The sequence below is a fragment of the Tetrao urogallus genome (assembly GCF_951394365.1).
Source record: "Tetrao urogallus genome assembly, chromosome: 20".
Taxonomy (NCBI): domain Eukaryota; kingdom Metazoa; phylum Chordata; class Aves; order Galliformes; family Phasianidae; genus Tetrao; species Tetrao urogallus.
In genome coordinates, this window is record NC_136833.1 from 2,759,082 (window position 1) to 2,902,102 (window position 143,021).

Here is a 143,021-nt window from a genome sequence, read left to right on the forward strand (position 1 = left end):
AGAAGGGAACGCAGAGATGTTAATTAGTACACAGGCTGTTACTTATGAATACAAGGGGTTCTGAAGTCTGGAGATGGGGGAATTACTGATGAAGTCATGCATGCAGTTCTTCAACACAAGGTTCTTTTACCTTGGGAATCTCTCCCTATCTGTTTTAGAATTCAGGGATGGCTGTGAGTGAGGTGCTTACCTGGGAGGAATGCTTGCTCTGTAAGCTGGTGCACTGTGTGCCTGAACAAACGGAACGCTCGCACCAAAAGCTCACATGCTTTCCAATCAGTATTCTGAGTTTCTGTTCCTTTCTTCTTTGGACACTAACTCATACCTAAAGAAGTCATACCTTGCCATATCAATAGTGTTAGAACCCTGTGCCATGTTTTCCATTGCACTGTGGAATTTAATACAGACAACAGCAAGGGGTTCTGCCTGTTTTCTGTTGATACCTAACAGGATGCCTATATTCTCTTCATTTTGCACGATTTTGCAGCATTTTCTTGTCACACATGAGCTTTTTCAGAATAATTCAAAGTATAATGTGACACTGTCACATTGCCTAGATTAAGCAGTGGTGTAAGAAAAAAAAAGAAAGGCATGAAAGTGCTTAGGTTTTTGAACCAATGCATTAGCTATTCTCCACTGTCCTCGGGAGCTGTAACATCCTCCTGCTTTACACTGCCCACAGACTACACGTGGTCAGGGATATGAGCTGCAGCTCACCGTGTCTGAATCCTGCCCAGAGACAGCACTCAACAGTTCTCTCCCTTCAGAATTAAAGCTGCTCACGTGGTTTACCTGGCAAATTATACAGCTGTAAGTGCAGCCATCAAAAAGATAGTAAATATGTATCTCATGTAGCAAAACATCACTGCAAGTTACCCTGACGGCTCATGACAATCTGATGTATTACAAATGCACATTTTAGAGTGTACTTAACCCTAGCACAGAAGTATGCAGGAAAAGCTCAGCTCAGCTCAAACGGTACAAATGAGTGCATGTTGTAGAATGCAGCAGTGATGTGTTAGAACCATGATACGATTTTTAAGGTGAGCAGGCTTAAAGACTTGATGTGAGCAAAGAATTTATCAAGGGGGCCAAAGGTGGAGAGGGAACTGAACTGCGTAGTCTGAGAAACACTGGCCCCATTACTTCTGTCCTAGACAGGTTGGCACAGCTACCTGTAGCCATCAGAGATTTCAGGGAAGTCACTTGTGCTTTTCCCTTCAAGTCACTTGTTCAAATTGCTTGATCATTTGGGAGTTCTTGAGTCAGACTGTTAAATACCTGCAATGCCTCTGATAATGGATCCCTCACATGAACTGCTTTATCAGATAGAATTCCAGGCACCAAAACTGCAGGACCTGTTGCTTCCTCTTCCTCTTGTTGCTCTTGGATACTGCAGAGACATTGGGATGTCTGGTCATGCAGTTGTTTGCAGCCATTTGTTCCTGCTATGTTCTGTTTCATCTCACCAGCAGGAGTTCATGATTCACATTAATGTGAAATGCATGCTGGCTAATAGAATTCATCTAACTTGTACCAAAACCAGGGTTAATACCACGGCCATTATCACTGCAGCTCTGAGAGGAAATGCTGTTAATGTGAATAATCTTATAATGAATAGTCTTTCTAATAGCCTTTGGTTTTGTATCTCATCCAAAAGGCAGGCACATCGTTCGATAAATTAAAGGGCTACCTAGCTCCTGCGAAGCTCTTATCACAGAGCTTGTTAATTGCAATATCCAACATTAAGTGGGCTTCCTTAAAAATCCTGGGTTAGTCACCTTCACTTTGGCATCATCTGGCCCTTATCTGACTGCACAGAGTGTTCTTTCCTACTGCACCACTCATTGGTAGTGCACTGGTCATGATCTTTGCCATTGAAAGTTCTGTAGAATTAAGAGCAACAGATTTATAGCTGAAAATGAAATAACGTGTTTCCTTAGCTGGAAGCTAACATGCATTCACACTGTCTGTGAATTAGGCACAGAAGGGAAAAAGCAATGCAGGGTGAATAGCACATTACATCTCTGTCTTCCCTTAAAGCTTAAAGAAAATAGAAATCTAGGCTGAAAAAACTTTCATGTTTTAGTGCAAATTTTCTAGAGAGTACAATGTTTGTGTTTGATGAATTGGTTTATTAGTTTGCTTACAAAACTACTATACATTGCTTTATTCTGAGAAAGCCCCTCCTTTTGTAGACAGCTAGTTCACTACAGATAACACTTAGGCTCTTGTTGTCTCGTTATGGCAATTTGCATCTAAAGGACACTAAAAATGTCTTCAGTGAGTCCTGTAATTATGAAAATAATAACAGTGCATTACAAACACTTTCTGCATTTTGCTCCTGGCTGGAGAACAGAAATGAATTGGAGGCTTGAGGTTGGAACGGAGATGATCTGGTCACCTGCTGGGCTTCGTTTCTCTTCCTCATACAACAGTTGTAGGGAAGACTAAAAAAGATGATCAGTGGCAAGAATGAGTTCATGAGCAAGAGTGACAGTTCAGTAGAGCTTCATATCTGTTTGCACCTAATTCTGAACCAACATTTTGTTTCATTAGCATCCGGTTGACCTTGTCTTCCAAGGTGTGCATTGCCTCACTCTTCCACAGCCTGGCTAACTTCTACCTTCGCCCTGTTTTATAAGAACAGGATGGATATTTCTGTGCAGTTCTTTCAAGATCTGAACGAGATAACTAAAGAAAATTTCAGATCTTACTATCTGCCCCAGAAGGGTTATTGTTACTTTAGTTAGAAGTTAGACTGATTAAAATCTGTGTCAATCCTTAATGAGATGCCCTCTGTGACTGATCATTTTTAATAGTCCCTTTATGACCCTCTGGGAGAAATTTAATTTCTTAACTACATTTGTAGCAAAAGGCTTCCATGTGGGCACCAAGAATTTGTTGGATTTGAGTGCTGGATCTATTTTTTTTTTAAGGTGGAGTAATTTTACGACGATGATGATCTCACAGTTAATCTTAGTGGCTGTTTCCTGAGCTCTTCTAAAATTCTGAGGTGGGTCTTGCTCAACACGACTCATTGCAGAGCTTCTCTCCTTTTTGTTACTGCCAAACAAAACCATGCTATAAGCCACAGCGATGCACCGAATCATCACTGCCCGGATACAGAGGCAATCAGTTTTTATCTTCTGCTCTCTGTGCTTCTCAACGTCTGAACAAGCTTTGGCAAGCTAATTTGCCATGGGAATTTTCATCTGAACGTACCTGGGGAACTGGTTGAAGTGGAATTCAGGTACTGGGTGTAGACAGCACCTCAGCAAAGTGCCTGAGTCAAACAATAAATAAAAAATACCACTAGGAGACAAATTTCCCCTCACCCATCATGTTATATGCAGATCTCTGATCAAAAGGTACCAGAAGCTGCCACAGAAATCTTCACATGAGAGCAGACTGAACAGGGAACAACATCCAATATTTTTTTCCACTCAATTAAAAAGGATTATGAACCAAGTTTGGATATTTTCCAGATCCCTTGAACTCTACTTTGTCAAGAGTCTCATTTATCTGAAGGCAAGGAGATTATTCACTCTCAGTCCCTACAAAGAGCCTTCTTTCACCCAAACAGCACATTCCTATTGAAAGCTCAGGGGGTCCTTTCCAGGCTAGTTTGCATGACATGCAGGAAATGCATGAGATCTGCATAGGTATGTTTAATGAATCTTGATTTTTGCATGTCAGCAGTGAAATTTGAATAATGGATAATGCATATAATCTCTGCACATCATCAGGGGGTTTGTTAGAACACTAGGATACTGATCCCCAACTTCTTCCTGCCTACCATAGCAGTAATTTACACAGGCTGCTCTTGCATAGTTTAGAAGCACAGGAGATTTAACTTCTCTACCCATCCCTTCCACCCAGCCTTGCAATCTAGACAGCATAAAGCCCCTCCTGTCTCACGGATGCAGTGTGAGGGCACCTGCCTCTTACATTGTGGCTGTGTTTTGTATGGCTTCTCTCTGCACTTGTTGTTCTCTAAGATTTGTCCTCACTTCTAAGGCAGAACACAGACTTCAGCACTTAGAAAAGATGTAGAAACAAAGATTCAATTGATTAGCAAATGTGGAAGATTTGGGATGAACTTCCAGTGGAAAATTTGCAATATGGAGAAAGCTCGTGCTCATCTCTTTTCATGCAAGTTATCCAGAATATTTGTATCCACAGCAAATGCCTGCACACAAGACACAAGACTAAGGTAGAATCTTTTTCATTATCTCTGTTCCCTTTTATGTGAGTGCAGGGACAAAGCATCTCAAAGGCATTTATTGAATTCCTCCCTTTTCAATAAAGAAAAGAAAAAGGTTAGTAGATGTATTAGCTGAGCAAGAAGCGTCTCAGATGAGCCACTGTGGAAAGAAAAAGCTGCAGCAGCAGCAGTGATGTTCACGGGATGAAGAGTTTGAATAACACGTGTTCCTTTACTAAGAGAACTAATCTGAAGGTCGAGTATTCATGCATTTGGTAAAAGTTCTCCATGGAAGGCTGTACTTCAACTCCAGTATTGCTTTCTTTCTAATTCATGGGAGAATGAAATGGAAGGCTGTAGAGTTTTGAAGCCTCCCAATGACTCAGCTTCAGTGGGAATAGATGGCTTATTGCTGCGTGTGGGCAGATCTCCATCTAGATTCCATTTCTCCTCAACAGAAAATTCATGCTCCCAATAAAGAACTATCTGTAAGAAACTCTTCCTTGCACGCTCTTGTCTTTGTGCAGACATATCACTCCTATCGTCGTTTTAATTGATCAGTCATCTCCGAGGTTTGAAAAGGGATTCTACATTTGTTGCAAAACATGGCTGATCAGCTGTTTGGTAACTGGTTCTCAATGTGAGCTGAGCTGAGGGCATCCATCGATCTGTAGCGCTTGGACACACGGTGCTTCTGTTCCTGATTATCTTAACATAAGGAACTGAGGAATTATTTGAGCTCTTCTGTAAGGAGAAACAAAAACAAAAACAGGATTTTGAGTTTCAAGCAATTCATTTCTATCCAGGATCATGAGATAGATGTCAAATTTCATACAGGCCACACGTGTCTTGGGAGCTCACTTCCCTTCCAGAGTCAGAGATTAAGTGCAGTTGACTCTGCATGCTGTTTTGAGGTTTTAAGTGGTTGCAGATTGAATGTGGCTAATGTTGCATGTGCAGATTGCAGCATTCACATAATGAACCCTGTGTCAGCCTTTATTTCTTTCTAAGTGATGTATGAGCTCTTTTTTGACAAGCATGTTATACAAATTGGAACAAGTGAAGCACACTACCTAATGGTTGAATATTATTCAAAGTATTTTTGCAGCCTGTCCTTTTAATTGTTACATGAAAAGGTACTGAAGGGTGGCTTTGCCCTCTTTGGAGTGGGAGTTGATCAAATTTCCTGTGTGGGTATTCTGGCAGGAGAGCCAGTTCAATACAGTTCAATGTAGGCAAGTTGTAATCTCAACTAGTTCTTGATTTGTCGGCCTTATAAAAGCAGGTGGGGAACTGGAGCCTGGCTTGGTTGAGTTGATTATGCACAGCCGTGCTGCTTTCTGCTCTCTGATGCAGAAATATTAGCAGCACCTTCCCTATTATCCTATTGCTGTCTGTAAGCACCTGATAAGGAGCAGGAAGCACTAGAAGATAAGGAGATATGGAAGCTGCCACACTTTTCAGCCCTGAGCATTTGCAGAGACACTGAAAATTGAGTGCTACATTCTTGTAATACCTGTTTGGAGAGGGAGAAAGCCTTGGCAACGCAGTGCTTCCTTTGACTCATCAGTGCCGTACCTTGTGCAAAATATGAAGCTAGAATCTTGAGCTGTATTCTTTATTGTCTGTTACACTTAGACGTGTTACGACCCAGTTTATAGATTGAAAACAATATAGCCTCATATAATTTACTAAGAGATGTGGTTGTCTGAGTATTTGTATTGTTTGAAGTACGTTTTTTAGTATGAGAGAGCAGTTGGCCAGGGGGAAAACAACTGGACGGTTTCCTGAGAAAGTTCTGCTCTGTACAGCCAGGAATAACTGGTTTGGGGTACAAAGCTGTATCTCCTTCACTGTTAGCCTTTCTGAACCACTAGGAGAGTGTCAATGTGGTGCATGATTCAACAACGTGCAATGCAAGGGGACTCGTGCTCCTTTGCACTTCATCTTTCAAAAAACAGGGAATCAGTAAGAAATCTCTACTCTCACCCTATCGTGTTACAGAACAAATTAATTTTTAATTTTCCTTTGTAATTTGGTCTACTACATGGTGTCCAGTTAAACTCACTGGAGGCTGTCAGGCTCAAGTTAACGAGATCTTGAAATACCAGTGAGGCCAATGTACCTTTAAAAAAAAAATCCACTGGTGTTACTTGTAAGCTTTTCACACAAAAACTGCCAGGTCAGCAGGTGTCCACTGTACAGCCCATTCCATTGGTGGCTGCTATTGGTTTATCAATACAGATATCTATTTGCAGAGATGGAGAAGGAACCTGTATTACTTCAGGGGTCACAGTTTTCCACCTGCCTGAGACTATCAGACAAGAAAGCTTGTTACACCACATAACACAAAAGCAAGCATAGCAAATGTTCTTCTCATTTTCCTCCTTATTGTCCCCACACCATGCCTTGGAGGAGTAAGTAGAAGTGCAGGCAGTTGGCTTGGCCAAGAGCTGCCAAGGTAAGATGTGCAGACAGCAGAAAAATCTCGGTCTTCTGGAGCTGTCTGACCTCTGATGGATGTGGACAGCCACAGATGGCTGATAGTTCTGCAGCAGTCCTCGAGCTGAAGGAACTTTCATCCGTGCACAGATGACTTCTCGTGTAGACTACATTTATCTGAGGTTCTACTGCAATTTTCCCAAACAAGAACAAATGCCATGTTTTGCTCTTTAACGAAAGAAGAACAGATCAGGGAATATGGCTGTGCTGTTTGTGTCTAGAAGCTGAGATACTGGTGTCCCATCACTCTAATACAGTTGGAGATGAGAAAAGGTTGCAATTGTTTTCTCCTTTCTGTCGTTTATGACATTTGAACAAGATGCTCATGTGTTTATTGGACTATATGTTTATAACAACGGCCTGGAAAGTCATGAATTGCTTTGGGGGTGACTTCACTGCCCATCTTGAAACTTCTGAAACATCTCCATTGCACGATGGGAGAAAAAAGTCATAGATAAAATACACACGAATACTGATTAAGAGACACCATGGATAATATTTGCACAGCAATGAGAATGCTATAATCATATTGCTCTTAAGAACAGGTCTGTCATTTTGCTTCGTGGCCCTGCTCACCATCCCTGAGCTTACTTGGGGAACAAAAGGAAACTCTAATAAATCACTGGCTGTCAAATGATATAGAGAGCAATAAAGGAAAGAAGTCATCACTGTTTTGGTTCCAAAGCCAAGAGCACTCCAACAAATTCAAGGTCACCCAGGGGTGCTGGCTGGAAGATGAACGGCTCCGTGTCGGTTGCAAGAGGGTTTTCCTGCAGTGCCCAAATCCAGACCAGCAGTCAGAGTTATCTGTCTTCTGGAGGTCTCCTGAAAACCACAGTGAGGCCAAGGTCACTGGAAACTGCTTGGATAATGGATGTGTTCTCCACTGTAAAGGGCAGGGAATTGCTGAACAGGACAATTAATGGGTACTGCTTGGGGGTGAGAGGCGAGGGTCAGGAGAGCTGCTCTCACCAGAAGGTTTAGCAGCGTCCTTTCACAGCAAAGGTACTTTTAATGCTGAGTGGAATAAGGCACAAAGAGGAAAAAGAAAAAAGCAGTCAGAATAAATCAGCTACAAGCAGTTAGGTGCAAATATTCTGCTCTGTTGCCCACGTGCACCCTATGGATGTGCTACATTTTCTTTACTACTCGTACTTGGAAATGACAGGTTCCATTGAAGCTGGCACTTGCTAGATGCATCTGGTAGTCTGCAAATCGAGTTATCACCTCCAAAATGTACTAAGTACAATTGCAAGCATAGCTCCTGCATAATGGGAAACAAACAATGAGAGTAGTTTCTGTGCTTACTTGTTAATTATTGCCATGTTTAACTTGTAATTTATTCAATTTTTAAGATGCATCATCTTGAACATCTGTTACAAGGATATTTGGGGTTTCCAAATGTGAACAGAAGCCAATGAGATCAAAGGATGAAAATCTCATTAAAAAAGAATGTTCCCTCCTGCACTGTCATGCAAAGTATCACTTCTAAGAATTACTAATAAACTCATGTGAAACTGAGAATCCTAAATTTCCTTAGCATTCTGGAAAACATGATGGTCACTGTTTTGCCCAATTCTGGTTCCTCAGTCCCAGCAGATTCATGTAATGGAATCAGTGAAAGAGAGACTACAAATTAAATTCTTGCTTTTCCCTAATGTTGATTTAGTGACCATTTCACAACTGTTCCATTAAAAAGGGAAGAAACTTCTATGCCAGGGAAAATTCTTTGTGGCTTAGCTGCTGCAGAATTAACTGCTCTAGCACATCTAACCCTCCTTCAGAACTCAATCAAGAACTGAAATAATGTTAATTTTGCAGAGGTGTGTCCGAAGCTGCTTTGGGTGACTGAGCTGTGCTGGAAGGAGCTGTGTGAAGGAGTTGCTTTGTAGTTAAGGAGCTCGGTTTCCCCAAGGAATAGAAAGGCCTGAGTGCCTCCAAAGTCCAAACTGCTCTTTAAATAAATCGACGTATTTCTTTCTTGACATTCCAAGAATCTGAATTTGAAAATCCAGCCAGGTTTTATGTATGTTAGAAGTACTCTCCATCTTTAAGGAGCCTGCATTTCATTAGGAAAAAGATGTGTGAAAGACCTTCAGAGTTGCAGAAAACACTGAACTGAGCTGTAAACAGAAGAAAAAGCCAAAGCTGTTATGAAGAATACAATTGAGAAATATTTTCCCATTAGATACCAGAAAATACTCTTGAAGTTCTACCAACTCCTTTGCCATCTTTCCTTCCCAGGGCGTGCACATGAATTTCTAACACAACAGGATTCCAGTAAACCTAGATCTTAGTCAATGGCGAATGACCACCAGAATCCCATTTGCGGGGGTTTGTTAAACCTCCTCAGAGATATTTGTTGTCTTTCATTGCTGCCTTCAAGAATAACTTCTCAATCTACAGAGACTGCAGTCCATCAGGCCCTGTTTAAGCATCAGTTTGTGCGTTGAGCAGAGCCCTGAGCACACGCCACGTCCCTTTGATGTCAAGAAGACTTTCAGAGGGGGTTAACAGTCAGCATGGGCTGAAGTGCTCTGGCAGATGGGTGCCAACAACGTACTGTCACTGTGTTGGACAGCATCGCTCTGTTGTCAGCACCACTCCTGGGCCAGAACCCTTTGCCGACCAAAACCACGTTTAACCCTGTGGTCAGACCTGGTGTCTGTGCAGTTGGCTTTGCTAGTTTCAGGGAAGCTTGCCCTACACAAAGAGAAACTTGTTGTTGGAAAGGGTCTGTAATGAAAGCTGACTGCAATAATTGCAGGCTGTTACATTTGCACATTTGAAGGTTAATTCACGCACTGCAATCCAACAGCCAAATATCCAGGACATGACTGTTTTTAAAAATAGACTGCTTGGTACAAAACAAAACAAGAGAATATGGATGAAACAGCAAAAGCCCACCTGATTCCAGGACTACAAAGCCATCAATGACATACAGCAAGGAAACTCGTGCCTACATAACTACTGTTTGTTGTTTTTTTTTTCTGGCATGCAACAGAAACAAGTTTGGTGCTAGAACAGGGGGTCCACAGCATCTCCTAATGTCTGAACCCACTCTTTTTTTTATTCTAGATGTGAAACTTCTGTGTCCAAGTGTGATTAAGCAGAATACAGCCAGGATGGGTGTTCCAACAGTGCTTCCTCAAGGCTTGCAGTCAGAAAGTGGAGGGTTGTATGTACAAAACAACACATAGCACACCAGGGGGAGAGAACAATCTTCTAGCAAATGTATACACACATATCTATATGGCTGCGAAATGCTGACCTTTTCATTCCCTCTTAAAGAACTGGCAGTACTAGCTTCATTTCCTTCTCTGCTGTTTGCAGTGTGGCCTGGCTGCTGCTTTGCAGTTTGTGCTTCCAGAGCCAAATCTCAGTCCCAGTGAAACTAAGGGAGTTCCTCCCTGCAAGGGAGGGGTAACCTCTCCAAGGAAGATTACAACTTGGCCTTGGTAGGATCCAGAAGATCCAGCCAGCAACATAAATATAATGGCAGAGCTCTGTTTCCTCCTAAACGCAGCTCCCATGAGGATTAGTGGGTGGGACATGCATTTGTTTTTATGTTTGTTAGATTATATTATCATGACAGAGAGTTGTTTTTTTAAAAAACAGATACTGCATTTACAAAGATATTATGTACCTCACTTATAAAGATAATACACCCTTTGTAACGAGCTGAAATTGGATGCAGAGCCAGGGAAATGAGCTGGCTGGCTGCTCCCTGGGCAGAACGCTCCCCTGTGGGCACTGGCTGTGGTCGCTGTTGTTTTCCTGTTGATAGGATTGTGTGTGGAGCATGTGGAAAGGAAAAGGAAAGGTATTCCTGTTTGGTCTTCAGCTTTCCAATAAACTGCGTGGTTTTTGTGTATTTCTTCCCCACCACTACCCACCACCATGGTCTTCTCAGCAGTATTCATTCCCTTTGCCTTGATCTAGGTTACTGCCCTTTGGTTTGTGATGAAGTAGCCTCAGACCCAGGCAAAGGGGAGGAGGGATGAGACTGGAAGCATTGGGCTGAGTGATTAGTAAGTGCTCTTGATTGTCGTGGGCTCCAATCCTGCCTTACCTGTCTGTGGCCTGCTTGCAAAGCATTCAGCTCCTGCTGAGCTCAGAGAGAACTGCAGTTACCCTAATGCAGTCACCTGCTTTGGAAAAGAGATGCTCATGCATAACTTTTCAAACCAAAAAGGCAGCAAATTTGCAGCTCTCTGTCTCATCGAACTCCTCCAGTGTTGTTAACATCTGACAGAGCAAGGCTGAGTGTTTGCCCTGACCTTCCAGTGCTCCACTCCTGTCTTTCTACGATGGACCTTGGGGTATCTTTGGACCCATAGTAGTGAAGGGTTAAAAAAAAACAGAAAAATTCTCACCTGCTCCAGCACTGCAGTGGTTCAGAAACATTTCTTTGGATATGAATAAAAATGCAAAATTTTCTTGATAAGCTTCTACATTTGATGTGAGTAATGAGAGACTTCTTGCTGTTGGGGTCTTAATGTGTTGTGTAGGACAAAGAGGGAGGAGATCATGGAAGCAGATACATCCCTGATATGGCCTTATGAGCCTCATCTGTCCATTTCAGGCCCTCATGTATGCCTTCCTTCTGCTCCTCAGTGCAACACAACAGAACACAGGACGTGGTCACTTCTCTCTTCTCAGGCAGAGAGCTGAATATAGTCTAGTCTATAAGGTTTGCCAGCTGTGGAAGCCTGAGAGATGAATGGAGGTTACAAACAGAAGTTTTGGCAGGCGTCCTTAACAATAAGTTTTGGCTTAAAAATATACAGGTGAATGTTTTCAATGTATTCGATTCCTTGACACGTACAGACTTCTGTTCAACAAACCACCATAGACGTGACCTTCTGGAACTATATTAAAATTCATCTGGCACGGTTTTGGCATTTCATAATGCAATAGTTGTTGCCAACGTCCTTTTCCTTCTCTCATCTATTAATAACATCTGTATTCTTTTAAGGTTTTTTTTCTATACTTTGCTGCTGCGTAATGAGTACAGAAAGAGGCAGATCCACGCTGAGAGAGTTTAAGCCATGTGGGCAGACCTTTATCCACCTGCCCAGAGAAGAAACGCGTGCAGGAGTGAGCAGTAAGTCCTGAACTGGGGGCACATGGGGAGGAGATAACTGAAGGGCTGGCACTGGGAGATGGCAAGTGGGAGATCTGGCCTATTCTCTTGCCCAAAATGTGACAGTTTTCCAAGTCATTGGAGTAAATATGAAAAGCAGACAGCAGCATGTCGTGTTGCATCAGCTGTAGTGGAAAGCTTTCATCACAAAAATGTAATTGAAGCTTTCATTTCATAGCAGCTCGGCGTTGCAGTGGCGGTGCACTCCACTGATGAGTGGAATCTCAAGATTCAGAACACATTTCCTTTGAGGTTAGCAGGGGGAGTTGGGAAGGAGAAACAGCCAGGTGGCTTTGAGCACACACCTATCTGTAGCACCCTTCAGCTTATTCCTCAGTATTTCCAGCCTCAGAGACATGTCAAAGGATGTTCCTCCTCCAGACGTTATTGGCAGGAATTAATCAAGGATTTCTCATTGAAACGTCTCTGTTGTAAAATAATTCATTAAAATCAAGCCTGTTTTCAGGAGAGGGCTTGTTCTGAGGCTATCCTATCACATTCTGTCTTTTCAAATCACTCTTACAGGGCAGGTTTTGACATTGTTGAAACATCTGCTTTGAACAATTTCTTTTATAAACTATGCTCCTTGAAATATGTAAATGGCAGTGTAAATTGAAAAAGATAAGACAAAATGAAGACTTGCGCTGGGAAAAAAGAAGAGAAATGAAGGTGAATTTTTCATTCCAATATAAATGGGGAAAAAAAAATTTAATCACATACGTATTGGATGGAAGGACGTTTCTCCTTTTCTTCTCAAAATGGTCGGGTAAACATTGAGCTGGAAATAAGAGCACAGAGCAAATTAGCACTTAATTTCTGCTCTGTGTAGACAGCACTTAATTCCTGATTTCAATATGTGAGTGTGTGATGTGACCATTTACTGCCCCTGGAGCACTGTCAGGAGCACTGGGCTCGCTGCTGGCCCCTGCCCTCACCATGTTGCTGTTGGTGCATGATCTGTAATACCGAGCTTTGCATACCTCAGACAAAACCCTCTGGGTATTCCAGCTTTGTAATGACTGCGGGGTCCACACAAAGGATTGTTTGCTGTTACTCCATAGTAAATTTGTGTTTCTCACCCAATTTCAGATGCAGCTGTTGCACAGTGATAGGTCAGCAGAGCAGAACCAGCTTCCAGCTTCGTTCCAATACTATGAGGGCAAGCTGGGTTAATAACTGAGTCAGCTGGAAATGGGCAAAACATGATGCAAGAAAACACAGGGCAACTACAGAATGATGCCAGTCTTTTCATTACGTCTCTCACAATTGTTTCCATGCAATCATAGTGGCGGGTTGAGGGTAAGGCTGAAAATCAGAGCAGGTGTACATTAATGTCATCCCAGCAGCCTGGTGGAGTTGTGTTATCTCAAGCAGCTTCCCAAGAGGGGCTTGCACAAAAAGGACAACAATATGGACGTGACAATGTTATCCTGACTGCTTAAATTTGCTCCACCTGCTGCTGCAGCAGATAAAACTGAAGGTAATGTGAAGAATTTGCTAGAAGAAATTTCCTTGAAAAGTCTTTGCAAAAGCCGTTGGAGCTACAGCAACATGTTTCGCATTTAGTTTGGATATGGGGTCATATTTGATATGCTTAAATATAAGGAACAAATGAGGGATAAGAAAACAATTATTGTTTACGTGTACTGCTCTTATGCAAAACCCAGCACTGGTTTATAGCTGCTTGGAAAAGCAGCCTCAGAACAATTGCCTTTCTCTGCACAAGAAGGTACAGACTATGGCTGGGAGGCAGCTGGTGTTGTTTGCTCAGCTCTTTAGCAATGCCATTCTCTCCAAACAGTCTGGATAGACTCTCTTTAAAGGAACAAAGAAGGCAAAAAATACAAACAAATAAGCAAAAAACCTGTAATCATTTCCTCAGCAACGGCACCTAAAGGAACTTGAAGCCATTTGCCCTTGTCCTATCACAACCTGCTGAACAGTCTGTCCCCTTCTTTCTTGCAGCCCCTTTAGATACTGAAGGCCACCCTCAGGTCTCCTCAGAGCCTTCTCTTCTCCATGCTGAGCAGCCCCAGCTCTCAGCCTGTCCTGTAGGGAGGAGATCCATCCCTTGGAGCACTTCTGTAGCCCTCCTCTGAACACACTCCAACAGGTCCACGTAATGCACACATTTTATTGCCTATCAGACAATGCCACCTGTGAGCATGCTTGAAACATACCTTATAATTTGTCATGGATATTTCTGTTTCCAAGAAATTATTTTGACTGCAAGTTAGTAAGAAACAGACTCAAAAGGCTTAAATACATCAATGATTTTAAATACAGAGAGAAAACAAATATGCCAAAATCTGATTTTGAAGTGTGACTGAATCAAACTCCCCAGGATTCTATTATAGTTCTCCCTTTTACCAGGAGCCAAAAAACTCATAGTCAAACTTCAACATCATGCAAAGCTTATAAGTATTTAGACTGGATTACCTACACAAGTGTGACACTAGCACTTCCTGAAGAAAAAATCTCATGAAGCAAAATGAAGTCAATCACTAATATATTTTCTTCCATCACACATCTTCATTTTCAGAGCAAGATAAAAGTGAGGCAATAGATTTGTTATTCTTTTTCTAGGTGTAACTTTTTAGGTGCGAAGCAGCACTGAAGGAGGGTGCACACATACTGCTAAGGAAATCCCAACCTTCAAATCAGTCAGATGTGGATCTGTGGGTGCTGGACGCCTATATTGTGGTTGGGCTTAATAATCTTGTGGGTGGACTTGATGATCTTGAAGGTCTTTTCCAACCTGAGCAATTCAATGATTTTGTATCCTAACAGTGACAACGAGGGCAAGTTAGTGTTACTGCTGTGATCAGATCTCCTTGTCCCACTGTTTGGGAGATCGCCCATCCCTCTCATCCAGTGGCTCTTGAATTTTCTTGCCCTTTTCTAACATTTGACTCTTATGGCTCAAACACCCGATGGGCAAACAAAGCTTGGGACCAATGTGTCCCTGTTAGCCTTTCTTTGAATAATTTCCTGTGAAGGTTTGATGGCACAGCACCATGCTTTCACTCTCCTCAGCCCTCTCTGTACGTGGCTCATGTGTGGGTTGCTGCTTTCTCAGTTTCCTTCAGGAGTGGTTCATATGTCAGCAATCCCTGAAGTGCAAAGCACTGTCACTCGCTGCCACAACAGCAGTCATGCACATGGAATGAGGGACATAAAAATGCATGTGCATTTGGACCATTCCATACATTCCGTGTAAGCTTTGGGCCAAAGCTTATTTTGGACCAACAGAAGGATGTGAGATTAGCTCATGCAGTGGTTTTTGGAACAAGTGTGATTCAGCTAACACTGTGTGCTTGTGTCAGGGTGGCTATGGGCTCAGGGCTCCTTTACTTGGAACATCAACTAATTTAAGCTCAGCTGCGTTCCTGCACACAATGCCTTGAAGACCTTGCCGTTGTTATCCAGAAGGTAATTCTTTCACTTGTTTTTGCCCAAGTTTATAGCAATTTGAAGCTAGTTGATAGTGCTGCCTTGGAAACAGATTCAGGCATAAGCGCAGTTCTCTCTGGACTCTGAACAACTACAATGAAATGTGCATCACCTGCCTTTAGCAGGGATGCTGCAGAGCAGCACACCCAGCTCTCCAACCCTCAGCACACTCAGCAACATCCCCCAGTATGCACAAGGGCATAGACAGGCTGAGCTAACTGGGAATTTTCCAGGCAGCTGAGAGTTCTAAAAGATTTTTGGGGCTTCTGAACATCAAGAGAAAATGCAGTGGCCCTGGTTTGAGGGCCCATCTTGCACCTTCCACTGATTGAGTGCAATGGGGCTGGCAGCCAGTATAGAATGTGTGTGTAAGGGGAGTCAGCCTCAGGATGAAGGCTAGAAAGGGAGGCAGCATTTCTTTCATTTTAAGACTTAGGCTTAATCCTTCTAAATGTAGTGCTACCGCACGGAGCTGCAAGGGTTTGTTCTTGTTTAGTTTCCCTTAGTCAAAATAATTCTCAAATCCCTCATGCGAGTACAATGAAACCATTTATGTTAAAACTAGAGAGTGGCAATGGGAACGGAGTGCCGTTTCATGACAAGTTTAATGGGTTTGTCTTTTTGTTTCCTCTCTTTTTTTGAAACAGAAAACTGAAATGCCAGAGCTCATTTTCTTGAAAACAGATTCTGAGACAGGATCCAGCCCCTTACCCAGATGGCAGCAGCTTGGTGGGAAAGATCAGGTTCAAACACCTCCTTTAAATCTGGCCTTCCACACTGGAGGTTGCCCTTGCTGGTTTGTGTTTATGTCTCTCTGCTGGTCTGTCTGCCCCCACAGTAGATGGATGGTGCAGAAGAACCCCATAAGGAACGCTTTATCTGCCTGGCTCTGCCAAGCAATTGCAATTGCACTGGGAGCACAAGAACCTCTTCCCAAGTCATATTTCACAGAAGCTGATGTTTTTCCACAGAAAGCTTTGGTTTCAACAAATCAGCACTTTCCAGCGGGGAAGTGTTTTGCCAAAGAAATTCCCCAAATATTTAGTTGTGGTTGTGGTAGCTCCTCAGTAGGGGGAGTTCTGGTATGCTTAGTTATAGGTTCACATCCAAGGATTTGGAGAACGCCACAGAGTGCTTCCATGAGTGTGGCCAGTATATAAGGAAGGAATGAGAGCCCCTAGGGTTTCTGCTCTTCTTTAGCCTTCATTAACACCCATTTTGCTTTTTTTTTTTCACTAAGCAGATACCGTGTACCGGTGTGCTCCACTCTGATTCCCCCTTGGGACAAGTTGTTCCACGGCAAACACCTTTCTACCATTCATCCTGTGGGAACAAAAGCAGTGAAATAATACTCCGATGGATCTGTTGCTTTACCTTCAACTCATCTGTTTGTTCTGCAAACATGAGAACCCATTTAAAACGTTATCTCTGTCTCAGAAGTTTATCCTGCTTCTAGCTCTGCCCCAGAAGCAGGTCAAGTAAGCACTGCTAATGCCACAGCAGGAGCAATCAGAGCAGGAATGGAGTAATGTGGGAAGAGAGGGAGGGAGGGAAGACAGTAGGCAATGCCAAGAACTGAGAAGGCATGTTCCTCAGGTAAGAAGCAGATTAGGAAGCAGGCGTTGGTCTGAAGCCTTTTTTCTCTCTCTTTAACTCCAGCTGTTTCTTCTCTGCTTTCTGCTAGTGATGAACAGCAACACAAAACAAGCTGCTACAAGCAATCTGCTTTCAGTTCAGAAAATGGCTCTCCCTGCCCTCCCACCTGGCTGCCAGATCTGGCTCTTCCCACTCAGCAAGACCTGTCCTCCCTTTTACGTTTGTCAGGCCCAGTATGTAGCAGCAGACATTGGGTTTTAGTGAGCTGCATTTGTTCCAGCTCTGCTTTTCCCCACCCATCCCCCTCTGCTCTCTCCCCTCCCTCCTTGTTAGACGTGATTACATGTTGTTTGGCCTCATTCCACTTAGGTTACTTTGCTGTATCATCCTGAATTTGTGCATAGCAGAACAGCTCCAAAGATCTCTCAGTTTGACCTGAATGACAGAGTAAGCAGAGTTCGTTAAGATAAATAACAGCATGGCATGAAACGTAGACCTGAAGTAATCAAAACTGAAGTATGAAACAGTGTCTGAGTGTAAAGAAGTCTGCTGCACTGCTGTCTGAGACAGCCAGAAATGGGGTCTCAAAAACAGCCTGTTTTATATGCTCTATTTAAACCTGTCAGCTCTCCTAACAAAGACATGGACGGAACAAGGGGAGAAGAAGCAGTTGGGAGGGGGATATCTGTGACCACATTATAGCACCGAGCACATACATTCCTCCCTCCATCCCTGAAGCTGGGACGTTTTTCATGTTGTTGCTGCTGTTGTTTTTACTGGGGCCAGTGGCAGAGGAAAGCTGTGATTTTAGCCCAGGAGTGGAACTGTTTTCTATGAGGCAAACTTTCTGTGCCATTAAATGCAGCTGAGTGCCTCCTCCTACTTGCTCTCCCGTGTGTGCCTGTCCCATTTCTTTTATCTGTTTGTTTGCAGTTTTGTTAGTGTTCCATTTTAAACTTTCTGTGACTTTTCCCCCGCTGTCTTTAAACCTCTTTGTTCCTCGATTCAGCTTTTTTTCCCTCCAAATGTTGTGTTATTACTACTAAACTTTTGCTCTCGGAGCAAAGGTTCGAGGTCCAAAGAGTAGTTGAGAAGCATGTGGAGTTTTGTACCTGTTACCCTAGGCAGGGTGCAGCAGAGGAGGCCGCAAAGCTGACTTATTCTTGCATCCTGCTATCAGCATTTACCACTGTCAGAAACAGGATTCAAGGCGAGATGATCCAGTTCTGCAGCTCTTTATGTTCATCACTGAATTTATTTTGGCAACTCCTCCCCTGCAGCTTCCATGAATCTACAGATACGGTGTAGATCCCAAGAGGAAAAGTATAGCTTGGTCATCCTGAAGGAGCACGCAATGTAAACATACAAAGATTTAGTCACAGGCATGATGGTCAGACTAGCAGATGTTAGAGATTTTTCCAACCTCAGTGATTCCACGATTCTAAGAAAAACTCATTTCTAATTCTCTGCAGAGGTGCTCTTCTCGCAGCTGAGACATTTCCATGATCTTTGTGCTTGCTCACTGGAAACAGAGGCAATTACACCTGACTCACAAGCGCTGTAGGAGCAGGCACCGTGCAGGTAAATATGTGTGTGTTACTCAGTTGTGAAGAGATTTTGACGTCCTCTGACTCCGTCCTACATTTTGCTTTGGGCCTACCACCGACATTAAGCTCCACAAAGCGCATGAGTAGTAGCTGTGCCTGCTGCTGCATTCAGTTTTCAAAGGCTAATCAGGGGTTAAAAGCCTTGCATGGTCTGAGAGGCAACAGGAGGAGTGTTTTCAAGTATTTGCTGGAATGCGCTGTGTGAAATCAAAGGCTGAGATGCTTGAATCATAGAATCACAAGGTTGGAAAGGACTTACAAGATCATCTGGTCCATCTTGGAGGAAGACTCCGTGTTACAGCCTACAGGAACAACTGGTTTTATCCTCTGCACCATTCTAGGAGGGTCCTCTCCTCTCCCCAGTGACCAAGGCCCCATTTCACCTCAGCAGGACCTCCTTGCCTCACTGCCCAGTGCAATTCCTGCAGCTTGCCTCAGCTCATAGAAGCACAGGCAATTCCAGTATCTGCTTCTCTTTGCTCTTTTCTGTTGCTGGAACTCCCTGTCTGTCCTGCAGCCAGACAAAAGCTTTGACTAGCACAGCAAATGTGTAGGAATTAGTCCCTTAGGGCAGGATGCAACTTCTAAAGCCAGCTTCGACAGCAGTAAATGCATTCCCACAGTCCAGAACTCTCTAGCAAATGAAAAGAATGGCACTTGTAGGCCAGCAGACAAAATCAGAGAAGCCCCAGAACTCATCCAAAGGTTATAACAAGATTTGGTTACGCTGAGAGATTTCAGAGGTGGAAAGAGCAAGTCTTAAACAAAACCCTGTGAGCCCAACTTAGCACACCAGTTGTAGAAGAAACTATAGCATCATTAAAGCTGGAAAAGACCTTTAAGGTTGTCTAGTCCAACCATCCACCTAGCACCAATACTGCCCACTAAATCACGTATTTAAGTGCCACGTATCCACATTTCTTGCACACCTCCAGGTTCACTGACTCCACCATCTCCAAGTCTAGGGAGGTCAGAAGCATACTGCCTTCTGTACTCACAATGCTTCTCTTTAAGTACATGAGCAAGTAAAGCCTACTCACCATCTAGATGTGAAATATGATTTCTTGAGTATGTGAGAGGTGACACACAGGGAATTTTTCCATGTGGTATTTCATCCAGGATTAAACCTCAAAGATACCTTCAGTAGAGTGTAAAGGATTTTCTCTTATGGAATGAGATCTTTCCAGAGTGTAGAAAACTGTTCTGGAAGAATTTAGTAGCTCATATTTTAAGCTGGTCTGTAGGAGGTCCAAGATTGCTGGGGAGTCCTACCTAGTCTACCTCTCCCTAAGCATCTCCCATGTGTGGTGCAATCAGGAAGAGACGTGTTCTTCACTGGAGGTGTAGCAAAGGGCAATCACACTGGATATTGGGAAAAATTTCTTCTCCAAAAGAGAGGTGATGCAGTGGCACAGCTGCCCAGGGAGGTGGTGGTGTCACCGTGCTGGAGTTGTTCAAGAACTGTGAAGACGTGGCACTGAGGGACACGATCAGTGTATGGTGGGATGGGTTGGGGTTGGCTAGATGACCTTAGAGGTCTTTTCCAACTTGAATGACTCTATGATTCTATTCAACAAGATGCTGCTCTGTGCTTTTTGATGAAAACTTGTCCCCACCAACAGGAAACATATTGCAAAAAATGCATGGTCCACTGCCTCCTGTGGTGTCAAGAACTGGTCTCTTGTTGCCTTGGGTTTCTATAGTGCAAGAACAGTGTTGGATTCAATGCAAAATGGTGGGGTTAAGGGGGATTGGTGGATAAACATCATCATGTGAGTTCCAAATCCTTAATTTGCAGATCATCAGCTTCACACTGTAACTCTTGGGAGACAAGGTCATCTGCTTCATGTGCTGGGAAGGTGCTTTTGCAAATAAAGGTGTTTGTTCAACATTGCTGATCCCTGCTGATCCGTTATGAAAGCCACATTAGTTATTGTACCCACACACTATGTGCAGTCATGTGATGCTTGAGGCCTGAAATACATTTAGCGAGTCAGAGGAGATAAGGCAGGCTACAATCTGGCTTTCTTCCCTTAGGTTTGCAGAACGTGTTTGCAGATGTGTTGATCTTTAGGAGGCTGGCAGGAGGAGGGGGAGCATTTTCTCCGATTGCCTATTTCAATACCAGAAGATGAGGTCATCTTTAACACCTCCAGTAGCTGTGAAGGCGTCCCTCCCACAGCCAGAGCTGTGCTGTCTCCATTTTGCATCAGTGATGATTTCCAGCCACCGTGAAGTGGACGTGGCTGTGGTCATTTCACTTGTTTTCATGCGTGAGCTCAACAGGTTCCATCTCAGTAATGCCAACTGCAGCCGATGGGCCAAAGCAGATCACCTAATTATTAAACCAGTGTGCAACCAGCATCTCATCTAGACACGGCTTGCAGCTTCTATGCCAGATCATATTTTGGTTCAGCAGCACACGCACAGCTTTTCTTCTATTTGTAAATAATCCTTCTCTCTCCCAGACTTTAAATGTTTCCTGTAAAGCCATAGATGCAACTTATCAATGCCTCCATGTCTTACTGCAAATGAAGGATTCATAGCAGCGGCTCAAGCTGTATTCAAGGATGTGGGCAAGCTTTGTCAGCCACTGGCTAAGAGAATGGCACAGATGGCATCTAGGATGGGAGGTATTCTCCTCCCTGAGCCAGGTATGCAGGTGCAGTCTCTATTGCAGCTCTCCTATGAGACATTTGAGCTCTGAGGTGTTGGTGCATCACCAGAGGCTCATCTGCACCTCTGCTGCCCCAGGAGCATGCAGTGCCTGACCTGCTCGGCCCACTTTGCGCTGCAACAGTAAATTAAACATCTTCATTAGCTTATTTGATAGTTGAATAAAATGCTTTGAAACACTGGCACATTAACTGCAATCAAGTTTTGAAAGGTCTCTGGTTGCTGGAAGGAAATTAGCCTGATAAATCGCTCTTTTCAATTAAACAAATGGGTAATTTTTCACAAGCAAGCCCAGAAGCTATCATTTGGGAAGGGTGGTTTTGTGTTGTTTTTCCTTTTCTTTTTCTTTCTTTTTTTTTTTTTTTTTTCCATATTTTACAAACCATTTTTGGTAAAGAATGGACTTCCGCAGGGACTGATTGTCACCACTGGTGTAAGACAGCAGCACGTAAAGCCATCCTGTCCGTCTGCCCCACACAACCCCACCGGGGTCTCACTGCAGAGACTGCTGAATTGTTCTCCCAAAGTGATAACAGCTAATGGTGTGACCTTGGTTCTTTGCCTGCCTTTATGCTCCTCTGTTTACATGTTTGTGTAAAGAAGCATTACCCTCCCTGGGTCAAAAAGGCCTGTTTAACTGAAGCAAAGAGTCCCAGGATAATTATAGTTACTAAGTAACTTTCATCTCAGAATGAACTGGTTAAGGCTATTGAGATGTGTGTTGACTTCTCCTTTGGTCCAAACCATCTGACCTCAATATACCTCCAGTCCTCAGCGCTCTGAAGACAGCCTGCATTCAAAAACCATTCCCCAAGCTTAGAAGCCAGAACAGATTGTGTCCATTGTGTACTAAGTCTGGATGGGACTCCAGAAATGCACACTGTCCCCAGTTTCACACCAGAGCTTTAGATGTGCTAAGAACTTCATATGCTCTATGGCAGAAAAGTGAATGTTAGTGTAAACAACAGCGGCTCTGGATTTGTCTTGCCTTGGGCATATTTATCCAGGGCACTGCCATTACATCATTCACATTACGACTTGTATTATCGGCTGTTTCAGATCCTAGAAGCTGACACAAGCTCTAGTCCATAGGTCAAGACACTGTCAGACTTCAGATGATCCTGAAAGAATAACAGAAAGAACTCTGCCAGCAGCAGGGAAATAGTAATTGCAGCAGTACAATGTCAGACAAATTGCGTGAGGGAATCTAAATTATATTTATTTTTTGAAAACGAGGCTTTATTGCTGAGAATTTAGATACTGCGTGTTAAAATCCATCTGTAAAAGGCTACCACAGCTTCGTCTTTGAGGACTGAATATGGTAATTTGGGGCTTTTTATGGTGTCGGAAGAGACCACAAATGATATAAGAACTTCCTTCCACCAACTATATAAAAAAAAAAGCAAAGATATCCTACTGTACTTTGGAGTAACTGCATAAAACATGATGATTCATGTGATTAGAAATTCTCCTTTATTTTTCCTCTGTGCACAGCGCTGCTCTTGGTGAACTGTTCATCACAGTGCGTAATTACATTCCTTTCACCTCAACTGTTTCTGCGTTTTTTCATTTCTTTTTTTCTGAAATGCTGATTGTTCTGGAGTGTTTTGATGTCCTGGAAGCAATCTGTATGCATAGACTCAGCTGTTGGCTTATGAGAAATTCAGCCCTTGGACAAAAGATTGCCAAGATGTGGAGTCCCTTAACGGTCTGATGGTACCCAGCTCTGTGTGGTTGCTGCTGAGATAAAGGTTCAAGGCAAAAGTACAGAGCGTCTTCTTGAACTTAGGGTTATTGTACAGCCCTGCTTTCCTCCTGAGGACCTCCACTGTCAGCAAACAGTGCCCTGGGGTCAGCAGGAGATGGCTCTTGCCCTGCTCACCAGCATGAAGCTCCATGTCATCATGAGCAGAAGCGGAGGTGTCTGAGAACTGTTCGAGTACAGCTTGCACTTCTATGGGGAAACCCACCCACCTCAGCCTCAGGGCTTCTGCACTTGGATTTCATTAGTGTTATCAGTGGCCTCTAACCTGGAGCATCATCTACTGGGATGTTCTGTAAAGGCTCTGCTTTCCCTCGAGCAGCAAGTGACTCACAGTGCCTAGTCCTCCTAGAATCATAGAATCACAGAATCATTACGGCTGGGAAAGACCACTAAGATCATCTGCTCCAAGCACCATCCCATCCCCACCATAGCACTGACCGCATCCATCAGTGCCACATCTCCATGGTTCTTGAACACCTTCAGGAACAGTCACCCCACCACGACCCTAGAACTGCTGTGCCAGTGCATCGCCACTCCTTCTGAGGTGAAGTGTTCCCTAACACACAACCTGAACCTATTCTGGCTCAACTTCAGCTCCCCGAGCTCTGAATGGCCCGTGCCTTTTATCTGAAACACAAAAATGGCATCTGTCCAAACCCAGATCACAGCCTCACACTGAGGTTTGTTTTGCTGCTATCTCATCTTCCTGTTTTCTTGTCCGCTCTCCCCATCTCTTTGTTCTGTTTGCCCAGACTGTGCTGTGGTAAATGACGCTGGGAGCTGTGTGGGCAGGGAATGGGTTTTATTTTTAATAATAAAAAAAAAAGCATGGTTACATCATCTTGCACAACAGGTCCCCGCTCTGTGGCTGGGCCAAGAGAGCCCGTAAGAGCTGCAAAAATATGAAAAACTCAGAACGGCAATAATTAAATGATATCACAGCGTGTTGTATGTAATAACAATACATTCTAGTCTGCTCCTTGCGTGGAAACTCCCAGGTATACCTGGCAACAAGGGAGAGAGAGAGAGAGAGCAGAATGCTAATGACAGAGGAGGAGGGGGCACCTAATAGCGCTTTGGCTAATTGCCAGTTTGCCTGCTCTGGAACAATCTGCCCGTGCTGAGCTGGGCATATTTTTGGCGTGTAGAAAATGAGGCTGGGTGTTGATAGGGCTGTATGTTTTCCTTCCTACAGTCGGTGGTGCGAAGGTCTGAGGAGCCACGAGGTCTGCGTGCAGCCCAGAGCAGCCTTCAGGGTTTGGAAACCCATAGCAGCGAGTCAGACCCATGGAAAGAAACTGCAATTGTGGAGAGCACCAGATGTAAACTTACAGAATGGAGAAGTATTTTTGTGTTTTGTGGGTTTGGGGGGATTTTTTTTTCTTCTTTTTTTGTTGCTTGTTTGCTTGATTCTTCTTTTTTTAGTCAATCCAGATGACTGACTAAGGGCCTCTTTTCTCCTTCCCCGCAGGCAGAACAGAAGTCTCTGCTGATTGCTTGTTGCAAAAGGTCCCCGCTGACTTTACCTTTGGGTCTGTTCTACCATCTCTCATTGTTTCACATAAGCATTTCTCTGGTAATTAGACTGGTAATGACATAATCCCTGGTGGCCCTCCCGGAGCATCAGCCCTCTCTGGTTGAGAAAGCTCTGCTCGGGGGCAGCGTGTTTTGTCTCTAAGTGGGGAGTCCGAGTGTTGTGAATGTTGCCCCGGTTATGATGGAAAACCTTGTAAAAGAGGAAAGTTTTGCTGCATTTCCTAGAAGCGATTCAGAATGCATTTGTCTGGTTTCCTCTGGAAGCTCACGGCAACCTTGGAGGTGAATGTTTTGTCCCTGGCTGCTTCCTTCTGGACCCTGAGGTCTGCACTGTCCCAGAGGAGCACAGATAGCTCTGCGATTTGCAGCTGCAGGTGCAGGCACTTTTTGTGGCTGGGCACAGATACGTTCAGAGCTTTGAAGACCAAGACCTTGAACTAGCAGTGGAAGCAGATTAAAAACTCTCTTCAGCTTCCTAAACTGCAACTGAACTTCTGCATGAAGCGACAAAGGAAAACAACCCCCTGGTTTCCAAGGACGTTTTTAAACACAGCAGAGATTTGATTTTTTATCTTTGTTGCCTTTCCTCTAAATGATTTCAAACTACCCATGGATACGAATGCCTCTAATTTCAAGGTTTTCCTTTTGGGATACAACAAAGTGAAGGCAGCAACTCAGAATTTTGGCTGCAGGCAGGAGAAGAACAGACATGTCCATGAGGGACACAGCCATCCGTGGGAGCTGGAAGAAAAGAGAGGATTGGGAAGTTCTGGTTTCAGAAGTTGTCCTCAGAGCTGAATGTAAGGGAGTTCTGCCCTAAGAACACAGGCTCTACAGGCTTATTGTACAGCAGCAGCTCCTCTGCCTATGTTGGGAGGAAGAACAGCCTGGTGATGAGAGGCATGGCCATTTGCCCTGGCCACAGTCTGTGCCTCAGTTTTCCTCATGTGTAGAACAGAAGGGTTGGTATTGGTGGTCCTTACAAAACCCATTTGAGGTCTACTAATGAAAAGTGCTACAGTACTATCGGTCTGACTTTTATTCCTGCAGAATTAGTGCAGCCTGAAATCAGAGGGAGCCCTTCTGCAGGCAGGTTAGGATCACCTTTGTTCAAGGTTCTAACACCACTCGCTTGCCCTTGATTCCCATTTTAGTCCATGTGGTGTCAGCATGGCTGTGGGGAACCATAGGCTGGGTCTGGTGCCTGGGTTCCCTCTGCTCTGCCTGCCATTGCTGGTGAGTGGCAGGGATGGACAGCCCACTGCCTTCCAGGTGTTGGCTGCCATACACACAGGCTCTGAACCATTGTGATTCCACTTCTGTTACACTTCCATGGAAAGTGGGCTGTTCCTTGTTCTTTTTTCTCCACTTTCATCGAATCGTAGAATCATAGAATGGCCATCTGGTCCCATCCCTGCAGGGCACAGGGCACCCAAAGCTCCATCAGGTGCTCAGAGCCCTAATCCAGCCTGACCTTGGGTGTCTCTAAGGATGGGGAACCCACCACACCCTTGGGAAGCCTGTGCCAATGCCTTAGCATCCTTATTGAAAAAAACTTTTTTCTTGTATCCAATCTGGATTTCCCCTGTTGTAGTTTGAAACCGTTTCCCCTCACACTATCACAGCAGACCCTGCTAAGGAACCTGTCTCATTCTTTCTTATCACTCCCCTTTTTTTTTGTAGGGAAACTGATGCAGGCTGCATATCGCCAGTGTAGGAGAATGAACCGGACAAGAGGAGAATATTTATTTATTATGAGAATGTCTGAAGTTTTCCTTTCTGCTGGCTTTTGGGTTGAGAAGGAGCACCTTGCATGCCACCCAGAGTCAAAGGGTACGTGCAGTAAAAATAACAATCAAAGAAAAAAAAAACAGCAAGGAAAAAGAAAAAAAGAAGAAAAGAAAGGAAAAGGAAAGAGATAGCATTATAAGTAAAGCTTAAAAATATACATTAAGAAGAAGAAGAAGAAGAAAAAAAGGTAGTTGCAATGGGACCGACTGGACTCCGGGTCCCGCCCGCTCCCGTCCCGCGGCGGCGCGGACTCCAAGGCCCGGCATGCGGCGGGGCGGCGCGCATGCGCGTTGCGGCGGGCTTGAGTGGCAAGTTGTTTGTTCAGCGAGCCCAGCTGCTCGCCCCGCGCCGCTGCTCTGCCCGGCTCCGCTCCGCTCCCGCCCCGCAACTTCGGCACCCGCATCCCCGCCCCCGGAGCCGGGTAGGGGGAGAAGGAGCCGAGGAGAGGGGAGGAAAAAAAGGAGAGGAAAAAAAAAAAAAAAAGGAAAAGGAGGAAAAAAACCAAAAAACAACCACTACCAACAAGGCAGCGACAATAACAGCCCCCCCCTCCCCCTCCCCATTCAAAAACACAAAATAAACCCCGGGGATAGATGAACTACAAATGAGAAAGAGGAAAAGATGGAACTGCACATCCTAGAGCACAGGCTCAGAGTGGCCAGCATAGCCAAGGAGAGCATCCAGTTGTTTACCTATGGATTAATCAAACTTGCTTTCCTGTCCTCCAAGACGAGGTAGGTGTCGGGGATGGGGCACCGGGGGGGGGGGGGGGGACAGCCCCTGTTTGCCGAATGGGGCAGCGTGCCGGGGTGGGGGCAGCCTCGTCCTGCTGGGGGCGAGGGGGCGGGGGGAACCTGGTGCTGTAAGGGTGGGGGGCACTCAGCTTCCTGCAAGGGTCACCCTCACTGCCATGGGGCGGGGGGCTGTGCTGGGGGTATCTTGCATTTAAAGGGGATGGGGGGGGAGAGGGTGAGGCAGCCGTCCGTGCGAGGAGGCAGGGGGCTGAGGCCAGGGGGCACCTTCCTTCCCCAGGGCAGGGTTTGGGGGGGGGTTAGCGGCTCGCTGGGTGCCCCCCGCAGCGCTCTGTCCCCGTCCCACAGCACGGGGCTTAGCGCTGGATTTGGGGTCCCGCAGTCACGTCGGGGCGGCCCCGTGGGGTCCCATCGCTCGGCCCGGGCTGGGAACAGGTGGGGGGGCCGAACAACAAAGGACAACAGCGGCAGCAGCGGGAGGAATGGTGCTGCTTTTTATCCTTTTTTTTTTTTTTTTTTTTTTTTCTTTCCTTCCCCCCCCCTCCCCATCCCCCGACCCGGTTGTTGTTGCTTGCAGCACTTATTCCAAAAGCCGTGTTTGCCTTAGGAGGCTCTTCTTCAGCGTTGCCAAATGGGAGGATGGGGGTGGTGGGATGGGGGTGGTGGGACGGGAGAGGGGGGGGGGAATGCTCACCTTGCACTTGGTCTTCTACAAAACCCGTGCTGTTGGGATAGCTTTGTGGAGAGAGGAAAAAAAAAAAAAACCGAAAATGTAGTGGAAGGCACCGGGAGGAATTTTCCTTTTTTAGAGGAAGGAAAACCCCATCGCTCTGCCCGGTTCCTTGCATGCATTTCAGCGCCTGGGCCTTCCCCAGCAAAACAACTGGAATTGCAAATGCTTCTTCTCGTGGCTTCCCTCGGCTGGTTGACTTTGTGGCTCTATTCAGAAAGAGGAATGGCAATGTAAATAATACAACCCGAACTCTTCTTGTTTTTCCTGCCTGGTAATTAGTATTTCAGCTTTCTCCTCAGATTGCATTCTTGTGACGAAGGTGGGAAATTTTCTTTGGCAGCGGGACAATAATAAATAGCTAATAAATTTCCTTTTTATTCCTGAAATTGTTTTAGCCCGAGCTGTAATTCAATCCTCTCCCTGCAATAACGCTCACGGATGAATGGATCTATTTGTGGTGTAATTTGATTACGGTCCCTTATCTTCCAGCTAAACTTCATGCATTGAAATCTCACTCTGATTTGGGGCTCATCCCATTCGGTTCAGCGCTGTGCAGTGTGTGCATATCAGCTCCTTGTTTACTGCCATCCCCGAGTGCTCCACGGGGTACCCACAGCTCTTCAGGCTGATACTGCTCTTTTTCATGTGGTTTTTTTTTTCAGTACTTATTAAAAGTGGTTGCTGATTAGGGGATGGGTGGGGGGTGCTAATGCATAAAGTATCAGCGTTCGCATCAGCCAGGAGACCTTTAAACCCGTCTCTCCTATTGCATGGGCTGGGTATTGGTGGGGTATTGACTTAGTCGTGTATTTCAAGTTCACGGCCACTTATCCTTTTTTGGTTGGTGTTAAATTCATCTCCGGTGTTGGAGAGGGGTCAGGGCAGCAGGCAGTGTTGATCCAGGTGTGCCATCGCCTCCTGCACGCAGCACTCAGATCAGAGCTGTGCCTGGTTGCTGCTGTGGGCTCCGACCCTTTCTGTGCTCGCAGAGCACCACCAGCAGTTCCATGGAATCTCACTGGTCAGGAAAAGCAAACTGTTTGTGGAAAGGTTTTGCTTGGCTTGGGAAGCTTGTGTTTATTTCCCTTCTGCTTGGTTGTTTTTTCTTTTGGAGGTTTAGGAGAGGGGAGGGAAAGCTGGTGCTGCTCTTGGGACAGTGGGTTGTACCACATTGCAGGTGGGATGCCCACCCCATAGCCTGGTGGTGTGAGAAGGGTGGAGGTCTTCAGTGCACCAGATCCCCCCTCCTTCTTTAAGAAGTGCCCTGGGGATGGCAGCTTACAGCAAGGCAAATGCCCCCTCCTGAGCACGCTGCCTGAAAAGGACCTGGGAGTGTGGGAAGGACAAGAGGATGGGGCCACCCATGTCCCTGCTGCTGTTTTCTGGTGAGGTTCCAAAGTTACTTTTACCCACCGATGCTTTTCCCATTGAGATCTTAAACAGAGTGTTTATCTGTGCCCGTGGGAGATAATGATCTGTGGGATGGACGCGATCCAGAGAGGTGGCAGTGACATCGCTGGTATCCCTGTGTTAGGAAACGTGCTGGTTTTACAGAGGCTCTTACTTTTGAGGGGTTATCTGGGAGGAGTATTGGAATCTCTTTCACATTCTTATACACTAAGGAGATGGGCTGGAACAGATTTTAAAATCTTGAATGTTTTTCTTGATCCTCTGGGGAAGGAGCAGTAACAAACACCCCTCTCTTTAGTTGGCCTTTCGCCACTTTGTCTGCCCCTGTTCATGTCACGAGCCTTTTAATTTAGCTTCTGTTACAACAGCAGTATTTTATTCAATTTTTTTTTTAATTTTTTTTTTTGCACAAAGAACAGCAATTTTGGAACAGTTCCGATGGCCAGAAGCAAGAAAGCAGTTAACGAGGTGAAGAGGTGAGAGCAGCAGTGAATAAAGCAGCAGGCTGAGCAGAGCTGCAGGAAAAACAGTGAATCATAACTTTGCATTTTATGTAAAGCTGCCTGAAGCCAGGTAGCCCAGTGGTAGCTGATAGTGAAACTCCAGCTTAGTTGTGCTGCTAGTGCTCTGCTTGTGTAAATGAGCACAGATCTATTGATTGTAGCTCTGCCGGGCACCCTAGTGGAGGATCTGCTCCATGTCATTTGTAGTTGCATGCTGAAATTTGCATCTATCTCATCTTCTTTGCTCTTGCTCTCCTCTTGATCCTCGTAGAGCTTTACTGATCTCGATATGCCTGTGTTTGGCTTGAGAGTTCCTCAGTGCCAAGGATCTCCAGCCTGTTCTGAAGGTGTGGGTGGTGGGTGTCAGAACACTTGTAAGGACATCTTTGCCCCATCCCTGGAGGCATTCAAGGCCAGGCTGGATGTGGCTCTGGGCAGCCTGGTGTGATGGTTGGCGACCCTGCACATGGCAGGGGGTTGGAACCCTGCTACGCTGTGGTCCTTTTCAACCCAGGCCATTCTATGATGATTCTATGATTCTCTTTTTACTACATTAATTATGAATGGAGAGGGAGGACTTGGATAGCTCTGAGCCACCAGTGTGCGTGGTAAGGAGGAGTAAAGTGAGCCCGACCTTCTCTTTTGGGTTCATAAATTATACATGGAGAGTTCGAGTCCCAGAGAAAAAAGTGGGGTCGGGGTTCTTCCAAGCACTGTGTCTGTATGATATAATTAGCCCCTGGTTGCTGATATCTGGGTAATGCTGTGATGGACTGTTGAACATCAGGAGCCAATGAGTTACCAAACAGCCTGCCCTCTCTTGTGTCCACTAACATAATGCTTCGGTGGCAACCAAGGAATTACAGTACTTGAGGGAAAAAGGTATTCCTTAAGTTCTAACGATGATAAGTTGCAGCTAGGATGAAGTTGAGCGCAATGAGAAGTAGGGAATGACAAACATTGCAGAACAGACTGGATTTTCTTCCGTCTTTGAACAAGCAATGGAACCAGGTTTGTTATTCTTGCTAAGTTTGTGATGGTATTTTTGGTGATCTGTCCCTTTTGCTCGCTAGTGTGTAAGTAACTGATACTGCTGTTTAGAAACAACGTGCTGTTGCTATTAATATGAGTGTTTGTCACTCCCTGATTACTTGCTTGCTGCCCAGGTGCCCTGAAATTGGAGGTGCTATAATAAAGGTCCACTTTGGGTTTCAAAGCATGGAAGGACAAATAGATATTGAAAATCTGTGCAGAGTCTAAGGTCAATTCAGGAGCTCACCAGCCCTTCCCCTTTGGTGTAACCTCAGCTAAATAAAAGGAATTTGTGCCCCTCGTATAAAGTGCAGATCAGTCTGCAGTGTGGGGTGATCTGGCAAGGATGGGTTGCTCCTGTTATTAAAACCTCCTCCTCTTGGCTTGTGCCACTCTTCGTGTCAGAGGAAGGCACTGCATAAAGGTTTTGGAGGTGTTCTCTCACCCAAAGCAGGTTGCTTGTGTTGCGGCAAAGACTCGCAAAGGACTTGAGTTGGGTTTTGTTTGATGTGGTTGCTGAGGTTTTGAGCCTTTCTCAGCCCCACCTGTTGGCCATCTGCTATGGAAGTATCCACACGCTGTTATCCAGATGCCCTGGAAAGCCTTAAGCTACCTGCCTGCCTTCCTACGGCATTCCCATGTATGTGTGTGGGGTGCAGGGCTTGCTGGTGGGCAGTCAGCATCGTAAGAATCCAATGAATGAGAAGGACAGAATAGAGAGTTTGTGTTGGAGCCTCATGAAGGGCATAAGCTCTTGAATTGTGCGTGTCCTTAGTTAGTGTTCTGGGCTGCTGGGTGTCCTCACTGGACTGTGAGGACATTCTGCACTATTTTAATGCGCTGAGCCTTGTAAAGAGCAGGTTTCCTTCCTGGTGGTCTCTTATTGTTCATCTTCAAATGCTGTTATTATTTCCCTTTCTTTCCCTCCCCTGGTGTGGAGGCTGCCTGGTGGGGCCCTGCTTTGTTTTCTTCCTTCCCTGCCATCCATCCCAAGGAACCAAATGGGGTTCCAAAGGCAGAGCAGCAACTCTGGATCAAACCACACCTGGCTGCGGTTGTACTGGGGTGGTGGTTGTTCCTCATTTCCCACATTAAGCTGTTTCCATCCTTTAGTAGAGATATTGCACGGACACTGCATCATCTGAGGGTACAGTGTTGGATACAAGCCTTGTGCCCACCAATGTTGAGCTGAGAAATATTTATTAAAAAAAAAAGAGGGACAAAATATCTATCTTTTGCTACGTAACTCGTCAAAACTCCCTTCAGCTGAGTATTTATTAGGATGGAAATCAGTATTTAAAAGGAGAATGTAGCTTTCGTTAATTCCTGGATGGCTCCCTCTGCAATCTAGGTGCTCCAGGTCTGGTAGGGCAAGTGTGGCAGCTGTGCATTTGTCATCCGGAAGGAGCAGTCGAGTTGTTCATTAACACAATGGTTGGAATCCACAGGCAGTTCCTACCACTGAGTTATAACTTAAATTAGGCCCCGTTTGATGGCTGAAACTATTTGACAATGCCTTGCTTGTGCTCTATAAATACGTAAATCTTTCCACTTAATTCGACTATTTTTTTTTTTTAATCTGTTGAGCACACTACCTCATTTATCTCATGCACAACTCCTTAATCGTCCTGCGTGTTTTAATGCGTGTGGACAAGGGCTACAATTCCTTTTTTCAGGGGAAAACAGTGCGGATTTGTTCTTTTGTTTACTGCAAACTCCAGGGTAAACTCCAGCTCTGATCTGCTGATAGCTGAGGGCTGGTGGAGGAAGGATTATACAACAGGAGTCTGAGGAAATAACTCCATTCATTGCAGCATCAACAGAGCAAAGCCTGTAAGTTGCAGTTACCGTCAGTGCTCGGATTGGATGGTCTTAGCCATCTTTCCAACCTAAATGATTCCATGCTTTCAGAGTGAAAAAGATCGCTCCCCCTGAGCTCAGCTTGGGTTTATAGAGCTGAACAGAAGCTGCAGTTGTTGGGAGAAAAGAGCAACAGACAAAAATTATGGCACGAAAGAAATGAAGATTGATGAAGCCTTTTTTGTGACTGTATGATCCCCTGTTGCTATTGGACTTACTGTGCAGTGTTCTGCTGGGCTGCCCGTGGAAATAAAGAGTCTGATCTCATTTTTGTGGTCTGATGTATAATAAACATTTCGTATGGGTTGATAAGTTTTTGTTTGTTTGTTTGTTTTGTTTCACATCCTATTTAAATATTCCTAAACTTCCTCACCAACCAGGACCGACTTCCTTGCTTTGGTTAAATACGTTTAACTGGAGATCAAAATAAAATATTTCTGACCTGCTGCTTTGGAGGACTCACTGCAGTAGTGCTGCTGAGCACAAAGTTGGCACAAGGAAAAGATGAGTGGCAAGTCTGTTTGGTGACAGCAAACCATTTGTTAGTCTTTGAGGGACTTCTGAGGTACACTTGTATGGGCATGGCTGCATTGCTTGGAGGCCAGGTGCTTGTTTTTCAGACCTTTCTGGTCCAGTTCAGTTTCATTAACATGATGGAATTGATGTTTTTTAAGATGCATGTGCTGTTCTTGTCTGGTGGGGATGTGGAGGCTGTTAGTGTTGGTAGGAAGTCCTTGACCCAAATACTTCCAGTACAAAGCGTTGATTAAGTGGGAACCTGGCCCCTTCAGAAGTGTGGATGTTTAAGATATATTAAGAAGTGTGGTTGATGAAGATATATCTGTAAAAGAAAAGTTTTTTTCTTCATTTACAATGTGTTAGCATCTCCATCAGAGAGGACGCTGGGGATGTCGTAAGGAGTCGCAGGCTGCACAACGTAAGGATAGAGCAAAATGCAACCTTAGGATGTTGTATGAAGTATTAAAATATGTGAATTTAAAAATAAATTTGTTGGGGGAGCTTCTAGAGCTTGGAGGGGAAAATTTACAGGTTTTGATATGAATTGAACAGTTAAAATGGAGGTGTGACTTTCTTCCTATCCTTTTCTGTCCAGGCTTGGACAAGCACTGCATGTCATTGAATCTGGGTGATGGTACTCTCTGGTTTTGGTTTTGGTTTTGGTGATGCCTGAATACTTACCCTACTTCTGTGGTAAAAAGTTGTGTGATCAACACTGTTTTATGTCTCAGAACATACCCTGTCATACAGAGGGAGTTGGTTGAAGTTGACCTCAGGACCTTGATGGAAACGGCCCGTGTTGATCTTCCTTAACATTCATAGTTTTTATTCCTTTTCCTAAATAAAGATTGACTTTCTTCTCTTGATAACCTCTGAGGTGCTCACTTGCACATAAATACAGTCTCAAAAAAAAAAGAAAAAATATTGTTCTTAATAATGAGAGATACTCTGTATGCATCTAAGCAGCTGTATGCATTTACATAGATTTACTCAGTCTTTATTTTTTGAAAATGATGGATGACTTATTTATTACATGATTAATCTTTCAGTTGTGATCTTTTTCAAGCAGCTTTTGGGTGGAAATTGAAGCTTGAGTTTAATGGGGTAACAAACAAGCATTTTCATTTGCTGTTTTTTAAGTAATAAACAAAGGCAAATGTGCTGAGCGCTTAGAAAAATACCTGAACCTATTTAGTGTTTATAGCTAAGCAATTTAATGTGATCTGTACTGAACAAACTGAACTGACAGTGACTGGAGACTATGCATGTCAAAACTTGGGGCACTCGGTCTCAGCCCCCCGCAGGTCTGCAGAGTGGGACAGGGGGAAAAGCAAACAAACAAACGCCGACTTGCTTGCATTTTCAGTTCCTAATTTGTTTCTCAACCCGGAATGAACCAGTGATGGTTCTGAACTGAGCTGAGTAATTAGCAACGAGAAAACATTCTCTTTGCAGAAGATGCTCTCGCAGTCAAAATCTGGCTTATTGCGTAAATGGACTGGTTCCAGTTGCCATGTCACCCATTCCTCCTCGTTACGTGTGCTGTGCAGTTCCAGCAATCAGTACACTTCCTTTGATAACTCTTCTTACACCTCAGATGTCATCGCCCCAAAAATGACTTCAGGTGTCTTCAAATCGGATGTGTTGATGTTGAAATGAAATCGTACTTTTGTTCTCAAATCTTAACTACTTTGCTCTGAAGTGGGCAGGTTAGAATGAACCTCGCACCACTGTGGAGATAAATGGGGGACGGATTATGATAGACTGAGATGGTGTGGCTCTGGATTTTGCCTGGTTCAGTCTTGTACCTGAAGCCATGCACGTGGCTTTGCTATTTTTTGTGGTGTGTTGTTCTTCTGGACATCATAACTCTGTGCTCTGTTGGCACTACGTTTTGTATCCCGTATAATTTGTGATTTAATGCCTTGTTTAAACAGGACCAAGTGTTTTTTGAAGTGAGGTTATGTGACCTCTTGGCTTTGGAGAGATCCCTCAGTATGAAGGAATAACTGCTGTGTTGGTTTATTGGTTCTTTTTGTTTCCTTGTGAGCTTTTTACTCCAGGCTGCATATTGGCCACATGCTGCTTAAAGGGAAGAGAGAAGAAGGAGAAGGGGGGGAAAAAAAAAAGCAGAAGTTTGAGCAACCTCGAGCCTGCTCTGATTTAAACAAAGTAGAAGCCAAAAAATTCCATAGCTGGATAACAGCAGAGCTGGCCTTTGGAAAGGGCACGTGCTCATGTATCAGCAGAGACATGGAATTACAGTTTTAGGAGTGTTAGATGGATGGATGAGGCCAATGGAGCCTCTCCAACCCCAGCCCCCTTCGTGGAAGTTTAATTTATGTCCTTGATATAAATAAGGGAAAGTATTAGATTGGCCTGGAGTCCAGCCGTCCCCTGGTTTGACTCAGCATACAGCACTGTGAGGCGGATGCTGTCCCTCTTGTGCTGTCATAGGCCAGAAATCCTTCTCCTTTGCACAGGAGTGTGAAATCAGCCTGGAATGACAAATATAAGAAGACTTTGTCCATCCTGGACCCGTTTGAATGGCTTTGTTCATTCAGATGGCGGCTGAATTGTAATCTCCGGCAGTGATTTAAATATGAAATAGTCTCAAAACAATACGGTTATCTATTAGCTCCTAATGGGCTCCTGAAGCAGTGTATTTTCAGTGGGTGTCTCATTATGGAAGTGATAATGACCTACTTACTGGGAGGGGGTGGGGAGGGGAAAAAGTCAGCAATGACAAATAGCAGGTATGTGTAAAATGTTTCGTGTCAGATTGGTGTCCTTCTGTGATACACTTGTACATCAGCATATGCTTTATGTTCATTTTCTTCTGTGTTCGTAGTATATCATGTTACGTACATCTGTGGCTGTTAATCCATGTCTGAGAGCCTTCCATGCCGTGTTACTGCTGCTCATCTCCTTTGGGGCTCCCACGGGCTGGGACAGAACTGTGTGCTTCCTTATGGCTTTGCAGACGGACACTCAGAGCAGGTACAAGCTCTGTGTTTAGAATCAAAGAACAGAACCATAGAATGCTTGAGTTGGAAGGGACCCCCAAAGGTCCAGCTCCCTACAATGCACAGACACCCACAGCTCCATCAGTGCTCAGAGCCCCTCCAGCCTGACCTTGGCTGTCTGCAGAGATGGGGCACCCACCTCTGGGCAGCCTTTACCTTTCACTGTCCTGTAGTCTGGGTGTTGTTGGAGGATCACAGCCGAGCAGCTGATGAAATTCCCAGCCCTGAGACAGCAGCTCCCACCTCCAGTGTTGTGGAGTGTGTGATCCAAGTTCAGGGGATTTAAAAAAGGGAAAAAAGGCACCTTTTGAAGGCAGCTCGGTTGGGTTGTGTTTATGGCACGGGCCCACAGATGTCTGCTGTAGTGCAGCCGTGGGTTAGTTAATTTTGAAGAAATCCTTGTTGGACTTTCTAACCTTTATTACCGATCAGATGGTTAGATCATCTTGTAGGGATAAAATTAACATGTGAAGGTGTGAGTAATGTAGTAATGGCTTTTCCAAACTAATAGGATAGACACAGCTTACACGTATTACTAGTATGCTTTGAATATTACATTTGCTCCTTTTATGTTTTTAATTCCAACAGTAACACTTTTTTTCCTTGTCTTTGAAAGAGCTCAGTGACAGGAATAGAACAGTTCCTGGATTCAAAATAGAGTGGTACTTTTCCCTTGGCTTGTTTAAACATACGGCGGATTATGTATTCCTTCCAGGATCAGCACAGAGAAAAGGACAATGAAAGAATTTTGTGCTGTTCCTTAAATGAGTCTTCCATGAAGCAGAGCTTAAATTGGGTTGGAACCTTTTAGTCACTTGTCGAATGTACGCCGTGTCAAGTTTGCTTCCCACTTAATGTTCACTTCAGATCAAATCTGATGTGAGTTACCTGATGTAGTGTTTTTGGAGACCAAAGCACTTGTACCCCAAGGCTCACTGGGGGCAAAGGGGCATAAACTCTGCAATACCTGTTAGTGTGGGTGAGAAAGGATGCTTAGGGATTTTTTAATAATCACATCGTGGACAAACACACTGACAGCTTTCTGGGGGTTCTTGGTGCTTCATGCAGAAGAGAGCAAAGATGCACTGCTGAGAATTAGTTGGGTTAATCAAAATGGGAGTCCGTGCTTTTTGGTGGGAGAGGTGAAAGCCATGCCTCCAGTCTGCATCAGCCACTTGAAACCCCTGTTGTCTTGCTGCTCCTGCCTTCATTTTCGCTTGCCTTTTCAGGCCCTGGTTTTTCTGGGTGCATTAGTGAAAGCATGCTCTGTTGTCTTTGCCTATACGTTGAGTTGAGTTGAAAGATGTCCATCTGAGCTGCCAGTAATAACAGCAGTCTTCCTGAACGTCATAAAGGAAACAGGAATATACTTGTATGAGTGTGTTTGTGTATGTGTGTATTAAAAAGCCACATGTATGCAAGCGTACATACATATACATGTGTATATATGTTATTCCGCAGTCAGAGCACCCTTTTAATGGGAATTCTCTCAACTAGAAATGAGTGCTTGTGCTGACAAACAAAACCACATCCTTCGGGGGCTCTAATAGCTGTGCTTCAGGATGGAGAACGTCTCTCTTCCCGATCCCCTTCAGCTGACAGCTGCTACAGCGGAGGCTGAATGTGAAGAATACATTTCAGGCGGCTGTATCCTGGGCGCTGGGAAGGCTGTGGAGCTCAGAACAATAGCAGAATGCGGAGCTGCCAGCAGGGAGTCTGAGTGGACAAGTATAATCATGCACCGCTCAGCTTTCAAGGAAATTACAGTTAGTGCACTGACTTGCTCATAATAGCGACGCATTGTTTGGCTTAATAACTTATCAGCTCTCCAGGAACCAGCCAGCGATCACTGTCATCATACCCTGCTAATCATTCTGTTCTCCGTCTGCCCCGCCGTGAACTGAGGACCTGTCACATCACCTACAAAACTGGCAAATTGAGTACACTGTCATTTTTTATTTCTTTTTTTTTTTTTTGCCCAGAAAGAACAATATCGCCCACCTTTTTTGTTCTTTTTTCTGTCTCTGATGTGATTGCACATTTAGAGTTACATATATATATATTTTTAAGTGTCAGGTTAAAAGCCTGAGCTTGAAAGGATGTCATGAGATTGTGTTGTTGGCTTTTTTTTTCCCCCATCTGTAGAGCCTGTGTTAAATTGCTCTTCTTTGTAGTAACTACTGGGGAACCGAATCTGAAATCTGCTTTTTTTACAAACGTTGCTTTTCTGTAAAGCATTTGGGGTGGAGGGGCAATTTTCTATCTGCAGTGCCTGAACTTCTGTCCGTCACTGGTAAGCAGCTCTGTAACAGCAAAGAGTGATTATCCCTGCTACAAAACATGGAATTTAGGCACAGGAAGGTGAAGTGATTTACCCCCAGGCACGCAGGGAGAAGGAGGCTGGTGTTAGTCCTGCTCCCAGTAGTCGTATATCCTCCCTGAGTGCCTTGGCTCCTTGTCAGGGCTGTTTGTCAGAGGCCAGCAAGGAAGGAGCTATTTCTGAGCATTTGTTCTAAAGAAACAGTGGCCACTGATACTCGAATGCATTTTACTGGATAATATATCCACGTCTTCAAGAGGTAACGCTTTAAATTCTTCTGGCTCTGCCTCTTATTGCTGCCACTGCTTGTTTTCTTACAGCCTGGCTGCGCTGTGCGGCTGAAGGACAGAGAGGGGGGTCAGGGCAGTGGAGTTTGGGCTGGTGCTTTGGTGTTGCCTGGATATGTGGCTGGGGATGGAAAGCAAAACTTCCTGTCTGAAGACTAATCCACCCAGCAGTAACGTATCTATAGCTTCAGACTACAGTTTGGGTAAATCTGGTGCTGTAACCAGCTCAGCATAGCCTGGGATGGGTCGAATGTCCAAATGTCAGCCCTGCTTTTCAGTGGGTTTTTGTAGTCCGTGCCAGTCTGTGCTGCTGCATACATGAGAGCCTTTTCTTTGTTCACTGACAGCCACAGTGGCCAGAGAGCAAATGAAAACCTGTGGTGTGCTGCAAAAGAGCTCTATTTGCTAACCTTTAGGTGGATGGATCTTCCCATGGAGCAAAATGTCAGAGCTGTGGGGACACCCACCCTTGGTCAGCAGTGTCACCGTGGGGGACGTCTCAATCTGGGTCCATCCTCGGGACTGAAATGATGCATCTGAGAAAAGGGAGGGGGAAACAGATGGATGTGCCCGAATGAAACAAGCCTCCTTGCTGCTCTGAGTAGCACAGGCAGCTGTAGGGATAATATCCACTGATCTCAGGGATTGTGCAAACGGTGGGGTGGGCTATTTTTATTAGGCCAGGATGAGTACGCTGGGATTTAAATGAAATCCTGAGTGTTTCAGTGTGTTGGGTTGGTTTTCAGTTGCTTGGGGTGTTTGCTTTGGCTTCCCCTCTCTTCTGTCTGCTGTAGCTTGAGAAAGACAATTGTATCTCTCCGCTGGTGACGACCAGAATTAAAATAGGAAGGAGCCTTCTGCTGCAAGATTTATTGCCTGGCACATCTCTGTTGTCTGATGAAGTGTCATCTCTCGTTGTGTTTTGAGAAGATGCTGCCTGACTGTGATATCTCCGAACCATATGAGAAAGCAGTTGGCCACATCTATTCTTGTCAATTATTGGAGATTTAGTTCGTCTTTGTACGTAGTATTGAAGGATGTGAGTCCAGCCCCTGCTAATAGACAGAAAAGATCAGGTTGTTGTGAAATGATTGTCTCTATAGAGACTTTGTATGCTTCAAATGAATTTGTGATTTCTGGCATCAAGAGGTGGGAAAAGTGCTGAGTAAATCTCTCTCATTCCCAAGATCTGGTTTCATGGTAAGGAAATACCTGAAGCTTGCAGGTGTGTCTGTCTCTTCCATGCGAAAGTTTCCCACTCAACCAGCAGTTTGCAGTCTTCATTTGAAAACAAATGGCAGTTGTTCAGGTTGTTCCTACTGCAAACATGTCCTGTTTTGTTGCCTTCGGTTGCTGTAGGGCTAACAAATGGCAGTGACTTTGCTCCCTGCACTGAAAAACAGCTGATTTTCAGGTTATGCTTGACCAGAGTTTTCTCACGCAGGAGCTGTTTTTTCCCCCCCCCCTTCCTCATGCCTACAGATACAAGAGAATAAATGTCAATATCTGAGCCAATTACTTTGCTATGGATCTGCCCTGTTAACCTAATTCTGCACCTGGCAAAGACAGCAAGTTTCTTTGCATTGATTGCAGTGAGCTGGAGCCCAAGCTGAAAAAATGGTGTAAGAGGTTCTGTTCTTGTAGACTTCTGTTGTCACAAATTCAACATCAAAATGGTTGAGGTTTCTGGGAAAACAAACCGTTTTGCTCGATTAAGCATGCATTGCAGTTCTTGGATTAATTCATGCTATATTAAAGCCAGCTCTTGATTATCTCTGGGTGAATTATGTAAATGGAGAAGTTCCTGTACCAGAATGGCAGAAACACACCCAGGCTGGATCTGGGTGGGCAGGCTGAAAGCAGCATGCTGTCTTCCTGGCATTGCATGGTGCGTTTCCCAGCTCAGGAAGCTTAGCATGCAACAGGATTGGTGACAGTTCTTCCCCACCAGCCCATTCCAGGCTCATTTGTATCATTTCTACTGCTTAGTTTTATCTTGCCAAAGCATTCCCAACCTGTTGTTCTGCGTAACTGAAGCTTACGGTGCTCCCATCCTATTGCTTAGCAGCTCTGCTGCCACTGCACTCTCTGCTGGGCTTAAAGATGCTGATAGAAGCACCTGCACCTTCAGTATCTTCCCCATAGATGTTATGTTGCAGCTCTCATCACTGTTCAGGAGCAGCTTTGTGCTGAGAATAGTCCACAATACTTCAGATACTCAAACTGCTAAGCAGTGGCTGGATGCTGTGCTGGGAGAAGAATGCAAGGAAGACAAAGCGTTAGACTTCAGCAAGAATCCAGGACATTTTGCATGTAACTTTGGTTTTTGGTCAACATATGTTTAATTTTTTGTTATAAATAATTATGGGGAGCAGGTCTTCTGCACATCCGTCCTGCAAGCTTAGGTGAAGGGATTGTTCTGTTGGATACAGTACTCAGTATTGCCAAACTCTACCTACTTTGCTGAGGTGCTTAAATAATTCCAGTTAAAGCATGCAGTTATTTTTTCTTCACCAGATCTCCGTCACCTTTATGAATTCAGTGCTTCGTTTGGTGCTGTTTTCCAGGAGCCCTGCATGCTTGTGTTACAGCTGGCATGGTGGTACAGGCCCACTGCAATCAGGGCACTGCACCCAAGGATGGAGTCAACGGGAGTGTGGCTCAACACAGAGTGGTTTTGGTAGGCAAGGAGTGAGCTAAACCTGTGTAACAGGAGAAGTTATTTGAGTGGCTTCATTGACATTGATGTAATCGAAGGGGACAGACTTTGTCCCTTCCTGTTGATAGACTGAAGTGTTGGTTTTTTTCCAGCACTTACATTCAGTTCTTTATGGTCCTTTGCATAGTAGATGCTGCCTGTTACACACAACTCCAGATGACAAAAACAAAAATTGCAGCCGTTGCAGCTTTGCTCATTCTAACCCCAGGTTAAAATGAGGCTCATTTTACAGAAATCAGTGAATTGTGGTTCAATTCTTAGGATTGCCAGGATGCCTCATCTTGGCCTTCCTTCACAGCATGCAACATTGCTATTAAACTAGTAGCAAACTTCAGTACAGGTTTAAGGAACAGGCTCTATTAAGCTTTTGTTAGTATTCTTTTTACCCGTGGACCCGTTTAGCTAAGTGGTATCTCCTCCTGAAAGGTTTGTGTGTGCAGAGCAACTTCTGTCCTCTGCAGACAACACTGGGAGCATGCTTCTTGCTGAAGTATAGAAAAGCACTGCCATTTTCATGCCATCTCTCCTCATACCCTTCTGCAAACTAATGGCTGGGCCCAGAACTGGGGACATGGCAGTGGAAGTACCTGATCTTTCTGATTTGTGGGTCGTGGCTGGGTTTCTAAGACTGCACAATACCCTCTGATGGCTTTCTGTCAGCATTAACCTTTTTTTCTTGGTCTGGATTGCTGACACTTAAATAATGGCATCCTTCATGAAAGCAGTTTGCACCTTTCCTAAGCAGAACACTGTTCTCTGTGGACACATAGCAGGGTTAGTTCTTTTGGATTGTGCTCTTACTAAGAGTCCAGGGCGCTCGAGGATTCAGCAATTTGTGTTTATTCATTTTCCAAAAAAAAAAAAAAAACAACAAAGATTTTGGTCCCTCTGCTGACAGTTTGTCTTCAGCTTGCTGCCTTTTGAAATCGCCTGCAAATTCTGCGCTGGCAATCTGTCAATCTGTCGTCTGAGGCAGGGGATGAGTGACACTGCTTGTTTCAACATATCGTAACTGTTGTGCTTGCTCCCACTAGCCCTGTAAAGTCTTGTTATGTCAGGGCGTGTGGGAGGGGTTGTATATATTTTTGTAGTTGGAGGGATCTCCTTTTGAATCCTTAATGTTAATGCATCTGGTGCCTTGGAAGGGTTGGGTTCTGCCAAAACTCTGTTGTTTTGAAGAAGTGCCACTTGTGCTCAGCTGGCCAAAGCCTTTGCTGTTGGAGCAGTGGGGTTTGGCTGCTGCAGCTGAGCAGGTTCCTTGGGGCAGAGCCTGTCCCTGTGTGCAGGCTGGAAGCTGTTGCATGCAGATGGTGATGCAGCAAGCAGGCTGAAGGCACAGAAAAACTTTGGGTTTGATACAGCAATGACTAAATCAGGTTCTTCAGCCTGTGTTTTGCAGGAGGTCAAACTGTAATTACAGAGCCTTTCATCTTCTTTCTCTCCCTCTCTCCCGCTCTGCTCTTCGCCTGATCTTTTTTGTTGTTCTTCTTTCTCTTGAGGCTGCAGAGAGCAAATTCCTGCAGAATTCCTGGCACGGAGACACGGGCTGATAATGCCGGGTCTAATACCAAAGCAGGAGCTTGCTGCTGTTCTGTAGTTTCTAGCATGGGCCCATTGCAGTATAGCTGCTGGAAGATCCCTGAGCAAAGCGAGCTCGTGCTCCATGACAGCCCAGTTCTGTGCCCCAGTGCTCAGTGCAGGCAGAGGCAGTGGTCTCACACTGAGCGTGGCAGGACAGAGCCCTTTGGTGGTGTTTGTGCCGCAGGTACAGAATTGCAGTGTAGGATCCTGATGTTTATTCTTAGCTTGCTAACCGAATCACTGCAGAGCCTCTTGCACATCATTCAGACCTAATCCTGACCACATCGCAGCCCCAGTGAAGCCCTTTCGGTTATTCACTGGGGATATGAGATCAGCTTCTTACCTGCTGTTTTTCTCTCATTTAGTAGGACTGGGGGAATGAAAATCATCCTCGTGCAGGAAGTGTGATAATCTGTTAATGTTTGTGCAGTGATAATGTGGGCATCACCGTGTGAGGCCTGGCGTCCGTGAACGGGACTGATTGATGGCAGTTATCAGCCGGGCCTTTGGAGCATGGGATTTTTGGCCTCTTTCATCAGAATAGTTTTACGTGATTATAGAGGATAACTCTGGAAATGTCTCTGTTCTGCGCTTGCCACATGTCCAGATGGCGAGGTCAGCGCAGCGTGGACCTGGCTCAGTTGCTTTGTGTGCCAGGATAAGTGCTGCTGCTTTCCCTCTGTGTGCTTCTGGCTCAGCTAGAAACCAGGCAGTTCTATGGCTGTCAATAAATCCAGAGAGCTGGAAATCATTATCTGCAGTGAACTCTGCTTTTATTGGCCTCCAATTAATTTCCCACCCCTTCTTCTAAATGTAGTTCTGAACCCCCCAGAGCTTGGCAGTGGATATTTTTCTCCATTTTTTTAGGCAGTGTTTGTCAGTGTAGCGATGCTTCATGCTCTCGCCTGTGGAGTGATGGGTCTGTCCCATCCCTGTAAGCACCATCCCATTGCTTACATGTATTTGACTAATAGGGCTTTAACGCAGGTTGTGTGGGTAAGGTCAGAGGCAGAACTATTCCCTCCTGTGCCTCTCAGACTGGGAGGCATCCTCCTGTCCTCCTTCACTCTGGAAAATTGTTCTGACCTTTCCAGCAAGCCAGTCATGGGGCCAAGGGTGCAAAGGGGACATGGCAGCCATAGCCAGCAGCTGGAAGATGGCTTTTAGGTGACTAAGGGTACATTGGCTGGCTTCCTTGTGTTGAGGGGTTCAGGGCTAGATGTGAGCCTCCATCCGTTCCCTTGCAGAGAGGTGACAACTCCAAGTGCTTTTCACCTCAGAAGAGCACGAAAGTTCTTCCCCAACGCAGTGGGTATCAGAAGAACCAGGACAAAACCTTTGCTCTGCTCTCTGGGGGCAGGGCAAGATGCACTCGGGTGTAGCCCAGCATTGACTAAGCTGTTGTGTAGATAATACTTGTAGAATTTTGACCAGAGCTTGCCTGAAGACAGGGAGGCTCCTTTGCACTCTGATAATTTTTTTTTCCCATGATTTGTACTGTGTTTTCAGCCACTTTTTCGTTTCCTTTTGCTGACATTAGAGTATCATATGATTTAGGGCCTTGTTTTCAAGCTTGATACGAAGGCTAATTACTTCCTTCTTGCATCCTCCTGGTATGAAAACATGGGACTTAATCTTTTACAAAAGAGAATGATGAAGGGTTGTTGTGTTGTTTTGGTGCTGTTTTCTTTTCTTTTCTTTTTTTTTTTTTTTTTTTTTTTTTTTTTTTAGGTGCGTGGAATTCTTTGGTAGATTTGAATTTATTTTTCATACATTTTTCACACATGACAATAAAACATGAGGAGCTGAGCTCCTATTGCATAGCTTTGTGCGGACACAGATTTCTGTTCGTGTTTGTACTCACTAGATCTAATTATGCAGTTACATTCAGCCTGCGGTGAGTACTTTTAGTAATTAGGGATAAACTATGGATATTTGATGTTTATATAAAAGTCAGAACGTATTTGTCTTGTTTTCAACCCTGACTTGCTTTGATTATCCATCGCCTTGTAGGTAATTAAGCTGTATGCTTACTCCATGTCCAATTTTCTCATGTTTTCTCTTACCTTAATTTGAGAAGAGAAGGGGAAAAAAAACTACAGCAGGAAACTTGGGAGCATTAGGAAATTGTTTCATTGGGAATTTGTGGCAGTGTTGTACAGACATGCAGACGTTAAGGGTGGGCAGCCTGCTGTCTGGGCAGCTTGGCAAAGAAGAGGTCATTGCTTTAATGGTCCTCATCAACTGCTGGCTTAATAGAGCCATGGGAGCATCAACTCTTGGTGTCACTCATGTAATGCAAGACTGCAGGAATCATTTCGCCTCTGATCAAAGTAGCTGTTGTTCAGTTTTTATCTAAGAGTTCTGCTAATGGTCCAGCCAGTTATCTTCGTGGGCTGACTGAAGGCATGGCTTACAAAATAGCCTTTTGGTGGATCAGTTTTTAGGGAATGCGGGCATTCCACAGTATGAGATCTTTGGGGTGATGTTTCTGTGAAAGCAGTGGCAACAACAGGAGGGTGTGCTTATTTTTTTAACAATAATAATTAAAAAAAAAAAGCAACAAAAAACCACCAACAACACTACCTTGTTTTATATTGGGTTGTTTTTTTGCAAGGTCAACGTGCAAAACTCCCAGTATCCCGGGTTCATCAGGAGGCCTGCAGGCATGCCTCCCTTCAAGCACATGAGTCACTCTGTTAAAATTTATTGCCTAGGTATGTGATTAAGTAACTTGATAAATGGGGAATGCAAGTTGGGAGCGGGGAGCTGTTCCCCAGTTCCCTCCTCTGGCCGGCCATAACCCTGTGTGTGGTGGTGTAATTGCAAGGTTCGTTTGCTTCCAACCTTTACTCATTAACTTTTTCAAAGCGTGAACCCTCCTTTTGGCAGAAGAAAAAGCTGGGCGGTACTTCTGGAGACAGTCCTGTGGGATTCCAAAGTGATAAGAGCAGAGGGCTGCTTTTGAAAGCAGCTAAGTTCTGTAGGGTGTCATTGAGGATAATGTTTTGTCCACGTCTGCCTGAGCCATCTTCAGCAATTGGTACAGAGGGATTGCAATTCTTTGAATACTTGGCAGAAATAGTAACTTCCTGTAAGTGTTTGATGCTCCTCAAGACTTTTTCAGTGCGATGCATGAAAGATGTGTTGGGAAATAATGAAATCAGAGGTGAAAGCTTTGTAGCAAAGGAGTTTGCACAACCTACTCTTGCCTGTGGCCATTTTCATTGGAATCTAGAGTAAAAATACAGGATAGATGGCTTCAAGTGTTTTCACTCAGATCTATTATACATACACAGTCAAAACAGTAACTTTCATTTTAAAATCTTATTGTTTTTTATTGAGAATTGGATTATTCTTACTGATTCCAGTCTGAGCCTCTTTAGTTACACATGTATCAGGTTTACTTTTTTCTTCCCTCTAGTTCAGATGCCTAAAATACATACCATGAGCTTCGTATGATCTATTTTTATAATCTGGAGTTAAAAACAACTCATACGATGGGGTCAGTGACAGCAAAACAATCAGATTGGCATCGTTGGATTTTCTCTGAGTCAAATCCCAAACAGTCATATACCTTTGAGAATGAAAAGATAAGGCTGTGGTTGGACCTGATGATCTTTAAGGTCCTTTCCAACCTGAGCTATTGGGTGATTCTGTAAGGAAGTTGGTTGTTTTTGTTCTTTTTTTTAAGCACGGTGTGTAACAATATCTTCAGCTGAAGATAGGCACAGATCTTACCCAAACGGATGGACTCTGTTGTGAGTCTCTGTCGGGCTTCTCATATGACTCCCAGCCAAAGCTTGGGGTTGAGGTTGTGCTTCAGAAGGAAAAGTCTGTACACTCCTTACCAATGAAGGGCCTCTTTGTCCAGCACTGCCTCTCAGCACAGTTCTACCAACTGACATGGCCTTCACCACTGTATTTGTAGTATGTCAGTTGTTGGAGGCAGCATTTAAACGTAGACTTGTACGCGGCGATCTGGTTGGTAAATGGTTTAATGTTGGGCCATCTTTTGCCGTGAAGTTCAGGCTGTAAAAGCTGGTTTATTCTTTTAAGCAGAAGAAGGGTAGAATAAGTAGGAAAAAAACCAGCACAGCAGGACGTGGACAAGTGCTGATGGCATCTGTTCAAACAGGCAGAGACTTGCCAGAGGCCAAATGGAAAGAATGCGATGCAGTGGGCTTGTTGGAGTGGCTTCTCCAGGTTGCTACGGGAAATGATCTTTTTTTGATTATTGCTGCATGGAATGTGAGCACTGAAGATGTGCAGACTGCCTGCTGGGCTCTGCTGCCTGCTGCTCAGTTGCTTCTAGCTGGGGTGTGCAAGGAAGTGCTGTGCAGTGGCCACGTAGATTCAGAGAAGATGCTGCCTGGGGACCTCCCATAGCCAGCCAAATACTTTAGGAGCAGCATTACCACCAACTCTGAATAGGAATAGTTGTCAGAGGACCAGCAGCATTTCATTAAGAGTGGTTAAGCCACAGAACACCTGTGTGAGGTAGGTGTGGGTTGGGCATGTCGTTTTCAGAAACAACATCCCCACATATCCCCCAAAAAAACAGTAGGTTGGGCCCCAGCAAATAGGAAACTGCTTTAAAAGTTGAGTTTTATTTAAATATATTCAGTATGTTTTGTTTGTTTGTTTTTTCCTCTGATTAGTAGCCAGACTTTCAGTTTAGATTTATCTGCAAACAAGCCTGAAACTATTTATTTCTTCTGCTTGGTCTTGCACAATCATGTTATTCTGGGTAGAGATTTGAGGGAATGATGCTTGCTTTCTTAACCACTTTGCAATGAAGGATGGCATGGTGTCGTGCAGGAGCTGGGAGAGGTGAGTGGTGTGTTCCACAGCTGCATTTCCACCGCAGTTCCCTCTCCAGATTTGTGGAGATCGTTCACTTGAATGTGATCCACCGCTTTTGCAGATGGTAATTCTCTCTCATCTCCAGCTGTGTCCTCTTCCCTACTACCCAAAAGACCTTGGAGTAAGCTCTGGGTGTGAATATGTAAAGAGAAAACTGTTTGGGAGGCTTTGGAGGAGGGGGAGGACTGATAAATTACCTTTGAGATAGGAATAATAAATATGTGGCTCTTGTGATAGAGGTTTAAACTAAATACTTAGGACTGTATAAACGATCCTGCTCAGAAGACTTATTTGACATCTGAACTTGAAGAGCTTTTATTTCTTGTCTGAAGCCAAGTTTTGACTAAGTCTGGAATTTCCTGCATGGGAAACTGTAGGGATGTGGCTTCTTGGTACTTCATCAACATGTTTAGCCAAGGGCATCTATTGGCAGCTCTTCCTGGAAGAGTGGTTCCAGACCTTTTTGCCTTTGAAATAACCGCTATTGCAAGTTTTGAGCCTGTGCAGTTAAAGGGTAATTAGTCCAACTGTAGTACTTGTGCTCAGATAATATGTGGTTGCACACCTTTGGATCGTGAGAGCTCCTAAGTGCTCCCAGCTCTGTAACTTCCATGAAATCCCTCCTTCTGAGGGCTCCCAAGCAGATGAACTTTCTTTTTCCTGTCCTTCATCTTCACATTTCCATCTTCCAGTAGGCTTCATGCTGCAGTCACAGGAGGCTGGTCCTGCCTCAGCACATGGACAGCCTTTGCTAGGGAATGGATGATCTGTTGCCCATGTAACCGTGCCTTCCTCCTGCAGGCTGAGGGCTGCTGTGTTACAGCGTGATGAAGCCTGGGTTTGTTTGGTGTTTGCCAGGGGATGTGGAAAGAAATGATGAGCAGGGGGGGAAATGTCAGGGTGGTGCTGAGGAGGGAAGCCAGACCTCCATTTGGTGTGAGTAGAGGGCCCACTCCTTCCCAGGGAGATGCCCAACTGAAGCATGGTTCTGCTATCAGAATGGCGCCCTGCCACGATTCCACATCCTGTAGGGGAGATTTAAAATGCGTTTCAATTCTCATGTTGTTTGTGAGCATATATCCCAAATACTTCCTCTTCCCCACATCCTTCACTGGGCAGTCTGGGGCAGCTTTGTGATGCCAGGCACTGAAAGTCCCTGTTTTTTGACACCAGGTATTTTTAAAGTTGTGCACGGGTTCAGAGAGCATCTCTCTTTTACCAAAATAGATTGTTTTTTACATGCCCTCTGAGCAGTCAAACCCTGCACAAAGAAGCAGTGGCCCTGTAGCGATGAACTGGGCTGTTTACTGCATTGTTACAGCGTTGAATCAGCTTTCTATTTTGATGAGTGTTTCACTGGCTTGCGAGGTATCTGTTTTCCAGAGACTTATACTTTGTGTATTTTCATCTGTGCTGCCCTCAAGTGTGAGAAGGAGCTTTTCAGTGGGAGACACGGACCCAACTTTAGGACCATCTCACATCACTGAGGCCTCTCTGAGCACACAGTTTTGTCAAGGATGTGAATGCCATTGGGAAAGGCAGTTTTCCAGGCTGTCGCATTCAGTGTATACAGAATATTTTTATGATGTAGATGGTGAGGAATCCTTAAGCCCACTCTGAGTTTGCACTTGTTAGCTTACACAACAGAACAGAAGCAAGAAACCATCCCTGCCTTTTCACATGCTGAACTGAGCTACAAAAAGGAGTTTAGAGAGCATGTAAACCTGTAGTATTTCTCCATTGTGAATGTCTGGTAAATTAAGCCCTCAGCTCCTGACACAAGCACTTCTTTGGAGGGCAGTGCTATGGGTGCAGCAGGTGCGTGCATCCAGCAGGCCTGGGTCTGCTCCTTCAGCAGCACAGGTCTGTGATTGTGAAAGCTGTAGATAAGCAGCTTGCAGGAGTTAAACCTGACAAAACTGTGGGAAATAAACTGGTGATCGAGCTTAAACAGAGCCCAACTTCCGTTTGTTTTTGCAAAGTTTTACAAGTTTCCTAACAAAATGCTTCCTGGAGTGTATTGAATACGTAGGTGGTTCAAACAAATTCCCCAAGTTTTCTGTATTTTCTGAGCCAGGGAAGTCTGCTTCCAGCTGCTTTCTTACAGCCATTGCAGCAATGCTCTTTTGGAGAGGAAATGTTTCCTAACATCCAGCCTGACACCTCACCTGGTGCAACTTGAGGTCATCACCTCTCATCCTATCGCTGTTACCTGAGAGCTGAGGCTGACCCTTGCTTTGCCACCACCTCCTGTCAGGTAGCTGTGATAAGGTCCCCCCTGAGCCTCCTGTTCTGCAGACTGACCCGTCCCATTCCCTCAGCCATTCCCCATCAGACGTGGGCTCCAGACCCTTCATGGCTTTGTTGCCCTGCTTTGCACATCCTTCAGGGCCCTCAACATCTCTCTTGGAGTGAGGGGCCCAAAAATGAATGCAGGAAATGCTCATATATATATATATACATATATATATAAAATTCTATATATTTCTACATTTTTAGGATTATCCGTATGAAAGCCCTTCAGAAAATACCTGTGAGTCCCCAAGGCAGCTCGAGTCCTGCTGATAGGCCTGGGTTAGCCCACCCGTCCTCCCAGACCAGAGAACTGGGGGAAATCTCTCATTACCCAGTAGAACTAACCGATTAATTAGCGGGGGACAAAGTGCACCAACCAATCTGTTATGCCAGATGGATGCTTCAGCATTAATTTGTGTTCTTGGAATAACTGGACATAGATACGTTTAGCACCTGGAGCCTGCTTCCATTGTGCTCAGTGGTGAAAATGCAGTTGGGTTTGGAGATGCGAGTCCATAAATCTTCAGGAAAAATGCATTTTGCCATCAAGTGGTAGCGGTAAAAATGAAGTGAATAAAAGCTGTCCAAAGCAATGGACTTTACCACCTTAAAGCAGGCATATTAGTGTGAAAACTGGAGTTATGCTTCTATCTCCCCAGAGCATTCCTACCACCGAATGCCAAGAAATGAGTAATCTGTGTTTTTGTTGCTTTTTTGTTCTTCTTAATAACTTTTAATGTATTTTCGTAAGGAAGTCAACTAAAGCACAGTGCTGGAGAAGTTAAGGTGTGCATAACTTTCTCTTTGGGAATGAGATTGAAGGAAGAAAACAGTTCTAAAAAAAAAAAAAAAAAAAGGTTATGGTGATTGCTTATTTGGCGACACTTTATTTTGAATGAAGGAAGAAAAATTTCTCTTCCTTTGCATTCCTTTTTTTTTTTTTTCCTCCATTTTTTTTCACAGCACGTCTGACAGATCCATTTCTTAGCTCCGTGGAGAACTGCAGGATCCCTGCCCATCTGTGGTCTTGTTTCAGTGGGAGCCGTTGCTGTTTGCTGGAGGGAACACATGATGTACCACCTCTGGGGCACTAGGGGGGTCCCGGGGAGGATTTAGAAGAGCTCAGTGTGGTACTGAGTGTTCCTCCACCTTTCGTACAAGGTTGTCATGCTCCCATAGGAAGCCAGGTATCGCGTCCAGTTGTAATGAGAGCTTGAGAAAAGGCAGACCAGACAAACAGGAAGAAATCTGCAGTTGTCTTTTGTTTTTTTTTTAATTTTCTTGAAAATTCTAACTATTGATAATCATGGAATTGAGTTGGAAGGGACCTTTTATGGTCATCTGGTCCAACTCTCTGCAGTTAACAGGGATACCCACAGCTCCAGTAGGTGCTCCTAGCCCGTCCAGCTGACCTTGAATCTCTCCAAGGATGGGTCTTCTACCACCTCCACTTGTGTCCAGTAATTTTTGTTGGGTACTTCAAGCATATATTTTATGATTTAAAAGCCAATTCAAATCACTTCTCTCTTTGCTCCATTATTGTGCTTGAAAAGTAAAGCATTTGGAATGCACAGAGAGAGCTCACAGACTGCAGCTCTGTTTTCAGTGTTTAACCAAAGCGTTGAATTACTTTTACCTTTGTGATACTGCTAGGTTTATTTTTAATTAAGTGAAGTGTTTTAACATGCTCTAATTTGTTTTTCTGCAAATGTGTCTAGCACTTGATAGAGAAGGGCTGGTTCTGGGAACAAGACGTGCTCTGTCTTGCCTCATTTACCTGAGAGTTGGGTAAATACTCCTCGAGGACCTGGGAAGGAGAGGTTATTGATGAATTGCCTGCTATTACAGCCATGTGCAGACCCCGGAACACTTGTGTGTGGACTTCAGGGAGGAGGCAACGTGTCCAGGTTAAATGCTCTGATAGCGAGTTGTGTTCTAGGAGCAACTTATTCCCTCAACAAACGGTGCAGAAAGCAGAGGTTGAATCTGAGCAAGTCATTAGCTCAACTCATTCTTACTCCCTGATGTACTCTCAGCCTACTTTTAAGGTTATACTCAAGCTTGAATATATATTTCCCTGAGAAAAACATGCCATAAATAATAAAAAGTATTTCTTCAGCAATGCAACACTGCACAAGCAGTTCTTCTTAAAGCAAGACAGCCCATGGGTGCGTGGGGGCCAAATCCACTGCAGAGCAGCCCACGTGTAGCTCTTTGCCAAGCTTGTGGGGTCTGGCATGGGCTTTACAGTGACCTCGTACCCTAAGTGGGGCAGCATTCCAGCATAAGGATTTCAGAGCAGAAAAACAGGACCTGGCCTTTTCATTGCTGATTGTTCATGAAGAGTGCATGCGACTCTGTAGCGTGGGGAAGAATTGCGGCCTCTATACCTGGCCTTGCCTTGGCTGTAGAAGATGGGGCAAAACTGCCAAATGGCTTAATCTGAAAGTGTGAAAGGAAAAAGAGGTTCACAACAATGGATAGAAGTATGGCAGAATCAGAGTATCAGAATTCACAGAGCACCAAGAGCTGAGCCACAGCAACACATGCTTTGGTACTGAGACCTGCATCGTTTCTTCCTTACTCCCAAAAAGTAGATACAGACTTAGATTAATCCTACCCTCACATCCTCTGCTTACTGCAGGATTTGTAGAGTCATTAAGATTATAAAGCTCTCTAAGATCATCCAGTCCAACTGTCCACCTTCCACCAACGTTGCCCACTGACTGTGTCCCTCAGTGCCACTTCACCATGGTTTTTTAACACCTCCAGAGATGGTGACCCCACCGCCTCCCTTGGCAGCTGTGACACTGCTTTGCCACTCTTTCTGATAAGAGGTTTTTCCTGATATCCAACCTGAACTTCCCCTGGTGCGGCTTGAAGCCATTCCCTCTCTTGCTCTATGTCCTTGTTCCCATCAGCTTTTAGTGTGTCTCCTGGTTTTATGGCAGTAGGCTGAGATGCTCCCACCACCCTGCCATCCCATGCTTTCACTACAGATGAGTGAGGCTGCTAAAATGGAGGCAGTGTGTGATGGCGGTGTTTCTGAAATGGATGCCTTCAACATATAGTCTGACCAGCAACATTTCAGGAGAGGGAGAGGGAGTAAGGAGGTGTCTGCAAAACAAGAACTGGTCGTGTTGTTCTGCTCCACTTTGGTAGCAGGTAGGAAGTTTACCCTTATTTATTTAGTCTGCATTCAGGTGCCTCTCAGTATGGCTTTCTTCCTGTCTCTGTGTTGGCTGAAGGTGTTTAAGCAGAGTATACAGCTCGGTGGTAATTTTATGCTTGGTAGCTTCCAAAAGCTCAGAGGGGCTAAAGAAAGTTTGTGTTTCTTGTTTGTTTTGGAGGGCAGGAAGAAGGGCAGATGGGTGATGTTGACCTTATAAGCAATGTTTAGAGAGGTAGGCTGGAATTCATGTTTATAGCTACCTAATGCCAACTTGATCAATAAAAACCCTGTTAGGTTTCCAAGAGTATCAGGAAACCCAAGGTAGCGTTGGGAGAGGGATGGGAAGCCAGCTGCTTTTTATAGATCAGGTTGCAAGAAAACTTGGATTACCATGTTTTGTATTTATTGCCATAGTGGGGAGTGTTGTGCATAAGGAGATGGATGCGTTGCACATGGTAGCTGGAAGTCCCTGCTGGTATGTGACTGAATTAGTGAGTGGCAGCAAAATCGTATTAAGAAGTGAGTGCTTCCCTTTGCTATGTGGCAATGTTCTCTGTCTTCCATCCCAAGCAGCCTGTGTTGCAAGCACGAACTTCTTGCAGCACCCAGTGCACAGAGCTGCAAAAAAGCATGCAGCCATTCGGTGTGCTGCAATGCCAGACCTGTGGGCTGCTCCAGGGAAAGGCTGTCCTCAGGGTCACAGAGTGGTTTTTGGTGTCTCTATCAGGGTGTGCTAGAATGCAGCTTTTGAAGTACTGCAATAAACACGAGTACCGTATTTGAGCTCTAATCACAGTTCTGTAGCAACTCTGCTTAAATGTATAACAACACATCTATGGGGGGGAGTGTAGAATTACACAGTTTATTCACTGCACAGGTAGGAAAAATTGCTCTCCTCGTGTGCCTCCTCTGTGGCTCAGCTGGGATTTATTGTCATTACTAAATAATGGCTACTTGCAAGTACAACATTTTCTCCCATTGTAACTGGGATTTGGAGGGGGAGAGGCAGCTCCCAGCTCCCCACAGCCACTGCTCCCTCCCAGCACAGCAGGCAGAGGCCCCAGTGTAGTTCCTCCTCCCAAATTACACGTCTGGCAGTAAACCTTTGGGGAACTGGAGAGGTCTCCTGCAGCCTTCCTGGTGCAAGGAGGTGGTGAGCACTGCAGGAAGTGCTGTTCAGCTGTGGTACTGTCTCTGTAGCTGCTTGATGGCTTTCAAGGGTATCTTTGAGTAGCAGAATCTTCCCTGAAGCCAAGCATTGGTGTTTCTGGCTTTCGTTTCTCCATCTCCCTTCCCTGTTTGCAAAGCAGGAAAGATGTTCTTCCATCTCTAACCTTCCTTGCTGTGTCTGTCTAGGCAAGAAGATTGCTTGCTGTGCAGTGGTAGCTTTGTAGGGGGCACACGTAGGACATATCTTCCACTTCCCCATGTTGTCTTCCTCCAGCACAGCCTTGGGACACCACCAAGCACAAAACAACTTCAGGATCAGCATCTCTCAGTGCCGCTGTTGTTGCCTGGGCTGTTAGATTTGTTTGTGTGTTTTCTTCTTCTTTCTAATTATGCTGATGTTTATGACTCAACAGCTGTAGTCTGGGAAGGGAAGCGGTGAGCGGCAGCTCTGCAGCTGACAACTGCCTGGTGCCTTGGCTGCCTGTCAGCAGAGGGCTGGGAGGGCTGTTTGGCCACTGCCTTCAATGGCTGAAGGCAGTTTTGGGATAAGTGATGCTCTCATGCCTCCCAGTCCTGTATCGTCTGCTGGGTGTCAGTCTGAGTTTTGTTGTTTTCCTTTTGTGTTCCCGGCTGAAGCCTCTGAAGGTGCTCCTGGAAATTCTTCTTGTGCAGAGTCCTTCACTGTGTGTTCCCTGCAGCCCAGCTTGCTGTGATGCTGACACTACAAGGGCTCTGGCAACGGAATGGGGTTTTTTGGCCTTAAGTGCTACATTTCAGAGTTCACTAATGATTTGCCACTGGATTCTGCAGCAAGGCCTGTTTTTATCTTTTAAAGCAGATTCACGCTCTTGTGACTCTGTTTTCAGGGAGTTACTGCTCTAATTCAGGAGCTGCTTCCGCTTTCCACTTCCAGCAGTGGGAGTGCAGAGGGATGGCAGGAGCAGATAGGGGAGCGAAGGGGCTGAGAGTCAGAACTGTGCACAGAAGGGCGTCCACATTAACGTTAGATGTGGCTCTGAGCTGGGCTCTGCAACTGGGTTTTGCCTTTGTATCCATGCGCAGAGATGGAAGTGATGAAGTTAATGGCAATTTACGCCTGATTGCTTCAAGGAGATGCAAAGACGTGTTTGTAAAACACATTTGCAAAGGATGCACGTCCCAGATTGCCCATGTATCAGGTGGTAATGCAGAAGGGGCTGGTGGGAAGCCTGGTGAGTGGTGCTGAGCGGGCTCCGGGCCCTGTGTTTCCCTGGCAGCATTTCACATGAGTTATCCCCTGCTCTGGTGGCTGTGTGCCAGCACACGGCTTTGTACCCAAAGCTCTGGGCCAGCATACAGTAATTGGTTGGTTTTTAATTTCTTCCCTTTCTTCAAAAAGGACTTCAAATGCTACAGCCTTGCCACGGGGGTATAATTACATAAGCCATGGAAATGTACTTCAGTGACCAGTCAAATGACTTTGTTTTTGCCAGTCGTTTCAGCTTGCCATTTATTAAGCTGTTGACGGAATATAATTGAAATTCATTGGGGAGTTCAATTTTATCGAGCCTGCTGTAACTGCATGCTTTTGCTTTGTGTCTGCATGCATTTGGGTTGCCTATAAATGGCTTGTTTGCTTTCATAAAGGCGTTAGCACAAAAGTGCAGCTGCGTGAGGAACAATCCCCGATCCCTGCCTTGTGCTGTTAGGGTGCAAAAATATTGACATAAACACGTGCAGAAGCGGCCTCTGAGCGTTGTACTTGTTTGAGAAGTTGTATATTTTTATGAGTTGTGCTGCAGCCCTTTGCCTTGTGCTGTTTTCGAGCGTAAAAAGACACTGGAGGCCCAATGCCATGGAGGTTTAGTGGCTGCTCTGGAGATGGTCCCTTCGTTTTGCCCCTCTGCCCATGTGTAAGTGCTGGGAAATGGGAAGGGAGGAGCCGAGGGACTTGCAGTGCTCCCGCTGGGATTTCTGTAACAGGCAGATCCGGGGAGGAGTTCAGGCATCGCTGTCTGATCTCAAGACATGAATCTGCAGGAACCTTCTCCACCAGCTCCCGCTCTGCACGCAGCTCTGCCTCGATGCTGAAGCCTGGATGGAAGCCTGCGGTCTGTCGTTCTGTGGCTCTTGGGTGTTGTGGCTCTTCTGCCATCGGGGACTCGGTGTGCTGAGCATGTGAGCTGCCGTACCTTACAGCTGCTAAGCATGCAGTCACCGCCATCCCCATGGAAACACGGGAACTTCTTTTGCTGTGCATGGTAGTGCCTAGTCTGGATTGTGATGCTTTGGCAGTGTTGTTCCTTAAAGCAGTGACCTTAGCTGGGAAAGGTGAGCACGTGGGCAGTATCCGTTACAGAGAGCTGGGCAGCAGCTCTTGCTTTGGGGTCTTCTGCTTAGGGGGGTCAGGAACCCATTGCCTGGCAGGTGGGAGGGCAGTGGGGGTGGGCTCAGCTCTGCCCCACAGACAGATGGGGACTGGGGAAGGGGGGCTCAGTACCATGCCAGGCTTTGGCTGAAGTTGGGCTTGAGTCCTTTGAAACATTGTTCTCTGGTTGAGCGAATCGGCTCTTGCTGCTCTCCTTGTTTGCCTGGCATCCCTGCAGTTCTTCATGCTAAAATCCAAGCTGCTGGGGGCTGTTAGCATGGACTGAGCCAGCACTGCAGACCTGCTTTGTAGCTCAGCCTCTCTCTTTTCTTTTAATCAAACTTTACAGTGTTCTAATTGCTTTCTAGTGGTTGTGCTCCACTCTGTTGACTCCATCCCTGAAAGGGCTCAGCCTGCTCAGTTTGTGCCAGAGCTTCTGGGCTCGTTAGCCAAGTGCCACAGTGCCAGTCCTCCTCAGAGTCTCTTTGGGTTGTTCTTGAAATAGAAGTGCAAGAAAGGGCAAAATTACCGAAGAATCCTGCAAGGATGGTGTGCAGGAGGCAGCTTTGAATTCTCAAATTTTATTTGTGTGACATAAGGAAAAAAAGGCCAACAACATCAGTTCACAGTTCCATGAAGGTAAATGCTGAAAAGACAATTGAGAAAGTAAGATATTACGGTTCTGCATGTAAAGAGATTGTGTTTCAGGCTTGGGGTTGCTACAGTAATCTGAGATGTTGAAAAGGGCAGAATGAAATAGGAGGAAATGGGTGGAGAGAGGGAGTCTTTGAGCAGCCTTTTGTTTCACCTGAAGCAAAGGCATTGATTATGGGGGGATCTGCTGTACTGTTTAGGGCAGTGCTGCAACTAAGTCATGCTTGTAAGGGCCTTGGGATAATGGGAGCGTGAGCACAATTAGCTAATATGTCAATTACTCTCTTTACTTTATGTATGCTTATAACCAAGGGGATCCAGGGCCCTTTTTGGTCGGCTTTGTGATGGCTCTGTGCTCTTTTGCCTTTACTTTTTGTAGCGTTTAAGTTCAAGAAGTGCCCTGAGAACAGCAGATGTGAACACCAGTGGCATTAAACTGATAACAACAATTCAGTGCTTGGGAGTTAAGCGTGGGGCTGGCTCATAGCCGCTACTGCATTGATCTCATTTGATAGGATTGTTCCAGCCCAGTGAATCACAGGCTCTTGCCTCTGATTTCCCCCCACCCCTGATGGCCTAATCCTCCACTCATTAAACTTGGTGGTAAAATTCCTGTTCCCTGTGAAGTTGCTGAAGATGCACCTTTTCCTGCCATGGTATTGTTATTGTCCTGCCAGGACTGGTCTGATGGAGTTGGCAATAGAGAGTAGAGAGAAACCCCAGCTTTTGTCCCTGTGTCAGACGGGACCGACCTAACCCAGCATCTCTGATGAATTTAGGTGGTGAGAAACCTTACAAAAAGAATTATTTTTAACCAGAAACAGTGCAATTGTGGTCTCACAGGAGTATAATGCTTTTCCAATGATCCCTCAAGTAACAAATACACACGGAAAGGAGCAAAAGCTCCTCCCAGTAAGACTGCCTGTTTTCTGCTCTGCTGGAAGGGCTATCTGTCCAAGCACAGGGGCAGATATTAGCAGGATGGAGCTCCCTTCTTGGGTTTTTGAGAGCACTGCCTGTACCTAGCAAGTCTTTCTTTTATCTGATAGCAGGAGGGAGCTCTAAGAGAGAAAGTGTAGAGGTGAGCACTTAATATAATAGGCTTTGTACTGAAGCAGCCCTAGTGTATGCCTTGGCCTTATTCCTCTGTAAGCCAAGAGGTGATGACATCATCTCCAAGCAAGTGGAAGAGATGAAAGTGATCAGGAGTTTTCAGTGGGACCTGGACAGGCTGGAGGTTGAGTGGAAGGAAACTTATGGAGTCCAACAGGGGCAAGTGTAGGGGAATAACACATGGGGAATAACAACCAACTGCACCAGTACAGGCTGGGGGCTGACCTGATGGAAAGGAGAAGGAGCTGGGTGATGTGGGAGAACGAGACAGAGCTGCTTTGTGTGAAGACTGCAGTCTGGCACTGCACTGAAGTGCATCAGAGTAAGAGTGTTTCTATGCAAGAATGTGCAGTTGGTATATTTGAAAGCCTTAACTAGCTGTACTTGGAAACCCTGACTCTGTCTACTGCTTCCTTCTCTTCCCCTCCTCCCACACCTTGTTTATTTTTTGCCATTTGTTCTCTTTTATGTGCATAAATGCTTAATTCTCTCTACAGATTTTTTCCAGGGCAAGCAGTGATGTTGGTCTGGACATCAGATTTCTCTTAACCGGGGAAATAATTTGGCTCATACAAATCTGCTTCTTTCATCTATACAGTCCCCTCCTTCAAATGAGCTCCAGGTCATTTAAAGGGAAAGTAGCATTTTTTCAGATCTCCCCTGCCAAACCAACACTTGCTCAGTTATCCTCTGAAAGAAAACGAGTGCTCATTTGATAAATTTGATAAATGATAAAAAGCTGTGTGTTGGGCATGGCAGTGTTCCTGGGTGGTCAGGCACAGGGAATGGGGTTAGCTGCTTTCTCTCCTTACATTTTGCTACAGGTGAAGTTTGGGGCTGCTCAGCTAGGAGCTTCATTCTTGCTGGATATGAAGAAGAAGCAATTCCTGACAGAAGGAAAGTTGAGTATTCTGGAGGTACCAATGATGAGGTACCTTCAGAGTCAACATCTTACACCAGTCTGTGGGTGTGGATGCTGCCTGGACTTTAATCTAGTTATTTGCTTTCTTCATTTGTATCTGGTATCTCAGTATCTTGAGAATAGGTGAATTTATGCAAATGTCAATCCAGAATTCAAGCTGTGTCAGATCTCCAGGCAGGCATGTAATTTGGCATCCTGTTTTTGAGTTGTGGGTGAGTGCTTTAAGACCTTCCTCCACACCTGCGAGGCTAGATTAGCTGCTTCATTCTAAAGTGCTCTTTTTTAAAGAGCACGTGATTACATGAAAACTTCATCTGTTTCCATCTATATCAGCAAGGCAGTCAGAAGGTTTGGCAGTCAGAAAGCCATGCAAATTCAGCAGCGTGGCTCAAGAGCAAATTACTACAGCTTACTGAAGGTGCTGTGTGGGGCACTGCTTTCCCCAGCTGAGGACACTGCTGTCGTGATGTGTCATCAGTTTCTGAGTCATTGGTGCAAGATGGAGACTGTCTGGACACAGGGTGATAAGGTGGCAGCAACCTCTGTGATTAACTGGAGTTCTTTGTATCTGGTTCTGCTTTAACAATATACCAAAGCTTTCGTTCTCCTGCCTCTATGCATGTGGAAATAGTCTGATGTCGAAAAAAAGTAGTTTATGTGCAATCCTGCCTTTGATGTCATAACGAAAGAAGTTAACTTGGTGACATGGGGTGCAGTACTTGATTCAAACTCCAGTCTTCTGTCCTCCATCACACCTTTTATTTCATTTTTCTAGCAGTAAAAACAGCTGATGCTCTTTCATTTGGTAATAATATGAAGCATGCCTAGAAACATTGGATAGCTTGCTTCGTTCTTTTGATAAGAGAGCAAGGCAGAAAAAAACAGAGCTTGCTGTAGAGTTTATTAAATGGCAGAGCACGCTTAATCTTCCCACCCCACGCATTCAAGCTAGAATTCAGCATTTGTCATCGACAGTGTCCCCAGCAGCATTCCTTAAAACCGATTTGTCTTCACCACAGCAGGTTGTTTTTTTCTTTCTCAGATGGACACAATGGGTTGTTTGTTCTCTCTCCTTGGGCAGCTGAATGCAATGTGCACAAACCCACTTACTTCTGTGTGCTTCAGAATTCATGAAAATCAGCAAGTTGCACAGCTACCCATTTTGACAGCGTGGTAGCATGCTGTCAGTGCTAATATCCACTAATATGCATTGGCAACTGCTTCTGTTTCAAAATGGAGTATTCTGTAGTTCCCAGCAAAATGACAGATGAATGTAAAGAAGTTGCATCTTGAGGGACAGGTATAAGAACACGCACTTTATGTACACAAACACTGCATCCCTGTTGCTGAATCCTCTCCTTATCTCTGCCCCATGCTTTGCCACTTCAGCGCACTTCAGTTTAATGAATTTTAAGGATGGTTGTAAACTTCCTGAGAGATGGATTTGGGTCTTGAATAGATGGGTTGCCATAAACCCTTACCCAAGCAGCAGTAGCAGAAGACATGATGTGTTACCCTAGTTGCACACATCTTACATTTTCTGGCTTTTCTCCATAGTTTTAATGATTTTTCACATTTATTGAACTATCGTATGGAAGGGGAAAAAAAATTGGCTCCTCACCCAAAACTCTGCAGTGAGTCCACGTTGAAGCCATGAGCTACACCTCAGAGCATCAAGTCCCAGTGCTTTCACTTCCATTAGATTTCTTCCCTGCTACTTCTGGGGAAAGATTAAGAATCCAAGCTTACACTGGCAGCTCGAGTGACCACTCACATATCTCTGCTCATGTGGCTGTTTCAATTTTCACTAGCTTTCTTGGGCATGTTCTTTTTATCTAGGCAGAAACTGCAGGTAGCAATTTGCCTATTCCTGTGCTTAAGAGGAAAAAGCCTTTTCACTCATAGTTATAAAGAAAGCCAGGAAGGAATGCAGGAGTGAGTGCAGTGTTCTTACTGAGTGGGTTAGACTCAAGGAGCTGACCTTTTCCCAAGGGAACGGGGCTGCCCTTCGTATTCATCTCTTGAAAACAAGAGCCCTCGCATACACTGAGACATCTCACACAGTGTCCTTTTTGGCCTTCTTCACTGAAACGACACGACTTTGTTCCAGAGGACTCAGCACCTGTGTGTACAGCTTTTTCCCACGCTCGAGGTTCTGGTTTATATGCAAGTTTTGGACTTTGTGTGAAAATCTGTGGCTTGCATTAGGATGAAGATCAGTCGGGGCAGTGCCTCTTTTTAGTCCTCAACTCTCATTCTCATAGGGCGTTTGTGGAAGTGCTTTATGAGAACTTTTTTGTCTTGAAGGTGCACAGCTAGGAAGGTGCAGCTGCTCTGAATAAAACACAAAGCAAATCTGCTTGGTTACATCAAGTAGCAGAAGCAGATGCTGGCCCATGTTGACAAAGCAGATGAGTCCTCTAGCTCCTCTGTGATGCATGGGATGAAACACGAGCGTTACTAAGTGAATGCATTTTCTGTTGTTCCTTTAGTTTCTTTGAGTGTGCCTTTTGTTGTGGCAGCTTCCTATACAAATGGCTGTACCTCCCTCAGAAAGGCATCTGTGGCCTTTATCCATGAGGGTTGTCTTCCAAAATCCAACAGAGTAACGGGATAAATGGGGAAGGCTGATGCAGCTTTAGCGGGCAATATTGGTGGTAGGTGGATGGTTGGACTAGATGATCTTAGAGGTCTTTTACAACCTTAACGATTCTGTGGCTGATTCTTAGCAACAGTAATTCCTGTTCCATTGAGTTGGCAGTGTTTTGTAGGATGGTGTATGCTATTGGGAATGGTGTTTCCTGGCATTTACTGAGGGTTGACTGAATACAAAGGGGTTTAGAGACTAATAAAAAGAGAGGAAGATAAGTAATTTCTTTGTTGTTCTGACTGGTGTATTAATGTGTAGTGATGCAGATGTGAATTTATGTAGAAGGATGTAAATGGTGCTTAAGATAACTGCTTTCCTTATGAGGATGAGGACAGGCAGTAATGGCCTTAAGTTGTGCCAGAGGAGGGTCAGGTTAGGTATTGTGGGAAAAATTCTTCTCTAAAAGAGTAATAATGCATTGGCACAGGCTGCCCAGGGTTGTGGTGGGGTCACCATCCCTGGAGGTGTTCAAGAGCAGTGGAGATGTGGCACTGAGGGATGTGGTCCAGAGCAGTCACAGGCACGGTTGGTGGTTGGACTGGATGATCTTATCGGTCTTCCCAGCCTTAATGATTCTATGAGTGAAATTTCCCCTTCCTCTCTTACCTGCTGAGGAATGGAATTTCACGTGATGATCACGGGTGCCAAGAGAAAATTAGCAGTACTGGATTCAGTCATGTCTTTAAGCGAAAGACAAAAATAAAGCTGTCAGTCAGCTCCATAGCATATATTTAGTGTGTCTGTTCAAAGGTTGCAGCTTGAATCTATCTGAAACCTGTGCAGAAGAATGAATAAGAAGCCACAGCATGGATGAGTGCAAGATGACGTGCTGTTCCACACTCACCATGAAAGCGTTTGGCACCACGAGCTCACACTGCTCTCGCTTGTTGTGTCTTCTGCCTCCTACCAGCCTGGAGAAGTGCTGGAGCCTCTGCCAGTGCTTCACCACCCTCTCTGTAAAAAAAAACCTTCTTTCTTGTATTGAAGGAGACGTAGTCGCTCACAGCCTGCTCTGCCTGCTTTTGCAAGTCTGAGCGCTGGCTTTTGGTTAGGGCTGGGGTGTAGTGTGGAAAAGTAGTGCTGTCAGCAAGGCGGAAGCAGTCAGAGTTGGTTTTCCCCTTGTATCAATGACTAAAGCGTACATTTCCCAATTTAACTACTGGAGTTTCTCCTTCAGTCTTGCTTGCTCTGCAGCTTATAGCTAATATGCAGAAGGTTCTGCTACCTACACTTCTGTGGCGATGCCACTAAGAGACGTTTCCAGCCTTCTGGGCAATGACATCAGCGGGTAGCAAAGATAACAACAGGCTGCTGTTGTATTTGAGAGAAATATTCTATTTATGCAGTCTCCTGTGGAGGTGACCGAAAACCCTCAGACTGCTGAAATGAAAGTTTGCCATACTCATACGTACTCCAGAGTCACAGAGTTGGTTTTTGGCTTCTTAGCAGAGGAAGGGCTCCTTTGGAATGAAGTTGCTGCTCCAGCAGGGCCCTCCTTCATCCCAGAGCAAGCACAGCCACAGCCCCCGCCTCTCCTGTTGGCATCCAGGTGCTGGCGAGGCTGCTGGGCTCGGTGAGGCCTGGTTCTCATTTTGGGAGGAAGCTTTAATGCTCCCCATCAGCTCCAGCAGGTCCCGTGCTCTAACCTTGGCTGAAGACACTGTTAGGTTTCTACCTTCTTCAGACAGCTGACGTTGAGCAGCGCCCCAACTCAAATAGGACTCTACCCTACGAAGTATGCCCGTCGCTGATAGAAATGAGCAGCAAAACTAGCAGGGCTGGTTTCCTCTTGCTATCTCATGCAACAGTTTTGCCTGGAGTCTGGCACAAAGGCAGCACCAAGGGCTCTGGGGTTGGGATGTGCCTCTCTGGGTTCTCTGATGTCCAAAAAGGTTCGCACTTGTGGAGTAGCCTTTCCTCAGTGCTGCTGCTCTTCTGTCCAGCACCCCTTTGAGCATGCCTTACTGCAGCTCAGTGCCTTTGCAATCTCCTACGTTTATTGAAAATTAGCCAGTAGGTCAAAAAATTATGTGGAGGGAACAGATTGCGTAGTTGTGTTTGCACAAACCACTTTTCCCTTTAAAACTAGGCCCAAAATAGGGGATCTATCAGTGCTTCCTTCCCAAATCCCCCATGTCCTGCCTGTGGGACATGGGGGATTTGCCTGGAGAGTAAAGAAAACAAGCAGAGCTTCTCATCTTAGCAAGACCTTGGTTCCTTCTGTGGGGCACAGGTCCTCTGCTGCTCTGGGTAGGAGCAAAAGACAGAATGGCAAAGAACTTACTAGCAAATAAATGAATGGCAACTTCCTTCTGTTGGATTTATTCAGGACTTTGAGATATAAACATGTTCTTGATGACCAGAGGGATTGGCCATTCTGCATTAGGAAGCTTGATTGATGTTTTCAGCCGGCCTTTGTGAAGGGCAGGGGAAGTGGAACTTGAAATAACCTACAGGGAAAAATACAGGGAGGCGAAGTTCATTTAATACATGAGTACTCAATTATGTTTGTGTTGGTTTTGTTTTGTGTTTCTACTTAAGAAAATTTTGATCATACAGATTTATAACCAATAAGTTACTTCATCCCTTAAGCACTCTTCGTGTGACATTAATAACCCCCAAACTAATGCAACTTCAGCCATGTCTGAATTTTAATCAGTGTACTGTTTTATTTCTAGTTGCTATCTCACTGCGACAGAATCAGATGGGCTTAATTATGGAGCAGGATCCTGCTGTGTCTTGCAGGGAGTGCTTGCCTCAGTGATGCTGCTCTTGAAGCACAGGATTTCTTGGCTCCCATGGTCTGTGCAACCTGCTGTCCCTATGGGGAGGGCGCAGCAGAGCTCCAGCAGTAGGACAAAGGACATCAGCGTGGGGCAAACAGACCAGCATTGTGTGTTGAGATATCCCACGTTGAGAAAACAGTGAACACTGTAGATTGGGACTGACGTACTGGAGTCTGAGGTCTTGTCTGTGGTGATGGAGTAGATTAATGCAATATCTTGAACTGGAATAACAAAGAAGATTCTTGGACTGGAAACTGGGTGCACATCTCTGGAGAAGGCTGTTTTGTTCCTAACCTTCCAGTGGGATTTGAATCTTGGCACCAAGCGAAGAAAAGCTTGTGCAATAACCAGTGGGTTTCCTAGCACCTTCTGTGTTGCTCCCCTCCTTGATTTATAGCAGCTCCTAAGATCAGAGGTTCATTTATGATTGTTTTCTATTCTTTGAGCAGCATCCACCCCCTCACTCTTTGATCTAAAATCCCATGTTGTTTACTTACTGACATAGGTCAACGACAGCAGGAAAAAAATGGTGACTAAGCCAATTAATTGCTGCCTGAACAAAGCTTGCAGACTCTCTCAAAGTGTGAGCTCAACAGTAAAGCCCAGGGCTCAGCAGAACTGTAGAAGTCCATACCGAGCTGGAGATCTGCCTCTCCCAGACCATTGTGTGCCTTTTTGAAGCTTTTACACCATTAGTTGGGCTGATCTGACAGTGAGGACATCAGGATGCTGCTGGTACTGTGGTCTGATCCTGCTGTAGGAGTGTGCTGTCCTCTGATCTCCTCGTTGCTTCTCACCCTGTAGAGGATGCAGACAGCAATACCTGATGGTTCTGTTTCTTTCTGCTGTGAATAAAGCAGAGTGCTGGCTTGAAAGCAAAGTCTTGTATATTGCCGAAGGCTGTGCTCACTTTATCCTCAGCACAGGTTTAAAATGTTCTTTAACTGTTAGGAAGCAGTTACCAACAAACTTGCTGGATGAGCACTGAATGTTCAGACCTGCCTGGGCTCTCTGAGGCTGGGGAGAATTACTGCTTTGTGCTTTGTCCTGCAAAGATGCAATAAAAGCTGATATCGATGCTGATTTTCTTTAGTAAGTGCTTTGAGGTCTGTCTGTGAAAAGCAGCAAATAGGAGCCAAGTGGAATGGTGCCTTTCTAAGAGTCTTTTCTTTTGTTCCTCAACTACAGTGATTTAGTGATTCCCTATCAGGTCCACTCGTCGCCTAGCAATAACCTGTGTTCTCCAGTTTTTATTCCAGCTGTGATTATTGTAGTTCAGCATTGTACTTTGTTGGTTTGGTTTTGTTGTTTCTCTTGTTTGTTTGTTTGTTTTAATCCTCTCTGTGACCTAAATACATCTTAAATACATTCAACTTGAGTCCTCCCTTGGCCTCAAGTTGCACTGGAGGAGCTGCAAGTTGGATATTAGGAAAAACTCCTCTGAAAGAGTGGTAGGACATTGGAACAGTGTGCCCAGGGCATGGTGGAGTCAGCAGTCCTGGAGGTGTTCAGGAATCATGGAGATGTGGCACTAAGGAACGTGATTTAGTGGGCAGTTGTTGGTGGTAGATGGATGGTTGGACAAGATGATCTTAGAGGTCTTTTCCAATGGTAATGATTCTATGATTCTAAAGAGAGGGCCTCGTGATGGCACTAAGCACAAGTGTGTGTTGGCCACGGAGAGCAAGAACTGTGTAGTGTGGTGAGGCTGTAATCTCTTGTTGATACCTTTGTGCTTTGTGTTATACTCAAAGCCCTGGGCTGCATCTCACCTGAAGTCTGCTGTTCATCCCGATTTATCCTGAAAAGTAATAGAACTTTCACTGGACTGTTCAGGAAGCATTAAGCTGTATTTAGAACCTAGACAAACCAATTTATTCTCTACGTTATGATCATGCTCAGAATTTTTTGTTTTGGAATATGTCTGGCAGAATGGGCTCTGGCAGTTGCTGAAGCCAGAAGTATTCCCAGGGATGGAAGTGATGCTGACACTGCACAGCCTTTCCTTATTCTGCTCTGGTGAGCATCAGCACCAAACCAGGAAGATCCAAGGCTATTCTTCATTACAGTCTCACACTTCGGAGATGTCTTTTGAAACTCCAGCCTTGTATTCTTCTGAGAGTACTTATTCCTCCCCAATCCCTTACAAGAGGAAGGTTGTATAGGTTGGTTGGTTGTTTTTCACTCCAGTTAGGGCTTTCACAGTTTTCATTTTTTGCACATCTTTGTCAACTGCTATTCTGCTGCTGTAATTTCTTAACATCTGTTGTAATGCTTATACCATGCAGCACTTGCTGAGGACAGGATACAGAAGATTCCAGCCTGCTGGGTTTCATCAGGCCTGGCCGTTTTGCAGTCTTTGGTTGTCTGTTTGCAGAGAACATATTCACGGTCTGTAATCGTTACTAAAGTAGCTCCTCCTTCCTCTCCTCTTCCTCTCCCTCTCCATGGGGAAGCAAGGAATGGACAGTGCAGTAAAGCACAAACTGAAATGGTGATTCAAAGTGGTATTTAAAGTGATTTTGCACTTGGTTCATCTATGTTTTAAAGCAGAGGTAGGGCATGGGTAGATCTGTGCCTAAGGCACAGCATTTCCTTTCGCTTCCAGAGTTCCTATCCAGTGCAAAACAATTGGAAATGGAGAGATGTTGTCTATGCCCTCAGGCTCTTACTTAGAACTACTCAAACTTCTTCCTACGTCTGCTTGTGGAAGGGTTTTCCCAGCACGCTAAATGTGTTGTATTCGTTCCCATAGACTTTAAAGGCCCCTTTCAAACACACAGGCTGCTGCCATTTAGAGGCTTTTAAATTTGACTAAGATGACAGCTCATACCCATCTCTGGTAGCTGAGAGCTCAGAACTAAAATGCCAGCTTTCCTCCTCTTACATTCTATCCTATCTCTCTTCCCCTGCACAGTTCATCTCACTTAACTTTGCATGAGTTTAGTCACCTGTGAGAGCCATGCCAGAAGAGGATCTGTCTGGATAATGGGCTTCACCTGGTGTTCGGCTGCTCTTTTGCCCATCCTGAAGTATATGAGGTCAGAAGTCAGAATTTGGGAATCAGGAGTTGAATCTTGTGGCTGTCTCTAGGCTGAAGGCTGTGATTTATCTGCAGCAGAAACTTAACAGCAGAGGAGTTTAACTGCACCGTTCTGGCAGTTCTCTCCTTTCCATCCCAATAGAGGAATGACAGACTGCTCCCAAGGTGGCAGCTCCGCATGAGGAGCCCTTGTAGGATGCATGCCCAAAGGCAGGGAGGGCACAGGTCCCACTTCGCATATCGTGAGACAATGAATAATTCTTCTTTAATCACCTTGGCCATTAAACATCTCCTGTAATCCCACACCGCACCACTGCTTCTTGCAGCTGGATCGCCCCCATCTGTCCAGTTTTCCATACCTTGGATCACCCTTGGGTCCCCTCTGTGTCTTTCTTCCAATTCGATTCCAGCCCATTTGGCAGCCTTGGAATGGCTGGGTCGTGGAGTACTTGACAGCAGGGTTTGTGCACTGGGGTAATGAGATGTTCTTTGCTCCCTGCCTGGTTGTGCTCTTAGCCTCTGAAAGTCACTGAACCTTTTGGAGAACAGCCCATAGCGTCTCCAAGATCTCTTTCCTGAGTGGTAATAGCTCATTTAGAGCCTGTCATTCTTCACGCAGAATTAAAATTATTTTCCCCCAGTATGCATTAATTTCCATGTATTGACTTTGCATTTCACCTGCTATAGTCGGCAGGCATTATAAGATCTTTAGGTGCAAACCGAGTTTTAGAACCCAGAAGTGTTTTCTCATCACCTATTTATAGCTGAACAACCTTAATAAAAAACTGTACTCCTAATGCATGCTTTCCTATCACTTGGATTAATGCTCCCTGGGAGTGTCCCCAGACAGTGGAAATCTGGCCGTGTTTCTGACCCAAACACTGCATTGTCAGTGGACTTCACCTCTCCCAGGGCTCTGGCTCTTGATTTGGGGATGGTCTGACTGCTGGGTTTAAGGGGCAGCCTTTGGATAGAGCAGGATTCAGCTCAAGCCCACATCACGCTCACTTGCTGAATAATGACTCAGTAGTTACTCATATTTTTCTTGGGTCTGGTAGGACTGGGGAGAGTTGTGGTGCTGGCTCACCGTTCCACAGGTTCTTCCTTGGCAGCCTGAAGAGGCTAATACAGAAAAAACCATTGTGGAAGAGCATTTTTAAAAATAACACTGGCTGACATTTCCAAAGCCGAAACCTTGTGGGTTGTCAATACTGATTTATTTAGGAAAGAATTGAAAAAAAAAAAAAAAAAAAAAAAAAAAAAAAAAAAAGGAATAAAAATTCTTGGAATACATTTTACCCCTTTGCTTGTGGGTGGTTTTTTTTCTTCAAGCTCAACGATGGCTCTTAAATCATTGATGTGCATTGAATTTGGGTTTGATGTGCAGACACAGACAGCGTTCCCCTGTGGACGGGGTTATAGTGTGGGGTTTGGGACCCGCTCACAAATGGAAGCTCTTTGAAAATGATGAGGACTGTAATGTGTTCCTCCTGCAGCTCTGTTTGGATGGAGCCCGGCTTGCTCTCCTCCCCCCCAATCCCCCTGCCACACATGTTCTCAATTACTGCCTGCATCGAAGCTGCAAACATTTCTTGTGCATCTCGCTTTCTATATTGAGCGCTGGAAATATATTTTAGTAATCTGTGGGAGAACTATTATGTCCCATGCTGGGAAAACTGTATTTATGGTTCCTGCAGGGAAACAAGTTCATCAATTCCAGTCCACGGCGGCTTTGCTGTTCCTCCTTCCCTCCTTTGTGTCTTGGAGCACTGTAAGAACCTCTTGCCCCTGTTGAGCCGGCCCGGGTTTCTCCTATCTTTGAAATAAAAAGCACATGCTCTGCAGTCTGTTTTTCAGTGTAGCCCACACAATAATGGCTGGGTTTTGGCTGAACACAGCGATTGCTGCTCCATACCCTAGATATTTGGGTTTGGATGTGTAGTACCGCTCCACTTACAAAAAGTTGGTTCTGTTTTATTGCTGGTAGGATTTCAAAGTCAATATTCTGCAGCAGAGAGCATTGGAGGAGTAACATAGAGGAGACCCAGTCTGAGTAGTACTGATGTGCAGTGCCTGGTTTAGAAAGGGAGCTGGGCTCAGTTTTTGTTGGTTCTCAGCGTTTGCATTGTCCTCACAGGATAATCCTTCTGGATCCAATCAGTGAAATGTATTCACAAGCTTTTGTTGTACATTAAATCATGCCTTGTTTTCAGCTGCAAACCTTAGGTCCCACACCCACATCTGTAACGCGTTTCTCAACTCAGTTGCTGATGTGTAAAAGATATTTTTGTGGTTGTTCAGGACTCTTTGTTGCGCTCCACCTCTCTTGGTTGGGCTGAAAGCAAGTTCAGCTACGATAATGAAAGGCTGACCTGGGGATACTGTTGCTGCTATAAAGGAAAAGCTTTTAAAGCGTAGTTCCCTTCTGCTTAAATAAATGAGGGACTGTTTCCAGTGGAAAGAAGAGCTTGTGCATCTCCTGTGTAGATAAGTTGGGCTGTTAACAGTGCTGGCAGCTGGAACAGCAGAGAGAGAAGAGGAAAAGGTGTGTCTGGATCAATTGGTTAATTGTTAGATAATAAATGAAGCCTTTTCCAATGCACACAAATGGAGCTTCCTTTCCATGTAATGCTCCAGTTTCCCTTCCAAGATCTCACTGCAGCATTCTGTCCCAAAACAAAAAGACCTTGCCATCTCAACGTCAGCATTTGTTGGTTCTCTGTGGAGATTTGAAAAATGACTTCCCTGCCATTAACAGTGGTAAAACTGTAAACAATATTGGTAAAGATGCTTTGGGGGAGAATCAAGGAACAAATTAAAGCATTCAGATAAGAAGTGATGTGCACTATTGCCATCATCCTAGGAAGTTAGTGCAGGAAGCACTGTGCTGCACTTCAGGTAATAGCTTTTAACTCTGCAAATAATGTTATGATTTTTGAAAGTTTGAGGATTCAAACATTTTACTGCTGCTCTGTTGCTTTATTTCAGATGCTTGTTCAAAAAATAAAGCTGGAGAAAGAACAATAAAATATCAGTGAAGCGATGCCTGAGGTGCTCATTTAATTCCCATTAGCACAGTAAATGAGGGGATGACGAGCTTTGCTTTGGCTTTATGTTGCCAGATTTCTCAACAGGGATGCTCACAGACCTGCTTTGCAAATGGAAACTGAGTCCTGGCCCATCCCATAGAAGCAAGGTGTTAGGTTAGAGCCTCTGGAGCCAACATCACTGATAGGTTTTTTGAGTTCTGTTTTTATTGCTCATGATGCTTTTTGGTGGTGGTGATGGTGCCGTTTAAAAAAAAAACAACAAAAAAGCAGCATTTCTGGTGTAATTTATAGGCTTGCCTGTAGGCTCAGGGCAGCATGCCTGCAGCTTTGGGACAACCCTGGTGAGCCAGGAGGTTGGTACCAAGCAGGAGCTGCCGTAGTGATTGCAGCCTGCTTTGTGCCTGGACTCACATAGCTGCCAGGAGCAGCACTGAAGGGCTGCTTTATCTTCTGAATATTTCTGTTATCAGCTGCTCTCATGTCTCTTGGGTGTGAGGGCTGTGACACTGCTGTTTGTGCTGTGAGGATCGTAATCCCTTCTCCCAGTTGCTCCAAGTAAACTTTTAGGGGACAGAGCTACAGGAAAGTGCCCAGAGCCCAGGCTGAAGCATAAATACAGGCGTAGCGAGGTGGTCCTAATGGGGTTTTTTGTGATGCACAGACACTGCGCTGCTGTTCCTTCAGATAAAGGCCTTAAAGGCAGATTTCTATAAAGCAAAATGCCCTCTGCTTTTCCCCTTTGCCTGTTTTGTATTGAATGAAGCCAGTTTGATGAAACTCCGAAGGGTTGAGAAGAGAGTCAGTGCAAACCACGAACTGGGTTACGTTCAGTGAATTGCACAGACAAAAAACACATTTCTGTGGCTTCCTCTTAGATCGGAAAACCATGCTAATAAGTCCTGGGCTTTTTTGGTTCTATTTCTGTGAACATTGAGAGCTTGTTGTTGCAGTTGTTGATTTGATGTTGATGTTTTCCTTCCAAAATTAGGAATTTGCGACTGTCCCTGGAAGTTCACTTTTCAGGCTGAGGTTCTGCAGCACGATACACGTCCATCAACAGCAATGGCTGGAGGACAGCAGCTTTCCCAGCCTTGTTTTTGGTGCTCAGAACGGAAAATCTGCTGTCTTTGCATGCTTTGTTGCTTGGGAAATGTGAGATAAAGACTCCTCACTCCATACCGGGACCTTGGGAGTGGTGTCCTGTGCCCAAGGCTCAGCACCAAATGCACACCCTAAGCCACAGACCTGGCAGCCTGCTGAAGCCGTGATGGCCGTGGCTGCAGCCAGGTACCCAGCTGTGTGAGACTCAGGAGGCACAGAGTTGTCAAATGTCTCTATTGTGAGAAAACGGGAGATCATTCGGGGCGAGGAGGAGCACCTCTTACCGACCTGATGGCTCTGGTGGCCTCCAAGGAGTTGTGCTGATGCTTTCTGTACAGATAAGGCACAGAGGTGCACGCTGAACATGGTTCGTGCCCGCTGGTAGGCTGATGGATTTGGGCTCAGAATTGCTGTGTGATGACAGGAAGGAAAACTGGTGCCGAGTGGCCAGCATTAAACAAAAGCTCTTGAAGTGTGTGAGAATAACAGAAAATGAGCAACCTGGTCATTCTGTCTTGATTTCTGTCCCTTGCGGTTAGAGCATGGAGAAATGCCTCTTTTCTGTTCTAATACCTTCCTTTTTTAATCTCTAAGATTAGTAGAGGATCTTGTTTGTTCTTGTCTGCAGCTCTGAGCCAGGACTGCTGGTTTCCTCTGCCCCTGTCATCCACTGTGCAGAGGTGAATGAGCATTTCCCAAGCAGAAAGCATTAAGCAGTGAAAATTCTTCATGGATTCCTTCAGATTTAGTGAACTGGTGGTTGCCAGCCCTGCCCACAGCAGGGGGGATGGAGCTCAATGAAGATCCCTTCCAACCTAAGCCATTCTGTGATTTGAGAGGCTCAGTTATGTCAGGATGAAGTGATGTCTTCCATGAGATGTTCTGTTGCTGGCATGATTTTTTTAAATTACATTTTAATACCAAAGAAAGTGTTTCAACTTGAAACTATAGGAAGGTGACTTCCTAGTTTTGACTCATCCAGAACTTATTCCCTCAATTGCTGTTGCACATTTTTGGGAAGTGAGATGGGAGAGAAGAAAAGAAAATCATGAATGAGAAGTGAGAGGTGAGGTAATCCCATTATTTATTATTATATGTTTTACTTCAGGAAGATTGAAATGATGTTGCTCTAGTTGATTGTTAAACTCTAATAGTTTTCAGGCTAAGAGCTGCTTCCTCTGTGAGCACCAGACAGGCTTTCAGACACATCGTATCCACCAAATCCTATGAGCGCCGCTATGCAGTGCCTATAAACACCCTGTAAGAACACTAAAACCTGTGGAGTTAAGCTTGTAGTTGCACAAAGTGAGGTGGAGCGTGGGTGCAGTCCTGCTGTGGGCTCCTGCCCCTATGTTTTGCAGCCCCGTGGAGGTGCCAAAGGCCGGATTGGATGGGACCCTGTGCAGCCTGATCTGGTGGGGAGCAGCCAAGCCCATGGCAGGGGGTTGGAGCTCGATGATCTTTAAGGCTCTTTCCAACCTAAGCCGTTCTGTGGTTCAGTGATTCACAGAGGGAGCTTTCATGTGCTTTGCAAGCTGGAGTCCCAAACAGCAAATGAACCACTTGGAGGTGACTGGGTGACTTTCTTAGCATGTGGAAGGAGGGAATCCTGCCAAGCACCTGGCACTTGCATCATCTGAGCACCAGCCAGAGCAGCAAGGTTCAGATCCAGGCTTTTTGTGCTGCCCTGTGTGCTAATATAGGTGGTGAGCAGTGACGTTTGAAGTAAAAACTGCACAGCAGAGCTCGTTTGAATTAATTTATGACCCAGGAAGAAAAATGTGTGCTAAGAATAACTTTTAATTACATGAGGTCAGTAAATTACTCTGCGGATCCATGCCTGGGACGAGCCTCGGATGTTGGATAAGTCTTAGCTTTAGTGTGTCTGCACCTGAAGTCAGTGGCTTCTGTATTGTTCTTAAGTTCAAGAAGAAAATGCTGTATTGAATGCCCGAGTTGGACAAGTAACAGATGAGCACAGTAACACTTGTGTAGTCTTAAACTGCATTTCTATTCCTTGCAGTGCGTCTCGGATAAGCACTACAGGCTTCTTTCTATTGACGTCTGCATTGGGCTGGGAACCCAACCCTGCCCTCATTCTTTGGACAGAGTGGTTTAAGGAGAGAGCTACACTTGGGTGGGCTTGCGCCTTCTCATCTCCTTCATAGAGTTCCCTTCACAAAGCAGAGCTTCCCAGTCTGTCCCAGCATGTGACACATCTTTGTTTCTTCACTTTCTCTTACTACTAACTTCAGCATAGCTTTGGCTTTTCTCGCTGCATTTGGCAAGAATTTATTTCTACACTTAAGTCGAGTTAAAACAGATTTACTCACAGAATGTTATCTAAATACGATGGTGGAAGTCTGTTGAAAAACAAGCCAGCCAAGCTGCATGTGTTTAAAAAAAAAAATGCCGTCATGACAAATGAGGGAAAAATTTATTTCCCAAGAAACAGCTTTAGAAAGCAACACTGCAAACTTTGTGCTTTGACTGGTGAGAGCACCGTGACTTAGACCTCGCTACTCCTACAGAATAAATGCCAGTGTGTGTTTGTAGAACCAAAAAAATGTCTGCTGTGGTTATGTTGTGAGATAACCCAAATATTGTAGCTTCATTTAATCCACAGCTTGGGAAGTCTGCAGTGACCAAGTCTGGCTCCAGAAAAGTGGAAATGCTGCCATAATTACCAGTCAATATTGTTCCAAGGTGGTGCTGGTCTTTCATTTGCAGCAGTAATTTGATTTGCTTGGGCTCTTGTGGTCCAAAACACATGGAACTGTTCTGATGAAGATCAGAACCGTGGTTTGGTACTGGTTTAAGGAAGGCAGGTACCCGAACACCCAGCTGGCACTTTTTGCATGTCTGTACTTCGGATCGATGTCTTTTTGAGCATCTTTCTGGGAAAAAGATTTTGTTTCCTTTCCTGCTTTCTGCATTTCAGGGCATCCTTTCTGTGTCTGCCCTCGATCCATTCTTTCAGTGATACGGATCATTTTTTTGTTATTGTGTTCCCAGTTGTCTTAATGCCTAAACAAAGGATTTGGATAAGTTCTCCAGCTACACAAAAGTCGCAAGGAGATGGGTTAACCAAAGGTCCCCCTTCTTAATTGCAAGCAGTGTAATCTGTAGCTTAACCTGTCATTAATATTATTAGGGATTAGACAAGACGGTCATGGTTATTGTGCTGAAAGTTCTGACACAGCACAGGCTGTAGGGTTTCCTAGAATTTATGTCTTCTCATGAACACTTGCTTTCCTTGGCCACAGATCTGTGAGTTTTGCTCTGTGTTGCTTTTGAAAATGATTAACTTTTGTAGCGACCCAAACTCTGCTATCGTGGGGACTCTGCAGGCGGCCCCTGGTTGTGTTTGCTAACGTCTGCATTGCAGGTCTGAGCACAACTAATGGCTGCAAGGAATGTGACCGCTGTCCTTTGACCGTTTCTAGCTGTGCTTCGACATCTTTTGTGTTTCCTCTGTTTGTTCAGCAGCTCATACAAACTGCTTGGAGTTTCCAGCGCTATCTGACTGCGTAGTCTAGTAATTAGATGGTGTAAAGTACTTAAAATATTACACAAATATGTCAAAACGTATTAACAGCACAAGTGCAACTTACTGCTGCTGTAAGTGGGTTTCACAATATGCTGTGCTAGAATCCAGCTCTTGTGATTTATCGAACTGCACTAAAGTGAAGATCACCAGGAATGAGGTGATTAGCATCAGACTGCCTTTCTGCACTAAGCATGTGTATTACCATGATAATGTACAGAGTGAAGCATATAAATCCCTTCTCACCTAAAATCAGAAGACAGCCTGGAATAAAACCCAACAAATTAAGTTTCTTCGTATTTGTTCAGACCTCATCACTCTCTACAACCGCCAGAAAGATGAGTGGAGATTGGTCTCTGCTCCCAGGTAGCAGCGATAGGATGAGAGGTGATGGCCTCCAGTTGCACTGGGGGATATTCAGGTTGGGTATTAGGAGAAATTTCTTCTCCAAAGAGTGATGATGTGTTGGTTGGCACAGCTGCCCATGGAGATGGTGGGGTCACCGTCCCTGGAGGTGTTCAGGAACTGTAGAGATGTGGCACTGAGAGTCAGTGGTATGGTGGGGGTGAGCTGATGGTTGGACTTGGTCATCTTAGTGGTCTTTCCCAACCATAATGACTCTCTGTCTTGTGGTTCACCATCTAAGGTGGACTTTCTCCATGGTGGTGTTCCCACAGACATACTTGTTTGTGGGACCCCCCATAGTGGGAGCATCATCCGGGCTCCTGGTGCTCAGGGGAGGCCTGAGGAACAAACACCTCCAGGATTTGCTCCTGGTGCCCACTTCACTGGAACACTTCCCTGCTTGCTCGCTTCTCCTACAGAGACTTAAGTGCTGTTTGCAAACGGGAACGATGCTGTTGCTGCGTCCTACACATGCTTTCCTCCTCTGTGCAAGCTCTGGTATTGCTTAAATACACAGTGTAAGCACTGCAGTTTCAAAGATCTAATCTAATAATAGATTGGTCTACATTTGCTGCGTTGCCAGAAAAAGACATATGTTGTCAGGCAGTCGAAGTCAGCAACAGCACTGAAATGCAAATGTGCTGAAACATGAAGAAGGCAGAAATCCAGAAGGATCTATCAGAGGTTTGGCTATTAGGGAACTAAAAATATTTTCTTCTTTGCATATATGCTTTCCACACGTACTTAGAGAATTACTGTTTGCCTGATGTCTCAACGTGGTTAAAGGGCATTTCCTTTCCTTCCTTGCCTTTGGTGTGAGAGTAAGGGTTGGTGTTGATGTTCAGCTTTTCTAAGAGGAAGGGGATGGTTGGAAGAGTTTGAATGGGAGAGGAGCATGTAGTATGGCACAAGAGAAGAAATACAGTATTGGGTTCCTTCTGGCACCGGTGCTTTGAGGCAGTGGGCACAGGTCTTTACACGGCCTGTGCTGGGACGCAGGGTTATAGGGTGAGGACGTGGGCTTTGGTGGCATGCAGTAATAACTTTCTGTGCCATATTTTGTCACACAGTGTTTGCAATTTCATTTTTAGCTTTTCCCTGGGGAAGAAAAAAAAAAAAGCCAAATTGGTTTGAACAATGTGAATGTACAGCCCAAGAAAGGATGGTCTTTTGTGGGCTGCTGGAAAGGCTGTGCTTTTAAATTCACAGCTCTCTGTGCTGCTGACCTTTTTGCAGGATTGCTGTGAGGTGGGGATTGGGCTTGGCGCTGATGTATGAAGATGTGAGGTTTTGACACACTTTCTGAGCCAGCAATTACGGGATTTCATCTGTACATATCCCTTAAATATCATCATTTTTAGATGTGCACTACGAAAATGGCATCTGTCAATGCTAATACTTTTTCTGCCAGGTCAGTGTGCACACAGACATGTATTACTTTTCTGGAACAGAATTGCTCTATAAATATCATTGCAGATCAGAGAAAGGTAGTTTGGGGATTTGAGGGGTTCGTTTTGTTTTTCAATATTAATGTTTCTTCCTAGCTCTCCCCTGGTCAGCATGCATGTGAGGAGACGGGCTGGTATGGCGAATAATTTCATTTCAGCAATGTGTCCAGGGAATTCACCCCATAAATGATCAGTGCTGATCTCTCTGGGGAGCCACCTGGAGCAGAATCCCAGGAATCCTTGCCACCCAGATCGCCTGTCACAGGTTGCATCCTTGTGCAGTTAAGCAGTGAGAATTTTAAAAAATGGGCTACCACTGCTTTCTGCTTCTCTTGGCACAATTCCTGGAGCGAGTTGAGTTAGTAAATGTGGCTGTCACAGTAGCTATTACCAATGACACAAAATAATTAAGTTGTGGTTTCTGTTGTGGTGGGGCCGCTGCTGTATTTTATAGTGATACATCTGTGCTAGGAGGGAGGATGTCATGCTTGATTGTCGTGACGGATGCTTGTAAGGAAGCAGGATGAGTCTGTAAAGGCAGGTTGTGCAATGCGTCCATTTACGTGGCACCCTGCGGGCTGCATGCAGGTCACTGATGGAGCTGTGTGTTGTTTCTCCTCGTTTCCCCAGTGAGATGATAGAGAGGGTGGCAGCCCTCTCATTGCTCTTGTTTTGGGAGGGGGCATCTTTTTTCAAGCAGACGTTGCTGTGCCGTACTTCAGTGCATGTCAGGAAAAAAATTCCTTCAGCTGTCTGTGATGTGAAACCTTAAGGCTGAGGCTTTTTTTGTTGGTGTCTGCAATGGAAGAATCTCATGTCACATTTGTTTTGTATCTGGTGGTAGGGGTGACATTGTGTGCAGCACTGAAGGAGGTGGAGAGGCCGTGATGCGTGTGGTCTGGGTATTAGAAGATGAGCACACAGCAGGGACAGCAGGATATTAAGGCATTAACCTCTTGGGTTGGATATTAGGAAGAACTCCAAAAGAGTGGTGATGCACTGGCACAGCTGCCCAGGGAGGTGGTGAGGTCACCATCCCTGGGGGTGTTGAAGTAGCATGGAGATGTGGCACTGAGGGATGTGGTTAATGGGCAGTATTAGTGGTAGGTGGATGGCTGGGCAAGGCTATCTCAGAGGTCTTTTCCAACTTTAATGATTCTGCGCTCTTGTGCTTGGTGGCTTGCTGCCATTTTTCTCTTCACCTTGAGCTCCCCTAGGAAAAGATGGCTGCCATCTGAATGAAGGGACAGGGACCGAACTGGGAATCAAGGTGATCTGGCTGAGAGATCTGCCTTCAAACCTTGTTGTGTCAGGAGGCTTTGGAGACAAACAGGGAAGGTGCATGTGTGACTCATGGAGAGGCTTTTGAAGGTGTTGGAGCAAGCAGGCAGTGAGCAAAAAGCCTTTTGGTGTAAAACAGCAGCTCCTGGGCTGTGACAGAACGCCTTAAGGGATGTGGTGATTAAGAAAAGTAACTAATAACTAAATCATAAAAATAATAAGTGTTTTACCAGCTCCGTTGTGCATAGGCAGGCAGCAGGGAATGTGGGTCACACAGCGTGAACAGCTGAGCCAGGAATAAAATCTGTGTCTGTGAATGCCTTGGGCTGCTCTGTGCAGCCAGCCAATGGCTCTTTCCCCAGCACTACCTATTTTAAATGGAAGACCAAGCTCTGCTCACCTTGGTACCTAATCACATTCCACTGTTTGCCTTTGCCAGGTGCAAGTTCTTCAGCCTCACGGAAACCCCCGAGGACTACACCATCATTGTGGATGAAGAGGGCTTCCTAGGTGAGTGCCAACGTGTGCCTCTTCAGCATCCAGCCTGGGGCTGGAGGAGGAAAATGTCATTTCTTGCTGAGATCGTAAGGTAAAGTGTTTGTAAAACAGGGCTGTTTGTCAGTGCTGGTGGTACAGCTATGAAAGGTGCTTTGATCACTTAAGCACGCTGTCTGTGCTGCTGTGCTGTACAAGGTGTCTCGCACACAGAATATGAATGTATTTTAATGCCGAGAGAAGAACACACGCAAATCTCAATGAGCAGCCTAAAGATATTTGAAAAAGCAAAGCCATCTGGTATTATCTTGTTAAAATTGTCTTTTGTGCCCAAACCTCTATGAGCACACCACATCTCACGTCTCCAACTCGTTCCTCCACTCTACCTTTATAAGGAGCTCTTGAGGATGAGCACTTTGCATCATCCCCATGCCCTCCCAGCACCCACAGAGTTGTGCATCAGCTACTTTGGTTCATCACTGAAAGCTGTGACTTCTCCCTGTTCTCACCCACCTCTCCCCAACTCAACGTACCATCGTTGCCATGGGGTGAAGGGCATGATCAGTGGACCGTGGTGAAGGACATGGCTGATGTCACTGGTGGAGTTGGTCGGTTGGGTGTCAAGGAAGGTGGCTGGTGTGTGCTTGGTGCTGCAGGCAAGTGCTGATGGAGAGAATAGTTTGGCTTTGCAAACGGAAATAGTTTGTAATACCATTTATTGTGTGGGGAGGTTTTGTTTGTAGGAGCCTTGTTGAGATGGTGGAATGAGGAAGTGTGCAATTATTATTATTTGTGTTCAATGGCTGCTTTCTGTGGTTGGGATTCAAAGTCTACACACATTACCGGTTTGGAGAAAATTCATTAAAATATGAAAGAGGAGGATTTCATTCCTGGATGGGAATTAACTGTCAGTAGCTGCTTGCGACACTGTAACATTCAATGGTTTTGTCATATCCAGATCCTGAGGAGAAAATTAGAAACTATTTAGTACAGAGTCGAAGTTTTATAATCAGTGTCATTGCTGAATTATTCCCCTTTCTGTTTCAGGAGTACTCATAAACACAGGATAAATTGCTGCATTTTGGAATACAATAATGGTGGATTGAACATAAAATAATCACTATGTTGACAATAGGTGAATGGATCTTTACAGCTACTGCTGTGAATTGGGAGTAGCAGGGTTTGCTTGGAAGTCATACTGCTGTGAGTTGGGAGTTGGGAGGTTTGCTTGGAAGTCACATGTCCTGACTTTGTTCCCAAAAGAGGGGGTGACAAATGATCCTCCTGCCTGCATCCCTCTTGTTGTGCTTGTTCAGGTGGCGTATGCATGAACCTTTTATTGCTGCTATTGATAGTATCGGCCTTTCTATTACGGGTGGCAGCTGGGGGAAATCAATTCAAATTTGGTTTCCCCATTATAACAGGATGCAAAGCGTTCCTCTAAGAGCTTGATAATAACAGAGGATTCACCAAAGTAAGAGGAAAGTTGTTTGTTTTTTCTTTTTCCTAAGTACTGCACTATGTGGCAGAGCTTTTCCCAGTTAATACAAATGGATTCCTCAATTCAGTCACTGGTGGCAAGCCTGGATGGCCAGCAGCCCTGCACAGCCTTTGCCATTGCCCGTCCGTGCTGTTATTTATCTCCCTGGAAATGACTCTGTCTTGAAACAAAGGTAAGCTCCAGCAGCAATTCGCTCATCAGCAGTGAGGTTGTGTTGCTCTGTGTGTCATTGGTTGTGCTTAGAGCAAATCCTGGGGCCAGGATGCCATGTCCTTGTGGGGCTGTGTGTCCTGCTGCTGCCCTGGGTTATCTTTGGGAAGCAGACAGTGCTGTCGTACTTCAGAGCAGCCGTCCTCTCTGCTTGGACCCGTCTGACTTTGTTGCCTTGGCTGTCATATGCACATGAATTTACTGCTGATGCTTAGAGTAGCCTTGGAGCTTCCGTTGGGCTGTGGTTTTGGCAGCGTGTCACATCCCTTTGGTCAGATGTGCAGTGTGCAGATGGGGTGTTAAAGCAGAGCTTTGCAGGAGCAAAGATCATCTTCCAGGCAGTGCAGGGGAAGGAGGGTGTGCACTAAGGCCAGTGAGCCAGGTGCACGAACCAGCACAGCCAACAGTGTCACAGGACAGCAGCTTCATCACCTTCTCTTTGCTGGGAAGTGTGGATGTGATGGCAAGTCTTGCATTGTGTGCACCCTTCTAACTCTCCTAACAACCCCATTCCTGTAGGGAGTCCAAAATCTTTCAGAACTGTCACCACCATGTTCAAAGCTTCTTTCTCAGGGTCAGCCCTGCTGGGATCCCCACTGTTGCTCCATCACAGAATGGCCAGGGTTGGAAGGGACCTCAAGGATCATGAATCTCCAACCCCCTGCCACACGCAGGGCCATGAACCTCCCCATTTAATGCTGGACCAGGCTGCCCAGGGCCCCATCAATCTGGCCTTGAACACCTCCAGGGACGGGGCATCCATTTCCACGTGCTGCAGTGTTTCGCCATCCGGAGGAAATCAGAACCTTTCTCTCTCAGGCACCTCTACGAATTTTTGCAGTGGCAGCAGCAAGAGGATTGCCCTGCTAGCCAGTGCCTGCCAGGTTGGCCAGGCCCCTCGTCCTACATAGCACAAACGATACTGGAGAGAGAAGAAAGCTGGGGAAATGTTGGCACTTCCAGCAATCCTTGAGGTTAGCACTTCAAACACACTGACGTGCAGTAATCATTCTTAACTGTTTTGTCAAAAAATAATCCTCAGGCTTGTTTCCCTGCAAGAAACAAGTGAGTTGGGTTGGCAACCGAGTCATTATTTCTCCTTCCCAGAACACATCCGCAGTGCAAAGCTGTAACCTGCTTAAGCATTCCTTGCTCTGGAAGGGAATGGCCACAGCCTAATTCTTTGCTTTAATTCCTTGGCGCTGAGGTGGGGGATTAGATCTGCACAGAACCTCATTTGTTCCAGTGGCCATTTCTTGGACTTTGGCCTGCTGATGGGGAAGAATTCTACGCAGCAAAATTACACTGGGACAGCGCATAGAAGTGTCCTTTCGTGGCAGGTGCTGGGATGGATTGGCAGAAGGGTTTTGTGTGGGTCCTCCTGTGTGAGGGCAGTGTTCTCAGTGACCAGGTGCTCGCACAGATGTGGTTTTGGGGGGCAGGTGGGGTAGCAGCATTGTTCAGTGATATTCCCAGCAGCTATCTTGTTGCATCTTCTGTACCTATACCCACAGGACCTTTAATTGCAGGGAATGGGGCAGTTTGGGTACTTTGTTTTTCTCATCTTTTTTTTTGATGCTGGTTTCTTCAAATTGTTTGTTTGCAGTTCTGCTTGTCCTTTGCTTTTTTTCCTCTTGGAAATGCAGTGCTAGGTTTAGTGATAGTTCTGATTTGGCAATGCCATTCATCTAGCCTCTCCTTTTATATAATGTCTCTGACTGTAGAGCACAGTGTGAAAGGAAGAACTAACACTCTTCCAGAGCTGCCTTCAGGACTACAACACAAATGAAGGAACAACACACCAAGGATAGCCTACATAGTTAGTTGCGTGAAGGTGAGAGGTGTCTGTGGGTTACTCCCAGGTATTTCTTTGTTGCATTTCTTGCATTTGCTTGAAACAAAGCTGGACAGTTGGAAAGGACCTTCACAGAGTCACCACCGCTGGGACATAAGGGAGAAGGAGTTCCTCTGTTGTGCCTCCTATGGGGCATGATAGTCGCTTTACATCTAGAAGGCAGCAAGATCTGCTTTCTCAGTTTCTGCTCCATTTATGATGGTCCCTTTTTAAGACCCCTGGAAAGGCAGTGGCTGGAGTTTGAAGGCTTCCTGGGAGCACACAGAGCCTGTTGCTGCACTGACCTTGGACTCTCCATATCCCTGTGGTGGAGTTCATCTGCAAAGAGGAGGTAGCAGTCCTTCCTTTAACCTTCCTGGGCTGCCTCAAATGGACAGCAATTTCCTTAAGGCCAGAAGTCCGTGTATTTGCACAGCATCTTGAATGAAGAGGTTCCTAATCTCAGTGCAGACCTCACAGTAAATTGCCCAGTACATTAAGAATAATGGAACTGTTTGGAAAGAAAAACTCAACTAGCTGAAGTGGCCGAGAGATTTTGTCAGAATTCATAAAATGTTTACCTCGTTCCAATAGAAAGAAAGGATAAAAAGAAGAAAAGCCCTCCTGCTGGCAGCGCTGTGTTTTGATAACCATCATCCTCAGACAACCTGTTCCCTGTCTGACCTTGGATTCAGGACCATCACATACTTTAATACTGCATTGAGTTCCCTTTTTCAATAACATCAAAATGGTAAATTGCTTTCAGCATTTTCTCTTTCATCCTGTATATAAAATGGGCAAGAAATCAGCTTATAAATAAGTGCAAGCACAGAACCCATCTAGCTGGGAGCAATCTGTAACTTTATTTAAAGATAGTGGGGGAAGCAAGCTATTAGATGCATCTGTTTGGTTTGTTTAATATTTCTCCTATAACTGTTTTTCCTTTAATTTTTTTACTGCCCAGTGACTGGGCCTTTGTATCTGAGGCATGATGGCTTAATTTGCCTGCTGACATTTATAGCACTGAATTCCTTCCCCTGGCCCGCCAGGAGAGCTGGCTGGTTGCTAGGCAGAAGATGTTTTTCTCTATTAAACACGTGCACAGTCGCTCTCTTTCGGATCTCTGTATTGGCCAGACTGTACTCTGTGGTGTTCAGGTTGTTTGGTGTTTTTTAAGTAATGTGGTATTAATGACCTAAATACAAATTAAAAGCATGGGGACCTGACTGGCTAATGAGAAATACGTGCTTGGTTGGGAAGGATTTTACTGCAGTGCTGATGCAGATCAATATGCATGTTAGGGGGCTGTGATGATGTGGGATTTCTGCCCTCTCCTGAGAGGCAGGGAGGTTTGGTATTACAGTTTTTGGGGGAAGGGAAGGAAGGATAAGAAGTGTGTCATATTCCAAGGCCTGGTTTGTGTCACTGGGTAGAGGAACATCACTGCGCACACACGAGTGAGTTTGCACATACTATTCCTTGTGGTAACCTGCCACATAGAGGCTTTTGGTCCAGTTTCTCTGCTTGCTCCTATTTAAAGAAATATTACAAGCATATTAAAGATTTTTCACCACTTCTTCCTGCAGATGGGTGTGTATCAGTGTCTGTTTTTGTTTCACAGCCTGTGGTGAGAAAGCCCAGACATCTCTTCTTGTACCATGATTTCTTCCTTCAAATTTATTCCATCTTGGCTGCTTCCTAACACTTTCCAAAGCCTGAGACAGCTGAGCACGTAGATACCTGTGGCTTGCCCTCATCAAACCACTCTGGTGAATGCAGGGCCTTAAGAATGCTTTTCTGTCTGAAATGATTTAGGTTGGTATCTAAAAGCAAGACAGAGCTCAAAAAAGAACTAGCAGCCCTGCTTATTTGTTTCCACTAGAGAGCATTTGGGCATTTGCTTGCTGTTTGCACTGGTGGATCTTTTAATTATTATTTAGTTATTTTTTAGGCAGGGCTTAAGGGTTGCTTGCCTGTATCTGAGCAACCTTCCCAAGAGGGATTGGTGATAGAGCAGCTTTCTGTCAGCCCTGGTATCAGATCTCCAGAGCTACTGATGGCTCAGATGTTGCTCTGGTAATCTAGGTGCAATGTGTCTCCTTGTTTTGGTCTTTCTGGTACTGGAATCAATTGAATTCTTTGTTTCTTACCTGGGAATGCAGAGGCTGCTGCACGGGTTTGACTCCAAGCTAACAGGTCTTTTCTGAGGGGGATGGGAGGAGGTTGGATGCCTTGAGCTAGTTGTTGTGGAATTAAACAGGAGGAGCAGACAGGAAGGAGATGTTGGCTCCTTGGCCAGCCATGATTTTCAGGATGTTGGCCTGGTGATCATCAGGTATCTGCAGGATTCATGGAGGGGCTGTGTGGGGAAACAAGCCTCTCATTTGCTGTTGCAGACACAGGAAGAGCTGGAGCTCCCAGGGCTGCTGCAGGCTTTTCCCCTTGACTTTGGATAAATCTCTCATTGTGTCTCAGTTTCCTCGTCTGAAAAACAGGGATAATCCTATTAAATCACCTCAGAACAGGCATTATAAAGATTAATTAGTAAACGTGTAGAAATGCTTTGATAATGTAACAGGCAAGGGCTGTGATAAATAACAACTGAGGTAGCTTCTGTCCCAAAGGATTCACAGAACCTTTTACAACGGGTACGCTTGCAGACCTGCTGATAAATCATCCCTCCAGTGGAACAGATTGGAGATTGCAATGAAAAAATCACCCTTTTGTGGAAAGGAAAAAAAAGAAGAAAAAAGAAAAGAAAAATTGCATAATCTTTTTAAAATCTCGTATCTTAGTATTTAATCTTGCTTGGGATTAAGTCACATAGCCTCAAGGTTACAGTCATACAACTGTTAGGAATGTAGTGGCTCCATCTTCAAGCCTCGTTTGGAATGTAATTATTTGCATTACTCTGTCAGCCCTGTGAAATATCGCCTGAAATGCAATTTTAAAAATGCAGAAAAAAAGAATTCCTTATGCTGTTTTCTTTGAAAATAGCGCAAGAATTGAAAACATGAGCCCAACTGCATTGGTTGCCCTTTTTTCATCTTTTCTTCGTGTTTTTGGTTTCCCAGCAGCACCTGCCGCGTGCTTCCCTTGACAGCAGTGCCCTGAGCCGCTGGCCCTGGCTCCTATGAGCAGAGCTTGGCCAAAGGTATTTTGAAACACGGGGAAAATTCTGTCAGGAAGTGGAAAATGTGCTGATTCTGTGATTCCTGCAGTTCCCGTAGCCTGATTGTCAGAGCTCGTGGTGCTTCCAGCCTGTGGGCCCTGGATGTCACTGGGGAGAACAGGGCTTTGTGGAGCACTGTGTAGCTGTGAGCGGTGCTGGGAGCAAACAGAGCTCGAGAAGAGCCGAGCTCTTGGTCATGGCACACATCTGCACGCTGACCACATCCGGAGCCAGACTTTGTGCTCCTTTGCTTTGTCAGAGGTGTGGGTTGCTGGTTGGACTAGATGATCTTAAGCTCTTTCCGACCTTTATGATTCTATGGCTCACTGGAGGAAAAGACCAAACTCTGCTTCTTTCTCCCTTCTCACAAGCAGGCTCCAGCTCCTCGAGCTGTGATCGGGTTTTTCCAGGTTTGCTCATGAGTAGCAGTGCGTTGTCCCGTGAATAGGAAGGAAGAGAGCAGCCTGGTTTCCTGCATGCAGACCAGAGCCCAACCTGGGTCTGCCTTCCCAACTCAGCTCTCCACTGAGAGGGAACGCAGTGATTATTTTTGGAATCCACCTTGCCATGTTTCTAGCCAAGCATAATAATGATGCTTTGTTTTTGGATTGCATTCATGCTTCCTGTCCTATGATACCCCTGTTCAATAAGAAGTCGCTTTTTTTCTTCCACATACGAAGAACCCAGTAAACAAAGGAGGTTGAGTACACATTTTTGTGGGACGGTTCAGTTTTTGCCTCAACTACAAGCCCGTGTTTCCAGCAACTTTCAAAACTGGACGACATTGTTTACCGCTGCATTCCAAATATTTGAGTCCCTCTTCTGAGACACGAGTGTGAAAACAGGATTTTCTGAATGCACCTCCCAGCAGTCTGTAGGTCCGCTGCTGTCAGTCGGAGCTGCTGATGCAGGGAGCTGAGAAGGGAGGGCACCATAAACATGTTTTCCAAATGGACACTTCTGTAGGTTTCACATGCTGATGCCAGTCCTGTTGGAAATGCACCTCTCCTTTGTGTTTAATTTTTAAAAAGTCGCTGTAAAAGTGTAACCAGCTTAGATTTTAGATTTCTGTCAAAGTTTGAGGTTGCGAGGATTGCAAGAGGAGAAATGAATGGAAAAAGAGAGGAAAGCAGGGGGGTTTTGTCTGAGCGTTTCCTTTTATCAGCCCTTGATTGCTCTCTTAGTGAGCACTTGTACTGAAGGTCTTTCCTCAGGAGGTGCTGATTATTTAAGTGGAGGGAAGGCAGTGCCTGTGCATACATATGGATTCGCAAGTTCCCCATTTCTGAATGCCTACACGTCAGCCACTGAGAAGGACTGAGATCACATTATCCTGTGGCTTGATAGAAAAGGATAGCTGTGTGCTCCAGTTAGATGTTTAGTCCCTTGGAAAGCAGAGGAGCTATTTGTCAGAGTCAGGATTTCAGAGCTGGGCTATGTGTTTGTACAGCTTCATTTAATTCCAACTTACCCTTGGGTTATTTAATTTCCTGACAGCTGCAAAAACAGTGTTCTCAGATAACAATGGCCTCTAATTAGGCAATGCGCCTAAAATGGTAGAATGTTTTATTTGACCATGGCACTCATATTTTGCATGCAGCTTACAGATGAGAAAGTTGAGCAAGTTGCATTTCCAGCTTCCCTTGGCAGAAGCATTTCTATCTTGTGATACTCAGTGCATAATGCTAAAGGCATGCCCGCTCTTCTTCTGCCCCTGCGGTTAAAAACACTTCTCATCTTTTTGGACTGCGTCATCAGTAAATCTGTCTTTCAGCTGTAACCACCTTCCAGAAATATGTTTTACCATCAGAACTTGCACAGCTGAGGATGCAGAGCATTTTAGAAACAAGCAGGCAGCAAGAAAGTATATGACATTTACCTGCAGTTGAAGGGTGTTGCTTCTTGGGGGTTGTATTACTGCACAGAGGTGCCCACATGTTGCTCTTATGGCTGATGCACTTGGTACACCACTGGGAAGTGATGGAAATAAACGTGCAAGTCAGCTGTTCTTCCAGATCTCTTATTCCATTTGGAAAAGGTGTTAGTGTCAGGTTATGTTAATTAGATCTTGACTCCTGATGTGTGCTTACAGACTCTTCACGTGCTGAGCTGTAGGAATTGATGATTTCTGAGTTCCCTCCTGTGACAGCGATTGTTCAGGAATCTTTCCCCTCTTCTAGCTCTTAAGCTTCTCTTGAAGTCTTGAATCCAAAAGAAAATGGATGTATTTATAAATACATATATATATACTTTTTTTTTTTTTTTTTTTTTTTGCTACTTTACTCTCTATTCTAATCCACTGCCAGAACTCACAGTTCTGACAGATTCCCATACCAAGTCCTCACCGCTGCACTTATTTAAGCTCTTAGCTTTAAGTGCCATTTAAATAACCTTGACACAAAATTGCATTTCCTGATGTATTGGGTGCCTATTTAAAAGTCGTGCAGCCCTAATCAGCTGATTGCTCATCTACAGTCACGGCGTTCAGTTGAGCAGTCTTACATGCACGCCCTCTGCCACGGACCTGAGGGCTCTGTTGAAGGTTTCTGGTGTGGATTCTGTACATCCATCTCCTTGTAGGTGACCGATGTCCTGCTCAGGCACAGTAATGCGATGAAGGAGACGTTGCTGCATCAACCACAGTGGATAATAACAGTGAAAATTTCTTGTCTGTGTTAATCTGGATTTATCCAGTTCTGTTGAGGCATTGGTGTATCTGAGAAAACTGGGGCCTGGCAATATTTTTTATTAGCAGAAAAAAAATCCTAAAGTATGAATCACAGTATGGCGGCATTCATTGTAGGATGTACAGGTATACAGGTCAGTCAGAATTGCAGTGTTTTTTAGATCCAAACCTGACTCCACCAACCTCATTTAGCTTTAAGAGGTGATTGACAGCAGCCAACTTCCTCCAGAGAGTCATAAAAACCAGGTTGTTTTCCCTTTTCTACCATAATCCCTCTCCTATCTTTTTACATACCTGGGCAAAAAGTAGACATCCCCAGTTTTCTTTGCATTAATTTTGTTCATTTGCCCATGCTGGGATCTCCATCACTGTATTCTACCGAAATGTTTTCCTCTTCATTTTACAAGTCCTACTGCTCCCTTTTTCAGTTCTACTTCCACATCTATTGCCTTTCTGAAGCTGGAACAAACCCTATCTCCACAGTCACGTTCTGCATTTACTTTCAGTTGGTTTTGGAGCACGTGAAATTGGAGAATTCCATGACACAGAGGTGATGTTCTGACTGCGTGGCTCCTACTCCCTTGAAGGGTCCCCAGCAATCTGATTTCTTCCTTGCATGTTGCTGAGCAGATTGTAAGCACTAAATAAATGGCATTCTCCAGAGTCATGCTGGAGTAGCTGTGTATGCAAGGTATTCATTTCACACTTGTTTTTCTCTTCTGCTTCTGTGGGCTTGGGAGGGGTATTTATTTACTGAATCCCTTTGTGCTGAACTTGTGTAATGAAGAGTTGCCAATTTCTGTTATGGCTGTATGTATGTATGTATGCGAGCATAGCTATATTTGTGTATTTACACGTGTATATTTCTTCAGGGATGAAGAAGGGGATTAAGTGAAAGCATGTTAAGCTGTTCCTCTCCAGCAATCTTTCCTTCTCCAGCAATCTCTCCTTAAACCACAGCGAAGTATATTGGAATTTCAAACTTTGATCGATGTACTGAGAGCATCTGCCAGGATTTAGCAATCCAAGATCAAGCCTAAGTTTTTCCTGTGTTGGTGAATTGGATGGCTCACGTGAGACACCAACGTTTGTAGCTGAGAACAGCCCAATGGAGCAGGGCATCCAGGAGCTTGGTGGTGGTTTTGTCCTGGCCTTGGATAGCAGGTATAAGCTGGGCGAATTGCAGGTGTTGTTTGTTTACTTGTTTTTAACGTTAGTCCTGAGCCTTGGGAGATGTGGGATGAGCATTTCTGTGGGTTATGGTGTGGATCATCCCCCGGTGGATTTCTATTTAGGCATTTCAACCAGCAAAAAAGCAGCCTCTCAAACAAGCTCTCTGCTGTTTGCAGCAGGCAGCAGTGCCTGCTCTGGAGGATGTTTACCATGTTTCTTTATGCTCCAAACAGAGATCATTTTCCCCCCAGACAAATTCATTTTTAGAATTTGTGTAAACAAATTCTTGACCTAGATGGATATTCCAGCGTGCCACAATGTGCCTGGTTTAGCAGCTTGCATGTACCTTTACAAGGAAATGTATGTGTGTCCAAGGACCGAGGACAATCCATGCCAGCTTCTCAGATTGCCTCCCAGTTGGATGAAAGGAAACCACTAACTGAAACCTGTCTGCTGTCAGAAGTACAACCTGTGTCTCATAAACATGAAGTTCAAAGCAGCTGCAGAGCATGCTTCTCCAGCCCAACAGAAATCACTGTAGAGGAACAGAGATTTGATAGCGGTGCTCTTTGTGCAGCAGTGGCTGCATCTTTAATTCTTGTGCACCTGCTTAATTTTAGGCTTATTCTGCCACTGGGGCTCAGGGGCTCATTCCTGTGCTGAAGCTGACTTTGACTTAAGTATCCAAATCATCAGGACCCCTCACAGAACCATTAAGGCTGGAAAAGACTGCTGAGATCATTTAGTCCAGCCCTCAACCTGTAGCCATAATGCCCACTAAGCCATGTACAGTGCCATAGAAATGTACAGCTTTGGAGGGAGGGAGGGGAGCTGGAGCAGACTGGCTCTTCACAGGGAGAATGAGGAGGCATCAGCAAGGGTTGTACTCATGTGAAAGCCTCATTCCCTCTGTCCAGGTTGGGTTATGTGACCAGGGGAGCTGACGGTCTGTTGGCACAACTGGATTTTGAGCAGGGTGCATTTGTACTGCAGCACTGTGCTGGAGTGCTTGCAGGGCTCTGACAGCTCAGGTTGTGCTTGTTGGCAGCCCCCAGTCCTTCCCCAGCTGCTTTAAAAATTCAAATGTTTCTGGAGGGAAATCTAGTATGGAAAGAAAAAAAAAAAGATCCTATTCTATCGAGATTCCTGTGGTTGAGTTTGGCATGTTTTTGATGAGTTATTCTAGGTGGGGATGCTGCTGTTGTCAGTTTTGATTAGTTGGTTGTTTGATTAGTTGCTGACATGAGGTGCAGCTTCCTCATTTGAAAATGGAACGATGATGCTTAAAAAGCACTCGGTGCAAAATTGGGAAAAGAAGAATGAGACACTGCTTTGCATCCACTGCTCTTCCTGTTTTTGAATTTTTCTGATTTCTTTTTTCCCCAGTGGACTAAGTCTCCTTAGCCTCTCCTCCAGCACAAATAGTAATAGTAATGTGATCCAGGAAGTCTTTTCCAAGCAGCCATTGCAGCTAGAACATTCCAGGTGCCAAGGAAGCACGAGGTACCTGATTTCCAAGATGAGCGCTCAGCGAAGAGGATTGATGTGAAGAATTTGTCGTGCAGAAGAGTTCTGGTTAAATGGGCAAAACGTTCCCGATGGAGCTATGGGTGACCCTGCTGGTTGCAGGGGACTTGGCCTAGACAGCCTTTAAGGGTCCCTTCTAACTCAAACGATTCTGTGTTAATGAGCGAACCATCTCTGCTGCTGGATGGCATCAGTACGTTTAATTTCTACAGGAGATGGCAATTCCATAACCTATTGTGTTTTTTTCTCCCAGCTTCCTTCTTCAATTCTTTAACAGCCAGGCTCCCAAGAGGAACTCATGGATCAGAGAGTAAGATGGATTTGGCCTTTTTGCATTGAGGTGAAGCAGTGCAGGAGTTGCAGGAGTGGGGAGCACTTGATAAAGAGAAGGCCCTTGTACTCAGAAATGCCAGAGAGAAATTGCGTGGAAAATTCTTTCAACTAATGGTCTGAAAAATATTCTGCAAAGGCTATTTTCTACCCTTACTTCTAATTACATCTTAAACATTAATAGCCTGAGCGACTGGAGGATCACACACACTAATGTCACAGTTCACTTGGAGCAATTTGTTTTGTGAGATAATGAACTGTGTCAGCAAAAGTTGAAAACTTGTTCTAGGTGGAGCTGGTAGTACTGCTTCATGTTAACTGTGCTCAGTGCTTCCCATGGAAATCCCTCAGCCTTTGGCCTGATTTCTCTGCTAGATTTGGTAACCTGTCCATGCAAGGGGACCTGATTGTCTGTGCATGGGACTGTTGGGGAGAGCAAAGGAGGCAAAAGGAACCAAAGCTGGGTCTATGAGCAAGGAGAATGGGAGGAGGCAGAGCAGTCCTGGAGGGGAAAAGGAGTGGGAAGAGGGGAGAGAAGAGGAGCAGGCTGGTGGCATTGGGTTTGTGGATGAGCCGAGCCTGCCAGATCCTAGGCTGTCGTGTCATTCTGGAGTAAACTGTCCATACAGACAGGTGATGACCAGCAAGAAAAGGGATCATCCTTTTCATTGAGGACACATTCACAAGGAACTTTGTAAATGTGAATAAATAAGTAGATAAGTGATGATGAAGGCAGTGTGTTCAGTCTAGACATTGCTTTTACCTGCACAAAGGGCCTTCCCTGCTGTGGCCGCTCAGCATTTAGGGTTTTCTTTCATCTTTGTGATCAGTTGGGATTCTTGGGACTGGAGAACCATCTGTGACCAGGTCTGCTTCAGGAGTCCAGAGTTGTTTACCCTGAGGAAGAGGTCATGTGAGTGCAGCGCAGACACAACAGCTTTGTTCCGCAGGGCGCTTTGCTTCTATGCCCCCTTTCATACCAAGCCATCCCATGGTGTCCCACAGCAACAGCGGGATGCAAAGAGCTGGAAAAGTCAGCTCGTCTTTTGATTTGTGTTGTGTTTTTAGGAGCTGAGATTGGTGACACTTCACACAGAGCAGGGTAGCACTTTGGTAGCTGTGTGCCCATCTCCAGCCACTGACCTGCCCAGCTCAGCCATGGAACCAAGTGTTCAGACTGCAGTGCTTGTAAAGCCCGTATCTGGGAGTCAGGCAGTTCTCTGTTTATACAAGGATGCCTGTTGTATTTCTTTGTGCTGAGCTTCTGCTAAGTCCTATCATGGGACTTTCTTTAGCTTTTGATTCCTTGCAGTGCACAGAAAAGTTCCGCTTTGCACCTCTCCGAGTACATCTGTAGAAATGAATTGAAGCTGTTCTGGTCTCTCCTCACCTCCTTCCTCTCCTAACATTGCTGCTCACTCCGTGCCCAGCACCCATCTGCAGGTCTCTTGCACCTTTTAAGTGCTTATTGCTCTCATGGAGTTCAGATGATCACTGTTTACCCACTTCCTTTCATGCAGACCAATCTGAAAACCCCTTAACTGGCATTATTTTCCAGAGCCTCCTATTTTTCTCCCTCTTATTAAACATTTGCTTTTCTGTTGCTGATGATCTGCAGTAATGCAAATAATCTCTAGCAGCATCTCAGGAGAGAGTAAACACTTTGTGGGGGGAGTTGGGTTTTTTGTAAGTAATCTTTTTTTTTCCTTTCTAATTTGAATAGAAAGCAAAATTTCACTAATCTTTTAAAACTTGAAAGCTTAATTTTAGTTTATTGCTATGTTGTTCTTGTTGCTGTAGCATTCCAGACTCTCCTGGCCCAGCCCAGGCACAGCTGGAGTTCAGGAGATATCAGTGTGTCTGAGAGATGCTCCCAGTGGTTTGTATCAGTGCAGTGGCAATGCAGTTAATCCATGCACTGTTAAAGACCCTACAGAATATCACTGGTTGGTTTCAAAGAATGCATTACATTGAGATGATTTCACTGGGAGTGGTGTGGAAGTAAAAGGCATCGCCACGGACTGGCTGCATTATGCCTGAAGATCCACAGAATCATTGAGGTTGGGAAGACCAGTGAGATCATGCAGTCCAACCATCAGCCCAGGACTGGGACTGCTGTAGGCCGTGTCACTCAGTGCCACATCCACCACCTCTCTGGGCACCCTTGCTCTTCTGTTGTGCTTATTGCAGACGTATGCACTCTGATCACCAAGCAGGGACAGAGTAGCATTTCACGTGACATAAATGTGGGAAGAGGTGGCTCATGCTCTGCACTTTTGGACTTATAAACAAGCACTGGGAGATGGCATAATATCCTGATCTTAGAGGGGGAGAGCTGAGATACAGAGAGATGCTCTGCAAGGGAGTCTTAGGGTCAGGTCCTAGCACAGGACTGGTGTTCTGGGCCCTTAATGACCCTGTCTGTGGGAGAGCTGGTTTAAAAATACATGTCAGTGGGGCAGAGCTCAAAGGCCACTGTGGCTGAGTGCCCACAGCTGATCACTGGGCATTTCACAGGGATGTCTTTCAGAGCATCTGCTTGATAAATGGTTCCTGTTTTGCAGATCTGAAGCTTTTTATTGTATTCTTAAAGGTATTCTTTTATTCTGTTCTTAAAGGTACAACATCTCACTGATGAGAGATAAATAGATTTTAATTCTGACTTAAATACAGTGAGACAATTCCTCCACCTGGCAGCAGCACTCGCGCAGGGATTTGTGCTTGGGTGTGCGGCTGAGTAGTTGGCATTCCTTGCCCTCCTGTTGTATGGAATTTCCCTAAAAGTGAGAAACCAAGGAGCCCTGAAACACAGTTGGTCTGAACCTCTGTGTCTCAAGGTTCCGAGGGGTAACAGCTGCCCTAGAATCATAGAATCCCCAAGGTTGGAAGTGACCTCCGAGGTCACCCAGTCCAACCATCCTTCTAGCACCAGTATTTCCATGTATTTCCACTATGCCATGTCCCTCAGTGCAGCGTCTGAGTGTTTCTTGAACACCTCCAGGGTCAGTGACTCCACCACCTCCCTGGGCAGCCCATTGCAGTGCCTGACCACTCTTTCAGAGGAGAAATTTTCCCTAATATCCAACCTGAGACCTTCCAGGGGTGGTGACATCCAGGGCTCTGTGCTGCTCCGTGGCACTGAGGGACACGATTCAGTGGGCATGGGGGGGTGGGCTGACAGTTGGACTTGGTGGTCTAAGTGGACATTTACATCCTTAATGATTCTATGAGTCTCCCTCATTTGCATACGTGATGAACAAGCTGCTGATCCATACGTTATGTACAGCCATGTGGCAGCACTCAGTAACTCAGTAACCATCTTTTGATCTTGAGAAGGACACTCAATAGCAGAAACAGCACTGCACCCGGAGCTGCATCAAATGCCCTCATCCCAAGCACCTGTGGTGGAGGATCAGCAGGGCTGGGTGGCTTTGAAATGAGTTAGGAGCATTTCTCCTGAGAGCCATGAATGCTTGTTTCTTTTGAGCTTGTTTTTGCTGTTTCCCAGTTGTGCGAGCAATCGGTTATTGTGCAGCCCTTAATGGCTTTTACAGAGGTGAAGAAAACCATGACAAATGCAAGCAAACCTGCAGTTTTTGCTTGTTTTGATGCTTGTTTCTCTAATATTTTCAGTCCTGAATGACAAATGGCTGTGTTCTTTGTATGGACTACTTGTAAAGCGCCGCAGAGCACAAATCCCATGCGTTCGTATCTGCAGAGCCCCAGCATCTTCCAGAGGCAGCTCTTCCAGCAAATTACCTTTTTCTCAACTTGATTATTCAGGATCTTCATACCTACGTGTCATAAGCCTGCCAACCAGAGCAAGGCAGCATTCCTCATGTAATAATGTATCTTGACGCGTTGGGTAAGTTTTTGTCAGCTCTTCCATCTTCTCCAAACTGTAATATTTTAGCCCAAACCGAGTGCTGGCATGCCAGCTAATACATTTTCCTCCCTTCTGCTCCCTCTTTGTCCTGTTCTCCTGTTGGTTTTTTGCTCCTGTTTACACGAGCAGCCCTGCCAGGCTTTCCTTTTGCGTGGGGCTGTGATTGCTGCCTTCAGATCTGCACTCAGCACTGGGCTCTGCTCTGCGCCATGGCAGCTTTTAAAGCCGAAAGAACTTCTCTCCAGAGAGATTTAGCATTCTGCAAGCAGCTGCATTTGTGTTTTTTCCCTTCTCGTCTCTCTCAGGGTTTTTGTTCCTGTGTGACACCCAGCGATGTGCTCAGCACAGTGCCTTCCCAGCGAGGCAGCGCTGCTTTGGGTTATTTATAAAGCTCCTATCGGTGGTGTTGCTGGGCCTGAGGAGCTGGAATCGTGAGACAGCAGAGGGGAGCAGTTTGCTAGCAAGGCACTGTGTCAGATGATGTCTTTGCTCTTTCTGCAATCGCCTCATTTGTTTCAAAGAAGACCAGCCTGCAAAGGGCAGCGTTACTGAGTGCTGTGTTTGTTAGAGAGGCTCTGTGCTGGGATGACAAAAACAAAGCAAGCCCTCTGCTAAGCCCTGAGGGCAGCGTGATGTGGGAGCTCGTGTTGTACCACTGCTCTGATTTTTATTTTTGCACTCAGAAGCTGAACGCCCGCCTCGGCTCCATTTAGGTCCAGAGATAGGGAATAAAGGCAGAGAAATATTCCTTGCTTTTGGAAAGTTTCTCCTTTTTTTTTTTCTTTTTTTTTTCACGTAGCACCTAGTTGGGAGGCAGAAGTCTCTGCTGCTTCGCCAGTATGGCTGTTCAGAAGAAAAGATGTAAAAAAAACCACAGCATCTCTATGCCAGGATTTTAAAGGAGCACCAAGCAGTGCTGATCTCATTGGAAGATAAAGAAAATCTCCTTCAGCTTCTCAGCATCTTTCGTGTGGTGCTCTCCCCCTTTATTTTTGTCTTCTGAGCTATCATTGGTAAGAGATAAAGTAAAAAAAAATAAAAATCCTTCAGTATTGAGAAATTCAGTGTCTGCACAGAATCACAGCCTGTCCCTTTAAACTACAGATAAGCCTTAGTGGAATTTCTATTCTGGGAATAGTTAATTCTGTTTGAGGTTGGGCAAGAGCGAAGCGCACAGGGCTCGGTAACAATATTGTTACTCCATTTGATTTTTCTCTGAAGGATTTGCCTCCCTCATTTGATGGAAAGTGCAATTATTGATCAGTTTCCCACTAAGGGCAAGATGGAAAAAAAAACAACAATCAAAAGAAAAGGGAGAGAGAAAAACAAACAAACAAAAAGCCCAAACGAGAGTATTTGTAGCTGTAGTGCCGTTATATAATAGCCATTATGTAATGCCTGTTGGTGCCAACTAAAAATACACTGCAAGATAACTTCCAATTCATTGAAGCATTTAACAAGCATCATCCCAGGGTTTCTTGTGTCGGATTCAGACCTCCTGCAGATGTTAAGTAGAGCTCAAAGTTCCCCTCGACCTCACAGCAACCTGTGCTGCCTCTTATCCTTCTTTCTTCAGTCTTGTTTTTCCCTTCCATCCTGTGTTCTAGCAATGCTTAATGCCTTATCCATCACCTTTTTGCTTTGCCCATCCCACTGACCGTGCAGCCCCTTTCTAATGCTTTGTTCAGCTGAGCTTTAGATGGTGACCTGATGTGGTGGTTGGCAGCCCATGGCGTGCTGGTTGGAATGAGGTGGTCTTTGAGGTCCCTTCCAGCCCCAGCACGCTGTGATGTCCGTGGGGACACTGCATTTTCAGAAGGAGGTGAGAGGACAGTGGAGCAGAGAATAGATTTTGCAATTCCTCATCCAGCAGCCATCAGACATGCAGCAGCTTCATGGGTTGTGTTATAGGGAGCTCTTCTGCATTTGAGCAGCAGCTAAAGATGCACTGTTTTTTTCCATCCATCGAGCTACCAGTGCCTAGATGCCCAGCCTAGGCTACAAGTACAGAAATTGAGCAAAATCTCCAAGGAGTTCCTACCCAGCAGAACAATGCTGTGCCACTGGAATACAGATCCCAGTGCTGCAGGGTGGCAGTGCCTTAGCACTGGTATCACCCTGGGTAAGGGATGTGCTGGGCCACAGGAACAGCCAACATTCGCTGTAGTGCTGGTGGGGACCTTGCAGGGTTTGTTGTACTGACAGGACAAGTTCAAGTAATCCTGTTGAAAAAGGTGTGAGCGAAAGCAGTCCACGTGTTCAGGATTTCAGTCTGCACAGAGGTTTATAGCACTGTAACACTGCAGATCTCAGAATGTTTTGAGGGCTTTAGTTAAAGCTGTAGCACTGGGAGAGGGCAGGGAGGTGGTGAGTGGGCATGGTGGGAGTGGGTTGGAGGCTGGACTTGGTGATGCTGCTGGTGTTTGCAAACCTTAAAACCCAAGCCAGTAGCACCAGAACATCACCTCTGATAATAAGGAATAAATCTGTATTCCGGTCTTTTGCTGTAATAGTTCATCCTGTTAAGGCACCTCTGTAGTCAGTGGGACCAGTGGTTCCATTGTAGGAGCTGGAGGTGCTCTGCTAAGCACCTGCAGGCCCCATCTAACTGTCCAAGCACCCCGAGGTTGGTGGCTCAGTCTCCATGAAGGTCAGTGAAGGTTTTTGTTTTTCAAAATGCAAAATTGTGTCTGTCTATCTTCAAGACTTACAGAGCCTCTGATGTGCAAGACATGGATGTGGTAGGTGAATGGTTGGACTAGATGATCTTAGAAGTCTTTTATAACCTTAATGGTTCTGATTGTAAGAATTAACCAAGACTGGATTGAAACAAGGTTTACATACATTGTGTGGCACGTTTTGCTCTTGAAGGTGCAGCAGAAGCTGTTAGAACCTATAATAATTAATGTTGCTGTTGCTTTAATACAGCAATATAATGAAGTATGTGTGGAGATAACTCCTGGTTAAACTTAATTTCCTCTGTAGGAACAGAAACATTGACAAACTAATGAAGGGAACCAACAGTGCTTTGTACTTGACTTGGCTCTGTGTCAGTCCCAGTGAGTGCAATTATGTTTGTCCAGTTTTAAGGAGGGGAAAATCCTAGTCAGTGGAACTAGAATTTCACCAACCATAGATCATCCAAGGGCTGGAGCACCTCTCCTGGCTGAAAGAGCTGGGGCTTTTCTGCCTGAAAAAGAGAAGGCGGCAGGGAGACCTGACAGCAGCCTGTCAGTATCTACAGGGCAGCTACAGGAAAAAAGGAGACAGACTCTTTAGTGGGGGCTGTTGTGAAAGGACAAGGAGAAATGGTTTCAATAAAAGTGGGGAGTTCAGATAGGATATAAGGAAGAATTTTCTTACGGTGTTTTCTTACGGGGTTTTCAAGGTCAGGCTGGATGGGCTCTGAGCTGCGATGGAGCTGTAGGTGTCCCTGTTCATTGCAGAGGAATTGGACTAGATGACCTTCAAGGGTTTCTTCCAACTCTAACGGTTCTATGGCTCTATGAACTACTTTTATCTGCTTGTTTCTACCTGAAGCTGCCTGCCTTCAGCCATGTGGGTGTTCTTGTGTCCCAGGTGGAAGAAGTCTTTCTGCAGGTAGATCCCCATGTGGGAAAGGTAGGAGGGTTGAGGCAATGGATGAGATGTGAAAATCCCATTGCCATGCCATGGAACAGCGTAACCCGGCCTGTTTCTGGCAGCTGGTAACAGGAGTGATGTGAATGCTTACTCAAAACCACAATCAATTAGATGAGTGATAATTATTTAGCACTACAGGATAAAGATTTAGGACTGCGCTTCAGGCCAGCGTGATTTGCTTTCTGTGGGATAAGATACTGTCTGCAGTGTGTAGCTTAGTGCCTTATTGGTATAAACAGGGAGACAGAGCGATGCAAAGCAGGTTGTGCTGTGTGTTAGCAGAGGCCACTCCGTTTCCCCGTGCCTGCGTGAGTGAAATGCCAGGAGTGGAAAGGTGAAACATGAAAGGTGTGGAAGAAAGAGCCGGTGGGGCCGAGCGTGGTTCCAGCAATTACTGACTTTGTCTCCTGTCCCTCACTGGCAAATGGAAATCGACCCCTGTGGTGACCTGTGAATCTTTAAGCATTTGAATGAGTTCTACAAATTAGGCTTTTAGGATTAGTCATCGTAGATTTGCAGCATCATTGGTGCGTTGCCAAGGATCCCAGTTTTGTCACCATGACTACTGCTGTGAGTTGCAAGAAAGAAAGTTTGTTAAACAAAAAATTCCTATGCCAGAACGCCAATATGAGGTCCCTGCACGGCTGGGGGCACCCGGTTGATGGTTCCTGCAGTGCAGCTCTGAGCTTGGGGTCTGGAGAGGGGAAGATGCCATTTTCTGCCCAAGGAAAAACCATTCTATGGATTCCTCGTGCCTGTTAAATGAAGACTGTGGTTTTAGAAGCCGTGGGAATGTGTGCTGAGCCCACAAAGTGCTCTCATCCTGTGGGGACTGTCCCCTCCTAGGAAAGGCTGCACCAACCCGTGGGATGCAGAGCTGCGGGGAGTATGGAGCATCTGTGTTAATGATGTCCCCTGGTGCTGTGCTGTGAGACCAGTGGGCACAAACAGTCACGTTTGGGGGATTTTTTTCTAAAGCTGAGCATTGAAAAACAGGATGCTGTGGTCTGTCTCCAGTGGAGAAAGTATTACCCAACTATTCCCTGCTTTCACCTCTGGATTCATGCCTTGTGCAGGGGAACATGTCTGGCCTGTGTCCACCTTCTTTTCTAGACATCAGACGTGGGAATAGGGCACTTAGAAATGGGGCTGCCAGACGCTCTGAAGTGCTCTTGTATCATTTGAAAAGCCAGCCCTGTAGATTTACTTCTTTCTTTTTCCCCTTGGATGTCTTCTTGTAGGACTTTGAACATGTGCACACAACTTTGCTTAGAAATTCATGAGGAGAACAACTGCATTTGGTAGCTTCAGCCTGGCCTGGTTTTCTCCCTGCTGTTAATGTTCATTGCCTCTCTCTTGACACTTCTCCTCTTCTTCACTGAGCAACACAAGGAGCTCAGGACCAAAGTTTCTCCTGGCCCAACTTGCTGTCTTCATTGGCAGACGTCCTGGTCTCTGTTATTCATAGAATCATCAAATCATTAAGGTTGGAAAAGACCTCTAGGATCATGTAGTTCCACTCCAACCCACCCCTACCATACCTCTAACCACATCCCTCAGTGCCACATCCCCGTGGCTCTTGAACACCTCCAAGGACGCTGATCCCACCTCCCTGGGCAGCTGTGCCACTGCAGCACTGTTCTTTCTGAGAAGAAATTGTTCCTGTTATCCAACCTGAACTGGATATTGAATCCTTGAACACAACAATGCTAGAAACTATCTTGATGTTCACCAGCACTTGGTGGTAGTGTCTGTGTTACAGAACATCTTTTGTAGACCCTGGATGGAGAAGGAAACCCAGAGGATGGTTTTTAGCTCTAGTGAGCTCTGCAGAGACTTTGTCCTGCCTCTGGAAGCACTGGTAGGCATATTTATGTGCATGCATACAAACTCTTTATGTGTTTACGTGCTAGCAGGCCACCACAGCCCCACTGCTTCCTCAGCTCGGAGGTTTCCCACTTAAACCATTCTGGTTTCCCTCGGATGTTTTGGGTTTTACCTCTAATTTCCCACAAATGGGCAGTCAGGGAGTTCTCCTGCTGCTCTCCTGAAGGTTTCCTTCCCCTGAACTAAACTGCTTTTGCAGAGGATTTTCACTTATGTAGTAAAGTGCTTGTTAGAGGTCTGTGTGGGTGACTAAATGCTATTTGCTTTCCAGTGTCAGTCCTGTTCCATATTTGTAGTTGTCTTGAATGTTCTTGAGAAACAGAGGAAAATGATGTTTTAGCTTCAGACCCAACTCAGCATAAGTGAATTCTGCACCTGTTTCTTCCAAAGCTGGCTGCACTGATCTCATGGTTAAGGGAGTGGAAATAAAGAAGTAAAATTCTGAGCTATCCTAATCCTATTTGGGTGAACTGCCTGCCTCCAAAGCACGCAGTCCTGGAAAGCATCTCTCTGTTAATTATTCCTCGTGCTGCTGTTTTGGTGGCACTTAGTGCTGGATTACCCCAAAGCCTGGCTGTCTCAGGAACACTGTAAGAAAGTGAGATTTGCACATGTGTAACGACGAGCCTCTGTGCTTTGCTGCTTTCAGCCAAAGTGGCCACAGTCAAGTGCTGCACGTGAATGGAAAACAGCAAAACATCTCAGGAAAACCATGCATGCTGCTGTTTACTTTTCCTTGCTGTGGGTTGGAGCAGGTTGGCTGTGCTTCTGCCCCGTGTTGCAGGGACAGACAAAGCAAAGCTGCATGCGGGTGCTCCGTGGTGCTGTGCCCTATCTGGAGGGCTCCTTACCAGGGCTGGCTTTGTTTATTGGCATACTTCCCTCGGTGCCTTATCAGATTAGCATGACTTCGAAGTGTTAAGAGCATCAGTGCCTGAAAGAGTTTTGCACTGCGCTTGCCTATGGTCTGGAGAGATGGAAACACCTCTGTGATAATAGAAACACATTTAGACAGAGGTGGTTTTCCATTCTTCCCTGGATTAATAATAGAAGCATGGGGACCTGTTAGCAAGGAGCAGGGCTTCTCAAGTAGCTGCTTTAATCCTTAGTACCCGTCTTTGGTACCTGTCATTTTGTGGGCTCGCATTGAGGAGTGCTGGAGGAACCCTGCATCCCACAGCAAGGGCCATGTCCCTGTGGATCCCTGCGGGCTGGGAGCTGTTCTGAGAGCACTTCATTGCTTCTGGGTGAGTTCAGAGGTAGGATTTGTTTAAAGAAGGACCACAGGCAAGATTACACTGGAGCATTCTTCCCTCTCCCTCTGACAGCAATCGCAGAGCACACTTTGTGCACCTGGGTCAGTGCGAATGAAGCAGAGAGGTTGTCCTGTTCCTAACAGCAGCAGGAGAAATTAGACTGGGATCTCTGAAACATCTCAAACAAAGAAGAGTTTTGGTGTTGGTTGAACAGGAGCAGTGTTGGCAGCCCCCCTGTTGCCTTGCAGAAGCATCAGCCGGCTGACCTTGCTCAGCTGGAGCCCAGCACTGAGTTCTGCATCAAGAAAGCTCTGCTCTCACCCCCTCCCAAAACCCCCACCCTCGGCTTACTGAATAATTTCAAGGTGCTAATTGGCCTGCACTGCAGCTGATCCATTGATCTGGAATGCAAACAGTCTCAAAGTAATTTTCTGTCTGAGCCAGTCTGGAGCTTACAGGAGTGCTGGTGTTTGTTTCCTTGTTTTTAATTTCCAGCAAAGCAAAGCTTTTGTGTTGCTCTCTACAAGATGCCTGCGCCTCTATTGGCAGTGCCACGGGGGTGTCAGGGGAAAATGGCTCTCGCAGTGTCCACTTCTTGGGTAGCTGAATTATGGGGGAGATGTGGGGGCATGGAAAGGTGAAATCTTCCTCCAGCAGCGATGTGCTCTGTGCTGTGCCTGCAGGATCTGATGGTTTGATCCAGGCAGGGTTTGGGGTGTGCGGTGATGTCACGCACGCAGCTCCCAGTGCTCTGGATGCAGGAGGCTGTGCAGAAATACATCTGCAGCTGTTTCTCTCCCCAGCTTGCAGGCAGAGGCTTGGTTTATCTGTAGGGTTTGCTGTTGTACCTTTCCAATAAAACTGGTGGTGGCTTTTCTGGGAAGGGAGCAGGGCAGGGGCTGCAGCTGTGGGCCAGGGGGCAAAGGAGAGCATGGGATCAGACAGGGGGGAGCTGCATCTTGTACCCTGCAGTGCCTTCCCAGCAGAACGAACCTTGTGTCCCATTCTGCAGGTGGTCTCATCTCCAGGTGCTGTGTGTATGTAAGGATTGTCACAGACCCATAGAACAGCTCAGGTAGGAAGGAATGTCAGTGGTTGGTGAGACACGTGGAGACTCCGGGCAGCATTCCTGGCTCTGCCTGCAGCACTGCAAAGTGAGGAGCTCAGCTCTCCATCACATCGGTGTGGAGATGTTAATTCTCTGCTGGAGCGTGGGGAAGCTGAGACTGGGAGGAATATTTGCAGGTTTGAGAGCAGATAGATCTTGCTTCACGTGGCTGAAGATCCCTCTGGCAAGGGGGGTTTGCATTGCAAAACACATTCTTTCCCCTCTGGGCAATCCTGGCCTTTCATTAGTGTGAGGTGATCCAGCTGCACTCCAGATGCAGACTGAAGGAGCATTCAGCGTGGTTGTAGGCTGGAGCCTAAGGGGGGGTGGGGGGAGAAAACTGTTTGGGTTGCTGCAGCTGTTACTGTTTTTTGTGCTTCAGAGTGAAAGGAGAGGCCTGGAGAACCCTCACCTCCTTGTGCCATGGCACTGTGATCACAGCTGGCTTTGGGAAACTGAATGGGAGGAAAATACCTGGAGACAAACGCGGGGAGCTCCTGCCTGGATGAGCAGCTGGCCAAGCTGCATCTCCTATGCAGTTGTTCCTGTTGTTCCTGCGTGGTTATGGTGTTATTTAGCTCTTCCCAGGAATGAGTTTTCCCAGTTCTTTCCTAGGAAGAAATGTTGTTTTCTGTACCCACTTCCTAGATAGGAAACTGAGGCACAGAAATGCCGAGGTTAAATGCATCAGATGTCAAGCTGTCATTTCCTCACTGCAGTGTTGGAGTTTGTGAACCTAACAATGTTCTTCTGACGGGTTTGTGAGTGGGATAATACCTAAATAGGAAAACGAGTTGGCAGGTTTCACAGCTTCCCTATTGAGGGGGCACAGGATATAAACCTCCGTTTTGCGCCTCTGTTTTGTGCGTTCAGGGTGTTCTCCAGAATAAAAGCTTCCCAAAAAGCTTTCCGAGCAGGGACCTACAATTCAAACCCCTACGGCATCTCGGATGTCAGGAAAGCAGACTGGTGGTGCTGGAAGCCCATCCTGGCTCTCTGTGACCCTGCTGGTTCTCTCATTGCACGCCCTTCTCGGCAGCGCCCCCAGCCCTCCTTGCTGACCACGCTGATGCAGAAGTCAGGGAGATGCCTGGGCTTTGGATCAGCCTTTGCCACCCGACTTAATCCCCCGCTTTGTGATAAGATGGGATTTGAAAACACGTGCAGCGATGAGCACCTTCTGCAGGGCAGTGGGGAGGAAACCTTTTAATAAAGGTAAAAATCAAATTAAAAAGATATGGCCATAAACTCTGCTGCCACACAGAGAGACGGGCGACAGCTCCCCCCATTTGTCATGAATTTTGCAGCTGGCAGCACTTTTATTTTTAATGCCTGACCGTTGGAGCTCTACAATTGCGGGAGCTTTTTCCTCTATCTTTTTAATATAAGCAAGACTCCAGCTGTCATTTTTTGCAGAGGGAGGCTATAAAAGGTGAAGTATAAGGGATCTAAAGCCAAAAGGCTGCTAAAAAGAAAATAAAAAAAGGCGGTTATTTTTAATTGCGTTATCTTTAAACATTCAGAGTTAGCCGTGGCTGCAAACGTTAGCCCTGTGATGATGAACTGATGAGCAATTGGTTCATTCAGAGCACCAGAACAAATCAATGAGCAGCACATCACCCGCAGCGCTCTGCTGGAACGCGAAAACTTCTGTGCTCAGTGAAGGTAAGTGCTTAGGAGATGATCCAGCATATCACACCAGAGAAACCAGCCAGCTTAGCATCTTCGTTTCCCTCCAAGCACAATAAATCCTTCCCATATCCGCCGTTTCAGTTGAGAGCTAATGGATGTCCTCAAGTGCGTAAATGATCGCTGTCCAGTCGGAATGAACTCTGCAGGGAATGGTGGGATGGCTTTCCAGTATGGAACCATTTCCCAGCCACTGGTTTGGCCCCTTAAGTTTAGCCCTTTTTTTTTTTTTTTTTTTTTTTGGAGATCTGAACGCATCTGTGTCATCCCAAAGGGATTCTTGAGTGCCTCGTGGGGCCTGGATGTGGTGTATGTCCTGGTTGCTGGTGGCAGCAGCTCAGCCCTGCTTGGGGCTTGGCCAGAATTTGTTGTCCTGGTGGAAATGCCGTTGGTTATTTGAGCTCAGGAGTCGCTTGTGGCTGATCTGATGCTCACCAACACACATCCTGGAGTGATGGTTCTATGATACTGCAGTTCAACCGCAGCAGCTAATTGGGATGAAGAGTTCTGGGGCAGCCCTCTTGCTTTTCACTCCGAGGGTGGTGAGGCACTGGAACAGGCTGCCCAAGGAGGCTGTGGATGCCCCATCCCTGGGGGCATTCAAGGCCAGGCTGGATGTGGCTCTGGGCAGCCTGGGCTGCTGGTTGGTGACTCTGCACACAGCAGGGGGTTGAAACCAGATGATCATTGAGGTCCTTTTTCAACCCTGGCCATTCTATGATTCTATGATATGATTCTTTTCAGTCACTCCAGTGACTAAGCCCTATTCTTGGGCTGTGCTGCCCTTTGGACAAATCTTTGCTTTACTCTATATCTGTTACCTTCCTCTGCCTTAACGAGACCACATTAACATTACATCTGGTGTTTTCAGCTCTTCTTGCTGCTTTTACAAGCTTCCTGCACACAGCACCTTCCCACGTGGCTTATTTGATGCTATTTAGATGAATTTGTAGAGCTTCTAGACTGGGTTTGTTCCATCAGAATTCGGGCTGTACTTTTCCATCTGGCTGCCTGCTGGAAACAGCGTCCAGAAGTGATGTTTTCAGTCACATTTGCAAGGTTAATTGAATTATGAGGAGCAGATTATTTGAGCAAATGGAGTGGCCTTGTCACACTTGGTAGGGCCTGTTAGACCTGCAGTAACGCAACCAGAAATGCCCAGGAGCTGCAGATGCCCCCGAGGAAGAGGTCAGCGAGGTTTGCCAGCATGGATTGCCTCCATCCACTGCAAAATGCCACATCTGCCATCACATCCCTGCCCTGAAATAGCTGATGGGATGCGCTGAACTGCAGCCAGGTCACCCGTGTAAGGCAGCAATGCCATCCGCTCCGCTCGCAGGGAGGGAGATGAGCTGTGACATCCTCTGCAGCATCACCACAGCCCAGGGTGTGCTGGGAAGGCACTGCTGTGGCTCTGGGAACAGTTCTGGGGGGAGGAGCAGTATGTTTTGACCTTTCTGTGATTTAGGTTCCTGTCTGCCTTAATGGCTTTGGGATGCAGGAGGTGGAGGTGTAAATACCAATGACGTGCTGCCAGGGAGCAAACAGGCGTCCGATGAAGAAACGCATCCTTTTTTTCCCCTTCTTATTTATCTCTCAGGCAAGGAGCAGAGGTGGCAATAAAGGGAGAAAGACGTCAGCTGCCTGGTAGATCAGCAGCTGCTCTGAGCTCCTGCATGCTGGTTGGCGGAGTGAGCTGGATTTCTGGGGTGCTTGGCTGCTGCAAAGGGCAAACCGATCACCAAATGGCATTTGGCTGCAGTGATTTCCCACGAGCAACTCGCAGCGCTCTCTCCGAGGTGGCATGCTGGTGATTAATGCACAAACTCACCCCTCTCCCTGGTGCATAGTTTTCGTTCCGTGCGAGCTCTGATTATTCAGTTAAAAAAAAAAAAAGTAACATTGGCCTATGAAGCTGAACATCAAAATGCAAAAGCAGAACCCTCAGCGTCCCCACTGTTTGCAGTGTGTTTGCTCAGGGTTATTTTCATGCCACACACAATTGAGGTTATTGAGGAGAGCAAAAGGAACAGTGTTTGTTATTCAGTTCATTTTGGGTTTTCAGTGCCGTCGTCGTCTCGTAGCAGCAGTGCCTGGGGACTGGGGGGGTGAGGGAATGAATTTATTACACGGAGTGTGGAGCTGGACAGAAACGGCTCCCAGAGGCCTCCCTGAAGGAGAAGGAAAGGATACAGGGTGGGGGGAAGCTGTGGGGTAGGGAATGTGGGTACGGAGACGTGGAGCAGCTGGTGCAAGAGCAGCAATCCTTGGGTTTGTATTTCCATACTGCCGGGCTGTGTCGAAGCTCAAAGCCAAGCGTAGGTTTCTGCTGGGAGCTCCGCTGTGTCTGTGCTGGCTGAGTTTGCAGCTGAGGTCAAGTTCCTGAAGCCAAGGAGGTTTAACAGGGATTATGTGTTTGTGAGGCTGGATCTGGCTCTGAGCTCTTTCCTTCTGTAATTTGCCAAACCAAAATCCAAAGTCCAGACAATCTTAGAGAAGGTTATGCCATCGTTCCAGAGTCCGTGCCTGGTTTTACAGGCTGTTAATGCACAAAGGTTATTTTAAAATGGTGAAAGATCTGTATGAGGTGGTTTAAGTACAGATTTTGAACTACTCACTACCATTGGACTAGAAGCAGATGTGATGGCGCTGGCGTTATTCTTAAAAAGGTTTCATTCATCTCAGTGTGTGATCACCTTTTAGTCTTGTTCGAGTCGGAAGGGACCTCAAAGTTCTTCTGGTCCAACTCCCTTGCAATGAATAGGGATTCTGCTGTGGGCTCTTCTGCTCTGGGGCTGCAGGCAGCAGGAATCTGCTGTGCATCTCCAGGTCTCAGGCTGGTGCCCAGGCTCCTCTGTCATCTTCCACGTCAGATGGGTTTAGAGAAGGAAAGCAAAACCAGATGAGAAAAGCCAAGCTGTGCAGCATTGCGGGATGCCGGGCAGGCTGCCTGGCCTCATCTCTTGCCTTGCACTGACCACATGTGGACCAGGTGATGGAGCTGGCTCTCTGTTCCTCTCTGACAAACCTCTGTGCTCCCCTTCTGTCTCTGCAGAGCTCCCTTCCTCGGAGCACCTGAGCGTGGCCGATGCCACATGGCTTGCCCTCAACGTGGTGTCCGGCGGAGGCGGCTTCTCTGGCTCCCAGCCCATCGGCGTGACCAAAATTGCCAAGTCAGTCATAGCACCACTAGCTGACCAAAACATCTCAGTGTTCATGCTCTCCACCTATCAGACAGACTTCATCTTGGTAAGAGACATCGGGGGACCGGCCAGGGTCACCTGCCAGCAGATGGCACTTAATGACGCTTCAGTGACACTTGGTAGATCCAGTTGCTTGAGGAGCAGCAGGATCACCAAGGTTTGCTTTCCCCAGAGCTCTGTGCCATTAGGAGGTTATGTGGCAGATACACATATTTATACCCTACTTATGGTAGATAACCTTACTGATGTTTGCAGTAATAGCAGTGAAAGTGCTTCTCTAGATGCACATCTTGTGCACCTGCTGCTTCACGTGGGAATAATGTGTCCACTTCCCTGTGCCCGGAACCTCCACTGCAGCATTTTCATCCTTCTGGTGCATCATCATTCTGGCCGTCACCAGCTGACCCTGTCATCCCCCCAGGTACGTGAGCGAGACCTGCCCTTCGTCATGCACACGCTGGCTGCAGAGTTCACCATCCTCAGAGTAGTGAACGGGGAGACGGTGGCCGCCGACGACCTTGGGATAACGAATGGATTTGTCAAACCAAAATTGGGTAAGGAGCAGCCTGGATTCAAGCCCTTGGGGTGCTGGTCTTCGTGCTGCGTGGGGGGAAGAGGAGTTTGTTTAACACGTGCCCAAATCTGTCCCTGTTCACCAGGGACTGCAGTAGGTGCTTCACTTTCTGAGCAACGCTGATGAGCTCTGTGGAATTTGAGCCTTTTAATGCTGGTTTAATACCTCTAGAGCAGACATGCCTTTTTGTGGGACAGAAGGTTAAAACGCAACTCATTTCAGCTGCAAAAAGAAAACATTGTTTGTGGCCCATACTTCCATATTTTAACACTGCAGAAGAAAATGGCTTCTACAGAGGCTTGGTTAAGCACCGCAGCAATTGATGCACAGAGAGTGGTGGTGTTCACCTTTCACACTTCAATACCAGTCAGGATCAAGGCCACGGTGAGCCTGCAGCCATACAAAACCTTAGGATGTTTCCAGTCTGCAGGAACAAGCATCAAGCAAAGGGCACAGTCAGGAAAAGCAACTTAAATACATCTGTTCCTCCACACCCAGGTGCAGTTGTGTGCCCACACCAAACAAGGCAGGGATCCTTTGTGAAGTGCCACTCATCCTCATCGCTCAGTAGCTGTAGGTCTCCTCCTTAAGAAAATGAGCCTTATAGAAAAAGCTGGGCTGTAGATAAAATAAGCTTTGAGAAAGGAAGGATAAGAAGGCATACTGCCAGTAGCCAGAAAAACGCCCCTAAATGGTGGGAGCCTGAACTTATTTCAGCCTGATAGCCTGCAGGGTTTCAGTAAGGAGAAACTTCCTGCTTTTACCTTGCCAGCACTGTTGCTTTTCTCTGTGGCTGCTGTGTGGCTGTCACATCTGGTGGGACGTGGCTTCACGGCTGTGTGTCTGTGTCTCCTGCAGTTCAGAGGCCTGTCATTCACCCCCTTTCCAGTCCGAGTAATATGTTCTGTGTCACCAGCCTGGACCCAGATACCCTTCCCACTGTTGCTACACTCCTCATGGATGTCATGTTTTACTCCAATGGGTAAGTCGTGGCAGGGATTCAGGCTCTGGGGGGGCATAAATTCAAACTGCCACACCAGGGGGGACCTGCTGCAGCCTCACACTGCTGTGGCGCCTTGTAATTAGGGATGGAGAGGATGGAGGATCAAGAGGGCTGTCCCAGGAGGTGGGAGCCAAGAGACCTCTGCTGGCTTTGCAAAGCTGAGCCTTTTTAGACTTAATCTGAATGCTAGCAGTGTGATCTGTGTGCTGCAAATCCATACGTGAGCCAGAGATGCACGGCCAGCATGCTGCTGTAATGGGATGTGATAGTGCTCAGTGACACTGCCCTAAATCAGTGTCTGAGCACCTCTGGTGTCAGTGGTTGCATCTTCTTTAAATGCCCTCTTCTGGACGCAGTTAATGCTGTTCTCTCCTGTTTCCTCAGAGTAAAGGACTCGGTGGTGGGCAATGAAGACTCGGGACACATTCGCTTTTTCTCCTTTTCTCTCATCGAGGGTTACATCTCCTTGGTCATGGATGTCCAGACACAGCAGAGGTGAGCTTTGGTCTTAAGGTCACCCAAACTCTGGAAAACAACCTAGGGTGTTCTCAGAGGAGCAGGAAGCAGCTTAAGCTCCCACATGTTAATTCTGGGGAGCTTCACTGGGTGCCTGTTACGGAACTATACACCTCGTTACCTTACTGACCATGTCCAGCGTGTTGGTCCAGGCCCAGAATGAAATAACAGCATCACGTAGGATCTGAGAGCTGTCTCACTGTTGGAACATGGGAGCAAAGTGATTTTGACATTTTCACTCCTTTTCTTCACAACTTTTAAGAGCAAAAACCCCCAAAAATCTGGTTGAAGTTTTACTGCCCAAAAAACAAAAGCAGAGTGGGGACTTCAGTGACATTGTCCTCCCACTTTGCCTTCACACATATCTGGGCTCAGTGCAGGCTCCTTGTGATGATAATACAGTCGTCCCTGTGCGGCCAGAGCTCAGCTCAGGGCTCGTTAGTCAGACAGGGCAAAAAGTCAGTGAGGGAGCAAACATCAGGTCTGTGTGTGCGCTTCTGCAGCTCCACGTCACAGCAGTCTCTGAGGTCCAGATACCAGGCAGCACAGACAGCATGATGCTCGAAGATACCAGGCATAGATGTGCTTTTGACACGCAGTGCAGTGTTTGGTTTGATTCTTGCCTGCCCTAAGGACTTGTTTTGCAAACTATTAATTGCTCTCTTGGAAATGTCTTAAACCTTAAATGGAGTAAAACTCTGTCTGCCTTCAAGAGAGGCCTGAGGCTTGGAGCAGCAGCCAGTGCTTGGGGGTCTGGGCAGCCACTCACTGCTGTTGGCCTCAGCAAGTCACTTGGCCACTGACCTTCCTTCTCTGCTACAAACTGGGGATCTACAGGGAACCCAGGGTCCTCCTAGGGATGATATGGGAAAAGCACTGATGGTGCTTGGGTACAGGGACAGCGGGCACCACTGCGCATCAAAGAAAGTCATAGGGGAGCATGGAATCAGTAAGGCTGGAAAGACCTTACTAAGTCCAACCATCACCACCATGCCCACTGACCTGCAGTGCTGCATTTCTTGAACCTCCATGGCTCTTGAACACCTGCCACTGTTGCTGGCTCCAAGCAAGGATACAGGAACAGCAGCATCCCCGACACACCGCTGTGTTTTAATTGCTGTGTTTGGCATTCTCTTTCTTTTGCAGATTTCCCAATAATTTGTTGTTTACAAGTGCATCTGGTGAACTCTGGAAGATGGTGCGGATTGGTGGGCAGCCCCTTGGCTTCGGTAGGTGAACATTTGGGCCCTCAGTTGGTGCATGGGGAATCGGTTGCCTCAGGGCCTTCAAAAGGGGATGGAAAAATCCATTTGTGTCTGAGACATTCTAAGTACCAGCAGCTCAACATGACTTTGCAGGCTGAGGTTTCCCAATAGGTGACTCCTACTATTCAGTCAGGCTTCTAAATATACTTTTGAAAGTGCTGCATGCTTGACAGCTCCGCCTAAATTACATCCGTCTGCAGGACTTCAAAGGCAGATGCAACTGGGTTTGTATTTAAAGAGCAAAAATGGACAAAGGTGGCACAGGATGCACTGCAGATTGCTGGAAGCAGTGGTGTGACAGCACTGCCTTCAGACACCTCTGGGGCTTTGGTATATTGAGTGTAGATCTATGGAAGTCCAAATGGGAGAACAGCTTTATGTTCAATGCTGCAAATGTTTTCTCTGCTCAAAAGAGCATCGACCTAAGAGCACAGAGCAAATACTCACTTCTGCAGAAGTATCCCTCTTACTTTTATGGCCCCTGCAATTTTGAGGAGTTTAATCTGAATTCTGCAGCCAAGAACAAAACACAGGGGCTCCTTCCATGCTTTCTAAAACAGTTAAAAGTACAGACTTCAAGAACATTTCAGAAAAGTTCTAAATATTTTTCATTTTTGGCCAGGTGAACAAAAGTTGTAAGAACACAATTTACCTTCTTTAAATGCATCTCAGAGGCAAAATATGTAGAAGTGACATGGCACGTTTCATTGATGGGGCATCAGGACACCCGCCAGTCCCCTAAATATGCAGCATTTAGATGTGTTAGCTTAGAACCCAGTTGGATTCCAGTCGGGGGAATGGGCAGGGACTCATTTTTTCCATCTCCCCAATAGATGAATGTGGAATTGTCGCTCAGATTTCTGAGCCTTTGGCCGCGGCCGACATCCCAGCCTACTACATCAGTACTTTTAAGTTTGATCACGCGTTGGTGAGTATCCAGACTTCTTCCTTGGGGTAGGGGAGGGCTTCCTGGGGGGCAAACAGTGATGAGAACACCGGTAGCCACCCACTAACAAAGCTCAGCTGGTTTGTGCTCTTCCTTTTGTTTCCTTCCAAGTGCCCTTCGCCACATTACTTCTCCTTTCATCACTGCACACTCACTGTCCAATCCTACTTGTGACCTTCAGAAGCTCCAAAGAGTCCAAGGGGTTTTTTGCACTGGGTTTTTTCACCTCGCTTCTTGGGTTTTTCACAGCTGGTGCAAACCATTTGCAGCCCACAGGTCATGTGTGTAAAGAGTAAGAGTAAATATTATTCTAGATAGCAAAGGTCAGAGTGGTGTATGTGTTTGTCTTATTTTCTTGAATATTAACTGTGCTGATAAGATAAGCTAATAAAACACCATTTTAAAATCAATACTGTTAGCTTTGCCTGGCATTCCTACCTGCTGCCTGGCCCCGGAGCATGCTGTGTGCACAGGGCACGGGGTGCAGAGTGCTGCTAATTGTCAGGCAGTATCTGGAGAGCTTAAAATAGATGCTTCACTTAAAACTCGGGCCGTGCAATTGTGATGACTCTGCAGCAGCTCCGCCTTTTACACGTGGCTGCATCCGACCCCACAGCCTGCAGCAGCTGGCAGGCTCTTGTTTGGGCCACGTGTTGATTTCTGTGGATCTTCCTTGTTAAGTCACTGTTTTGTCATTTTCTTTGCTACTTTTTGTTTTCTTTTTGTGTGCTTTTGCACACCTGGGTGGCGCCGTTCTGGCACCAAGGTGTGCTGACTGCTGGTGCATTGCAAGCCCTCCTTTGCTTTGTTGGCCCTCACCTGGGCTCTTCACTTCCCAAATACCTTTACTTCCAGCAGGTAGTCCAGCAGAAAGGTCCAGCTTTCCCAAGGTCTAAGAGCATCTTGAACCTCTTCTCTTCATCCTCTCTTTGTTTAAGGTCGTTCAGTGTTGGCAGTCAACAATTCAGAGTTCTTTGTAAAAACTCATTCCCCTTGCCCCCTGCTTTTTATTCCTGTGCATCTTACGGTGTTTTTTGCTGCTTGGTTTTTCCTGGCTGTTAACACTCAGCTCTCCCTGCTGTTAGTTGCAGGAGTGCTCTGGAAGTTGTTCCCTCTGGGAGGCATTGCCAAGATGGGAACCTTCAGCTCTCCATGGCTGGATGAGGTGGGGCTGGGCTGGAAGCAGCTTCCAGCTCCCTGCAGGTTATGTCTGGAGAGAGCCAGTGAGCTTTTCCAGGTGCTTTGCTCCTTTTGCCTCGTACTTGGAGGCTCCTTGCTCATCTTCCCCAGCATTTTGCACCTACCGAGGCTGGAGCTGTGGTTGGGAAGCAGTTTGGAGCTTTGCTTTGGCTCTCCCCGTGGATGTGTGATCTGCCCTCTGGCTGCCAAGTAAGCATGTTGCACCAGTTGCCCTCTTCAGGGATCTGGAAGGTCTTGCACGACTGAGATGTGTCCCACAGATGAAAACTGTGCACATCTGTCCTGGAGAAAACGAAGCCCAACCCTTCGTTGTGTGATCAGTAGTGGCTGGGCATTGAGGGAGCCAGGCAGCATTCAACATGCAGGGAAAAACAATGAAAGAGGCGGTGGAGCTTCATAGTCCTATTTCATGTGATGGATGTTTGCTGGAGTTTTCTTCCAAACCCAGAAGAATTGTCACTGTGGTGCTTTTAAGGTTATTTTCTTCCTTTCCCAGCAGACCTTTGTTCACACATCATCAGAGTTAGCAGCTCCTGTTCCATCTTCCTGCTGGAAAATTGAATGTTTTTTCTTGTTATTTCTCACGAGTTGCTGTTTTTCCTTTTTCCTTTTTTTTTTTCTCTCAGTTTTGTTAAAAGCTCTCAGAAAATCACAGCACAGCCATATTTCCACTGAGCTCAGAGGGTCTCCAATGAATCCGGGTATTGTGCTCCTGGCCAAGGAGTCAAATACCTTGCAGAGGAAGCAGTCCCTTCATCTTCCCTACCAGTTATGTTGGCTTCCCATAGCTGCTCACAGATCATTTATTTTCCCTCTGTCCCCTTCTCACTTTCCAAGAGCTGTTGGCTGCCCGTCCCCTGAGTGCCATCACTGAATGGAGGCAGCGGTCAGTGCCTCTTGCTGCTGATGGGCCTCTATGTGTCATTATTTTCCTTTCTGCCAATGCCACTCACTCCAGGATCTTCTATGCCTTCTATTACAAGACACCCACTGGTAATTGTCCAGGTGGACTTCTGTGGTGAAGTTCCATCACAGGGCTGGAATAGAAAGCTCAGGTGCTGTGCTTTACCACCAGTGCTGACCCTCAGCTCCCCATCTCCTGGTGTGCTCCCCACCCACAGCCATGGGTCCAAAATCTGGTGAGTGCCCCCCAGAAGGGCAGGAATCTGGCATTTGGATGCGTAACTCAAGTCTGCAAAATAAAGGAGCTACAAAGACTCTGGGAACTTTCCCTGAATGTCCCCTTTCATAGAATCATTAAACTCGCAAAGACCACTGAGATCATGAAGTCCAGCCACCCGTCACCACCCTGTCACTCAGTGCCATGCTTTCCTCCTGTATTTCTTCCTGTGTTGGGAAGTGCAAGAGCAGAGGTGCACAGGGCTTTGCCAGCAGCAGGAAGGAGATGGAGGGAGAGGTAGAAAGAAAGTCCCATCACTGCGTTTGCATTAGCTCTTCTGAAAAGGAGGGTCCCATAGCTGGAGCCCTGTCTCGCTGAGTTCTGGTGTCCAAAGCATTCCTGGCTCCTTGGGGCTGCTCATCTCCTCCTTCTGCCTTTTGTTCATCCAACCAAGGTTTGTTAGAACCTGACCTTTCTTGTCTGTTTCTTTGCAGGTACCTGAAGAAAATATAAACGGTGTGGTCAATGCACTCCAAGTCAGTCAAGCTGAAAAGCATTAGAAATCTTCTGAGCTGGTTCCAGATGCTTTTTATTATTATTATAATAATTATTATTATTCTTTTTTTTTTTTTTTTCTCACAGTATTTCTTGAAAAATCTGATTCCAGAGAGTGACATGAAAAGAGACTGTGGAAAGTTGAGCAGAAACAGCTCCAAATAGCCTTTGTTTTAATTATTATTATTATTATTATTATTGTTATTTTATTAAATTTCTTTATGAATGAGGGGCAGGAGGAGGGGAGGTCAGGTTGTTTCCTGAGGCTTGGCTCGGGGTGAGATGGAGCTGCCTGGGAACTCCTGTTGTTCCCCAGCACGGGGCATGGATGGACAGAAGGACATGGATGGATGGATGGATGTGGGCACTGCGCCCTGAGCCCGGTAGCACGAGCAGAGTGGGTGGGCTGCTGGCTGCCAGAGAGCCCTGAGAGCCCTAAAAAATGAAATGTGGAATTAAACAGAAAAGACGTGGCACGGTGCTGGCTTGTCTGCTCCCGTCAGGCTGTGTCTGAGGACTGTCCGTTCTGTGCATGTTGGGTCAGGATGGGGTTGGGGTTCTGTTTCCCCTCTTCGGTACTGGAAAAGGGGAAGCTATCCTGTTGTCTGAACTGTCCCATTGGTCTTTATCCCTGCACTCGGCCTGGCTGCCTGCAGAAAGCCTATGGGGGGCATTGCTCTGGCCCTGCAGATGACACCATCTTCTGTCTGCTTTGAGTCTGGTTTAGGTCTGTTTTCCCTCTCCCCCTGTGTCCCTGCTCCAGGGACACCTACCAGGGCCAGCAGAAGAGAGATTCCTCCCTTCCCATCCCAATTTCAGACATTTGTGAGGTGCAGAGTGTTGTACGGTGTCCTGATTGCTGCTCCTCTCCTTTCCCACATCCTGGGCCACCTCAGACCTCAGGTTGTCCCCACCAGGAGCAGGAGGTCCCTGTTGGGTCCCTCCTGTGGCTTTATCAGCTCCTTCCTCCCCAGGTTTGGGACTTAACTCATGGGGGTTTCCCATTAGCTTCAGATCTATGAAAGCTGAACTGTGCTGAAAACTCCCCCAAAAAACCATACAACACAGCCCACTGCCTGGAGCTGATGTCACCCAGGACAGGGAGAAGGAGAAGCCACCTGCACGGAGTCTGTCCTCACAGTCAGGAGCCCAGACATTTCTTGTGTTCCTATTCTTCCCATGGTGGACATGGAGAAATGGCACATGGCACAGCTTCAGTGAGCACTTCCCAGCCTTGCTGAATGAAGAACCTGGTGTGGGGGTCATGAGGCTGCATCCTGCAGCTGCGAGGCAGGGAACTGCAGCAATCTGCAGAGGTTACACAGGCAGGAGGTGATGCTGCAGGTGTGGTGTGTGCTGGTGTTGCTTCCCAAGGAGCAGCAAGAGGAGAAGTACTTGAAAAAAGCAACAATTCTACTGAGCCTTAAGAAAAAGTGAAAAAATAGGGGTTTATTTTATTTTTACTTTGATTTTGCACTCAGGATGATGTAGAGGTTGTTTCGGTTGTTCCAGATGTTCCACTTCTTTCCTGGAGGGAAGTGGCCTTAAATTCCCAAAATTGTGGCTGCAAAGCATCACACAGGGCTGTTCCACCCTGCAGACACGAGCCCCAAAAATGCCACAAGGAGCACAACCCCACAAGGGCTCTTTGCGCCCCCCATCACCCTCAGCTTCACCTCCTCGAAGCCTTCCATTTCTCCACAACTGGGGCTATTTTCCCCCTCCTTGCCTTCTTCTTTTTCTTTCTTTTTTGGTCTTTTTCTGCCTGGTTGGATTTCAGCTGCAAATTCCTTTCTCCCGTGCGTGTGCACAAACATAGAAATGCCCATGGTGATTAGTGTTGGTGTCCTGTACACAGCACATACACCTGAGCAAGAGACTCACAGATGCTGTGTGAGTACATGGGCACGTACAGATCTGGTAAATGCTGTATGCACACATCTACTCACTGTAGATTTTTAATTCCGGTGTATCAGCAATAGGAGGACGTGGTTCTGCTCCCTCTGCAGCTGGGTGCCTCGAGCACAGTGATGAGAGAAAAGCTTCTCCTTTTCCTCTCGTCCTTTTCGTTGCTGTGCTGACATCGTGGTGGCGCCACTTGGAATCAAGCATCCAAAATCCCTCCATGAAAGATCAGTGACATTGTGCACAAGGCATCGGGTCCTGTGTTGGTGCAGTGCCAAAAAAAGAGAGCCAGTGGTCCCACCTGGCTGCTGAGTGATTGCTGCTTCCTTGCTTTGGGTTCAGCCCCCAGCAGCGAGGTGTTGCAGCCACCGGTGACGGATGTCATTTGGTGATGAGGAGTCCCTTCTTTCTGTCACTGCTGCTCCTGTGCGCATCTCCAGCAGCAGCTTAAGGCATCTCACTTACTGTCCCCATCCTGACTGCAGATGTCAGGCTGGATTAAACTTTTATTACCTGCTAGAGAGCAAAACCCGGTAATCCTTTTGCCAAACAGTATTTACACTGTGTGGTGTGTGCTGGGGCATGTTTACATTGGCTGAGGTGTGCAGCTCTGCCTGAAGCTGCCTCCTCCCATGAGTCCTTCCATCCATCCTGGGCTGTGTGCATCCCATGGGCAGCGGTCGGGGCACTGTGTTGTGGGACTGAGCCCATCTCAGCCCTTTTCCCCATCCCCTGCTCCTTCATCACAGCCCCCATGAAGCACAATATGGTGTAACACCAGCTGTCAGCAGCACAGGAGAATGGCCACATCCTGCAGCACAGCAGAGCATGCTCCTAGGGCTGCTGAGCAGATCCTGTAGCAGCAGCTGCCCCTGCAGAAGCAACACACAGCCCCTCATCCTGGCAGGAGATTCTGACACGGGAATGAATGAAGTATTGCGAGCCAAGTGTATGACAGTTCTAGGTGTGAATGTGCAGAGAAACATACCTCTTGGGAACTGAATAGCCAACAAGTCCCTCTCTCCGTCTCCAGCCAGCACCAGCCCCTTCTGCTGGTTAGGAAAATGATGGGACGTGGGGCTGGGGCTGAACGCCGCCATGCGGAGCACACGGCCCCACTGCCCACGCTCATTTCTGTGCAGGAGGTGCACGTGGGTTTGGTGTGGCCTGGGGAAACAGGATGTGGTTGGGTCCCAAGGCTCATTGTGCACTGCAGGCACTGCAGCGTGCTGCCGGTACCAGAGCTGATGGTGCCACAAGCACAGCTCTGTTCTGCCTCCTTCACTTTGGGGCATGGTTGGATTTTTCCTCTGTGGGTGGAAGTGGCAGAGGCACCGTCCCCTGCATGGCATGTTTGGCAGATGCTGTTGGCAGCATGGGGTTCCCCCACTCCTCTCCCATCCCTGTGCTGAGGCACTGAATCAGCTTTCTGCAATAGCAGCAATCAGCCTTTTTCCCAAAGAACTCCCACCAGCTCTTTTGTAACTTGAAAGAACGCTGTTTTCTGGGCACCATGGCTTTGTGGGGATGCTGGGGGGCATGAGGCGTCCTGGGGTGACATGCAGCAGGACCCGTGTCCTTCAAGAGCCCATCTCCCTCTTCCCCACTAACACAGCTGGCCTGCTGGCCCTGGCTTTGTCACTAAAATGAGGGGTGTGACAGCCCTGCTGCCTGCCTGCTCACTGGGCACCACAAGGGTCAGCGTGGGGGGACTTTGTATGGAGAGCCCCACCACCCCCCTCACTTGAGGCTGTAGTGATTTCAGGGCTGTAATGCCCTGCTTGGCAGCACCTGAGAAGGGTGCAGCCCTGCCCTAATGCCACACTGGGGTCCCCTCCTGGCTGGAGCAGGGCCTGGCTGATTTCTCTACCCTTAGGAAGCCTGCATTTCCCCAAGGATGCTCACACTGTTGCACCCCATAAATTTCCAGTGAGCTGTCGAGAGAGCAGAGGCTGCCCCACTGCTGCTGCAGGGGGTACACAGCCCTCTGGCTCCTCACAAACCTTTCCCAAGAGCCTTTCCTTCGGGGATGCAAATGATGCATTGTATTTTTCCCTTTAATTCCCAGCCTAATGCAAACCATTGTGGAGCTCACCCAGACCAGCACTGGGCTGTGCAGCTGAGAGTGGCCGCTTTGCATTCCCAGCGTGCTGCTTTCCTTCACCGGTCTGCTGCTGCAAAGCTGAGGTTTATGTACTGTATGGGGGAAAAAGAAAATCAAACACAGAACACACACAGGAAGAAAAAAAAAAAAAAGAAAAAAAAAAGAAAAAAAGATCCTAATGTTCCAAAACAAATGACAGTATATTTTGTACTTTGTAAAAGTGTTAATTAAAATGAAAAAGAAGGAAAAGAAAAACGGTGAAACACTGTCTGCTTTCGTACTGATCAAACCGATGGCAATAAAGCAGAGCTTGGCACTGTCTTCATAAGATGTAGTGTGCCACGTTCCCAGCCACAGGGGTTCACCCAGGTGTTCCCTGCCCCACATTGCCCCACATCAGTGGTTTCTGTCCTTCATCCAAAGGCACAAACGCTGCAGGAGGTGCTGGGGGGGGGATGGGGCTCCAATTCTTATGAAAAGACGAGAACTGGAGGCATGAGTAATGTTATCCCAGCAGTCTCCTGAAAGCTCTGATTATTTTCCTCTGAGTCATTTGTTTTTGAAGGCTCCTGGAGAGAAAAGAGCTTGCAGGTGCCCAAAATATCGTTGTTTTGGGGGGCTCTGAGGCACCCTGTGAACAGCTGTATGGGCACAGCCCTGCTCCATGCCTTGTCCCGCAGTGCCTGTGGGCTATTTTAAGCCCCAACTGACAGCACAGTGGGGTTCTGGAGGGCAAATTACTCTTGCTAATCAATGCAAAAATCAAGGAGGTTGTGTTGGTGTTAATTGGAGCTGTGCCCACGTGAGGGCCCAAGCTGCACCCACCTCACTGCAAAGCTCTCTGAAGGACAAAGTGCTGAACACCACCTCCCAGCTCCTCGCCTTTGAGAGCGGTGAATCTGTAGCTGTAAGCCCTTTGGTGGAGCAGACCTTCCTGTGGATGTCAGAAATGTCAGGTGTTTACCTTGCACCATCTGCAGAGACTGCACATCAGGGCTGGCCTGTGGCAGTTCCCCATTGCTGTCAGGCACCAGAAAAATCATCAGTCACCTCCACAGCCATTTCAGTAAACAGCAAATACAGTGGCAACTGGTGTTGATTCCGGGACTCCCAGCTCATCTTTGATCTTCCACGCCAGTGAATAACTTGCATGATGTAAATAATGAAGTGACAGGTGCCACGTCCACTCTAACAGCACTGGAAAGCTCTAGCCTGGTTGTCTGGATGTAATCACAGCAGCAGTGCCCACCATAAGCAAAACAAAGGACAGTAGCATTTGTCAGACCTCAGGATTCACCACTAATCCCATGGCCACTAACCATCACAGCATGGCAGAAAGGATCCACGGCCACCGCAGTGAAAGTGCAAACAGTCCCACTGCTGTACAGCACTTCTGTTTCAGGTTAAAGACCTTGCTGGCATTTAATTAACATACAGACTTTGCAATTTACTGCACAGCAAGACTGAAACACAGCCAGGTATGACTTGGAATCCGTTCTCCAAAAGGCCCAACCCCAAAGGGCACCAGGAAACACTTGTGAAAGAGCAGCTAACAGCCAGCAGTGATCCCATCCACAACCAGCAATCCTGTAATCTCATTCAACAGCAACAGGCACGAAGGGGGCTGTTACAAACACCCTCCTGGCTGTAGGTTTTGCATTTATTTTCAATGCTTTAATACGCTTCCATGTGATGAAAGGGCATAGCTACTCCCATGAGGTCAACAAGATAAGATAGGCTTGGGCAGCTCAAGCCCGATGTAAAAGGTTTAAATTAAAGCCAACTTAACAAGAATTCACAGCAGTAAAGGTCCTTCACAACTGAATGTTCACTTCTGCTTTCATGCCAGCGTGGAGGTGCTTCAGCTGACAGAAGATGTTTCTTGCCACAGCCCTGTGCTCCACAAAGCAGTTTAAATGAAGAGTTGCAAGACAGAGCAGCCCTCGTGGGAAGCCAAGCTCAAGAAAATTTCCATTACTACCAATACAAAGACTTTATAATTGCTTTATTAAAAACATTTGCTTGGATTTCGAAAAAAATAGTTTACAAAGTAGAGGTATCTCCTAGAGAGACATACAACAACTCTGCCTGAGGGTTGGAGTATTTCACAGCAGTTTTCCAGTTCAGTGCCTACAAGTTCTGCATCCCATCTCCTTCAGCCTACTGGATCTCAGATGTGCTTCCTGCAAAAGCTTCTCTGCTGAGAAGGTACCAAGAAACCAAGGCTTTGCAGTAACTCTGCTTCTTGCCCAAGACTCCCTCCTCTGACATGCACTGCAGAAGTGCCAGGCTAATTCAAGAAGGCTCTTTGCAACTGAGAACAATCACAGCCCCACAGACAAGAACGACTGCTAGAACATCTAAAAGTCAAAGGCAGCAGTGTGAAGACAAAGTCCTGACAAACAGTAAATGCTGCTCATCGCCACTGCATGTAGTCAGAAGGGAGCTTTGTTTGCAGCCTACTTCCACTGTCCATCAATCTGTGCTTCCATAGCAGTGGCAATGTAGGCAGCATATGATTTATGTTTCCACAATTTCCATAAATTGTCTTATTTAGCAGTACTTTCCCCCTGCAGACAAGTTCTCACTCTCCTAGTTTAATGAATGTGTTCCTTGGATGCAGAGTCTTCAGAGTCCACAGCTGGTGGTGGATGCAGGGGACAGCTGTGCTGGACTCCAACAGCCAGAATGAGTTTTCTTCCACATAAAAACATAGTAACAGAAAAAAAGTTTTTTCTTGAGAAATAACTTGGCTCAGTCCAACACTGATGTGCCAGAGAAAGCATCCACAAATGAATGTCCTGAGCTACAGATTTCATCTCCTGCCAGTCTTCCCTGAGGGAGAGAGATGCTCTTCATCCTTGTGCCCAGAGGGACTCACCAGCTGTGGGCTGGGTGTCAGACTCTTTGGGAGCCTGCCACAAAGCTGCCAGAGCACTCCCTGCATTTCCACTCTCTTTGGGGAATGTAATTCCTTCCCGCAGCCGGGCTGGAGCGTTTCCACGATGCAGAGATGACAGCACAGCCAGGCACTGTTATGGCTGTCTCTGCTCACAGTCACCTCTTGCCTGGCTCCCTGGAGTGAGCCTTCCTTTCCAAGAAGCTCTTCGCCACGACCCTCGTCTTCCAAGCACAGTGCCAAGGCTCAGCAATATCACATGAAAGATTTAACCATGCTTACCATGTGATCAACTCCACATGCAACATCCACCACTTCGCCGGGTATAGTTACCTGGATCAGACACACAAGAGCAGATTGCTTCTCAAGATGAGATTTCCTATGCTGTATTTCCCATGTCTCATTCTCCCTTCTGCTTAACATACCCGTGGCTTTTGCAGGAACTTACACCTATGAAAGTATCATCTGGGAAACCCAGAGAAAGCAAGACTGAGCACCAGAGATGCTCGTGCATTGAGCAGTGAAACATTCCTGTTCTGCCCTCACAAAGTTTTGGAAAAGCAGAAAGGGAGGCCTCACTAGCAGACAGCACAAAAACATGCCCAAACCTGAACGTAACCCAGACAACAGGATGAGGATCTGCCCAAGCACCACAAGGATTAGTCTCTTCTCTCATCAGCAAGGACAGGAGAGATGTAAAAACTCAACTCTGCCTAAGGCAGTTTTTGCTCTGATGTTAGGCAGACCCAGCCCACCCACTAGTCCAGCTATGCCTCTTTCACTTGTAGTGCACTTAAAGCTCAAGGAAAGCAGAGGCTACAAATGGCAAGATGCTAGCTTTTCCTTGGAGCTAAAGGAATGCAGAGATAGCTAGCTGTAGAGCAGGACATTACAAAGAGAACGGTAACTTTGGCACAGTGATGTAGTAACATCCTGCAGGAGCCAGTTGTCGGAGGGAACAAAACCCTCAAAGCAGACTCAAAAATACCTCCATCCCTGGGGAAGGCTAGACAAGGACCTTTGGAAAAGAAAGCAGTCCTACAGTCACCTTAGGTTTCCATTTCTGCCAAAATTACTTAACCAAACTATGTAACAAATGAAGTTTCTTGCCCTCATGATAACAAAGATGAACTAAAAAAATACACTCTTGGTCTTCACATCATTGTCCTTACCCTCCATGGGAAATACTGGTCTTCCATTCTTCCAATTCCCAGGCACCCTCTTAGATTCTTGCCCCATACAAAGAGTTCTCCTCTGTCTATGCAAACAAAGAATAGAAAAAAAATAATCAGGTGGAGTCATTAAAAAAAAAAAAAACACCTCTATTTGTGATGTTGGCAGCTGTGGCTACGGTGCTGCTGGGAGTATAAAGAGCCCTCTATGTCACTGATAGAGATGTTGAAGAGCACTGGCCCCAAAACCACTGGGGGACACCACTTGTGTCTCATCTCCACCTGGACACAGAGCTGTTGACCACAACCCTCCAACCCATTATTTATCCACTGAGTAGTTCAGCCTTCCAATACATCTCTCTCCAATTTAGAGATAAGGATGTGGTGTGAGCCCATGTCACAGGCCTTGCACAAGTGCAGGCAGCAGCCCTTGTGGGGTAAGCAAGGCAGTGAAACCCAACGCAGTCCAACACCTGGACAGTGCTTACTGCCCAACAGGGGAGACTTCTACTGGTAACTGAGGAAAAACAAAAATCACATTCAGCTGTGTCAGGAAGTGACCATTTTTCAATCCTCCCAACATACTGAAGTATGCAGATCAGCTCCACAGAAGAGACAACCAAAACAAGTCCAGTTTAGGCAGGCTGCAGTTTGTAACACCTCCTGGATAACAGGGGAGACCAGATACAGGCACATCACTTCCCCAGCGCTGACAAGCAGTCAGGACTGAGCACTTCTCATTAGCAAAGCAGGGTTTTTGCTCAGCAAGCACACGGGTTTCCTGTGCTGCTGCCCTCTGCTGATCATTTTGAAGTGACCTTCACATCCAAAGCTGCTTTTTAAGGCTGGTGTCAACACATGCATACATATCATGGTATCACATCCTAGCATACTAACTCTTCCCACCTCAGGCTGCTGATGGAATTGGTCAGAAGATGCAAGAAAGCCTGACATTCAAACTCTCAGTGTTAGCTTGTCCATCTATCACTGGAATTCTTTTTTCTTCTGAAGTGTAATTGATTTATTCTGTATGAGAAAATAAAAAACCTGCCTGGCTTTCCTGTTTGAAAAAGATTGATTATCTTCTTTTACTAGAAGAATAACACTTTCTAGAACTTACAGTTCATTTCAGAAGTGACAAGTAAGTAACAGACATGTTCACACTGAAACAGGTTTTGTCACAGCAGCACCTATAATCAGAGATCACACTGACTCCTGCAAACATGTTGCCCCTGCTGCTGCATTCCAGCGTGGTTTAAGCTTAAAGAAAGGTGGTTTTGTCTGTTAGTTAAGCTGAGAATAGCACGGCCATACGACTTCTTCATGACAACAGGACTAGAAACTTACTTGTAAGTGCTGCAAAGTGGCTGAGCCCACAGCGAACACGAGCAACACGGACATCAGGACTGAAGTCTGACCAGCCAAAAAGGCTGGGGGGGATCATCTCTGGCACTGCTGTTTCAGTTAGGTTTGGTCCTTTCCCAAGAATTCCGTATCCCCAGACAAAAACACTTCCTTCTTCTGCATTACAGTAAGAAGACACTCTGTAATAAAGTCTGTGCTTGTGAAATTCATGCCATGACCAAGAGTTAATCAGATCCAAAGGGATATATTCTCCTTTCTCCCAGAGAGGTCAAACACCTTTTGAATATTCAGAAGTAATAAACAATGCATTCCCTTTATTTTTTTTCCCTAAGCTGTGTAGGCTCATCGAGCTTCACAGGCAAAACTTTTATGGGGGAAAAACGCCAACACAGTGCAGGCTGGATAAAATCCTTCAGCTAGAGACTGAATATTTTATTATCACTGCTTATTCCTTTGAGGCACAGCCAAACCTTTGAGGCAGGCTAGCTGCCCTGCCTGCCATTCTCTCTTAAAAGGCAGCAGCTGGACAGCATAAGACAGAATAAGATGCTATGACTGCCAGCTTTGCTTCCTTCATGCTAGAAGCTCAAACGTCTTCACAGTAACTGCACTGTAAGTGGGAATGTGTTCATCAAGAAAATCCTTCCTCAAAGCAGTGCAACCCTTTCCCTTGCTCCTTTATTCGGGATCTTTCTTCAAGCTGTGCTCCTCACACTGCTGGCAATCCCAAGAACGTTCAGCAAGAATTTTCAGAACTCTCTGCTTTCTAGTCTGCTTTATCAAGATTTATTTATAAGTCTGACTTATAAAGGCCTGCTCCTCCTCTCAAGTGTTGCCTTACTTCTTTCCTATATCCACCTTCATTATAGGCCACCCATGTGATCAGAAAACAAGGGATCAGAAGGGATCTCTAGTTCACTCTTAAATCATAGTGTTCTCATCATCCAAGCTTTTCTCATACTGACAGCAACTCCCTGCTTCTAGAGAACAAGAAGCTGGCTTCAGTATGTTATAACCTACCCACTGCATGGCCTTGCATTAAAGAGGATGGCTGTAAAAATCAACTCACCAGTTAGCACAATGTTGCCAGTACCTCCACACGCAGCCTCCTTTATCTTCCCAATCTTGAAAGGCAAATGTCTGGGAACGTTCACCTGCATGAGGTGGCAAGAGTTCTTTCAGACAAAGTACTAAACTGGGAAACACCTCCATTTTTAATGCTTTCTATAGTTTTAGTTACAGGCAGTACCTGCTGTTCTGTAATTTGCACATTACCTATGTGATAAGTAAAACTCCAGCTTTAGCAAAGGTGCCATTCAGCTACTCCAGACCCCTCCAACCTCAGCCATAAGCACCCAGTCAGGCAGCCACTACACTACTTCTAACAGTCATTGTCTTCAGGCCTCCCAAGCCTCAGTAATTAGCCCTACATTAATGACAGACAAGGAGTGGCATAGGAAACAAAGTGACATATTTCACTAGGGCCGTGCTAACGTGACTGCTTGCTCTTAGCTTTCTGCCAGGAATAGTAGAATATGAATGAATGCCCTGACTCCGTTTCTACACTAACTCTAAGAGGAGACCATCTGTCTAATTACATCACTGCTACAACACTTGTGTCAAGTCAGCACTATATTCTTTACCCACAGAAGTTTGCTCCAACAAGCTTCTATGTGCAAAAACCTGGGAGATGTTTAGGGCCAACTCTAAACTTACTAAGGGAGCTGGTGTAAAAATGCAGGCCCATGGCACAGAGTTCAACATTATGAAGTGCATAATTAAAGAACCTAATTTCCCTGCTGTATAATACATATCTATTAACAACACCTTGATTTTAAAAGTTATTAAAACCATATACTCCCCCCATCCCCCATCTTTATTTCTTTCTACAGATCCTAAGATTGCCTCATTAAAGCATCCAGCACAAACACTAAGCTGCATCTCATTGGGTGCAAAAGCAATGGGCTGAGGAAGAGAACACAGTGTGCTCTACCCCATAACAGACAAACAAACTGGGATGAGGTAACCCAAACCTCTGCCTATCAACAGCTGGGAAACATGCTGCCCTAAAGCTATACAACCATTTCAGACACATTGGTTTCGTAAACCATTGGGAAAATCAGCTTGCTAGTGGTGTTAGTTTATATTGATTTATACTGCTGTCAAAAAAAGAGCTGGGAGAAGCACTTAATTTTTAACTGCAGCCTAACAGAAACATGTGAAAACAAGGCCCCCAGGCCAACTGACCTGTGTGGTTTCTGTGACAGATGCCAACTGCAAGTATTCTGAATTTCCCCAACCAAAGAGGTCTCCCTCATCTGAAACAGCCAGACAACAGTCCCCATAGGAAGAGACCTGGATAATGTTCACTCCAGCAATGTCACCACCTAGCTTAGTTGGAACACTAGTGATATTGTAGTGTCCAAGACCTGAAAGGGGAAAAAAAAAAAAAAAAAAAAAAGAGCAAGATGATTAAGAATATTTTTCCAGCCATTCTTTAATTCCTACACCAAACACACTTCAATGGACAAGCAGCCACAAACATCAGCTCCACTAACCAAAGCTTCCTCTCTCTGAAATACAGAACAACTTTATACAGCCATACACAGGACACAGCCTAGGCCCTCATCTCTCTTGTCTGCATGGACTGAAGAGTTTGAGAGCACTGAACAAGCCAAGCAGATATCTTGATGGAGGCAAAGTCCCACACCACTATGCCTTCTGCAAAGACAGCCAGGAGTGACAGCACACTCTGCAATCATTTTGGACAACAGCAGGAGAAGTGGCAAAAGATGCTGGGAAGCCAGCAGATGATGTGACAGCTGCTTGGACAGGAGACCAGATTGCAGACAGACCACAGCATGCCTGCGTGACAGAACTGCAGAAAGAACCCGGCTTCAGGAGCAGCAGAAGGACTAAACAGCAGGAAGGGCTCAGAGAAAGTCCTCTGCCAGCAAGAGCCACCAGAAGAAGGGCCTGGCCAAAGATCCCATGCTAAGACAGCAGCTGCAGCCAAAGATCTCTGTTACTCCAAAGCAAAAGACCCCGAAATGAGAAACGTGAAGCAAAGAAAGTCTGCATGGAAGCAGGGAGCTAACTTTCACATGCCACTGCCAGATAACCTCCCCTCCAGCTTCAAGCAGCAAACACATCCTCCTCAGACTGCATGCTGGGACTGACAGCACGGTATCTGGAAAATGAACTGAACTGCTGTGTCTCTGTGGCTACATAAGAGTACTGAGAACATCTGCACACAGCTGGAAACACACCAGCCCCCTTCCATCCATACACGCAAGACAAATTAAGCTCTGAATTAAGAGCTTGCATTTTAGTGAATGGATGAATATAGCAAGCTGAGCTCCTACCTGTTTGTCCATCAGCTCCCCAACCGCACGCAAAGACAGCGCCTTTCTTGGTTCTAAACAGACTGTGGTCCTGCCCACACACAACCTGCACACAAACAGAAAGCCAGACCTGGTCAGGAAAGGTCACGTGTTCAGAACTGATTCACTGAAGCATTACTGGCAGACAAATTGAGCAATGAACCTCTACAGCGCCCATCAGCTCAGATTTTGACCTTTCTCTGCAAATGAAAGTGCTCTACAGGCTACAAACAGCATGATACAACACAAGAAACAGCACAGCTTTCTTTGTGGGAAGTCATGCTGCAGTTGTTTTGAGATCCAGAACAAGGCTTAGTTAACAGAAAGCCAGATTCAGCAGTGCAACATAATAACAGTAAAGAATAAATAAGAGACTTCCCTTCTCAGAATGCTACCACACAGCTCTCAATGCCAGTTACAAAGTGCTACTGATCCCTTGCCATGCAAATGCTCCAGGAACACAGCTGTTCTCAAATCTAGGTTTACACTGAACCAGCAATCGTGTCTGCCACAGGTTTGGCACAAATTAAAGTCAAGCTCTTCAAAAATAGAGCCTAAAACTTTGCCAAACATCAACTCACAATTTAAGACATTGAGTACCAGAAATTATAAGCAAGCAGATGCTGCAAAAGTACAAACAGGTACCAATGACTCAATTCCCCTGAGAAAAAACCTTTGAAAAGCCTAACTCGAAGCACAATTAGGACGTGCAGTGTTCTCTCTGACTGCTGACAAATACATCATCCTTGCCTTTGAGGATGCTGCACAAGCCAGAAGCAACACCTATACACAAAATACTACTGTGGCAGCACAGCCTACTACTGCTGAACTGCCCCTGTGCCTGGAAATGCTGCAGCTGTGTGAGGAACGAGCATTACAAACAGCCTTGTGCAAACCCTCAGCAGGGCCCACAGTTCACTTTTGAAATGGAAAAGACAAAATTTGAAATAAAGCAGCTCCCCTGCAAGCAGGACTCCAAGGGAATTAATGAAGGTGTTTCATAGGACTGGACCCAGCACTGAGCCCAGGACAGACCACCAGATGACGGCCTCCAGCCAGACTTCACGCCACTGATCACCATGCTCTGGGCTTAGTCACTCAGCCAGTTTCCCACTCACCTTCAGATTTAGATTCAGAAGATCCTCTTACCTGGACAACTCTGCTGTCAAAATCATTCAGTTGATGAATTAAATGGCTTTCACTGGATAGCATCAAATAGCAACCGAGAAGATAAAAGGCAAAGAGAGCATTTCAGAGGACTGCAACTGAAGAATGTGAAGGCAGACCTCCCTTTACCCAAAGGTCACTTTGCTGTTTGAAGAAGAGTGTCTTTCATGCTCTTATAGGATCAGAAAGCACAGTTCCACTGAACAAAAAAGGGAACTGATTTTGCATTCTCTTCTCCTAGAGAAGAACAGATGCTTTTAAAATATAACCTTTAATGGGAACTGGGGGTGGAAGTCCTCAGACACATTCCCTAGCCTGCAAAGAACACTGACAGTAGATAATACTGCAGCACCTGCATAAACACTATGCTTACCTACAGACTAACTGAAATTAGATCCCAGAGCACAAACAGCAGTTTATTTATTTAGCATTCATTTCACTCTTTCATAAAAACAGGAATTCTGAACAGTACCTCGATTGTACTGTAATACCTCTGAACATTTCCAGTATCAAGGTGAAGAGCAGCTAGCTAAATTACAGCTATTGCCTTCAAACTCCACAGGCCAAGTCTCGTGGATCACAGCAATCTGCAAGACCTCTTCCAAGCCCAGTGATGGAATCAGTAACTTCCAACACATTCCCATTTAGATCACTACTCTCTTGTAAATATTTTGAGAATGCATTTGGTGGCCCATAAACACACCGTCAAGGAAACGAGTCCAGCCTCAAAGGCAGTCACAGCACAGAGGTCCAACAAAAGGATGACTCTTTTGTGATGAAATGGCATTTCTAAGACCTCCCCTCTCCCACAAGAGCCACTTACACATCCCCTCTGAAAGGCTGAAGGAAAAGTTACTGATACAGATCACCTCAGGCTATTTATGAAGGCTGCTGTTCCTCCCTGTGTCCTGTGAAAACTGTCAGATATTGACTTTTTTTTCCCCCTGTTTTATGAACGTGGTAAGAAGAATGCTTGTGTCCAGCCTGGCTTTACAGTCAGGCCCTTTGCATGATGCCTGCAGCATAAAAGCCTGCTCAAGATTAAGAACAGTATCCTTATACCACCTACAAGCTTTACTGAAAGGTTCTTTTCACACAACAATGCTTTTAAGGTTAACAAAGTTCCAATCATTTGGATTCTCACCTGTAAACTTCATCTTCAACAACTTTCCGACCACACTGTCCATAAGAATTGTTTCCCATGGTGAAAACTGAAAAACAATGATAAAACACAGCAGTTTTGTTGCTGCCCAACCTCACAAAAGCTTCTTTGTAGGTACATAAGATATATTAGTAAAGCCCACAGTATGAAAGTTTAAACACAGCACTTGAAAACTGGGCAGAAGCTTCCTCCCAGCCAAATCCTCTTAAAGTCAAGTGACTGAATCCATTTCAGCCAACAGTAACCAGGAGCATTGCTGCAGCAGTACCTGGAGCCCATTGGCTGTCCTTCAGTAATTGCACAGCCCGTCCTGCCGTTGCCAAGGAGACTCAGGAATAGATCAGTGCTCCCACAGGAGTGTCACATCCACCATGCAGCTCACCGGCAATCAGCAGCGCTGAAGCCACTGCTCCAGAGAATCAGCACGGAGGCAGAACGCCAATTCACACAGCAGACCTTCTGCACAGAGCCCGGCTCATTCACTGCCTTTGTACATGCAGCACTTGGGCTCCACAGGGAAAGTAACACAGAACTATTGGCATAGCTATGCAAAAATGATTCAAAAACATATCTGCCCAAACAAGACAAAAGCCTGCACTTAAAGGAGGCCTGAGGCTAGATAAACAAACCGTATTTTGCAATACTTGCAGTCAAAAAGCATCCAGCACGTTTACAGCTTCAGCCAAACAGCATGCAGAGCACAGCATGATTATCAGCTCAGGCCTCTGCTTCCTGGGAGCAATCCCACAAAGACCTGCATCACACTGACAGTGCAGGCAGTGCTCCTGGGATCTAGTTCTAGAGGACATCAGACAATCTTTCTCAAGTCTTCAATGAAAGCACAGTCAGTCCCTTGTTACCAGCATGAGCAACACCGTACCTCCTTCGCTGTCTGTCAGGATCAGGGAATGAGCTCTGCCACAGGACACCTGCAGGACTCGAGTTTTCTGTGGCTTCTCCAGAGGTAATGGGATTGGAGATGGTTCTAAGACATATTCATAGCCTTTGGCTTAAGGAAGAGAGAGAAATAAAGAAGTCAGTTGATTCTATAAAGGAAATTCATCGTATATTTGTTGATTATACTGTACATACACAAACAGATTCCTAGTCGATACAAAAGGAAACTTATTTTTGAAAGCTAGGATGCTAATCAAAGTAAAAAGGGAGGTGATATTCATCAATGGGAGAAAAAGATTAAAAGAAATAGGGATGGCTGAAGCCATCCTGAAGAATCACTGCCTAGCCAAAAATCCACCATACATGGACATTGAAAGCTAATAAAGCACCAGGAGGCCAGAACTGGGAAACTGAGGCTTTTAGCCACACACTCAATCATTTTGTTGAATACGTCTGGATCACTAGAAAGCCTAACACTAAGCTCAAACTAAAGCACTCTGTACAAATGGGGATACTGCAAACAAGGTACAACAGCAGACACCACAAAAAGACAGCATGAAAGGCAAACAGAAAATCTTAGGGCTTCATATTTAAAGAACAATAAAGGCCCTTTCAGAAATTGGCACGCAAAAACCAATAGCAAGCACAGCTCCATAAGGGATGAGAGATCTAAGGTTCAAGAAGGAAAGTGACAGGCTGTATTAAAAAAAGATTTAGTAACTTGAAGAATGTGTAATCAGTTACAGGCAACTGGGGAAAAAAAATGAACAGCAGAACATAACAGGTGCTAGGCAAAAGGTTAAGGGGAGATAAAAAAAGCTGTGATATCAAAGACTGTAACAGGTGAAAGCAAATCCCAGAAGACTCTATACAGTATTCTGCTCACATGTAGCAGCATTTTAACTAGCTCTCACTGCTCAGTTAGAACACCTACACCTGCTCTAAGTCAGGTCTAAAGTCTATGGTCTAAGTCTATCTGTCTAAAGAGACATGGATGTCACAAAACAAAACCCCTTTTTCTCTCTGTTCCTTCCAGTTCAGCCACACCAGCTACTGGGATCTGTGGTAATGAACTCACTATCTTCACTGATGGTATCTGAAGGATGTGAGAGGAAAACAAACAAGGTGGCTAAGGCAGGATAGGGTGAAGATAAAAATGTAAGTTTAGCTTAGAAACAGCTGATTCTACAGCACGACATACAGCCATCTAGAAACCAGAAGGTTTAGGTTCCCTGTGAAACAGCTCTGTGGGGACACAGCATTAGAATTAGCAGCTATCAAAGCTAGGCTGCAAAACCAAGGAACAAGCAGCCTAGCCAACAGAAAACTTGTCTGTGGAAAGTTCAACGTGGAGCAGAAGCATCCTCACTGATCTGCACATCACTTTCAACAGCTCCCACAAAACAGTGTGCACTCCCTTACTTAGAAGGGCTTGAACTGCAGAACTATTTAACCTTTTTCTGGACTCTTTAGCAAAAATCAGCATGAAATAAAAAAAAAAAAAAAAAACCTAGAAGATGAGAGGACACTTCTGAGACTTGAACAGTTACAGAAATAAGGCAGAGTAAGAGCTGAAACCTTAAAAAGCAAAACTGAGTGGAGGCTGCTGTCATTTTCCTGCTGCTGTTTAAGTGCACAGACTTCAGCATTCTCCACAACAGCAGTTATTTTCTGTTGGTTTGCCATTAAGTTTAATTTCCTGCCCATAACAGACACGTCATACCTTGATGAATTATGCTCTTACAGTTTATGAAGAGGAAAAACTGGTTACAATGCGTTTTTTCCTAATTGTTTAAAGAATATTTCCAAACAAATACCTTTTAAGGAAAGGAAGCTCATGGTTTTTGATATCTGGTTTAGGTGGAAAGTGACAGTTTTCTCATAGAGATAATCTTCTTCATGTGTTTGAGAGTTTGGTATAAGACCAAATGTTTGAATAATGCATTTTCCTTTCAAAATTCAATTTTGTATTAAAATAAAATAAATCAACAGTGTCACAAAAAGCCAACACTGACCTTGTCAAAAAATCTCCATGTGAAAGGAAATTACTTTATAGATGCAAAGGCAACAGAAGGGAGCAAACCATCTTGCCAAAATCATTTTAATAACAGGTCCATCATATTATCTGTAGACTCAACAAAAAGGTGCTTCCATTTTAGTTACCTTTTAGGCAAGAATACAGGAACAGTGCCTAGAAAAGATGGATGGCTTCCATACCTACTTACAAACCATGAAAAAACACAGCTAAGTTCAAAAACCAAACAAACATGTAAACATGTTTGTATGGCCCTATGATCTGCATCAAAACCTCCAGCAAATTTTCTACACCTTCTCATCTGAAGTTTCCTCCACTGTGTGCACCCCACAGCGCTGCCCTGTAAGGCCTTACGACACCTCAATCCTTACTTCTGTCTCTTATGCTTCTCTGAAATCCAAGCTGGGAGTCCTTGTTCAGGCCCGTGCCCCACACTTTGGTGATGTCAGTGGTGTTAGAAGACAGCAACGTGAATCCATAACCACAGGCAGCAGAGGTTATCTTTGAAGACAAACAAAAAGTAGCATTCAGTAATAAGCGTAGAAAAACGAATCACAGAATTGTTAAGGTTGGAAAAGACCATTGAGATCACCAAGTCCAACACCAAGCCAACCCCACATCCCTCAGTGCCACAACCCCGCAGCTCCGCAACACCTCCAGGGACGGTGACTCCACCACCGCCCCGTGCAGCTGTGCCACTCTTTCGGAGAACAAACATTTCCTGACCTCCAAGCTGAACCTCCCTCGGCACCACTTAAAGCCATCACCTCTCATCCTCTCGCAGTTACCTGGGTGTCCGACCCCCATCTCACACCTCCTTTCAGGCACTTGAGAAAGCTCAGAGAACACCTCACTGCTCCCTGCTCCACCCTGACCCAGCCCAGCCATCACACCTGTGCTCCAGACCCCTCACAGCTCTGCCGCTCCCCTCCTCACCCGCTCCCACGTCCTCCTCACAACACAAACCCAACGCACTGACAAAGCGGTTCCTACAGCAAGAGGCGCACGACAGCGTCTGCGTGGTTCTAAATCCCCCCGGAGGAGCCCGAAGCCTCTCCGTCTCCGACACCCTCACAGCGAACGACGCGTTCACACGGAGCTTCCCAGTCTCCAGCTCCATAGCCCGGCTCCCCGCCCACCTTCTCCTCCGTTTCCAGTCGGTAAGGCGTCGCTTGGATCCGCCGCGGCTTCTTCCAGCCCGCGTCCGGCTTCACGAAGCTGGGCACGCCCAGAGCGCCCGAGTAGGAGAAACCCCACACGAAAACCCGATCCTTCCGCTTAGCCGCCTTCCCCACGTACTGGAAGATCGGGGCGGCCTCATCGGCTTCCCGCAGCTGCCTGGCGCTCGGCGGCCCCGCGGGTTTGGCCAGGCCGCGGCACGGAACCGGCGAAAACCCCGCTGCTCTCGGCGCCCGCCTCACCGCCAGTGCCGCCATCTTGGCGACCTCTCACCTGCGCCGCCGGGCGCTGTGCGCATGTGCCGTACAGAGCGCTCCTTCCGCTCCCCTCGTCTTAAAGCGGCAATGCCGGCCATCTCAGAGGGCGGGCCCCGCTCAAACAGAGACCCCAACCTAAACACAAAGCCAGAACTTGGCCCAAACTCTGCCGGCGTCGCCGCAGCAGGGCCGGCTGCGGTGTCACCTCACATAACCCTCGCGTTCTGCTCCCCGCTGTGTGGCAGTGCCACCCCCCACCATGCTGGGTCCCTCTGCGACGGCCAAGGGCCACCTGACGTGGCAGCACTCAGGCTGCGAAGGTGCAGGAACGGCCATGCGGAGCCCTGCAGCCCTTTGAGATACCCTGCCCCCATCTCACACCCCACCGCCATCTGGGGCAGCTTAGCCTCATGGCCTCCTCACATCATAGCCGCCTCCTCATGGCCACCTCACTTCAAGGCCTCCTCACCTCATGGCCGCTTCCCCTCAAGCAACTTCACCTCATGGCCGCTTCACCTCATGGCCGCCCGAGGCTCAGCTCACTCCTCACACCTGCACCTCCAGCCCCAGTATCCCACTAGAGGGAGCAAAGAAAGCTTTCACCAGAGAGCTTTCACTATTTAACCGAATTGGTTCAGCATCGATATCTTGTTTATTGATCAGTTGTCCACACACAGCGTGAAAGCGTTGAAATACGTGTATAAAGTGTCTCTTTATGCTACGCTGCTTTTTGTACACGTTATTTAGGGTTTTCTCACAGTGATTGAAGCCCTGGCTGCACTCTCAGCGCAATGCTGGTAACTGTTAAAAACCAGAAGAAAAAAATCATTCAGAATACAAATAAGGGATAAAAGCGAACCTGCTAGTGATGAGAAACCTGCGCTGTGGGAAGGCTCAACCCAGAGGTGCTGGTGGAAGTGCTCACACTGCTCCTTGGGGCCACTGTGCTGGGGGTTAACACAGAGCTTGTGCTCACAGCTGCTCTGGGAGGCACGCAGACCCTCAGCCTGGCTCGGTGCCCCCTCTGCACGAGAGATGAAGCATCTGCTCGCAGGGTTTGGGGGCTGAGAGCCCTCACATGATCTTCCTCCTGGTACTCTCTGTGCAGCGGTTCATGATGAGGTCTTTGCTGGGCCGGGGAGGAACCGCAGGCTGAGCCTTTGACTTGTTCTCTTCTTGCTCATTTTTCTCAGCTGTGGATGAAACACACGTAGAGATGGGTCACAGCTCTTGCACAACCCCACACCTCCATGTGCTCCTCCAGGTCTTCCTGTGAAAGGGCAGAGCCGGAGGCCACGCTGCCCTATAAGGGCAGCCCACGCCTGGGGCCACGAAGTGCAAAGGGTTTGAGAGAAAAGAAGACTCGCTTCCTCCTCCCCCCTACATCTTTCAGAGTGGCACAGAGATTCTCAAGTCTATTTGTTTATGCCACGCTGCCAGCAACCAGTGTTGGAGAGCATGAACCATGTCATAAAATCATAGAATAGCAGTCCTGCAGGACTTCAGTCCACGTCTAGGTCAAAGACCCTGCTGAGACTTACAGATGATGTCCTTGTTCTGCAAATTGCCCCTCATGTTCCTCCAGTTCTGCATGTACTTCTTGCTGTTCCTCCTGTAGGTTTCCTGGCTGATCTGCTTCCGTCCCTTGTTGTGGATACTCTTTGCATTGCGGATGGTGGATCTGCAGCAAGTCAGAAATTAAATGTTCCGTTTCCATAACCACAGCTCTCACTCACACAGTTTCCCTCCTAGAATCCCCAGCCCTGCTTCTGTACACTGTGCTTCCTGCTCTACCTTGCCTGAACACCCCTACCCACTTTTCATTTCCACTTGACAGAAGGCAGCAGGTGACTGCCAGCTCCTGGGGGTGAACTGCTGTTAGGAAGCAATGCTTTGTAGACATGTGCTGATGGTGAAACCTGAAGCCTGGAAAGTGAAGGTGGGGATGGCAAGGCAGATCAGACACAATGCCGAAAAGGGCAGGAGAGGCACGAGGTTTTCCCCAGAATTCAAGAAACTCCTGGAAGAGATGTACAACATTGCTTGCAGGTGGGTGGATGGATGGATATGGTATCTATGCTGGCTGCAGCACTGAGCTTCCCTGTATGGGATCTGGGGGCAGAGCCTGAGACAGGTGCCTGTGCAGCTGTCTGCTCAGTGCTGTGCCCGCAGCAGACACCACAGAGAGAAGTGAAAGGCTGAGCTCTGAGCTATGCAGAGCCACACTGCTGTGGGAAAGCCCCAGCATGCAGGGCAATCCCCAGGCAGGTGGACAGAACCATTGCTTTGTTGTCACGACCAGGATGAGAGTGGTGGCTTCCACCACCCACGGCACCATCCTGCTCTGCTGCAGGCACCTGCAGTCCTTTGCCTTCAGCCCCTGCCTAGTTTCAGCGTGTGCCCCATTTTGTAGCCAAGCTCTTCCTCACCGCAGTGGGAGTGCTGTGAGCCCAAATTCATGCTGTGGCCATTCCCCGGTAAGCAGCCAGTTCCCACCTGCTTCTGCTGTGCGCTGCCATCAGCAGTGCCACAGGGACAGGTCACTGTCCTCCCCAAGGGTATCAGTAAGCATCAGTGCACTCAAATAAGCGGATTTGTACCTTTTTACACTGCCTCACCATCAACCCATGCTCCAGCAGAGCCAGATTTTGAGAGATTTTATAGAAGTCTGCCTTGTTTTCTTGTGGGGGAAGAAAAGATCCAGGCAAGCTCTGCCCTTCTTAGCCATTGTCGTTGCATCAGAATTAATGAGCTATTATTGCTTTTTATCTTTTTAATCAAAATAAAATCCCTTCCATTAGCTCAAATCCTCCCATCAGATTAGGCCATTTGGCAGCCCTGATTAGTCAAATCTCTCCCCGCTTCTCAAAGATTCAGTGGATGCACTTAGGGGAAAAAAAAAAAAAAAAAATCTAATTTGAAAATTAAACGAGATTAGCCCAGAAAAGAAACTCTGCAGAAGGACAAGGAGAAATGTGCCTGCTGATCTGGGCTGGCTCTGCTGCAGTCCTGCAGGATCTGCTCCTGTTCTCTGTGCTCTGCTCACCTCTCTCCTCTCTCTGCATTGCCAGGGTGAACAGGGGACACCACACACCCAAAAGTTTCATTTCACCCTCTCGAAGAGGAGCTTTCACCCTCTTCCCTCCCTCCCTCCCTCAGCTCATTTCCTACCTCCGGGGGGGAATGTTGTGGTTCCTCAGCCCACTTTTCTCGGGAGTGTTCACCTCCCCAGATTTCTGCAGGTACATGGAGGGGTAATAGCCTGTGGTTTCATCGTTCCTGCAACACAAAGCAACGCTGCTTGTTCTCCAGAGCACAAATGCAGCTGGGATTCCCCTGGGAAAGTCCAAAACTACAGAGTGAGCTAAGGCTGGGATGAAAGCTGAGGATTCACCAAACAAACTGTGCCAGAATACTCAGAGGCAGGAAAAATAACAGATGCATTTTTTTCCATCTGCTGCCTCCTTGGTGTTTGCACTTAGCAAAGCCACAAGGCTACTAGAAGTCCTGCAAAGAGAAAGCATTGTGCAGCAGCACCAAATGATCCACAGATGTCACAGCCCTGATGTGGAGAACCTCGGGTCCATCCCATTGCCTGCTTTCGTGGTGTTTCTCACCTGACGACCCACCAGCCATCAAGCAGCTTGTGGATCACCTCGATGGTGTCACCCTCCTTGAGTGTCAGCTCGTCCTCCTCCACAGCCGTGTAGCTTTTCTGCACCATGTACAGCTCACCTGCACACACACAACTGGGACATCACCCCCAGCAATGGGGCTCAGCCTCTCCTTCACTGAGCAGAGGAAGCACCAGAGCATCAACCTGCAATTTTAGGCAAACCCAGAGTGTTCCAGGTCTCCAAGACTGGGCTGAGCTCTGCTGGTGCAATAGCTGCTCCAGGTCCACTCAGCATTTCTGCAGGAGAAAGCTGGCGAGTGCAAATAGTGAAAGGACATTTATCTAGGCTGAAAAGCATGTTTATAATTTGGGTGATTAAATGAGGAACAAGGAAGTGCTGTGCTGATAGAGTCTGCAAGAGTGTTTTGAAAACCACAAAGACGAAGCCCTGATAGCAATGAGCAGGAAGCTGCAGGACCCCTCCTGCTTGGCACAACAGGGAGGCAGGACAGCAGGGCAATAAGGGGAGTGCAGGAGCTCAGTGCAACGGAAAGCCTGTGCTGCTCCTACAGCGTTATCCCCGTGCCCAGAGGTCCTGCCTTGCAATGAACTGTCCTGCAGAGGGGTGATGCTCTTGGGAACGCTGTGGTTTTCTGAGTGTTTTACCAGCATAGTTGGGCTCCTGCTCCTCCGATTCATCAGGACCATCCATCGGCTCCAGGTAGGCAGCTGGCACCCAGCCCCGCTTGTTCTTTAACTGGCAAAACCACCAACCTGCAAGGAGAGCAGGGTGGGCAAGAGCAGGGACAGCGTGGAGGCTGCAGGAGCGGCCAGCAGCAGCCGTGTTCCCCATCCCGTGTTCAGGAGTTCCCATGACATCCCCCATGACACATCCGAAAGGGCACTGGGGCTGTTCTTTGTTTTTGTGGTGGTGTAACTGGGGAGCCCGGCCACTTCATGCTGCTTCCTCTTGGGTGGGAACCGTTCCAGGCTGAGGCACATGAGGAGGCTGCAGGGTTTTCTAGGATTGCCTCACAACCCCACACCCCGACCAGAACCGACCGTCATGGGGCTCCGTGTGAATCGGGAAGCGCTGACAAGTTTGGCGCTGGGCCTTTCCATCAGCAGCCCCTCACAACCTTTATTGTAGTAACTGACGCCATAGGGACACAGTGTTTGGGTGTAAGGCACAAAGGCTGTCCCCACCCCTGCTGAGATGGTGGCCAGGAACAGGGCTGGCCCACAGCAGCACGGACGCCTACCAGTCTCACTCTTCTCCACGACGTCCACCGCATCCCCAGCTTTTAGAGCCATCTCAGGCTTGGAGCTCTTCTCGTAGTCGGCGATGGCTCGGTACGTCTGCAGGACGATGGGGCCTGTGATGTCTGTGGGAGAGAAGAGAGACGTTCCCTCCTCGCACAGAAATATCCTATTTCAGCCACATTAAAAGCAACTCTAGTACAGCCTAACGCAAAGCCTCAGCACCTTCTAGGACTCAACAGTTACATCCCGGACTCTTTTTCCCACAGGATGAGGTTTTCACACAGCAGCAGGGCTGCTTTTGCCCTCTGCTGTGAGCCACAGCCCCTGCCATGGGGCAGCCTGCCCCTGCTCAGCCCCATCCACCCACACTGCCCCTCTCCCTGTGCATTTTGCCGTGGCAGGAGGCAGCCCCATGCAGCCCCCCCAGGCCTCTCACCGCTGGCGTTTTTCTTTGCATCCTTGGGCAGGAGGAACACCTCGGGCTTCCTGATCCTACGTGGAGCAAAGTGGTGCATTAGCTAGGTCCCAAGAGCTAATTATTGCGTGATTAATTGGCGTTGCACCACAGAGGTGAAGAACTGGCCCTGCTGCACTCACTGGCTGTCTGTGACGGGGTTCATGTCATCGGGCCGGACCTCGAAGAAGCTGACCACGTGCAGGCAGCGGGAGATCTTGTGGGGCAGGTTGACCAGTGTGTAGCAGTACTCAGCCAGCGTGCCCTGCCTGCTCTGCGTTGAGCGCTGCCCATCAAACCACTTGGGGGCTGGGGGAGAAAGGAAAGGAGTCAGAAAAAGCAGACAGAAAGCCAAGGATTTACATCTTGCTCGAGCAGGCTGCTCTGCACCTGAAAACGAGTGGCTTTGGTGCCGGTAAGCAAGTGCAGAATTTGCACAGCTGAGCTCATCCCTGCAGCCCACAGCCCTTGCACAAGCCCTAGGAAAACCCCATTGAACCCTATTTTGGTTACAGAATAACTCCCACAGCTGTGCTCAGGCCCTGCCCAGCTGTAATGAGGCTCGCTGCCTCCAGAGCACCAGGAACGGCTCAGAGGACCATGCGGACACACGGACATCTCTCCTTCCCAGCAAACCCCACTTGCAGCTCCAACCCATGGCACAGCACTGAACCCCACATCGGGCACACACGTGAATGACACCCCACAGCTGTCCCACTCCTGATGCTTTCAGTTCTCCAAACACAGCAGTGTGCTGTGCTGGGCAGCCTCGTGCTCAGAAGAGGACACCCCTGGCAGCTTGGAATAGCAGAAAGCAGAAAAACACCCATCCTGCTGTGCACTGCAGAGAGCTTCCTTGAGGAGTCAGAGCCCACAGCTACTTCTCCCTCCCTGCCTTGTTTGAGGAAGGAAATTAAATGTAAGGGGGATTTTTCCTGAGCTGCACCTTGCTTAGTTAGGTACAAAGTGCCAGCTCTTTGCATCAGTTTATACCGTTCTCCTTGAATATACATTGCATTGCTTCCCCTTATACCTTTCTCTATCATCACAAAAGCACCAAAGCCATCCTGTGGATGGTGTCACCAAAGGAGGGCTGTGTTCAGCTGCAGCTGCTCAGCACACCTTTTCCTTTACACCCACCCAGGACCGAAGCTGATGCTCTGGGATGCATCCCCAGGGCACCCAGCACCAGACGGACCCTGCTGGGGTTTTGATTTCCAGCCCTGAAAGCAGGAATAGAGATGGCAGCCAATATCTGCACAGGGGCAGAGCAGTTTGGGGCGATTTTCCAAGCGGCTGTGATTTCTGGTCCAGCCCCCAGGCTTCTGCCTCTTACCTGGTAAGTGTGGGATGATCCGGTTCTCCGCATTGATGTCTCCAGACTCGATGGGGAACATCTCCTTCAGTGCTTTCTATGGAGCAGGGCCGAGCAGGGCTGTGAGAATGGCACGGGGACCCTTCCACAACACCCACAGCTCATCCCTCCCAGCTGCAGTCTGCAACCCAACACCAGGAGAAACCTCCCTGAGGACACCGGGCTCCCCATTCCCGAAGCAAAGGAGATGTAAACACAGAGACCCAAGAGCCTCCTTTGAGCCAGGTTTATGTGGGGGCAGTTCCAGCTCAAACCTGCTGTCTGCTTTAGCCTCCCTGCCCGACCCTGGATTTGGGGTGGTGTCTCCCTGGGTCTGCTCACATGGAACATGTAAATCTCGGTGAACCGGCGGTAGATGAGCTTTTCAGAGAGGTCATTCCACTTCACCAGGAACATGTAGACCTGCGGGGCAGAGCAGAGTGCTGCAGCTCAGCACGTGGCCGGGACCCCAAACCCCAGTGGGGTTTCATCCTCTGGCTGCTTCCAGCCCATGTCATTCCCATGACCCCCAGTTCCACAAAGGGAGGCTCTTAAAGGCTTCATCACCGCTATCTCAAGAAACACATTGGCCAGGCTTTTGCCCTCCACTGCTGGCTGTGCACTTACATAGTGTTGGCTGGGGAAGAACCTCTTCTCATAGCCCAGCAGCTCGATGTGCCGGATGAAGGCATCCCCCATAGCTGCTCCCACTCGGTTCTGTGCTGCTGCCTCCCTGTGCTCTGCTCCCGTCTGCCTTCGCCTTGCACTGTTTCAGTTAAAAGCCCCAGGAAAACGGAAGCTGTGCTGCAATCACATCTGTAACTGTTCACCCTCTGTAGCTTGTATTGAACCAGCATTTCCTGCTGCAGCCCAGCCCCAGTCCACCCCTCGCTGGAGACAGCGCAGCCTCCAGCCCCAGCAGCCAGGTGACACTGCCCTGGGATGGCACAGGGGCTACAGTGCTCATTTTGCAGGCAGGACAAGCGCACTGACAAAGGCAATGGGAGCAGGAGCCTGTACTCACTCCTTCTGGAAGCACCCAGCGTGCCCCTGAGCCCAGGGACAGCGGCACCATCCCCCTGGGGAAGCAGGGGGGACAGGTTGCAAACAGGCTGGGCCCTGCCTTTGCATCACCATTTTCTTCCCATCACCTGCAGCAT

The 143,021-nt window shown here is 46.4% G+C and overlaps 3 protein-coding genes across 3 annotated transcripts; 1 reads left to right on the top strand and 2 right to left on the bottom strand.

The window, feature by feature from the left end:
• Nucleotides 1-26,900: 26,900 nt before the first annotated feature.
• On the top strand, nt 26,901-115,654 carry CASTOR2 (cytosolic arginine sensor for mTORC1 subunit 2; the record flags this gene model as incomplete). The annotated part of the gene is made up of 9 exons (XM_079545198.1): nt 26,901-27,013; nt 79,311-79,381; nt 108,323-108,516; nt 108,892-109,024; nt 109,903-110,026; nt 110,432-110,542; nt 111,710-111,792; nt 112,662-112,756; nt 115,589-115,654. The coding sequence occupies 9 exons, from the start codon at nt 26,901-26,903 to the stop codon at nt 115,652-115,654; spliced, it is 990 nt and encodes a 329-aa protein (XP_079401324.1).
• A 7,158-nt stretch (nt 115,655-122,812) lies between these two features.
• Nucleotides 122,813-135,174, bottom strand: RCC1L (RCC1 like; the record flags this gene model as incomplete). The annotated part of the gene is made up of 11 exons (XM_079545254.1): nt 122,813-122,890; nt 123,730-123,815; nt 125,077-125,250; nt 126,164-126,248; nt 127,342-127,523; nt 128,460-128,544; nt 129,627-129,678; nt 130,789-130,855; nt 131,687-131,815; nt 134,110-134,239; nt 134,878-135,174. 11 exons carry the CDS (start codon nt 135,172-135,174, stop codon nt 122,813-122,815), a joined length of 1,365 nt encoding a protein of 454 aa, XP_079401380.1.
• Nucleotides 135,175-136,248: 1,074 nt separating this feature from the next.
• On the bottom strand, nt 136,249-142,560 carry NCF1 (neutrophil cytosolic factor 1; the record flags this gene model as incomplete). Its single annotated transcript, XM_079545209.1, has 11 exons — nt 136,249-136,367; nt 136,716-136,855; nt 138,346-138,453; nt 138,792-138,909; nt 139,457-139,564; nt 140,053-140,175; nt 140,490-140,545; nt 140,651-140,816; nt 141,844-141,919; nt 142,204-142,284; nt 142,489-142,560. The coding sequence occupies 11 exons, from the start codon at nt 142,558-142,560 to the stop codon at nt 136,249-136,251; spliced, it is 1,167 nt and encodes a 388-aa protein (XP_079401335.1).
• Between the last annotated feature and the right edge of the window lie 461 nt (nt 142,561-143,021).